General features: G+C 46.9%; 2 protein-coding genes and 1 long non-coding RNA gene across 8 annotated transcripts; 2 read left to right on the top strand and 1 right to left on the bottom strand.

Moving 5' to 3' along the window:
* Positions 1–9,231: 9,231 nt before the first annotated feature.
* On the top strand, positions 9,232–104,399 carry RNF157 (ring finger protein 157). Of its 4 annotated transcripts, XM_066236628.1 has the most exons (20): positions 9,232–9,583; positions 36,308–36,426; positions 72,085–72,173; positions 76,788–76,934; positions 77,372–77,489; positions 78,151–78,217; positions 78,501–78,544; positions 78,940–78,987; positions 81,871–81,942; positions 82,688–82,847; positions 82,951–83,063; positions 87,317–87,555; positions 88,197–88,305; positions 90,295–90,406; positions 90,840–91,033; positions 91,296–91,358; positions 94,207–94,255; positions 95,953–96,063; positions 99,889–99,929; positions 101,568–104,399. In XM_066236628.1, exons 1-19 carry the CDS (start codon positions 9,496–9,498, stop codon positions 99,927–99,929), a joined length of 1,983 nt encoding a protein of 660 aa, XP_066092725.1. In that variant the 5' UTR covers positions 9,232–9,495; the 3' UTR covers positions 101,568–104,399. The 4 variants fall into 4 exon arrangements, with proteins under 4 accessions (XP_066092725.1, XP_066092722.1, XP_066092724.1 ...); XM_066236625.1 differs by lacking the exon at positions 99,889–99,929; XM_066236627.1 differs by lacking the exon at positions 99,889–99,929 and having other exon boundaries at positions 81,871–81,946; positions 82,692–82,847.
* LOC136308843 (uncharacterized) lies at positions 102,961–105,390 on the bottom strand. Its single transcript, XR_010726181.1, has 2 exons — positions 104,933–105,390; positions 102,961–103,253 (listed from the first exon to the last, which is right to left on the bottom strand). It is a non-coding gene; the product is annotated as an uncharacterized lncRNA (long non-coding RNA).
* A 176-nt stretch (positions 105,391–105,566) lies between these two features.
* FOXJ1 (forkhead box J1) lies at positions 105,567–110,464 on the top strand. Of its 3 annotated transcripts, none has more exons than XM_066237223.1 (3): positions 105,567–105,695; positions 106,255–106,920; positions 108,696–110,464. In XM_066237223.1, the coding sequence occupies exons 2-3, from the start codon at positions 106,423–106,425 to the stop codon at positions 109,461–109,463; spliced, it is 1,266 nt and encodes a 421-aa protein (XP_066093320.1). In that variant the 5' UTR covers positions 105,567–105,695; positions 106,255–106,422; the 3' UTR covers positions 109,464–110,464. The 3 variants fall into 3 exon arrangements, with proteins under 3 accessions (XP_066093320.1, XP_066093321.1, XP_066093322.1); XM_066237224.1 differs by having other exon boundaries at positions 105,604–105,695; positions 106,136–106,920; XM_066237225.1 differs by lacking the exon at positions 105,567–105,695 and adding an exon at positions 105,782–105,804.
* The last annotated feature ends 13,722 nt before the right edge of the window (positions 110,465–124,186 follow it).

Raw genomic sequence — 124,186 nt, 5'->3', positions numbered from 1 at the left:
GAGTGGGGGAAGCCCTGATGTACAGTGTTTGATGCTTTCTGCGATATAAATAGTTGCATCATGGCCAATTTTAACTACAGATAATTCAACAACTAGCTGGGAAAATTCCTGGATAATCAGCTCTGGAGAGGAGGCCCCAAGTCAACAGGATCTCTCTCTAATTAACAAATGACATATAAGTGAAAAGTTACTGGTGACTCACAAATATACCCCCTCCCCATGGGTCCAGACTACAGGAGCCAGAGCACCATTTCAGGGTGACATTTGCCTCTATTGCAGTGACTGGGCTGTGCTTTGGGGAGAAGAAAGAAAGGCAGGCTGGCTTTTTATCTGGGTGTTCAGCAGCCATCACATACGGGTTAGTGGAGAGGTGTTCCTGGCATTTTGAGTTTTGGTGGGAGCAGAATGATGATGTCTCAGGAGGTCCAAACCCCTGGGCTCTGCCTCCAGCCAGTGGCTCACCAACCTCAAAGTCATCGCCTATCTGATGAAGGCAGGGTCTCAAATGCACAGCCTGGCTCTGAAATCCTAGACTTTAAAAAAGTGTCTTTGGAACCTAACCACTTCACAAGAAAAAAAAATTAAAAAAAAAAATTTTTCCCCTCGAAGTTAGAAGCAGGGAGGCAGTCAGACAGACTCCCGCATGCACTTGACCAGGATCAACCTGGCATGCCCAATGGGGGGGCGATGCTCTGCCCATTTAGGGCACTGTTCCATTGAAGCTGGAGCCATTCTAGTACCTGAGGTAGAGGCCATGGAGCCATCCTCAGTGCCCGGGCCAACTTTGCTCCAATGGAGCCTTGGCTGCAGGAGGGGAAGAGAGAGACAGAGAGAAAGGAGAGGGGGAAGGGTGGAGAAGCAGATGGGTGCTTCTCCTGTGTGCCCTGACTGGGAATCGAACCCGGGACTTCCAAATGCCGGGCCGACATTCTACCATTGAGCCAACCGGCCAGGGCCATTTTTTTTAATTTAAAAAAGTTAGCATTGGCCCTGGCCGGTTGGCTCAGCGGTAGAGCGTCGGCCTGGCGTGCGGAAGTCCCAGGTTCGATTCCCGGCCAGGGCACACAGGAGAAGTGCCCATCTGCTTCTCCGCCCCTCCCCCTCTCCTTTCTCTCTGTCTCTCTCTTCCCCTCCCTCAGCCGAGGCTCCATTGGAGCAAAGATGGCCCGGGCACTGGGGATGGCTCTGTGGCCTCTGCCTCAGGCGCTAGAATGGCTCTGGATGCAACAGAGCAATGCCCCAGAGGGGCAGAGCATCGCCCCCTGGTGGGCATGCCGGGTGGATCCCGGTCGGGCGCATGCAGGAGTCTGTCTGACTGCCTCTTTGTTTCCAGCTTCGGAAAAATGAAAAAAAAAAAAAATTAGCATTAATTGAGCACCTGCTGTGTGCCAGAAGTTGTGCTAGAGCATCATGTGCCTTGTCTAACTGTATGTCCAAACACTTTGTTATTCTCGTGTTCATTTATAGGTGAGAAAACTAAGGTTTAGTGAGATTGAAGAGCTTTTCCCGAGACACACAGACAATAAGAAAAGAGCTGGCTTTTGAGCCCTGTTCTGCTTGAGTCCAGAGCCTGTATGCCTTTGCCTTTGGAGGCTGGGGATATTTTGCATATAAGTATCAAATGAATTATACAGAAAATTATTAAGACTTCTGAGAAGAAGGGCCATGGTCTCAGAGGTGACTTTGTGGAAAAGGTCACATTTTAGCTGAGAGGGCTTCAGCTGGGCACATGAGGGTTGGAAAGGCATAGCTGGGGGCGGTTTTCACGAGCAAACACATGAGCAGGACTGATAGTTGTATTTGGGGTACAAGCAGGAACTTCTGAGGAAGCAGAGGGAGGAAAGAGTTCAGGAACAAGGTGTCTGTTCTGTGTAAGATAATATGGAGCCACCAGAGGTATATGGGCAAGGGAGTTATATGATATCTGCTGCACATCAGGAAAGTTATCCATAAAGTAATATTTTAGAATGGATGAGTGGAGACAGGAAAGGAGGCAGGAAAACCAGGGAGGAAGCTCATGGAACTGCCAGACCTCTTTTTTTTTTAGAGGGGGGGGGAGGGGAAAAGATGAGAAGCATCAACTTGTAGTTGCATCACTTTTAGTTGTTCATTGATTGCTTCTCATACATGCCTTGATTAGGGGGGGTTGCTCCAGCTGAGCTAGTGACCCCTCACTCAAGTCAGCGACCTTGGGCTTCAAGCCAGCAACTTTTGGGCTCAAGCTAGTGACCATGGGATCATGTCTATGATCCATTGCACCCTCAAGCCTGCAACCCTGCACTCAAGCTAATGATCCTGCACTCAAGCCGGATGAGCCCACACTCAACCTGGTGATGTTAAGAGTTTCAAACCTGGAACCTCAGCATCCCAGATCAATGCTCTATCCACTGAGCCACCATTGGTTAGGCCAAATCTCTTTTTATACACAGATTTTATCTTGGAATATAAAAGATAACAGTATACCACTAAGCAATATAATAAAGATACACCTCATGGTGCATTAAAAAAGATCTAAGTCTTCCCACAGTTTACTGGGAGAACAGCACCAGTAAGGAGTAGCTGTTTCTTACTCTGTCAGGCTCAATGCATAGTCTTTGAAGTGCCCTAATGAGGAGAGTAGTTACCACTCAACTAGACAAGCAGTTAGCTCAGGAATAAATGTGTCATTGTCAATGAAGTCACTGAATTGCTGGCAGATGGTGGAATTTATCCTAGACCTAGAATTTAGGAGTGACAACTAGTGTGTATGTGACATTTTCAACCCACTTGTTGAGAACCTGATCTAACCCTCGGTGGCTGGCACTCCTCTCTTCTCATCACCCTTTCATTCCTGTGCTGGAAGCAGTTGGGTGACTATCAGACCTCAACTCCCATTTCAGAGGAGTAGAGGGAAGGTGTAGGAAGACTCCAACTTAGAGAAGCTCTGTGGCTTTTTTTAAAACTTAATTTTAGAGAGCCTGGATAGAGCGTTGACCTGGAAACTGAGGTCCCAGGTTTGAAACCCGGAGGTCGCCAGCTTCAGCGCAGGATCACAGACATGACCCCATGGTCGCTGGCTTGAGCCCAAGGTCGCTGGCTTGAGCAAGGGGTCACTCACTCTGCTGTAGCCCCCAGGTCAAGGAACATATGAGAAACAATCAATGAACAACTAAGGAGCCGCAACTACGAGCTGATGCTTCTCATCTCTCTCCTTTATTGTCTCTCTCCCTTTCTCTCTCTCTTTCTCTCTCATTCACTTGCTGAAAAAAAATATTTTAGAGAGAGAGAAACACATCAATGTGTTGTTTCACTTATTTATACATTCATTGGTTGATTCTTGTATCTGCTCTGGCCGAGGACCAAACCCACAAGTTGGCATGTTGGGATGACTCTCTAGCAACTGAGTTACCTGGCCAGGGCTGCTCTATGCCTTTCTTATGCAGGAGTGTGTTAATGGTAACCTCCATGCAAGGGCCGATTATTACGTGTCAGTACTGCGTTTGTGTTAGGTTTCTGAGCTTTGTCCTTGAGTTGATTTCTCCTTTTACACTGGCTCTAGTCTAGAAGACAGCATACTCTGCAAAAAAAAAAAAAAAAAGGAACCAAACCAGCAGTACGGGTTTCCAAAAACTAGGCACAGTACATGGAGCCTGGGATCCCCGGGTTCTGAACCATGCTCCCACTCACACAGCCTTGGGCACATCCCTCCCCTCACTGAGCGTTCTTTCCTCATCTGTCTGGGGAGGGAGTCTGGACAAGGTGACCTTTAGTCTGAAGCTCCAGCCAGGACACCCATTGTCAAGAAACCCTGGGAGAAGGAAGAGAATTCTTTTGCCTTTTCTTCCTTTGATCAGCTAAGTAAGAGTGGTGTGAGGGTGTCACTGGGCTGTCTCTTCCACATTCTGGTTTCTTTGGGTAGCAGCAGGGAGATGCTGGGCTTTTTGCCTGCCTGGTGTGTTTACCTGAGGAGGGCAGAGAGGCAACTGATCTGTGCCTCTAGGGCTGAAATGTTAGCGGTGCATTTTCACACTGACTTTATCATGCAGAATGTAGGCTGAGCTCAGACCCCAAAATGGCAGAATAAGTGAAGGCAGAAGTGACTATATACACAGAAAGGAGCTTATAGGCTCTGGACTTGCTAGGAATGACCTAGGACTAAACTAAGGCAAAGAGAATGGACTAATTCTTTTTTTTTTTTAATTTTATTTATTTATTTTTTACAGAGACAGAGAGTGAGTCAGAGAGAGGGATAGACAGGGACAGACAGACAGGAACGGAGAGAGATGAGAAACATCAATCATTAGTTTTTCATTGCGCGTTGCAACACCTTAATTGTTCATTGATTGCTTTCTCATATGTGCCTTGACCGCGGGCCTTCAGCAGACTGAGCAACCCCTTGCTGGAGCCAGCGACCTTGGGTTCAAGCTGGTGAGCTTTTGCTCAAACCAGATGAGCCCGCGCTCAAGCTAGCGAGCTCAGGGTCTCGAACCTGGGTCCTCCGCATCCCAGTCCAACGCTCTATCCACTGCGCCACCGCCTGTAATTCTTTAAACTAGTCCTCAAATAGAATTAAAAATGTGAGGCACCTGCTTGACACTGAGAGTGAATGCCAACTTCAGGGTTACCCCCCTGGGCACTTATGCTCCTTGCCAGGGGTCCAGCCACGCTGGGCAGTATAAACATTGTCTTTCATTTGGGTCTTAACTTGAAAAGTAGATTAGGAAGCTACAAACCCAACTGAAGTTTGCAGCTGTCTGAACAGTTCTCCTTTGTTAAGGGCATACAGCTGAGGTGGAAATTAACAATGAGGCATTCACATTTGGCAAGATGCAAAATCTTAAAGCCCGATTGCTGATTTCCTAAAGGACAAAAGGCCGTTTTCCTCAGCAGACCCATAGGTTGCCAGAGGAACTGGTTCCAGGGTCCCCAAATATTAAGCACTGGGCTCCTTTGTCACCAGGATGTCAGCCTAGCCCACTGATCTGGAGTAGGATGCGAAATTTCTGTGAGTGGGTTTAGCTTTAATCTGCTGAAGCCATAGTCTAGGGCAGGGGTCCCCAAACTTTTTACACAAGGGGCCAGTTCACTATCCCTCAGACCATTGGAGGGCCGGACTATAAAAAAAACTATGAACAAATCCCTATGCACACTGCACATATCTTATTTTAAAGTAAAAAAACAAAACAGGAACAAATACAATATTTAAAATAAAGAACAAGTAAATTTAAATCAACAAATTGATCAGTATTTCAATGGGAACTATGCTCCTCTCACTGACCACCAATGAAAGAGGTGCCCCTTTCAGAAGTGCAGCGGGGGCCGGGTAAATGGCCTCAGGGGGCCGCATGTGGCCCGCGGGCCGTAGTTTGGGGACCCTTGGTCTAGGGACTAAAGAGAGGGATCAGGGACCCTGGGTTGCTAATTGAGCCCTATCTTTTGGAGAGACCCTGTGCTTACTCAGAACAGCCAGGATTCCAATCTTCCTGTCTCCTCATAGGAGCAGACTGGCCAAGCAAACAGCCAACAAGAAGCCTGACCTCACTCCTTCCAGTCCCCAGGCCCTCCTGCTCGGCTGCCTCTCGGATGCTGTGCTGCAGACACATGAGGCAGTGGCTGTCAGCGTTCCACAGGCAGGCTCCCTCTCCTTCCTGTTAAAGAAATCTGTGTGAATCATTGAATTAAGTGGATATATTACAAAGGTGAGCTGAAACCAGGACAGCCAAAATGAGCAAAATTAAAAGCCCAAAGGGATCAGCTGACCTGGAAACTACTCATCCATGTGCTTCCCCCACACGTTTCTCCTTTCTCCCCTCTTCCTTAGACCCAAGGTTGAGAAGGGCTCGGACCTGATGAACTACATGGCTTTTACCTCCCTGCCTTCCATGGATGCCTGGAGAGAACTCCGGAGACCCTTGAACTCTAGGTGCTCTCTGCTGGAATTCTTCCAAGGGCTGCATCCATAGCCTGGGAATGCATAGGATGCTGTCAGATTAGTTACACAAAGGATGCATAGTATTTGCATGTCATTTCCCTATGCACACTGTGTGACCATCCCCAGACTTTTTTCTCTCCAAGTTAAAAGCATTTTGGCCCTGGCCAGGTAGCTCAGTTGGTTAGAGCATCATCCTGATATCTTAAGGTTGGGAGTTTGAGCCTGCATCAGGGCACATACAAGACTCAACTGCCTGACCAGGTGGTGGCGCAGTGGATAGAGCATTGGACTGGGATGCGGAAGGACCCAGGTTCGAGACCCCAAGGTGGCCAGCTTGAGCGTGGGCTCATCTGGTTTGAGCAAGACTCACCAGCTTGGACCCAAGGTTGCTGGCTCGAGCAAGGGGTTACTCAGTCTGCTGAAGGCCCGTGGTCAAGGCACATATGAGAAAGCAATCAATGAACAACTAAGGTGTCGAGAAAGACGTTTTTATAGTTCTCTCTACAGCAGTCACTTCTGGGTATTTTCCTCTCATCTGTGCTGTCTGCTCCCTTGGGCCTTCTCCCTGGCCCAGATCTCTGACAAGGGAGCCAAGCGGCTCTGAGGACCCGAAAGGAATGCAGGACTGGCAGCCGAAGGGGCTGCTCCAAGGGTTTGGCTGCTTATCTGTCCTTTGCCCTGGACACTGGCTGATGTTCTTTTTTTCACAAGCTGTAACACCATGTGATCACATGGTAAAAAATGGGACTCTTAACTCAATTAGTTCACGAAAAGTCTCTTTGATCTAGAATTTTCCCTGAACTATCCCCTATGGCTTTTTCTTCTGCTTCATGGCCCTAGGCAGCTGGCTAGCCTTCCTTTTCTTTAACAGAAACTGCATTCAATTATTGCTCCTCTGCAGTAGCCAGCAAGGGCCAGACTAGTTTATAGATTGATACTTGATTCTCAGACCTGAGTTGGAAGGTACACAGTGGTTAGGGTGCTGATTTGTCCAGCACAAAACCCAGTGCTTTTTCTCTGCCTCAGTTTCTTCAACTATAAGTGGGGGTGCACGTACTTCATAGAGTTGCTGTGAGGGTAGCATACGTAAGTATGTGTAAAGCTTTAAAAATAGGGCCTGGAACCTAGACAGTGCTCGATAAATGTCTGTTAATGTTATTATGCCATGTCTTGTTTTTCTTTACTGTCCCAAGCATTGATTCATGACTGATTTGTGGCCAGAGAAACCTAGTTATAGGCCTGGGAGACTGTTAGCTGAGATGGGGAATGAACCTGTTTCCCAGGCTCAGAGCAGGCTGAGGTGGGACTGGAACAGACCCTCGGGAGCAACGAGACTGAGCTGCCTGACTGACCCGAAACCCTGCCTGGCTCTGGCTGGGAAGAAGAAACCATTAGACATAGATAAACCCCTAAGGAGATGTACCCCCTTATAAAGTGTTGACAGCAGGAAGAACAAAGGCTTCTGAATAGAGCCCAGACCTATTTTGAGGCAGTTCTATTCATGACTTGTAATTTACCTTTACCCAATAATTACAGGTAGACCTATATGTGGTGAAAGGTGTATCAGGAGGACACCAGTTCCCACCCAAAGGTATGTCTGGAAGCTTTCTAGTGGTTGAGGCCAGGAGCTAGAAGGAAGGTTCTGAACTCTGCCGGAGAGCTCTGGTGCTTGGGAGAGCCAACCTAATGGCCTTTCTGAGCCACGGACTTACCCGGCAACTCAGCCTCCTCGCTGTCAGTCAATATAAATGACCAGAGACACCTGACTGATAAATGACCAGAGACACCTGACTGGTGGTAGTGCTGTGGATAGAGCGTCATCCTGGGATGCTGAAGGCTGGGGTTCAAAACCCTGAGGTCGCTGGCTAGAGTATGGACTGGACATGATCCCAAGGTCTCTGGTTAGAGTACAAAGGTCTCTGGCTAGAAGCCCAGGGTCACTGGCTGGGTTGGAGCCCCCCCCCCCCCCCCCGCCCCAACCAAGGCCTGTATGAGAAGCAGTCAGTGAACAACTCAAGAGACACAACTAGAGTTGGTGCTTCTCATCTCTCTCCTGCTCCCACCTCCTGTCTGTCTCTAAAATAAGACCAGAGATTCCTGCCATCCTGGGTCCCTGGAGAAAACCAATGGTGTAGGTATTATTAGCTCCAGGTCTGTTGGCTACTGCTGGAAAGAGTGCAATGGAAAATGGAAAATATCAGGAAAAGGTGAGACTCTATAAAATGGCATTCCAAACTCAATCAAGGGGACCAGACACTCCAAACTGTATGTTAAATCTTGTTGAAGAGCTGTGAAGTTGGCCTGACCTGTGGTGGCGCAGTAAAGCGTCGACCTGGAATGCTGAGGTCGCCGATTCAAAACCCTGGGCTTGCCTGGTCAAGGCACATATGGGAGTTGATGCTTCCTGCTTCTCCTCTCTCTCTCTCTCTCTCTCTCTCCTCTAAAATGAATAAAAAAAAAGAGTTGTGAGGTCATGTTCTAGCAGCTGAAATTTTTGCTGATCAATCCCCTGTCTCAGAGGGAAAAAAGAACCAAAACAAAATACCAGACCTACAGACAAAATAAAAGGTTTAAAACAGAGGTGTCTGTAATTAAGCTTTGGAATGATGTCTTCTGTCTGTACAAGCTCCACACTGTTTAGTGTGGGTTTTTATCAGGAGAAGCCTCCCCACCCCCTCGGCCTGCATTGCCATGGGTTGACTCTCTTGGAACCAGGTCTTTGCAGTTTCCAAAAGGTGCAATCGAAGGTTGACTGTCTAGATCGTATCTTGGGCTGATGCTCTCCTAAGTTCAGCGCTTCATGAACTGGGCCAAGGGACCCCATAAACAGCATCTGTAGAGTTCAGCGATTTGAAAGATGCTATGCGAGAGGGATGGGGATATCTTCCTAGCGAGTCACCAGCACTGACTCACTTCCCCACCGCTGGAAAATAGGTTTAACAGAGCACTTGGCGGTTGAGGCGCGCAGTGTGTGTGTGTGGGGGGGAGGGGGGGATGCCAACGACACGTAACCCTCTGTGGGTGCCCCTCCTGGGAGTTAGGACCACCGCCTTCGCAGATGCCGAGTTGGGGCTACAGAGAGCTGCCTCCCCGCAGGGAAGCCTCGGGTTGCCTCAGTTTTGGGGACAATGTGGAGCGAACTCGGCCGGGCCTCCTGCGCGGAGCAGTAATCCGAGCCGGGATGAGCAGGTTCCGCCGAACCATGAGCCTTTGGCCATGGCCTCCGCCCCGGCCGCAAGCCGGCCGCCGCTCCGGCGTATCCCGTCGCCCATTGGCTGGAGCCGCGCGGCCGCTCCCGCCCCGCCGCGCCATTGGTCGTGGCCGCCGCGGTCCCCGCGCGGAGCCGCCGCTGACATCACGAGCCTGAGGCGGTGGCGCCCCCGGCCCACCCGCAGCCCCCCTCGCAGAGGCGCCGCGGCGGGGCCCTGCGGAAGATGGTGCGCGGTGCGCCGGGGGCTCCCCGCCGCCAGAGCCGCAGCGCCAAGGCCGAGGCCGAGCCGGCCGCCCCGGGCAGCTGACCACCGCTCCGAGCGCGGGGCTAGCGGCCGCGGCGAGACTCCTAGGGCAGCGCCGGCGCAGCGACCATGGGCGCCCTGACCAGCCGACAGCACGCGGGCGTGGAGGAGGTGGACATCCCGTCCAATTCCGTGTACCGCTACCCGCCCAAGTCCGGTGAGGGCGGGCGCCCCCGGGCAGGGGAGGAGATCGCGACGCTGCTGGGAGGGGAAGCCGGGGGTCCTGCGGACCGAGCGGCCCACGTTGCTGCAGAGCGGTCTTGGAGGGAGGGAGGTCGTGCGGGAGGCGTGCAGGAGCGCTCGAGGGGCCCTGGCGGGGTCGCCGCGGTGGCCATCCGTCTGCCCGAGGACGTGAGCCGTCTGCGCTCAAGCTGTCCTGTGACAGGGACATGTGCCCGGGAGACTGCGGCTGCGGAGGGGCGGGGTGCCCATGGCGCAGGCGGGTCCGCTGGCCGCAGCGCTAAGTCCCCTTCCTTCCCGCTCGGGGCCCTCGTTCTCCTGGGGAGCTGAGGGCTGAGGGAGGCGGGCTTGGCATCTGAAACAGGCACCTGTACTAGGTGCTGGCCCTGGTTGAAGAAGCATCCAGGCCCCGGAGAGGGACACGCGCAGGTTTGAATTTGGTTCGGGGTGGGGGTTAGGGGGACAGCTCCCATCACCTGCTGGGGGATGGAGGCCAAAAATGCATTTTCAGTGTTCATGCTTTTGAAGAAGCTGTCAGAAGGAAAAGAAAGTATTTAACAAAAATGTTTGGGAATCGAAATATTAGTCACCCCGGGCTGTCCCTTTGCCAGAGTAGCAGCAAGCCTGGATTTTGGAATGTGGACAGCCCTGAAACAGGGCACAGGTATTTAAAATGGGTAGAAGAATTGTGTTTGTTTTCAGAATCAGTAGAAAGATAAATGTCTCCAGCGCCTGGGTTGGGGCATAGGCATTGGAGATGGAGGAGGATTTTTACAGAGGGTCTTACAAGCAGATTGAGCATCAACCAATTCTGAGCTGCCGGGGCATGACCAAACTCTCTGCTCTTTGGTTTTCATTTGCTTTTCTCAAGACTTCTGAGGACCCATGACTACCATCTTCTCTTCGGCTTAGGACCTGATGAGGCTTTTGGTGATTTTGGAGAGGTGTCAGAATTGGACAGTGCAATAAAGACATTCAGTATTAATGAGATGAACCGGTTTCTCAGCAGTGTCCGCTTTGTGCCAGGTGAAAGCTGGGCCAGACAATGAACCTGCACCCCTGCAGAGTGTCTGCCAGAGCTGTGTTTCTCTGCCAAAGAATGAATCCTTGCAGAGATGAATATGCTTAAGAGATGTTTTAGAACAGACTGAGATAAAGCTGTGGATCATCTGTGTTTTAATCGAAGTCTAGCTAATTATGACTATATGAAACCAGTGCCCAAGGAAGCATGTGTTTTGTTTTTTCATAGATGAAAATAAGCACACGTATTTGTTAATTTTTTTTTCTGAAATCACTTAGCTTCCCCCCCCCCCCAATTTTTATTTACTAATTTTAGGAGAAAGGAAGGGAGAAAGAAAGACGGACAGGAACATCAATCGGCTCCTGAATGTGTCCTGACCCATATACAAACCAGCAACCTCTGTGCTTTGGGATGAAGCTCTAACCAACTGAGCTATTCAGTCAGGTCTCACTTAGCTTCTATTAATCAAGATATGGAGAATGTTTTGCTGAGCTTGGAGTTTTCAGTTGAGTTTGCCTGCCACAGAGCATCCACGCCTCCTTCTCAGGTGGGATCTAGCCTAGGTAATTCACTGGAAGGCTGTTCCCCAAAGGATATTGAATCTTGGATGATGATAATGAAAGGATAATGGATCAAAGTAAAACTTTTCTTACCCAACCCACTCAAAACCTATAGTCTTAAATAATTCTCTCTACTCTACCAATTTTTTAAAGTTTTACCTAGTTGTTACTCATTTTTAATCAGAAATTTTGTATGAGAGAAGTCTTTGCATCAAGCAGACCAAATTATTTATGGTGAAGGTAAAACACAAATGGAAATTGGTCCTGGCGGGGTCAGTTGGGTGTCGCCCTATTATACCAAGGTTGCAGGTTCGATCCCCAGTCAGGGCATATACAAGAATCAACCACTGGCTTGACCAGGTGGTGGCGCAGTAGAAAGAGCGTTGGCCTGGGATGCTGAGGACCTAGGCTCGAAACCCTGAGGTCGCTGGCATGAGTGCAGGCTCACCAGATTGAGCACAGGGTTGCTGGCTTGAGTGTGGGGTCATAGACATGACCCCATGGTCGCTGGCTTGAGCCCAAAGGTCACTGGCTTGAAGCCCAAGGTTGCTGGCTTAGCCCAAGGTCACTATCTTGAGCAAGGGGTCACTGGCTTGGCTGGAGCCCCTGGCTAAGGCACATAAGAGAAAGCAATTAATAAACAATTAAGGTGCTGCAACGATGAGTCTCTCCCTTCCTGTCTGTCTGTCCCTGTCTGTCTGTGTTTCTTTCTCTCTCATTTAAAAAAAAATTAACTAAGGAATACACAAATAAGTGGAACAACAATGCATCTATGTTTCTTTTTCCTTCTTCCTTTTCTCTCTCTAAAATCAATAAATTTAAAAAGTAAATAAAATCAAACAAATACATTTAAAAAGAAAGAAAGAAAGAAAGAAAATAGAAATCAAAACATTCATGTTTCATCCAGCAAAGCTTTGCATACTTGGAAGTCTGTGTGAAGTTGCATATATACATGAGTCTAGCAGCATCTCTCACTCTTCATCTGATCTTAAAATAGACCTGGGTCTTTATGGGATTATAGTATTTAGATCTGCAAGGAATCTTTGGAAGAATTTGGCCTAAGATCCACTCATTTCACCGGTAAGAAAATGGAGGCCCAGAGGAATGAATTGGTTTGGCTATTGTGACCCAGGACGTAGTGCTCTTCTCAATAAACTGTCAACTTCTGCCTTTCACAAGGAATTAGATTTTGAACTAGGCTATTCTGCGTCAGAACTGAAACAAAACTCAGAGTCCTGTCCCAGTTGAGGAATCAAACTGGGTTGAGTTTGAGGTCTCCTTATCTTGAGGACTGGGACAGAACGAAGCGGATGGTAGAGTCAGCTTTCTCGACATTCCTATAACCCTGTTGCCTGTGGAATGGAATGACTGTTTCAGAAAACAACACCATCTTCTGTCCCTGTAATGACAGTCACAGTCCCCAACAGAAGTTGCCTTTCATTTTTTTGTATTTGTAAAGGAAATCCTTAGTTTTGTATGTACATTGAGCTGGAAACATTGAAAAATTATTGATAACAGCTGATTTCATATGGGGACTTGGATTTGTAGCTTTTTCTTTTATAGAGATAGGTGAAAATAAAATAGGCTAAATTGTTTAGAATTACTTTTTTTTTTTTAGAGAGTTTTTATTTATTTATTTACAGAGACAGAGGGAGAGTCAGAGAGAGGGATAGCTAGGGACAGACAGGAAAGGAGAGAGATGAGAAGCATCAATTATCAGTTTTTTGTTGTGACACCTTAGTTGTTCATTGATTGCTTTCTCATATGTGCCTTGACCACGGGCCTTCAGCAGACCGAGTGCGAGTGACCCCTTGCTTAATCCAGGGGCCTTGGGTCCAAGTTGGTGAGCTTTGCTCAAACCGGATGAACCCGCACTCAAGCTGGCGACCTCGGGGTCTCGAACCTGGGTCCTCCGCATCCCAGTCCGATGCTCCATCCACTGCGCCACCGCCTGGTCAGGCTAGAATTACTTATTTTTTGGAATAACTAATGTAGTCACATAGTTTGAAGTTTAAAAGGATGAAAAGGCATCGCATGAAAATCTTGTTCTCAATGAGATTATCCAGCCACCCATGTCTCCAACTCCCCCCCACACCTCCCATCCTTATGTAACCGCTTCCAATTTCTTCCAGAACTTCCTGTGTACATATAAGCAAAGCACGCTACGTAGACTGCTCTATACCTTGTGTTTTTAACTTTAAGATATATTGGAGAGACCTGGCCGGTTGGCTCAGTGGTAGAGCGTCGGCCTGGCGTGCAGGAGTCCTGGGTTCGATTCCTGGCCAGGACACACAGGAGAAGCGCCCATCTGCTTCTCCACCCCTCCCCCTCTCCTTCTTCTCTGTTTCTCTCTTCCCCTCCCGCAGCCAAGGCTCCACTGGAGCAAAGTTTGCCCAGGCCCTGAGGATGGCTCTGTGGCTTCTGCCTCAGGCGCTAGAATGGCTCTGATTGCGGCAGAGCAACGCCCCAAGATGGGCAGAGCATCGCCCCCTGGTGGGCATGCTGGGTGGATCCTGGTCGGGCTCATGCTGGAGTCTGTCTGACTGCCTCCCCATTTCCAGCTTCGGAAAAATACAAAAAAAAAAAAAAAATTGGAGATATTTTTACATACTGCTCACAAAAATTAGGAGATATTTCAAAATGAATATGAATGTGCAGATACTCCAGTACTTTCAGCCTTTGGTATAGTGCATATTTTCACCAATGAGATAAAAGTTGGTTTTGCATCTCATTTGCATAATCGAACAACTTGTTTGCTTTTCTGATGTTCCTGTTTAATAAAAAAAATTAAATGCTTTTTTTTATCGCTTCACATTCATTTTGAAATATCCCATCATTTTTGTGAGCAATGTATTATCTCCATATGGGAGAGGTGTGTTTTTGGTTCCTTTTTTATTTTTAAGATTTTATTTATTGATTTTAGAGAGAGGAGAGAGAAAGGCAGGGGGAGGAGCGGGAAGCATCAACTTGTAATAGTTGCTTCTCGTATGTGCCTTGACTGGGCAAGCCTGAGGTTTCAAACTGGTGACCTCAGCATTCCAGGTTAAGCTTTTATGCATTGTGCCATCACAGGCCCGACTTTTGGCTCTTTTTACACAACAGTATAATATTCCTTTTTATGCACGTGCTATTATTTTTTATTCAATCTTTCACTATTGCAAACAAGGTAGCAATGATTAATGTTTCACATATGTTCTTAGGTGATTTTTTTAATTAGTTTTACTAGGGTGACATCAATAAATCAGAGTACATATGTTCAAAGAAAACATGTCCAGGTTATCTTGTCGATCAATTATGTTGCATACCCATCACCCAAAGGCAGATTGTCCTCCGTCACCTTCTATCTAGTTTACTTTGTGCCCCCCCCCCTAACCACCATACTCTTGTAAATGTCTCTTAGTCTCGTTTTTGTTTTTTTTTTTCCATTTTTTTCTGAAGCTGGAAACAGGGAGAGACAGTCAGACAGACTCCCGCATGCGCCCGACTGGGATCCACCCGGCACGCCCACCAGGGGCGACGCTCTGCCCACCAGGGGGCGATGCTCTGCCCATCCTGGGCGTCGCCATGTTGCGACCAGAGCCACAATAGCACCTGAGGCAGAGGCCACAGAGCCATCCCCAGCGCCCGGGCCATCTTTGCTCCAATGGAGCCTTGGCTACGGGAGGGGAAGAGAGAGACAGAGAGGAAAGCGCGGCGGAGGGGTGGAGAAGCAAATGGGCGCTTCTCCTGTGTGCCCTGGCCGGGAATCGAACCTGGGTCCTCCGCACGCTAGGCCGGCGCTCTACCGCTGAGCCAACCGGCCAGGGCTCTTAGTCTCGTTTTTATGTCCCACCTATGTATGGAATAATGCAGTTCTTGTTTTTTTCTGATTTACTTATTTCATTCTGTATAATGTTATCAAGATCCCACCATTTTGTTGTAAATGATCCGATGTCATCATTTCTTATGGCTGAGTAGTATTCCATAGTGTATATGTGCCACATCTTCTTTATCCAGTCTTCTATTGAAGGGCTTTTTGGTTGTTTCCATGTCTTGGCCACTGTGAACAATGCTGCAATGAACATGGGGCTGCATGTGTCTCTACGTATCGATGTCTCTGAGTTTTGGGGGTATATACCCAGTAGAGGGATTGCTGGGTCAGAAGGTAGTTCTATTTTCAGTTTTTTGTTTGTTTGTTTGTTTTTTTGTATTTTTCTGAAGCTGGAAACGGGGAGAGACAGTCAGATAGACTCCCGCATGCACCCGACCGGGATCCACCCGGCACGCCCACCAGGGGCGAAGCTCTGTCCACCAGGGGGCGATGCTCTGCCCCTCCGGGGCGTCGCTCTGCCGCGACCAGAGCCACTCTAGTGCCTGGGGCAGAGGCCAAGGAGCCATCCCCAGCGCCTGGGCCATCTTTGCTCCAATGGAGCCTCGGCTGAGGGAGGGGAAGAGAGAGACAGAGAGGAAGGAGGGGGGGTGGAGAAGCAAATGGGCGCTTCTCCTATGTGCCCTGGCCAGGAATCGAGCCTGGGTCCCCCACACGCCAGGCCAACACTCTACCGCTGAGCCAACCAGCCAGGGCTATTTTCAGTTTTTTGAGGAAACCACCATACTTTCTTCCATAATGGTTGTGCTACTTTACATTCCCACCAACAGTGAATGAGGGTTCCTTTTTCTCCACAGCCTCTCCAACATTTGCTATTACCTGTCTTGCTAATAATAGCTAATCTAACAGGTGTGAGGTGGTATCTCACTGCAGTTTTGATTTGCATTTCTCTAATAACTAATGAAGATGAGCATTTTTTCATATATCTGTTGGCCATTTGTATTTCTTCCTGGAGAAGTGTCTGTTCATGTCCTCTTCCCATTTTTTTATTGGATTATTTGTTTGTTTGTTGTTGAGTTTTATGAGTTCTTTGTATATTTTGGATATTAGGCCCTTATCTGAGCTGTTGTTTGAAAATATCATTTCCCATTTAGTTGGCTGTCTGTTTATTTTGTTGTCAGTTTCTCTTGCTGAGCAAAAGCTTCTTAGTCTGATGTAGTCCCATTCATTTATTTTTGCCTTCACTTCCCTTGCCTTTGGAGTCAAATTCATAAAATGCTCTTTAAAACCCAGGTCCATGAGTTTAGAACCTATGTCTTCTTCTATGTCCTTTATTGTTTCAGGTCTTATATTTAGGTCTTTGATCCATTTTGAATTAATTTTAGTACAAGGGGACAAACTGTAGTCCAGTTTCATTCTTTTGCATGTAGCTTTCCAGTTTTCCCAGCACCATTTGTTGAAGAGGCTTTCTTTTCTCCATTGTGTGTTGTTGGCCCCTTTATCAAAAATTATTTGACTATATATATGTGGTTTTATTTCTGGACTTTCTATTCTGTTCCATTGGTCTGAGTGTCTATTTTTCTGCCAATACCATGCTGTTTTGATTGTTGTGGCTCTATAATATAGTTTGAAGTCAGGTATTGTAATGCCCCTAGCTTCATTCTTTTTCTTTAGGATTGCTTTGGCTATTTGGGGTTTTTTATAATTCCATATCAATCTGATGATTTTTTGTTCCATTTCTTTAAAAAATGTCATAGGAATTTTGATGGGAATTGCATTAAATTTATAAATTGCTTTGGGTAATATGGCCATTTTGATTATATTTATTCTTCCTATCCAAGAACAAGGAATGTTTTTTCATCTCATTGAATCTTTTTTGATTTCCCTTAACAATGCTTTGTAGTTTTTGTTATATAGGTCCTTTACATTCTTTGTTATGTTTATTCCTAGGTATTTTATTTATTTTTTTTGCAATCGTGAAGGGGATTATATTTTTGAGTTTGTTCTCAAATGTTTCATTGTTGGCATATAGAAAGGCTATAGACTTTTGTATGTTAATTTTGTATCCTGCGACCTTACTGTATTGGCTTATTGTTTCTAGTAGTCTTTTTGTAGATTCTTTGGGGTTTTCGATGTATAGGATAATGTCATTTGCAAAGAGTGATACCTTTACTTCTTCTTTTCCAATATGGATGCCTTTTCTTTGTCTTGTCTGATTGCTCTGGCTAGAACCTCTAGCACCACATTAAATAAGAGTTGAGAGAGTGGACAACCTTGTCTTGTTCCTGATTTAAGGGGGAAAGCCTTCAGTTTTGTGCCATTTAATATGATGTTAGCTGATGGTTTATCATATATGGCCTTTATCATGTTGAGATATTTTCCTTCTATACCCATTTTGTTGAGATTCTTAAACATAAAATTGTGTTGTATTTTATCGAATGCCTTTTCTACATCTATTGATAAGATCATGTGGTTTTTGTTCTTTATTTTGTTGATATGGTGTATTACATTAACTGTTTTACGTATGTTGAACCATCCTTGAGATTCTGGGATGAATCCCACTTGATCATGATGTATTATTTTTTTAATATGTTGTTATATTTGATTTGCTAGTATTTTGTTTAGTATTTTAGCATCTGTATTCATTAGAGATATTAGTCTGTAGTTTACTTTTTTTGTGCTGTCCTTGCCCGGTTTCGGTATGAGGGTTATGTTGGCCTCATAAAATGTGTTTGGAAGTATTGCTTCTTCTTCAATGTTTTGGAAGACTTTGAGTAGAATAGGAACCAAGTCTTCTTTGAATGTTTGATAGAATTCACTAGTATAACTGTCTGGGCCTGGACTTTTATTTTTGGAGAGGTTTTTAATAGTTTTTTTCTATTTCTTCCCTAATTGGTCTGTTTAGGCTTTCTGCTTCTTCTTGACTCAGTCTAGGAAGATTGTATTGTTCTAGGAATTTATCCATTTCTTCTAGATTGTTGAATTTAGTGGCATAAAGTTTTTCATAGTATTCTACAATAATTCTTTGTATAACTATGATATCTGTGGTGATTTCTCCTCTTTCATTTTGGATTTTGTTTATATGAGTCCTTTCTCTTTTTTCCTTGGTAAGTCTTGCCAAGGGTTTGTCAATTTTGTTAATCTTTTCAAAGAACCAGCTCCTTGTTCTATTCATTTTTTTTATAGTTTTTCTGTTCTCTATTTTATTTATTTCTGCTCTGATTTTTATTATCTCCTTTCTTTGGCTGGTTTTGGGTTGTCTTTGTTCTTCTTTTTCCAGTTCCTTAAGGTGTGAAGTTAAGTGGTTCACTTGGGCTCTCTCTTGTTTGTTCATAAAGGCCTGAAGTGATATGAACTTCCCTCTTATCACTGCTTTTGCTGCATCCCATCGATTCTGATATGTTGTATTGTCATTTTCATTTGTCTGTATATATCTTTTGATCTCTGCACTTATTTCTTCTTTAACCCATTCATTTTTTAAAAGTATGTTGTTTAGTTACCACATTTTTGTGGGGTTTTTTTCCTCTTTTTTGAAGTTGAATTCTAGTTTAAAGGCTTTATGATCAGAAAATATGCTTGGTACAACTTTGATTTTTCTGAATTTGCTGATATTATTTTTGTGGCCCAACATATGGTCAATTCTTGAGAATGATCCATGTACACTAGAGAAAAATGTATACTCTGTCGCTTTGGGATGAAATGTCCTGTAGATGTCTATCATATCCAGGTGCTCTAGTGTTTTGTTTAAGGCCAATATATCTTTATTGATTCTCTGTTTGGATGACCGATCTAGAGCCGTCAGCGGTGTATTAAAGTCTCCAAGTATGATTGTATTTTTTTTTTAATTTTTATTTATTTATTTTAGAGAGGAGGGGGGAGATAGTGAAAGAAAGAGAAGGGGGAGGAGCAGGAAGCTCCCATATGTGCCTTGACCAGGCTAGCCAGTGTTTTGAACTTGTAACCTCAGTGTTTCCAGGTTGACGCTTTATCCACTGCGCCACCACAGGTCAGGCAAGTATGATTGTATTTTGTCAGTTTTTGTTTTAAGGTCAATAAGTAGCTGTCTTATATATTTTGGTGCTCCTTGGTTTGGTGCATATATATTAAGAATTGTTATGTCTTCTTGATTCAGCGTCCCCTTAATCATTATGAAATGACCATTTTTGTCTCTGAGTACTTTTGCTGTCTTGTAGTCAGCATTATCAGATATGAGTATTGCTACTCCTGCTTTTTTTGGGATGTTATTTGCTTGGAGTATTGTTTTCCAGCCTTTCACTTTGAATTTGTTTTTATCCTTGTTGCTTAGATGAGTTTTTTGTAGGCAGCATACAGTTGGATTTTTTTTTTTTTTAGAAATAACTGACAAAGATTTATTCAAGGGTCTTAGAGTATGCAAACAAGAAACACAGTAGGTAAAAAACAAAAACCCAGAAGCATTCAGTTGGATTTTTTTTAATCCATTCTGCTACTCTGTGCCTTTTTATTGGTGAGTTTAATCTGTTTACATTTAGTGTAATTATTGATACTTGTGGGTTCCCTATTGCCATTTTATCCATAGCTTTCTGTCAGTTTTGTGTCTTGTTTGATTCTTTTGTTTTTCTAGCCTTTGTTTTTGTTTGGTTGTATTCCATACTTCTTTCCTCTGTTGCTATCTTTTTTAAATCATGTGCTTCTGTGGTGGTTTTTTCAAGGATGGTTACCATTAAGTAATGAAAAGGGTTCCTACCCTGTTCATTGTAATGCACTATTTTGTGAGTACTTCTGTACTCCATCATCCTTTGCTACTGTTAATTTCCGTCCTCTCCCCACCCCCTTTTTTTGTTTTTTTGTTTTGTTTTTTTTTACAGAGACAGAGAGAGAGTCAGAAGGATAGACAGGGACAGACAGACAGGAACAAAGAGAGATGAGAAGCATCAATTATTAGTTTTTCATTGCGCATTGCAACACCTTAGTTGTTAATTGATTGCTTTCTCATATGTGCCTTGATTGCGGGCCTTCAGCAGACTGAGTAACCCCTCACTCAAACCAGCGACCTTGGGTCCAAGTTGGTGAGCTTTTGCTCAAACCAGATGAGCCCGTGCTCAAGATGGCGACCTCGGGGTCTCGAATCTAGGTCCTCCGCATCCCAGTCCAACGCTCAATCCACTGCGCCACCGCCTGGTCAGGCCCCCTTTTTTTGTTGTTGTCACAGTTTAAATTTGGTTTTATTGTTTTCTTGGTGGAGCTTTTACTTGTGGTTTTGTTTTGTTCTTTGTATCTGGTTGGAAAACCCCCTTTAGTAAATCCTGGAGTGGGGGTTTTCTGATGATAAATTCCCTCATCTTTTCTGTATCTGTGAATGTTTTTATTTCTCCTTCATATTTGAAGGATAGCTTTGATGGGTATAGTATTCTTGGCTGAAAGTTCCTCTCTTTCAGGACTTTAAATATTGGGGTCCACTCTCTTCTAGCTTGTAGAGTTTCTGTTGAGAAATCGGATGATAATCTAATGGGCCTTCCTTTATATGTTCCTTTTCCCTGGCTGCCTTGAGAATTTTTTCTTTGTTGTTGGTTTGTGCCAATTTCATTATGATGTGCCTTGGAATAGGTTTGTTGGGGTTAAGAAAACTCTGAGTTCTGTTTGCTTCTTGAATTTGAGGCTTTAGTTCTTTCCACAGGCTTGGGAAGTTCTCATCTATTATTTGTTTGAATATGTTCTCCATTCCATTTTCTCTCTCTTTTCCCTCTGATATACTTATTATTCTTATGTTATTCTTTTTGATGGAGTCAGACAATTCCTGTAGGGCTTTCTCATTTTTTAAAAATTTTGAGTCTCTTTCTTCTTCCCTCTGTTGTGCCTCAAGTTGCTTGTCTTCTATTTTACTAATCCTACCTTCTATCTGGCCTGTTCTATTAGCTAAGCTTGTTACCTCGTTTTTCAGCTCGTGAATTGAGTTTTTCATCTCTGTTTGATTTGTTTTTATAGTTTCAATTTCCTTGGTAATATATTCTTTGTGTTCGTTGAGTTGTTTTCTGAGCTCCCTAAATTGCCTCTCTGTGTTTTCTTGTATATCTCTGAGTATTTTTAGGATTTCTATTTTAAATTCTCTGTCATTTAGCTCCAAGGTTTCCAATATATTAAATTTTTTCTCCATAGATTTTTCCTCATCTATCTGTGCTACCTCTCTGTCTTTTGTATCCATGATATTTGATTTCCTTTTTCTTAATGGCATCTGAGGGTGGTTTTGTTGATAGTACTTTGCGTTTAGTGTGGAACTGCTGGAGGCTCCAAGGATAGATTTTTCTGTCTCTGGTTGAAGATCTTGTTGAATTTTTGGGGAGATTTATCGGTATCGCTCCTTACGGCACCATTTCTCTGACATTACTCTTGTTTTATTTGTTAATCTATGAATACTAATCTCAAGTAACAGAGATTACTTGGTGGGAGTTCATTTTTCTGTAGCATTTCTGCATTAACAGAGCTATTTATATAGCACTTGTCTGCATTTGGTTTGGTCTTCATCATTTTTGAGTTAGAAGCTATACATGTTATTAAATCCTTCTTTAAGATCTTTAAAAACCCATGATCATTTGTTCAGCAAAAGTATGGCTTTGCTGACGTGGTGGTTTCTAATGCACGAATGCCCATCTTTTGAAAGGGATATCTACATTGATAACAGTCATTAGGCCTGTTTTCTGTGTCCAGGAAGGAATAGTCATGCTATAAAGACCATTTAATTCATTTTAATTCAGTAGTTGATAAATCTAGTAAATTTTCTGCTACATCTTTGAGCAAATTAAAAATAGGAGTAATTCATTTTGTGTAAGTGTTAAGAAGTAAACCTGTTATAAAAATTCATAATGGTCATCAGAGTCCTGAGCAGCTAACATCATCATTCTCCACATTTTTGTTATGTTGGCGTACACATTTGCTTGTCAAGTGGGTTGATCCTATGCCAAGAAGTTTTTTAATCATGGGTAATAAGTCTTTGCCTGTCAAATAGTTATAAAAGTTTCTCTTAGCTTTTAGGACCATTGATTTAATATTAATTTTGAAATGAGGGATTAAAAAATATGGAACTTTTGGCCTCAGGTGCTAAAAATAGCTTGGTACTCAAGTATTAACCCTAGACAGGGTTGCCAGGTAGATCCCAGTCAGGGCACATGCAGGAGTCTGCCTCACTCTCACTATCTCCCCTCCTCTAACTTAAAAAAAAGTTTTTTTAAGTTACTTCTTACCTAATAAAGAATTATTTTGTTCTGCCACAGTTTAATACTTTAACTAGAACTAAATAGGTTCCTGAAATTTGTAAAATGAGGAGGAGAGATAAACAGACTCCCATATGTGCCCTAACTAGGATCTACCAGGCAAACCCCGATTGGGGCCCATGCTTGGACCAACCAAGCTATCCTCAGCACCTGGGTCCAATGCTCGAACCAGTTGAGCCACTGGTTGCGAAAGGACAAAAAGAAGAGAGAGAAGAGGGAGAGGGAGGGCAAGAGAAGTAGATGGTCATCTTTCATGTGTGCCCTGACTGGGGATCAAACTTGGGACATCAGCATGCCAGGCTGATGCTCTATCCACTGAACCAACTGGACAGGGCCAGTAAATATGTTTAATACCAGAGAAAAACAAAATGTCACTCTGTTTAATTAAGTCATCGAGATCTAGAAGTCAAATGCTATTATTATTTTTTAAACACTTAAAAGGTGGTAATTCTCTTACTTTTGAAAATTCCAGAGTTGTTTTTTTTTTTTGTTTGTACTTTGCTTCATTGAGAGCAGACTGATTGCTTTCATATCTGATTTTGACTTAAGATTTAGGGCCTTTGATTTCCTTGAATGATGACAGTTGTGTTCTTTTGTTCTTTAGTATCTCTTTTCCATTTCTTTTTATTATCATTAATGCACATTGTAAGCACCTGCTCTGTATCATGCATTGTGCTATGCACCAGTATATGGATTCTGAACCTGTGCCCAGTGAGTTTTATGCCTATGGTGAGCAGCAGGATAGAAGCCCCTAAATCAACTTGTAATTCATGATGTGGGACACAGAAGGAGTATTAATAACTCAAGGGCCCAGAGTTCCCAGGTCGCCAGTTAAAATCTGAGGTCACTGGCTCGAGTCCAGAGTTGCCAGCTCAATCCCAAATCTGCTGCCTCAAACCCAACGCCACATCCCAATAAGGGCACATATGAGAAGCAATCAATGCACAACTAAGTGAAGCAATGAGGTAATGCTTTTCTCTCTTCCTTCCTCTCTCTCTAAAAGAAACCAAAAAACCAAAAAACCCACAAGGTATTTGGTGGGTATATGAGTCAGGTTCTCCAGAGAAAATATATGTATGTGTATATATATGTATGTATGTATTATATATGTATGTATATATGTGTATGTATGTATATAAGATTTATTGGCTCTGTGATTGTGGGGGCTGGGATGTCTGAAATTTGTAGGGCAGTCCAGTAAGTTGACAACTCAGACATCAGTTGATATTGTAGTCTTGAGTCTGATATCTGTAGTACAGGCTGGCAGACAAAAAACTCAGGCAGGATTTCTATGTTACAGTCTTGAGGCAGAATTTCTTCCCCAGGGAATCTCAGTTTTTGCTCTTTTAAGGCCTTCAACTGATTGGATGAAGCTCACCCACATGATCAAGGGGTTATCTCTTTTACTTAAAAGTCAGTTGATTATAGGTATACTACTCTCCCAGCAACATCTAGACTAGTGTTTATCCTAGGCCAGCAGCAGAGCCTAGCCGTGCTAACACATAAAATTTGACATAGTGGCTTCCATTTTCACTAATTATTCTTGCTACATAAAAGCTAAGCTCAAATTTTTAGTTGCTGAAAGAGTGCTTGTGCTATGGAAATATATATTTTAAAAACCCAAACTTATAGTCTTTAAAAATTATTAAAAAATTATGCTCCTTACAAAATTTCAGAGCTTATCATCTAGTGTCAGAGGCAAAAGGCATGCATTATGAGATAAGAATACAGAATGTACCATGACCAAATGATCTCCGGAAAGCAAGGTTGGTTTAATACCTGAAAAGTCAATCAATGTTAATATACTACATTAGTAGAATAAAGGAAAAAAAAACTCAACATGATTGTCTTAATAGGTACAGACAAGCCTGACCAGGTGGTGGTGCAGTGGATAAAGCGTCGGACTGGGATGCAGAAGACCCAGGTTCGAGACCCCGAGGTCGCCAGCTTCCAGCTTGAGCGTGGGCTTTTATGGTTTGAGCAAAAGCTCACCAGCTTGGACCCAAGGTCGCTAGCTCGAGCAAAGAGTTACTCGGTCTGCTGAAGGCCCTCAGTTAAGGCACATATGAGAAAGCAATCAATGAACAACTAAGGCAGGGGTCCCCAAACTACGGCCCGCGGGCCACATGCGGCCCCCTGAGGCCATTTATCTGGCCCTCGCAGCACTTCCGGAAGGGGCATCTCTTTCATTGGTGGTCAGTGAGAGGAGCATAGTTCCCATTGAAATACTGGTCAGTTTGTTGATTTAAATTTACTTGTTCTTTATTTTAAATATTGTATTTGTTCCCGTTTTGTTTTTTACTTTAAAATAAGATATGTGCAGTGTGCATAGGGATTTGTTCATAGTTTTTTTTTATAGTCCGGCCCTTCAACGGTCTGAGGGACAGTGAACTGGCCCCTTGTGTAAAAAGTTTGGGGACCGCCTGACCAGGTGGTGGCGCAGTGGATAGAGCATCGGACTGGGATGCGGAAGGACCCAGGTTCGAGACCCCGAGGTCGCCAGCTTGAGCGCGGGCTCATCTGGCTTGAGCAAAGAGCTCACCAGCTTAGACCCAAGGTCGCTGGTTCCAGCATGGGGTTACTCGGTCTGCTGAAGGCCCGTGGTCAAGGCACATGTGAGAAAGCAATCAATGAACAACTAAGGAGTCGAAACTGATGATTGATGCTTCTCATCTCTCTCCGTTCCTGTCTGTCTGTCCCTGTCTATCTCTGCCTCTGTAAAAAAAAAAAAAAAAGTTTGGGGACCCCTGAACTAAGCTGTCGCAACGAAAAACTAATGATTAATGCTTCTCATCTCTCTCTCCATTCCTGTCTGTCCCTATCTCTCTCTCTCTCTCTCTCTCTCTCTCTCTCTCTGACTCTGTCTCTCTGTCTCTGGAAAAAAAAAAAGGTACAGACAAAACATTTGACAAAATTCAATACCCATCAATTAATAAAAACTGACCAATAGAAAAAACTTCCTCAACCAGATAAGGGCATCTATGAAAAGCCCATAGCATCATACTCAGTGATGAAATACAAAATGCTTTCCTGCGAAGATCAGGAACAAGGAAATGATATGTGAATTTGCCATTTATTATTGCCTAGAGATGCTAACTAGTGCAGTAGGCAAAACAAGCAGACACTTAAAAAAATTTTTTAAGTCATTCAGATTGTAAAGGAAGAAGTAAAACTGTATTCACAGGTGACATGATCCTGTATATAGAAAACACCAAGGATTACACATACACACAAACCTAATAGAACTAATAAATGAGTTAGAAGTTTGCTGATATGTGAGCAATATACAAAAATCAATAGTATTTTTAAATTAATTAATTAAATTATTTTTTACAGTGACAGTGAGTCAGAGAGAGGGATAGACAGGGACAGACAGACAGGAATGGAGAGAGATGAGAAGCATCAATCATTCATTTTTCAGTTGTGCGTTGCAACACCTTAGTTGTTCATTGATTGCTTTCTCATATGTGCCTTGACCGTGGGCCTTCAGCAGACTGAGTAACCCCCTGCTGGAGCCAGCGACCCTGGGTTCAAGCTGGTGGGCTTTTGCTCAAACCAGATGAGCCCGCGCTCAAGTTGGTGACCTCGGGGTCTCGAACCTGGGTCCTCTGCATCCCAGTCCGACGCTCCATCCACTGTGCCACTGCCTGGTCAGGCTCAATTATGTTTTTATATAGAATAATAATCTTAAAACAATTTCATTCCCATACCATCAAAAAGAATAAAATTTGTAGGGATAAATTTAAATGAGAAGCAGAAAACTTACTCAGTAAAAATTCTAAAATGTTGCCAAGATTGATGCTTTAACTAAAAATGTTTAGAAAGATCTAAATAAATTGACATTTCATGTTCCTGGTTTAGAACACTCATTATTGTCAAGCTGCCAGTGCTCTCCAAATTGATCTAACAATTGAGGATATATCTGCAAAAATCCTAACAGATTTTTTTTTTACAAAATTGACCAGCTTATCTTAAAATTTATATGTACATGCAAGGGACCTAGATTATCTGGAAACAGTTTTGAAAAGGAAGAACAAAGTGGGAGGACTTTCACTGCCCCATTTCCAAACTCAGTATAAAACCACAGTAATCAAGACTGTGTGGTACTAACACCATGGAAGGCATACAGATCAATGCAACAGAAGAGCAAGCCAGAAATAAGTCCTCACATAGATAGATGGTCAGGTGATTTTGACAAAAGTGCCAGGACAGTTCAACAGGGAAAGGTGCTGGGACAATGGGATATTAACCAGCAAGAAGTGAGTTTAGACCCTTTCTTCACATCACTAGAAATAAACTCAAAATGGATCATAGAATGAAAGCACAACTCACAGAATGGGAGAAAATATTTGCAAATCATACACATGATAAGGTATTTATATCTAGAGTATGTAAAGAACTTGTATAATTCCATAACAAAAATAAGTAAACAAAGGAGCAAAGGTCTTAAATAGACTTTATCTAAAAAAGATATGCAAATTGACAATATGCACATGAAAAGATGTTCAACACTATTAGCCATTTGGAAATGCAAATTAAAACTACAATTAGAATCTGACCAGGCAGTGGTGCAGTGAGTAGAGTATCAGACTGCCACGCAGAGGACCCAGGTTGGAAACCCCAAGGTCACCAGCTTGAGCGCAGGCTCACCAGCTTGAGCGTGGAGTTGCTGGCTTTAGTGTGGGATCGTAGACATGACCCCATGGTCTCTGGCTTGAGCCCAAAGGTTGCTGGCTTGAAGCCCAAGGTCTCTGGCTTGAGCAAGAGTTCACTTGCTCTGCTGTAGCCCCCTGGTCAAGGCACATATGAGAAAGTAATCAATGAACAACTAAGGTGCCACAATGAAGAATTGATGCTTCTCATCTCTCTCCCTTCCTGTCTGTCTGTCCCTATCTGTCCCTCTCTCTGACTCTCTCTCTGTCTCTGTCAAAAAAAAAAAAGAAAACTACAATTAGATACCACTTTAGCCTGACCAGGCGGTGGCGCAGTGGATAGAGTGTCGGATTGGGATGCAGAGGACCCAGGTTCGAGACCCCGAGGTCGCCAGCTTGAGCGCGGGCTCATCTGGTTTGAGCAAAAGCCCACCAGCTTGAACCCAGGGTCCTTGGCTCCAGCAAGGGGCTACTTGGTCTGCTGAAGGCTCACGGTCAAGGCACATATGAGAGAGCAGTCAATGAACAACTAAGGTGTTGCAATGCACAATGAAAGACTGATGATTGATGCTTCTCATCTCTCTCCATTCCTGTCTGTCTGTCCTTGTCTATCCCTCTCTGACTCACTCTCTGTCTCTGTAAAAAAATTTTAAAAAATAAATAAAATAAAATAGATACCACTTTATAGCCACTAGGATGGCTATAATAAAAAATAATGACTCAGCAATTCTGTGTGTGTGTGTGTGTGTGTGTGTGTGTGTGTCTGTCTGTCTGTCTGTCCAAGAAAAATGAAAAAAACCCACACCAAAACACGTACACTAATGGCCCTGGCCGGTTGGCTCAGTGGTAGAGCGTTGGCCTGGCGTGCAAGGGGTCCCGGGTTCTATTCCTGGCCAGGGCACACAGGAGAAGCGCCCATCTGCTTCTCCACCCCTCCCCCTCTCCTTCCTCTCTGTCTCTCTCTTCCCCTCCCGCAGCGAGGCTCCATTGGAGCAAAGATGGCTCGGGCGCTGGGGACGGCCCCTTGGCCTCTGCCCCAGGTGCTAGAGTGGCTCTGGTCACGGCAGAGCGACGCCCCGGAGGGGCAGAGCATCGCCCCCTGGTGGGCAGAGCGTCGCCCCCTGGTGGGCGTGCCGGGTGGATCCCGGTCGGGCGCATGTGGGAGTCTGTCTGACTGTCTCTCCCCATTTCCAGCTTCAGAAAAAAAACAAAACAAACAAACAAAAAACACGTACACAAATGTTTATTCATAGCAGCTTTATTCGCAATAGCTAAAAGGTGGAAATAACCTAAAAGTGCATCAACTGATGAATAAAACAACTGCTAAGTAAAATGTAATAAATCCACACAATAGGATATTACTTACCAATAAAAACAAATGAAGTATTGATATCTGCTACAACATGGATGAACCTTAAAAAACACTAATGCTAAGTCAAAGCAACCAGATATATATATATTGTATAATCCCATTTATAAGAAATGTTTAGAAGATAGAAACAGTAAGTAGGTTTCTGACTGCCAGTGGCTGGGGAAGTGGGAAATGAGGAGTGACTGTTAATAGGTTTCTTATTAGAGTAATGAAAATGTTCTAAAATTAGATAGTGGTGAGTAGTTGCATAACTCTGAATATACTAAAAACCCATCATATTGTACCCTTTAAATGGGTGATTGTACAGTATGTGAATTATATCTCAATAAAGCTGATTTTTACAATGGGCCATAAACCTAAATAGAAGAGCTAAAACTTTAAGACTATGAGAAGATATAAGAGAAAACATTTAATTGATTCAAATTGGACTAAGAGTTTTTTGATACACTAAAAGCATAATTCATAAAAGAAAAAAACTGATAATTTGGATTTCTTCAAAATTGAAAATGTTTCTGCTTCAAAAGACAATGAGAAGATGAAAAGGCAAGCCATTCTCTGAAAGAAAATATTTACAAATCATGTAGATAAAGAATTTGTAGCTAGAATACCAAGAACTTTTACAACTCAAGGTTAAGAAGACAACACAGTTAAATGACAGAAAGAATTGATTAGACATATCACCAAAGAAGTTATGAGAATGGCTAATAAACACATAGGAAGATGCTCAACATCAGTAGTAATAAGGGAGGTACAATTAAAACTACGAGCCCTGACCGGTTGACTCAGTGGTAGAGCGTCACCCTGGCGTGTGGAAGTCCTGGGTTTGATTTCCGGCCAGGGCACACAGGAGAAGCGCCCATTAGCTTCTCCATTCTTTCCCTCCCTCATCCAAGGCTCCACTGGAGCAAAGTTGGCCTGGGCGCTGAGGATGGCTCCATGGTCTCCACCTCAGGCGCTAGAATGCTTCAGTGGCAATGGAGCAATGCCCCAGGTGGACATAACATAACCCCCTGGTGGGCATGCGGGGTGGATTCCGGTCAGGTGCATGCGGGAGTCTGTTTGACCACCTCCCCATTTCTAACTTCGGAAAAATACAAAACAAAAACAAAAACCCTACAACGAGATAGCACTTCACAACCACTAGGGTAGCTAAAATAAAAATGACAGACAATATAAAGTGTTGGTAAGAGTGCAGAGAAATTTGGGTTCTCATTGTTGTGGGGAATGTAAAATGGCATGAACACTTCGGAAAAGAGTGGCAGTTTCTTAAAACCTTAGACATAAAATTTTCATATGGTCCAGGAATTCCACTCCTATGCCTATCAAAAGAAATGAAGACATACAACATTCATATGAGACGTGTGCAAATTTTTATAGCAGCATTGTTCCTGTTAGTCAAAGAACTGGAAATAATCCAAATGTTCAATGATTGGTGACTGCTTCAATAAAAGGTGGTGTATTTATACTATGAAATACTATTCATCAGTTTAAAAGGTTGAACTACAAAATATGGATTAACCTAAAAACAGTATGCTAAGTGAAAGTAGCTAAATTCAAGACTACATATTGTATGAGCCCAACTAGATGAAACAGCTAAAAAAGGCAAAATCACAGAGATAGAAAGCTGAACAGAATTTGCCTAAGGCTGGAGATGGGAGTGAGGACTAGTTGTAAACAAACCTGAGGGAATATGCTGTGTATTTTATACCTCAATTAAACTTTTAAAAAACAATACAGAGTGGCCTGGCTTGTGGTGGCGCAGTGGATAGCACATGGGCCTGGAACACTGAGCTTGCTGTTTTGAAACCCTGGGCTTGACCTGTCAGGCACATACAACAAGCAATCAATGAACAACTAAAGTAAAACAACTATGAGTTAATACTTCTTCCACACCCCGCTCTGTAAAATCAATAAATAAGTCTTAAAAAAAAACAGTACAGAGAGCGTTATGCAATTTAATAAAATAGAGAAGAGCTTAATCACTAAGGGGTGGGGTTCTTGGGGACAGATGACTTTGAAGGCAGTATAGAACTCAAACAGTCTGGTGCAGAGAATCGTATTAGTAATGGCCTAAAGGTTGCCAATGTTCTTGATGGACTTAGAGAATCACGAATAGATGGCTGAGGCAAAGAGTTCTATAAAGGTAGAGAGAAATAAATTTAGAAGGTAAGTAGCAGCCAAAATTGAGAAGAACCACATGTTGTCCTAAGAAAGATTTAACTTTTAGAGGGATAGGCTGTAAGGGGAAAAGACTAGACACATAAAGATTTGCTAGGGCCTGACCTGTGGTGGCGCAGTGGATAAAGCGTTGACCTGGAAATGCTGAGGTCGCCGGTTCGAAACCCTGGGCTTGCCTGGTCAAGGCACATAATGGGAGTTGATGCTTCCAGCTCCTCCCCCCCCTTCTCTCTCTATGTCTCTCTCCCCTGTCTAAAATGAATAAATTAAAAAAAAAAAAAAAAGATTTGCTAGGGAACCATTCATTCCCCGAATACCCACTATCATATAGCTTGGAGAGGGCTGAGGTCTTGATGAGGCAGTTTTACACAAAGCACACAATTCAGTATTTTTGTAGCTTTCATGACTATGATAGGAGCGACCAGCGAAGTGAGGCACCATTGACAGAAATTGGAACTCTGGAGCAGATACTGCTTTTCAACTGAGTCCCAAATGTCAGCTGGGGTTTTACTGTTCTTCAAGATCTAGGCAAATTAGACACATAAAAATACACCTATTCCTCCAAATCGTGGCATCCAGACTTCTGCCCCTGCCAAGATTTCTGGGAATTCCCAGTGGCTGATGGTATGACCACGTGGCTCCTGAGCTCCAGCCAGCACATCAGTTCATTCTTCAATTTCTCCAAAAAATCTCATTCACAGAAAGTAGCCAAAGTGTAGCTTCTACTAGAGATTTGTGGAGGGAAATGAAGTTGGGCTTACATTGCAGAAATACAAAGAAAGAACAGTTAGTATCATTACCCTAAACTGGACTTCAGTGACAGAGTTCTGCTACCTACAGCTCCTATCCCAGCCTTTCTCTGTCTTAATGTCTCTTTCCCATTAACTCTCCTTTAAAAAAATTATCTTTATTTATTTTTATTCATTTTTTAGAGAGGAGAGAGAGTGAGGGAGAGAGAGAGAGAGAGAGAAGGGAGAGGAGCAGAAAGCATTAACTCCCATTGTGCCTTGACCAGACAAGTGCAGGGTTTTGAAGAGGCGACCTCAGCGTTCCAGGTCGACACTTTATCCACTGCGCCACCACAGGTCAGACAGCTCTTTTTTTTTTTTTTTTGACTCTTCACTCCTCCCTCTAAGAAAAACAAATTACAGAGCAGTTTAAGTTCTATCAAGAAGCAACAAAAGTGCCATGCCCTTGGTGCGGCTCTCTGTTCTAAAGGGCTTAATAAGGTAAATTTAAAAAAAGAAAAAAAGTCTTGCCTTCTTAAGAGGAGTTCTGGAGCCAGCTCTTAAGATAAAATACTCTTTATTCCAGCCCTGGCCGGTTGACTCAGTGGTAGAATGTCGGCCTGACGTGCAGGAGTCCCGGGTTCGATTCCCGGCCAGGGCACACAGGAGAAGAGCCCATCTGCTTCTCCACCCCTCCCCCTCTCCTTCCTCTCTGTCTTTCCCTTCCCCTCCCACAGCCAAGGCTCCATTGGAGCAAAGTTTGTCCGGGCGCTGAGGATGGTCCTGTGGCCTCTGCCTCAGGTGCTAGAGTGGCTCTGGTTGCAACAGAGCAACGCCCCAGATAGACAGAGCATCACCTCCTGGTGGGCATGCCGGGTGGATCCCGGTCGGGCACATGCAGGAGTCTGTCTGACTGTCTCTCCGTTTCCAACTTCAGAAAAATACAAAAAATACAAAATTTAAAAAAAACACAACTCTTTATTCCATCTCCTTCCAGAAGAAAAGGTTATTCATTGAGTTTTAGGCAAAGATGAGATATCCAGATGAAAAGCTAGGGTAGGTTGTTAAAGATTTGGACTGAAACTCATTCGAAGGAAAGATGATAGACAAAGGTTTAGAAGTCCAGTGTGAGGAAGGAGAAGCCAACATTTATCATTTGCCCACAGCATCTAGCCAGCTGCATATGTGTTAATCCCAACAAAAATCCCCCCCCTTTTAAAGAAATATTATTGTCTCCATTTTACAAATAAAGAAATCAAAGCTCAAAAAATTAAAATAACTTGGTCCTGGCCTGGTAGCTCAGTTAGTTAAAGCATCCTCCAAATATACCAAGGTGGTTTTGTTGGTTTGATCCCTGGTTAGGCCACATACCAGAATCAACCAATGAATTCATAAACATACACAAATAAGTGGAACAACAAATTGATCTCTCTCTCTCTAAAATCAATAGATTTTTAAAATAAAAAATTGGTAATCTCTACCATAGAGGGTTGTTGTGTGGTACCTATCATTCAGTACAGTGCTGGTGTTGAGCAAGCCCTCAATATGAGGTTATCATTACATAGTAAGAGCAAGGGTGCTGATCCAAAGTTTGGACATGGTAAGATGCCTAAGTACATTAGGCAAAAAAATCAACTTGCAGATCAATATACAGGGTGAGGCAAAAATAAGTTTATAGTTGCTTGTTTGAAAAGTAATATAGTAAATAATACTTGTAACTATAAACCTACTTTTGTCCCACCCTGTGTGTAATATCTCAACTAAATTAAAAAACAAAATAAAGCAAAACAGAAAGCCTGCATATATATGTTTATATGTGTGTAGGAAAATCTGGAAGGCCCAAACCAATTGTGAACAGTGGGGTTACTTCTCATAGAGTAGAGTTGGATTATCACTTTTTTGGAAGGGTGACAATGGTTAATAAAATTACATAGGTTTCAGGTATACAATTCTATAATACATCATCTGTATATTACATTGTGCTCACCACCCCAAGTCAAGTCTCCCTCCATCACCATTGTCCCCCCTGTACCCTCTTCTGCCTCCCCTTCCCCCTTTCTCTGGTAACCACCATACTGTTGTCTGTGTCTGTGAGGTTTTTTTCCCTTAATCCCTTCACCTTTTTCACCCAGCCACCCAAACCCCTTCCCCTCTGACAGCTGTCACTTTATTTTTGGTATCTATGAATGTTTCTATTTTGTTTGTTCATTTATTTTGTTCATTAGATTCCACATATAAGTGAGATCATATGGTATTTGTCTTTCTCTGATTGGCTTATTTCATGACAGATTTTGAAGACTCCATACCAAACAAACAAAAAAAGAATATATGTTCTTGATCATTACTTTTCCTTTAATATTATGGCAAAAAGGGGGGCCATTTCCAATAGAAACCTGGCACCTTTTTTTTTTTTTTTTTTTCATTTTTCTGAAGCTGGAAACAGGAAGAGACAGTCAGACAGACTCCCGCATGCGCCCGACCGGGATCCACCCGGTATGCCCACCATGGGGCGACGCTCTGCCCACCAGGGGACGATGCTCTGCCCATCCTGGGCATCGCCATGTTGCGACCAGAGCCACTTGAGCGCCTGGGGCAGAGGCCAAGGAGCCATCCCCAGCGCCGGGGCCATCTCTGCTCCAATGGAGCCTTGGCTGCGGGAGGGGAAGAGAGAGACAGAGAGGAAGGCGTGGCGGAGGGGTGGAGAAGCAAATGGGCGCTTCTCCTGTGTGCCCTGGCCAGAATCGAACCCGGGTCCTCCGCACGCTAGGCCGACGCTCTACCGCTGAGCCAACCGGCCAGGGCATGGCACCTTTTTTAACCCTTTACCCTGCCCCTTACCCCCAAGCCATTAGTGCTGTTCCCCTGCTGAGATCCTGTAAGCTGATTATCTGCATGTCATTGTCCTCACATCCCTCACCAGATTGCTCACAGGTACTGACAACTCAGCGTGCCCCAGGCACCAAAGTGCTTCTCACCCTTATTTAGTCACAATTTGGACAAGCCATCCATCCATGTAAAATCTTTAACTTTTCTAATTTCACCTAATGTATAAAATATATATATATATAATTTATTTTTTTTTTGTATTTTTCTGAAGCTGGAAACAGGGATAGACAGTCAGACAGACTCCCGCATGCGCCCGACCGGATCCACCCGGCACGCCCACCAGGGGGCAACGCTCTGCCCACCAGGGGGCGATGCTCTGCCCCTCCGGGGCTTCGCTCTGTCGAGACCAGAGCCACTCTAGCGCCTGGGGCAGAGGCCAAGGAGCCATCCCCAGCGCCCGGGCCATCTTTGCTCCAATGAAGCCTTGGCTTTGGGAGGGGAAGAGAGAGACAGAGAGGAAGGATAGGGGGAGGGGTGGAGAAGCAGATGGGCGCTTCTCCTGTGTGCCCTGCCCGGGAATCGAACCCGGGACTTCTGCACGCCAGGCCGATGCTCTACCACTGAGCCAACCAGCCAGGGCCTATATAATTTTTAATGCATGGAAAATATATTTCATGAAGGGTTAACTGTAAATGGCTTGAATTATTTGAGATGACTGCTTCTACTTAAGGCAACCAGGCACCTTCCCACTCTATAAATTATGCACTTGGAAAACAGGGCTTTCAAGTGCTGGACATAAATAATTGATAATTAAGCTTTCCTAAATGATGAGTTGCATAGTCACATCTCAGCAGATGGCTGCTCTGTGTTTTTAGGTTTGATGAGTGACTTTCAAGAGTCACTCAATGATTGCTTTGATTTTGGCCGCTGTGGTTCTCAAAGAATGTTTTCTTGTTGTTTAATTAAACAATTGCCTCACTTTGTGGTGAGCGACTTTATCCACATTGTTTTGTCTATAAAGTGTTTCTAGACTAAAGCTCCATGGGTAGAAAATCCCAAAACTGAAAATCTGGTTCAGTTTTTCTGTTAAAATTTCCTTCCTCGTCTTCATTCCCATGGCTTCTTCACAAGCTGAAAATGTTCAAACTCATTTTTTTTTTCGGTTTGCTGTAAACCCTCAACAGAAGCTGAAACTGATTTAGAGAGTTTCATCTCTGCCCTCACTGATATAACACATACAGGAGCCTTCGGCTGTTGCATGGTTTCTCTTGTATAAATCCAAGAATTGGGGTGCATGAGAGCATTGATCAAGTTTACTATGATGTGAGTCCTTCACTTTGGATAGCGTATCTTTATGGCACAAGTAAGGTGGGGAAGTTTGGGCTAAGAGGCATTTGTTTAATCATCAAAGCTGGCAAGTATTCCCAGATGGAATCTGCAGTGTCACCTGAGTTCCCCGGAGACTGTCAGGGCCTGACATCCTGACATAGCTCCTGGAGCTGTCTGAAGGAAGTGGTGGGGAGTCTGACCCCTGACTCTCGATTGCATCTCACTGTCGTGTTAAGCCAAGAGGGCCTCCGCAGCTTTGGCCATTAGCATGGTTAATGGATTTGAGGCTGAGGATATGCCTGTGTGTATCTTTCTTTCATAGCCCTAAACTGTTGTCCAGTTAAACTCCATAGTCTGTGTAGCAATTGGTAGGCCGAGTCAGGGCCAGCTGTGTTACTTAAATTCTTATTTTCCTGTGAAACAATCAATTTTAAGGCACATGGGAGAAATGAAGAGCCTCCATCATAGAGGATTATGGAGGGTTATACACATGGTGTCAGGGGGCACTGAGACTTCTGTGTGTAGGCACAGGCTGGCTTATGAAATTCTGGGTGAAGGAATGTGTGTGTCTCTTTTTGTGCTGATCTCTGTGGTTAGGATTCCTGAATACATGGAGGACAGAGAATAGCCACTTTGAGTTTGAGGGAAAGAAATCAGGAATAGAACACATGTATATGTTCATTGATGCATCATAGGTCTTCTGGTGTTTTGGCTCATGGTATTAGAGACAGATCATGGTAAAGATTGCCTTAAGAATGTTAAAAGGAAAACAGTGATCTACGTTTGGTATATTGAATTCTCATTGCTGTGATTTTGCTTATTTTGTGCCATTGTTCCAAACCAAGAGAAGAAAGCTCTCCTGGAGTTAGCAATTGCTCTGATTATTTGTTTGAAGGGCTAACATTTTTTTTTTGAATCGATGCTTTCACTGTGCTTAGTTTTATTGGATACATCTGACCTTTCTGTCTCTCCCTCTCTAGGAAGCTATTTTGCCAGCCACTTCATTATGGGAGGAGAGAAGTTTGACTCAGCTCACCCTGAAGGTTACCTGTTTGGAGAGAACAGCGACCTGAACTTCCTGGGGAACAGGCCAGTGGCGGTATGGCTGTGATCCGTTTACTTCCACATGGGGCCGAGCATCCTTTTCCGACAGTCGCGGCTTTTGCAGTGTTTGTAGCTTGGTTTGAGCTGAGCAGGGTCCTAGGAGGCAGACGGATGTCTCTCTGGTGGAGCTGGGCCTATGGTAGTACAAGCTGAGCCGGAAAGGCTACCAGCATCTGCCTGAGAGTGAGGCCATCTCCCCATGGATTCAGACCTCTGCCTAAGTGCCAACTCTGCAGACAGCCCTCCCTCATTCCCTCTAGCTGGCTTTCTTCTAGCCTCTTTTCTCCTTCATGGCACTTAATACCATATAAGTTTTTATTTCTCTGTCCCGCCCTGTGTTTATTATCTACCTTTCCCTTTAGAACAGGGGCCCCCAAACTTTTTACACAGGGGGCCAGTTCACTGTCCCTCAGACCATTGGAGGGCCAGACTATAAAAAAAACTATGAACAAATCCCTATGCACACTGCCCAGATCTTATTTTAAAGTAAAAAAACAAAACAGGAACAAATACAATATTTAAAATAAAGAACAAGTAAATTTAAATCAACCAACTGACCAGTATTTCAATGGGAACTATGCTCCTCTCACTGACCACCAATAAAAGAGGTGCCCCTTCCGGAAGTGCGGCGGGGGCCAGATAAATGGCCTCAGGGGGCCACATGTGGCCCGCGGGCCGTAGTTTGGGGACCCCTGCTTTAGAATGTGAATTTCACAGGGTTGTTTTTACTGTCACATCCTAGCACCTAGAACAAAGCCTGGATGTAATGATAGCCCTTACTAAAGATTTCTTGAATGAACAATGGAAAGGTTGCCCTGGACATCTGAGTTGATGTTAGGCTGTGTCTCTCTCAGTTCCTTCAACTTGTTCCATAAACTTTTTTTTTTTTTTTACAGAGACAGAGAGAGAGGGACAGACAGGGACAGACAGACAGGAACAGAGAGATGAGAAGCACCAATCACTAGCTCCTCGTTGTGCATTGCGACACCTTAGTTGTTCATTGCTTTCTCATATGTGCCTTCACCGCGGGCCTTCAGCAAACCGAGTAACCCCCCGCTTGAGCCAGCGACCTTGGGTCCAAGCTGGTGAGTCCTCGCTCAAACCAGATGAGCCCTCATTCAAGCCGGCGACCTCAGGGTCCCGAACCAGGGTCCTCGTCATCCCAGTCCAACGCTCTATCCACTGCACCACCGCCTGGTCAGACTCCATAAACTTTTATGGAGCTTCTGCTCTGCAGCCGGATGAATCTTTGCAATAACAGCAGCTATTGAGACACTAAGGAAGGTCCTAGAGACTTTGGACACTACTTCTAATCTTCATAAAGGCTCACCTGTTAGAGGAGTTATTTATTATTAATCCTGTTTTGTAAGTGAGAGACAGAGGTTCCAGAAGATGAAGAACATTATGTGCCAGGCACTGTTCTTAGTGTTTCATATAAAATTTCCCCAAAGTCACATAACTAGGTCTACCAGGCCATAGATCAGTAACCTTTCTTTCCACTCTTCTCATTGCTTCAAAATAACCTGCCTTCCTCTACACTAGGGGTCAGGAAGCTTTTTGGCTGAGAGAGCCATGAACGCCACATATTTTAAAATGTAATTCCGTGAGAACCATACAACGACTTGTGTACGTTACACATTATCCAATAAAAATTTGGTGTTGTCCTGGAGGACAGCTGTGATTGGCTTTAGCCACCCGCAACCATGAACATGAGCGGTAGGAAATGAATGGATTGTAATACATGAGAATGTTTTATATTTTTAACGTTGTTATTATTTTTATTAAAGATTTGTGAGCCAGATGCAGCCATCAAAAGAGCCACATCTGGCTTGTGAGCCATAGATTTCCAACCCCTGCTCTAGAAACTTCCAGTTTAGTCAGGTAGACAGAACCTATGAACAGGAAATGTCTAGATGGCAATAAAGGTCCAAAGTGATTGGATTCTGTAGGAATAAAAGCAGGAGAGGAGAAGTCGAGGGCAGATTGCCCTGGTTCTTGTGTGGCAGGCAGTTAGTGAGTCTTCAAGAATGGCTGGACTGGCCTGACCTGTGGTGGCACAGTGGGATAAAGCGTCAACCTGGAACACTGAGGTCGCCGGTTCGAAACCTTGGGCTTGCCTGGTCAAGGCACATATGGGAGTTGATGCTTCCTGCTCCTCCCCCTTCTCTCTCTCTCTGTCTCCCTCTTTCTAAACATTAATAAATAAAATAAAATAAAAAATACTTAAAAAAAAAAAAAAGAATGGCTGGACTGTCAGCAGTGGGGTGGGGAAGGGGCTTTCCAGGAACAGGCACAGTGCACAGGCCTAAAAGCGTTTACGTTTTTGTTGAATGGGCAAGCATTTACTGAGTGACTGCTGTGTCCCAGTTACTAGGTGCTGGGGAGACATGACTGACGTTGGCATGGTTTGTTCCTCCTTGGAACAAGTAAGGAGACCAGTCTGGTGGCAGTGGACATTTCCTGATGGAGAACCACAGTGTGAAAGGAAGGTGGGGCTCTGTTGCCTCCAGAGGTTTCTGACTTTTCCTGGTGTCAGTGGGGAATAGGGTTGATTTACAGACAGGTCAATGACCTGGGGAAGTTTTCTGTGTGTGGTTTCTTTTGATTTTTTTCAGGAAGATTAATCTGCTGATGGTCTTCCATCTTGAGCTGTAATTAAAAATTTTTTTGTGCCTGACCTGTGGTGGCACAGTGGATAAAGCGTCGACCTGGAAATGCTGAGGTTGCCAGTTCGAAACCCTGGGCATGCCTGGTCAAGGCACATATGGGAGTTGATGCTTCCAGCTCCTCCCCCCTGTCTCTCTCTCCTCTCTGTCTCTCTCTGTCCTCTCTAAAATGAATAAATAAAAGTAAAAAAATAAAATAAAATAAAAAAATTTTTTTTGCTTGACCAAGTGGTGGTGCAATGGATAAAATGTCATACTGGAACACAGAAGACCCAGGTTCAAAACCCCAATGTCGCCAGCTTGAGCGTGGGCACACCAGCTTGAGTGCAGGGTCACTGGCTTGCCAAAAAAATTTTCTTTGTTAGTGATGGTTTTATTGTTTTCTCCCTTTCTATCTGGAGTGGCCTCTCCTCTAATTTTGTGTGTGTGTGTGTGTGTGTGTGTGTGTGTGTGTGTGTGTGTGTGTGTCAGAGACATAGAATCAGAGAGAGGGACAGACAGACAGAAAAGAAGAGAGATGAGAAGCATCAATTCTTCATTGTGGTACCTTAGTTGTTCATTGATTGCTTTCTTATATTTGCTTTGACTGTGGAGCTACAGCAGACCAAGTGACCCCTTGCTCAAGCCAGCAACCTTGGGCTCAAGCCAGCGACCTTGGGCTCAAGCCAGCGACCGTGGGGTCATGTCTGTGATCCCACGCTCAAGCCAGCGACCCCATGCTTAAGCTGGTGAGCCTGTGCTCACACTGGGTGAGCCTGCTCTCAAGCTGGTGACCTGGGGGTTTTGAACCTGGGTCCTCCGTGTCCTGGTCCTATGCTCTATCTACTGCACTACCGCCTGCTCAGGCTAATTTAAAAATTTTTCCCCCATTGATTAGAGAGAGCGAGAGGAACATCAGCTTGCTTCTCATATGTGCCCTGACTGGTGATTGAACCCACAACCTCAGCACCCCATGACGACACTCTACCTACTGAACCACCCAGCCAGGGCCGCCCCTCTTCTAATTTTCCATCCAGTAGTATTGTTCAAAATATCAAGTCCTTTTTTTTCCCTAAAATCAGGAACAAGACAAGGTTGTCCATTCTCTTCACTCTTATTCAACATAGTGATAAAAGATCTAGCCAGAGCAATCAGACAAGAGAAAGAAATAAAAGGCATCCATATTGGGAAAGAAGAAGTAAAGGTTTCATTTTTTGCAGATGACATGATCCTGTACATCAAAATCCCCAAAGACTCCACAAAGAGACTACTAGAAACAATAAACCAATATGACCTGTGGTGGCACAGTGGATAAAGCATCGACCGGGAAATGCTGAGGTTGCAGGTTCAAAACCCTGGGCTTCCCTGGTCAAGGCACATATGGGAGTTGATGCTTCCAGCTCCTCCCCCCTTCTCTCTTCTCTGTCTCTCTCTCTCCCCCTCTCTCTCCTCTCTAAAAATGAATAAAAAAATAAAAAATAAAAAATAAACCAATACAGTAAGGTCACAGGATACAAATTAATATACAAGAGTTCATTGCCTTCCTATATGCCACCAATGAAGCATCAGAAAACGAGCTCAAAAAAACAATCCTGCCTGACCTGTGGTGGCTCAGTGGATAGAGCGTCAACCTGGAATGCTGAGGGCACCGGTTTGAAACCCTGGGCTTGCCTGGTCAAGGAACGTACGAGAAGCAACTATGAGTTGATGCTTCCTGCTCCTCCCGTTCTTTCTCTCTCTCTCCCCTCTCTCTCTCTTTCTCCTCTCTCTAAAAAAAACACCAATAAATAAAATTAAAAAATAAATAAATAAAAAACCCCTTCATGGTTGCAACAAAAAAAAATAAAATACCTAGGAATAAACATAACAAAGAATGTAAAGGACCTATATAATGAAAACTACAAAGCATTGTTAAGGGAAATTGAAAAAGATATAGTGAAATGGAAAAATATTCCTTGTTCTTGGATAGGAAGAATAAATATACTCAAAATAACTATATTACCCAAAGTGATATACAAAGTTAATGCAATTCCCATCAAAATTCCAATGTCGGCCTTGGCCGGTTGGCTCAGTGGTAGAGCGTCGGCCTGGCGTGCAAGGGGTCCCGGGTTCAATTCCCGGCCAGGGCACACAGGAGAAGCGCCCATCTGCTTCTCCACCCCTCCCCCTCTCCTTCCTCTCTGTCTCTCTCTTCCCCTCCGGCAGCGAGGCTCCATTGGAGCAAAGATGGCCCGGGTGCTGGGGATGGCTCCTTGGCCTCTGCCCCAGGCGCTAGAGTGGCTCTGGTCGCGGCAGAGCGTCGCCCCAGAGGGGCAGAGCATCGCCCCCTGGTGGGCAGAGCGTCGCCCCCTGGTGGGCGTACCGGGTGGATCCCGGTCGGGCGCATGCGGGAGTCTGACTGTCTCTCCCCGTTTCCAGCTTCGGAAAAATACAAAAAAAAAAAAAAAATTCCAATGTCATTTTTTAAAGAAATGGAACAAAAAATCATCAGGTTTATATGGAACTATAAAAAACCCCAAATAGCCCTGGCTGGTTGGCTCAGTGGTAGAGCATTGGCCTGGTGTGCAGGAGTCCCAGGTTCGATTCCCGGCCAGGGCACACAGGGAAGCGCCCATCTGCTTCTCCACCCCTCCCCCTCTCCTTCCTCTCTGTCTCTCTCTTCCCCTCCCGCAGCCAAGGCTCCATTGGAGCAAAGTTTGCCCGGGCACTGAGGATGGCTCTGTGGCCTCTGCCTCAGGAGCAAGAGTGACTCTGGATGCAACAGAGCGACGACCCAGATGGGCAGAGTATTGCCCCCTGGTGGGCATGCCGGGTGGATCCCAGTTGGGCGCATGCAGGAGTCTGTCTGACTACCTCCCCATTTCCAGCTTCGGCAAAACGCAAAAAAAAAAAACCCCACAAAAAAACCCCAAATAGCCAGAGCAATCCTAAGAAAAAAGAACGAAGCTGGGGCATTACAATACCTGACTTCAAATTATATTATAGAGCCACAACAATCAAAACAGCATGGTATTGGCAGAAAAATAGACACTCAGACCAATGGAACAGAGTAGAAAGCCCAGAAATAAAACCACATGTATATGGTCAAATAATTTTTGATAAAGGGGCCAACAACACACAATGGAGAAAAGAAAGCCTCTTCAACAAATGGTGCTGGGAAAACTGGAAAACCACGTGCAAAAGAATGAAACTCGACTACAGTTTGTCCCCTTGTACTAACATCAATTCGAAATGGATCAAAGACCTTAATACAGGGGTCCCCAAACTTTTTACACAGGGGGCCAGTTCACTGTCCCTCAGACCATTGGAGGGCCGGACTATAAAAAAAACTATGAACAAATCCCTATGCACACTGCACATATCTTATTTTAAAGTAAAAAAAAACAAAAACGGAAACAAATACAATATTTAAAATAAAGAACAAGTAAATTTATTTTTTTTTTTTAATTTTTTCTTTATTTTATTTATTCATTTTTAGAGAGGAGAGAGACAGAGGGAGGAGCTGGAAGCATCAACTCCCATATGTGCCTTGACCAGGCAAGCCCAGGGTTTCGAACCGGCGACCTCAGCATTTCCAGGTCAGCGCTTTATCCACTGCGCCACCACAGGTCAGGCAGAACAAGTAAATTTAAATCAACCAACTGACCAGTATTTCAATGGGAACTATGCTCCTCTCACTGACCACCAATGAAAGAGGTGCCCCTTCCGGAAGTACGGCGGGGGCCGGATAAATGGCCTCAGGGGGCCACATGCGGCCCGCGGGCCATAGTTTGGGGACCCCTGCCTTAATATAAGACCTGAAACAATAAATTACATAGAAGAAAACATAGATACTGAACTCATGGACCTTGGTTACAAAGAGCACTTTATGAATTTGACTCCAAAGGCAAGGGAAGTGAAGGCAAAAATAAATGAATGGGACTACATCGGACTAAGAAGCTTTTGCTCAGCAAGAGAAACTGACAACAAAATAAACAGACAGCCGGGCCCTGGCCGGTTGGCTCAGCGGTAGAGCGTCGGCCTAGCGTGCGGAGGACCCGGGTTCGATTCCTGGCCAGGGCACATAGGAGAAGGGCCCATTTGCTTCTCCACCCCTCCGCCGCGCTTTCCTCTCTGTCTCTCTCTTCCCCTCCCGCAGCCAAGGCTCCATTGGAGCAAAGATGGCCCGGGCGCTGGGCATGGCTCTGTGGCCTCTGCCTCAGGCGCTAGAGTGGCTCTGGTCGCAACATGGCGACGCCCAGGATGGGCAGAGCATCCCCCCCTGGGGGGCAGAGCACCGCCCCTGGTGGGCGTGCCGGGTGGATCCCGGTCAGGCGCATGCGGGAGTCTGTCTGACTGTCTCTCCCTGTTTCCAGCTTCAGAAAAAAAAATGAAAAAAAATAAAAAATAAAAATAAACAGACAGCCAACTAAATGGGAAATGATATTTTCAAACAGCACAGATAAGGGCCTAATATCCAAAATATACAAAGAACTCATAAAACTCAACAACAACCCTGGCCGGTTGGCTCAGTGGTAGATCGTTGGCCTGGCCTACAGGAGTCCCAGGTTTGATTCCCAGCCAGGGCACACAGGAGAAGTGCCCATCTGCTTCTTCACCCCTCCCCCTCTCCTTCCTCTCTGTCTCTCTCTTCCCCTCCCGCAGCCAAGGCTCCATTGGAGCAAAGTTGGCCTGGGCACTGGGGGTGGCTCTATGACCTCTGCCTCAGGCGCTAGAATGGCTCTGGTTGCAACAGAGCAATGCCCCAGATGGGCAGAGCATCGCCCCCTGGTGGGCATGCCAGGTGGATCCCGGTCAGGTGCATACGGGAGTCTGTCTGACTGCCTCCCTGTTTCCAACTTCAGAAAAATACAAAAAAAAAAAAAAGAAAAGAAAAGAACCCCCCCCCAAAAAAACTCAACAACAAATAAGCAAACAATCCAATAAAAAAATGGGAAGAGGACATGAACAGACACTTCTCCCAGGAAGAAATACAAATGGCCAACAGATATATGAACAGACGCTCATCTTCACTAGCTATTAGAGAAATGCAAATCAAAACTACAATGAGATACCACCTCACACCTGTTAGATTAGCTATTATCAACAAGACAGGTAATAGCAAGTGGTGGAGAGGCTGTGGAGAAAAAGGAACCCTCATTCACTGTTGGTGGGAATGTAAAGTAGTACAACCATTATGGAAGAAAGTATGGTGGTTCCTCAAAAAGCTAAAAATAGAACTACCATATGACCCAGCAATCCCTATATTGGGGATATACCCCCAAAACACTGGTACATAAAGATACATGCAGCCCCATGTTCATAGCAGCATTGTTTACGGTGGCCAAGACATGGAAACAACCAAGAAGCCCTTCAATAGAGGATTAGTTAAAGAAGATGTGGTACGAGCCCTGGCTGGTTAGCTCAGTGGTACAGCGTCAGCCTGGCGTACAGAAGTCCCGGGTTCGATTCCCGGCCAGGGCACACAGGAGAGGCGCCTATCTGCTTCTCCACCCCTCCCCCTCTCCTTCCTCTCTGTCTCTCTCTTCCCCTCCCGCAGCCAAGGCTCCATTGGAGCAAAAGATGGCCCTGGCGCTGGGGATGGCACCTTGGCCTCTGCCCCAGGCGCTAGAGTGGCTCTGGTCGCGACAGAGTGATGCCCCGGATGGGCAGAGCATCGCCCCCTGGTGGGCGTGCCAGGTGGATCCCGGTCAGGTGCATGCGGGAGTCTGTCTGACTGCCTCCCCATTTCCAGCTTCAGAAAAATACATCAGCAAGAGAAACTGATATCAAAATAAACAGACAGCCAACTAAATGGGAACTGATATTTTCAAACGACAGCTCAGATAAGGGCCTAATATCCAAAATTTACAAAGAACTAATAAAACTCAACAACAAACAAACAAACAATCCAATAAAAAAATGGGAAGAGGACATGAACAGACACTTCTCCCAGGAAGAAATACAAATGGCCAACAGATATATGAAAAGATGCTCAGCTTCATTAGTTATTAGAGAAATGCAGATCAAGACTACAGTGAGATACCACCTCACCCCTGTTAGATTAGCTATTATCAACAAGACGGGTAATAACAAATGTTGGAGAGGCTGTGGAGAAAAAGGAACCCTCATTCACTGTTGGTGGGAATGTAAAGTAGTACAACCACTATGGAGGAAAGTATGGTGGTTCCTCAAAAAACTGCAAATAGAACTACCTTATGACCCAGCAATCCCTCTACTGGGTATATACCCCAAAACCTCAGAATCATTGATACGTAAAGACACATGTAGCCCCATGTTCATAGCAGCACTGTTCACAGTGGCCAAGACATGGAAACAACCAAAAAGCCCTTCAATAGAAGATTGGATAAAGAAGATGTGGCACATATACACTATGGAATACTACTCAGCCATAAGAAATGATGACATTAGATCATTTATAGCAAAATGGTGGGATCTTGATAACATTACACGGAGTGAAATAAGTAAATCAGAAAAAAAACAAGAACTACATGATTCCATACATTGGTGGAACATAAAAACGAGACTAAGAGACATGGACAAGAGTGTGGTGGTTACCAGGGGTGGGGGGAGGGAGGACGCAGGAGGGAGGGAGGGAGAGATTTAGGGGAGGGGGAGGGGCACAGAGAAAACTAGATAGAGGGTGACAGAGGTCAATCTGACTCTGGGCGAGGGGTATGCAACATAATTTAATGAGAAGATAACCTAGACATGTTTTCTTTGAATATATGTACTCTGAATTATTAATGTCATCCCATTAACATTAATAAAAATTTATAAAAAAAAAAAAAAGAAGATGTGGTACGTATATACTATGGAATACTACTCAGCCATAAGAAATGATGACATCAGATCATTTACAACAACATGGATGGACCTTGATAACATTATACGGAGTAAAATAAGTAAATCAGAAAAAATGAAGAACTATATGATTCCATACATAGGTGGGACATAAAAATGAGACTTAGGGACATGGACAAGAGTGTGGTGGTTACTGTAGGTGGGGAGGGAAAGGGATGAGGTGGGGGGAGAGGAGGGGCACAAAGAAAACCAGATAGAAGGTGAAGGAAGACTATATGACTTTGGGTGAGGGGCATGCAACATAATCAAATGTCAAAATAACCTGGAGATGTTTTCTCTGAACCTATGTACCCTGATTGATTAATGTCACCCCATTAAAATTAATAAAAGTATCAAGTCTTTTCGACTTCAAATTGAGCTATGCCATCTAAGACATCAAATGTCCGCTCTGATTTTGCTATGAACACCTTAGCAGTTAGAGAAGAAAGATTTTTTTTCTAATTGAGCCAGGTAAGAATTTTTCTTGCTCACTGAAGTCAGCTCACACTTTGGAAAATGGCCCTTCTTTCTGTGGACCTGCCCTTTACATCAGTTTTTTTCTAGTCTCGTGTCAGAATAGTTTTTTTGTTGGTTGGAGTTTTACATTTTTTTTCCTTTTCAGGCCATAAAGATGATTTTAAAACAAATCAGTTCTTGGTTAGGTTCAGCTTGAGGCTCACTCTGGCCGACAATCTCCCAGAGTTTTATTGCGGTGTTTTTGCCTCTCTGTGGGCCTGTGAGTGACCAAGCTCTTTCTGAGGCGCTGGCGAGCAGCTTTGACCTTAAGTTTGAATCTTTCTTCCAACGGAGCATCAACATTGGCCTTTTTGCAGTTGTTTTCATGTAGTAATCGTTAAATACCCTTCATGGTGTGCAGAGCAAATGTTTTTTATTTTCAAGAGATGTTGAAATTTTATGTTAAGGAAGCAAATCAGAAATTGGTGGTTACCAAATAGTTAGGGGAATGTGAAGTACAGCTCAGGGAATAGAGTCCACAGTGAAACAAGTAGGTATGGTGCCAGGTGGGGACTGGAAATCTCAGGGAACACTTTGTAAAGTATGTGATTGTCTAACCACTATGCTGTCTTTCTGAAACTAATACAAAATCATATTGAATGTCAACTATAAAGGAAAAATAAAATTAAAAAAAAGAAAGAGCAAATGAGATAACTTCATGTAGATAGAAATAGAGCATACAGAATGAATGTAGCACACTTTCCCTTTTCTGTCCAGTGTTACTTAATAATAATAATAATAGTTAACATTTATTAGACACTTAGAGTTTGCCAGGGCTAGGTGTTCTAAGCTCTTCGGACATGTTACCTCATGTAGTCCTCACACCCTACTGAGGAAAGTTCTCGCTTGACAGATAAGGAACATGAGGCACAAAGAATTTATTTGAAAATTCCAAAGCCTGTAAGTGCCTGCACCAGGATTTGACCCAGCAGTCTACCGCCAGAGCCATTTCAGATCAGGTGGACTGAGGAGCTCTGCCCATATCCTGTCCATGAGCCTGAGCGGATTGTTAAGTGCACTTTGTGAGATGTAGGGAGATGTCTAAAAGTAGCTGAGTGGAACAACACGTTCCCTTGGACTGTTTCTTGAGCCAATTCTCTTGATGTGTAATCTAATCTGCCAACCTGACTCCTGGGCCTGCCATCCCTGCACTGCATGGCAGTTTAGGGGAAGGCCCAGTGATTGCAGAGCAGGTAGCTTTGGTTCTGAAGAACTGACTTCTACTCTCTAGTAATCTCCTGTGTCAGCCCCGGAGCATCAGGTTGCATAGGAAAGAGAACAGCCTTTGAAAGCTGCCCAGAAGCTCGAAGCAAGAGCAGCTCCTCTTCCCAGAGAGAATGAAGAGGGGAGTTGATGTAAATTGTTATATAAAATGGAAATGCCATAGACTTCCTGACTTCTGGGATGTGTGATCTCTCCTGGCATTTCTGAATAATCAGACTGAAAAGAGTATTATTGTGTGATGGACCATCACTCTGCCTGCAGTTCTTACTAGAACAGTGCCGAGCTACCACTTGGGAGAATCTGTACAAGTCAAATTTATCAAGTCTCAAGGGTCAGATTTAAAGAACTAGAGTGAGTATATGTATATATAGCAAGATGGTTGAAAAGAGGTTGGAATAAAATTTCAAAGGTTTTTGTTTTGTTTTATTTGTTTGTTTGTTTTGCATCTTACCATTAAACTTTGCAACCTTGGCAAGTCTATTTATTGCTCAGGCTCTCAAATGATCCAGTGGTAAAGCGAGAATAGTCCTGACTTGAGAGGAATGTCTGCTTGAAAAATGCCTTGACACTTCTGAATGGAAAGAAGCCTGGAGGTCTGTTACTATGCTTGCTAACCTCCTAGGTTGGATGTTTCTGCTGCTACCCATAGTGCCGGGTAGTGGGAAAACCCTCTGGTTTGAGTACCTGTCCTTAGGGGTGAACAGGGCTTTTGCAGCTCTTTGTGCACTGGTCCCTCTGTGGGGGCTAAGGTCACCGTGTTCCTACATCACAGTCATTACATGTTAAATACAGGCTGCCCTGTCCCTTCCTGGCTGTGAGAAGAGCTGGGGCTGGGGTTTTTTGCTTCTTTATTCTGTTTAGTGTTTTGTAGATGAATTGTTGCTAAATTTTAAGTTATTTAGGGGCTTAGTGAATTTAGAATTGTGTGGGTTTTCCACACATCAGCGGGAATTGTTAAATAAATTACAGTGTGTCTATATTATGGACCGGTGATCAGCAAAATACAGGCTAGATCTGTATCCACTGAGATGGAAATGAGTCCATGGCCACATCTTTTACTTTAAAGAGCTAGTTGCTATACATAATGTAGAGTTCGATTTCATGTCTGATAAAAATAACAGAGTATGACAGTTTATGTGTGTATGTGTCTGTGTGTGTATGCATTTATATTTACAAGTGCATAAAAGTACGCAGAGAACAATGCATTTTAATCTGTTACAGAGGTAACTCTCAGGGTACATCATCATATTCTTCTATATCTTGTTTGAATTTTCCCCATTGAACATGTTTTCATTTTTTAGTTAAAAGCGTTTTAATTTTCTTGAAGCATAGAGAAGGGACTACTACTAAGCAAAGGAAGAAAAGAGGTCTACATAGAAGTAGGAAAATGAAGGAAGTTCATAAAATAATGGGTGTTATTTTTTTAGTCAACTACAGGAAGGGTGTGGCCAGCTGAGTGGGGGGTGGGGAGTGGGGGAGTTTGTACAGAAAGACAAAAAATTAGAAAAAGTATTGGAAACATTGGATTCTGTACAGATGTGCCTGCTTTTTAACAACCCGAGAGTAAAAGGAAAACCAGACTGTGAAAGAGCTGAACAAGGGAATGTATATTCATACTTTCTAAGTGGTTTAGGGCTTTATAGACAATTTCACTTAAGGATTTTTAAAATAGCATTCTTTTTTTTTTTTTTTTGCATTTTTCTGAAGCTGGAAACAGGGAGAGACAGTCAGACAGACTCCCGCATGCGCCCGACCGGGATCCACCCGGCATGCCCACCATGGGGTGACGCTCTGCCCATCCTGGGCGTCACCATGTTGCGACCAGAGCCACTCTAGCGCCTGAGGCAGAGGCCACAGAGCCATCCCCAGCGCCCGGGCCATCTTTGCTCCAGTGGAGCCTTGGCTGCGGGAGGGGAAGAGAGAGACAGAGAGGAAGGCGCGGCGGAGGGGTGGAGAAGCAAATGGGCGCTTCTCCTGTGTGCCTTGGCCGGGAATCGAACCCGGGTCCTCCGCACGCTAGGCCGACGCTCTACCGCTGAGCCAACCGGCCAGGGCAATAGCATTCTTATTATACACGTCTCCTTGCGTCTAGGCTCTCTGGAGGTAACTTTCCTGTTCCGTGCAATAAGTGATCTTCTCAACCTTCCCCTTTGCCTTCAGATTGAGGGGTTTTTGTTTGTTTGTTTGTTTTTTAATTAATTTATTTATTTTTACAGAGACAGAGAGAGTCAGAGAGAGGGATAGACAGGGACAGACAGACAGGAACGGAGAGATGAGAAGCATCAATCATTAGTTTTTCGTTGCGCATTGTGACACCTTAGTTGTTCATTGATTGCTTTCTCATATGTGCCTTGACAGCAGGCCTTCAGCAGACTGAGTAACCCCTTGGGTCCAGCAACCTTGGGTCCAAGCTGGTGAATTTTTGCTCAAACCAGATGAGCCCCCGCTCAAGCTGGCGACCTTGGGGTCTTGAACCTGGGTCTTCCGCATCCCAGTCCTACGCTCCATCCACTGCGCCACCGCCTGGTCAGGGGAGTTTGTTTTTTAATTGTGACAAAGTACACATAACATAAAATGTGAATCTTAACCACTTGAAGTATACAAGTTCAGTGGTGTTAAGTACATTCACATTACTATGTAACCAAACTCATTTTCATCCTGAAACTCTGTATCCATCAAACATTAGTCCCCCCCCACACACACACACACACCACAATACCCTTCTACTTCCCTTCTCTGTGAATTTTAGTACTGGAGGTCCCGCTTAAGTAGATTCTTACAGTTTTTGTCTTTTTGTGTGTGGCTGTTTCACTTAGCATAATGTCATCAAGGTTTATCCAAATTGTACCATGAGTCAGAATTTTCTTCCTTTTTAAGGCTGAATAATATTCTGTTGTCTGGATAGTCCACATTTTATTTATCCATTTAATCACTGATGAACACTTGGGTTGCTTCTACCTCTTGGCTGTTGGGAGTAATGCTACTGTGTTGTGCATACATGCACACCAGTATTGGGCTAAGGGAGAAATGATTACTTGGTTTTAGAAAATTATATAAACGCAATAATTTTAGTTGTTCAGTTTTGAAATTTAACTTGCTTTTTGTTCTTACCAAAAAACATTTATTCTGTTTATGTTATTCTATATCCTTAATAAAGATGAAGAAATTATTTCAAATGCCTCTTCTAGGGAAGGTTGCTCCAGGCCACTTAGTGAGTAAACACCGAATATATAAACAAAGACTGCTTTGCAGCATGGAGATAACATCCTAGTCATATTTCCAAATAACCAAATTGTAGGTTTTATTCAAGAGTTAGTGTCAACTGTTTCTTGATTCCAGAGATAACACAGAAAAGCTGGTTACTTGTATGTGGAGAGTAGGATAGACTTTATTGTTTGGTGCGTGAGAGCATAAAATATGAGACCTCCCAGTAATTGTAAAGTTAACTACACTTTTGGAAAACAAATTATAGCATAAAACAGACACCTTTGAGAAAAGCTAGTTGAAATAAGAATAAACAAAGAAAAATGTGGGGGGGAGCTAGTTGTCTCTGAGCATTTGCTGCTTGGCCATGCCAAGAGGGTTTTGATGTTTCTTCCATTCTAAGAGTTCTCTGCCCTGACCCCTGGGTTTTATGGAGTTGGGTTTCTGCAGTAGATGGCCCATCAGATGGACAGGGGTCCTGTTGGTGGGGCAGGGGGCTGTGCATAGAGGCCTGTGAGTACAGCAGTACTTCACACCGAGGCGCCTGGGGCGAGAAGGGGTGCTTCAAGAGGTGGTAGGTGCCTACCTCCTTTGTAACTTTCTTTTTTGAAAACAAGAAACAACTGCTTTTAGTTTATCTTCTATTGTTTTATCTTTTTATTCTTTATTTTTGAATTGTGAAATATTTATATGTAATTACCTAAAGAATATACCTATATTTTAAAGAAACTGTAAACAAACACCCTTGTAACCACACCCAGATCAAGATGAAACACGCCAGCACCCTTGCTGTCCACCCTGATCACATCTGAGTCATTTTGTTAAATAACAGCTTTACTGAGATATAATTCACCAGGGGCTGAATTTTAGTACAGTGACCATCTTTCCCTTTGTAGTTAACTTTCTTGGGGAAGATAGTTTGAAACTGCTGCCTAGACTTTTTTCTTTTTAATGCAAAAAGCATCAACTGAGTTTGCTCCTTTCTTTAGCTACAGGTGCTGCGTTGGTTGAGGTTGGTGAGTAGGCTGTGTGTGTCAGATTTACTGCATTGCTTTGAGATGTGAGACAGGGATCACAGTTCTGTCTGTCTGGTGTGTAGCCACCAGGGTATAGTTTTATGGATTAAAGTGATAGAAAGGGGTCACAATGGAACTGAAAATTATAAGAAAAGAAAAAGTATCTCTAGGGAAGAAGCTTGGCTGGTGACTGAGCAACAGGAGCAGTTCCTAGTAGCTGTTCACCCAGCTGGTTAGCTTCGCTGTATAAAAAGTTCAAACCCAATTCAGTGATAAACCATGCAGTAGGAGGAGGAAGCAGAGAAGGAGTTGGAGGAACTGGTTTTTTCTTCTCTGTTCTTTCCGTTACTTGATTTCTGCACGAGTTGAGAAGATGGTTTCCTTTAATCATCATTAGGCTGTGCTCACCATTGATCTCCCCCTCCCATTACACAAATCATGGATTGATTGATTCCCTCAATCACTCCTTCACTTTACAGAACACCTCTGTTACTCCAGGCTAATGTTAAACATTGGAGCTATGAAAACAAATAAAAGGCAATCTCTGCCAAAGGAACTTCTTCTATAGCAGGAGACATGAGTACATTGCAGGAGGGCCAATGAGCAAGGTCACCAAGGAATCTAGCCTAGGTGAGTTCTCTGTGCTGCAAATGAGTGAGCAAAACTAAAGTGTGGGGTCCAGAAGGGGAGTGTGGGGGGCTCAGATAAGGTTGTGAAGCGACAGATGAGGTTGTGAAGCCATACCTAGACCTTTCTGCAAGCCTTGGACTTTTATCCTGTAGGCATTGGGAACCACTGATGGGTTTTAAACTGGGAGTCATATAATACGCATTTTGAAAGATCACTCAGACTATGATGTAGAAAATGAATCAGAGAGTTGCAAGAACAGATAAAGGGGACCCAATTGTCCAAGTGAGACTTGATGGAATTCTCATCTTGGGGAGCAGTAGGAGTGAAGAGGAGGGCCCTGGTACATGAGACCAGTGCCACATTGGCAACCAAGCTGAGAGGCAGAGTCTAGGCTTTGGCAAACAGAAGTCTTCTGGGCCCTCCCAAAGGACATGGCCAACTAGCAGGTGTTCCTATTGTATGCAGCAGACCCATGCCTACTCCACTAAGCCTTTTTATCTTTTCTTCCAAAGACTGCTTTGCAAATTCTGGGTCCATGGCTTTTCTAAGCTCCCAAGAGACCCCATCCTCAGCATGTATTAGACACAGTGCCCTATCAAAGTGCTAATTCTGTGTCATGAGAGGATGTCCCTATAGCAACAGGCTCTTTCTCCTTCAGCTCCATATTCCACACCCTGGGTCTGGCGTCCTAAGGATCCACTCCACACATACTGCTCATTCCTGTCAGTGCCCATGCCAGCCTGGTCCTGTGGCATCTTTGGCATAACACTCCCTCTCTTGGCAGGCCCAGCAGGTCCCAGTTGAATAATACAGAGATTTGACCCCAATTTTGGTCTGGTGGCCAGGAGGGACGATGGGACAGGTCCTTTGTAAGGCAAGCATTATCTTGTGAGCACTTGTCTTGCTGAAACAGCTTCCTAGTCTTCAAGCAAAGTGGGGTGTGCTTCTGTGGTTCAGGGAGAGGGATCTGGCCACTTTGCAGGCGCAGGGAGTCTGGGGGTTGTGGCTCTCAGATTATCTACACAGACAGTCCTATCTCAAGCCTTAGAGTTCACTTCTTCCCCATCAGGGCCCTGACTTTGGCTTCTGAGACTTGCCTGGGCTGAGAATATTAGTTCTGCCACTCCTTAAAAGTAGGCCCTCTGCGTGCAGGACATAAGTGTCTTCTAGTGTTCCCAAAGGAGGTTGGCTGACCGTCATACTTGGTTTTAAATAGTTGATTGCTGTATCTGAGACTGTCTTTTCCCATTTCTAATGAACTCCTAATAACAGCCACCCACTTCCAGAGTCCTGATTGTCACCATTTCCCCCGTACCTACTGTCAGAGACAGTAAACCTGCCACATGTCACACTGCTACAGCATGCCAGACCACACCCAGTAATGGCTGTCACTGCCCACTGGCTGGTGGCTGACCTGTCCCCAAAATTTCACCAGCATAGTCCACTTCCTTAGGCAACTCTGGTTCCAGCTGGTTTAGGTCAGGCTCTCTGGGAGCAACCCTGGCGATCTTCCGGGAAGCTCTTAAATGAAGGAGTGCTGTCCCAAGAAGGGGATAATGGAAGCCAGCCAGGGCAAGGAGCAAAGCTAAGCAGCCACGAGGCCTTGGCACATATGCTTCAGCCTGGTCCCTTGGGAGAGCTTTGGGGTACAGCTTGTATCAGACTCGCCCTACCTTGAGCTAAGGTGCCAGCCTGTGTGGTATGTCTGCAGTGAGTCACTGGCTGTTGGCCATCCTGTGGTGTACGATGGAGGAGGAATCAGGCACTCTCAGAGACCAGGTGGCTCTGGTTCCTCAATCTGTAGAAGGAGCAGAGATAGGCTATGTGTGGCCAACATGCTCAGCGGCTGGAGGATGGAACCACAGACCTGACGGGCATGGGTGGGACATCCACATGTCACTGCACACCCTGTACACACTTCTGTCCTTGCTTGTTATTTGAATAGTATATCTTGGAGATCATTCTAGATCCACTTACATAGGGCTAGCTTGTCCTTTTTAAAAATTATGTTTATTAAAATATAATATACACCAAAAGGCAACAAACCATATATGTATATTTGATTCTGACAAAGGGAACACCTCAGGGTTCAGCACCCAGATCAAGACATAGCCCTTGGCCAGCCCCAGAAGCTCCCCTTGCTCCTCTCAGCCTCTGACCATCACTACCTCTGACCATCACTACCTCTGACCCAAGCCTGACTTGTCTCTTGGTTTGAACTGGATGCAAGTGGAACCATGAACTGTGTGCCCATCTATATCTGGTTCCTTAACTCAGAATGCCTGTAAGACATTTATCTCACTGCCTATAGCAACAGTTCATTCATTCTCCTTGGGTATGGACTGTGTGTGTGAATGTACCACAGTTTATGCCCTATTGTGTAGAGCAGAGGTCGGGAACCTATGGCTCGCGAGCCACATGTGGCTCTTTTGATGGCTGCATCTGGCTCACAGACAAATCTTTAATAAAAAAATAATAACATTAAAAATATAAAACATTCTCGTGTATTACAATCCATCCATTTCCTACTGTTCATGTTCATGGTTGCAGGTGGCTGGAGCCAATCACAGCTGTCCTCCAGGACAACAACAAATTTTTATTGGATAATGCATAACGTACGCGGGCCGTTGTATGGCTCTCATGGAATTAAATTTTAAAATATGTGGCATTCATGGCTCTCTCAGCCAAAAAGGTTCACAACCCCTGGTGTAGAGCATTGGCATTTTGTTGTTTTGAGCCCTTTAGCTGTTATGAGTAGTGCTGCTGTGCACAGTCTACTATATATATGTTGCTGAGCATGTGTGTCTTACTTGTTAGGGTTTACCTGAAAGTAGCACTGCTGGGCACAGAGACTGCTGCAGTTTCCCAAAGCAGTTGTACCAATTTTACTCCCACCAGCAGGTTTACAGCCCCCAGCACCCAGTGTTTCCATCTTCATTTTAGCCATTCTGATGGGTGTATAGAATTAATTTTCATTTTCCTGAAGATTCGTGTAAATAATTTATTACATAAAGTATAAAGGGATTGAGTAATAAGCAATACAATTTAGGCTTTGAGCTTACAGGTACAAAGGTCTTCCTTCTGTAAAATTTAAATAACTTTTTTCAAAATAATAGCTGTAATGTGATCTCGTGCTGGAAATTTGCCTTCTCCCTTACTCGAGCTGTGTGTGAGGCTCTACACTGTTCCTTCTTTGCATTCATAGGTCCTTTGTGCTTTCCTGTATGTTAGCCTGAGGTTGTGCAGAAAGATCTTGAAGGATTCTTGCAGAATTCAGTAAAACTTCAGTATTTTGCCAGCCACAAAATAACTCAATGTGAGGTCAAGCCAAATCTGAGAGGAGGGAGAACATTCTATTAAACTTAAGCTTTTTAGTTTAACAGAATTTTCTTATGAATCTGTATTCAGTTGAAGGCATAGTAATTTATGTTTTGTTTTGTTTTGTTTTTTTAGAGAGGCCAAAGGTATTTTCCAGTCTCTCTTTTTTTTAAGATTTTTATTTATTCCTTTTTATTTATTTTTATTTATTTTTTACAGACACAGAGAGTGAGTCAGAGAGAGGGATACACAGGGACAGACAGACAGACAGACAGGAACGGAGAGAGATGAGAAGCATCAATCATTAGTTTTTCATTGCAACACCTTAGTTGTTCATTGATGCTTTCTCATATGTGCCTTGACCGTGGGCCTTCAGCAGACCGAGTAGCCCCTTGCTCGAGCCAGCAACCTTGGGTCCAAGCTGGTGAGCTTTGCTCAAACCAGATGAGCCTGCACTCAAGCTGGTGAGACCTCGGGGTCTCGAACCTGGGTCCTCCGCATCCCAGTTTGACGCTCTATCCACTGCGCCACCGCCTGGTCAGGCAGTAATTTATGTTTTAACACCAAAATTTCACCTGAACTGGAAGGAAGTCTGGTTGTGTTTAGTACAAGGCAACCATGGAGGAGGGAAGCAGGGTATTTATATAGGGACAATCTAAAATAAGAGTTCCTTAGGGGATAGGGGAGGCAGAAGAGGATAGAGAGGGATAAATGGTGATGGAAGGAGACTTGACTTGGGGTGGTGAACACAGTACAATATACAGATGATGTGTTATAGAATTATACATCTGAAACCTACACAATTTTATTAACCAATGTCACCCCAATAAATCCAATTTTTAAAAAACCATAAAGAAATAAGCTAAATTAAAATGAAATAAGTCTTTGTCTGTGGGGTTTTTTTTGTGTTTTTTTTTACAGAGACAGAGAAAGTCAGAGAGAGAGATAGACAGGGACAGACAGGAATGGAGAGAGATGAGAAGTATCAATCATTAGTTTTTTGTTGTGCATTGCAATACCTTAGTTGTTCATTGATTGCTTTCTCATATGTGCCTTGACGGTGGGCCTTCAGCAGGCCGAGTAACCCCTTGCTCGAGCCAGTGACCTTGGGCTCAAGCTGGTAAGCTTTTGCTCAAACCAGATGAGCCTGCGCTCAAGCTGGTGACCTTGGGGTCTCAAACCTGGGTCCTCCTCATCCCAGTCCTACCCTCTATCCACTGCGCCACCGCCTGGTCAGGCATTGTCTGTGGGTTTAAAGAGTTGCTCCATGACTCACTAAGACATGTCCTGCTTTCAGAGAGCTGACAGGGCCACCGGCGGCTGCAGTGCAGTTTGCTTCCTTCACAGCCCTCAGACCCAGGGTTTCCCCCACCTCCTAATATGCACAGAGGCTCATGTGACAGCTGGACACAGAGTGGCCTGTGGGGCAGCCCAAGGCCTGGGCATTTTCATGTAAGCATTGTGAAGACTGTGCCTTGTCGCTTGACCAGGTGGGAGTGCAATGGATAGAGTGTCAGACTGCGACACGGAGGACCCAGGTTCAAAACCCTGAGGTCGCTGGCTTGAGTGCGACCATGAGCCCATCCGGCTTGAGCGCGGGAACATCAACAGGATCTCATGGTCTCTGGCTTGAAGCCCAAGGTCACTGGCTTGAGCAAAGGGTCGTTGGCTCAGCTTGAGCTCCCCCCTTCACCTTTAAGACACGTATGAGAAGCAATCAATGAACAATTAAAGTGAAGCAACTATGAGTTGATGCTTCTCATCTCTCTCTCCTTCTACTCTTTCTCCTTTCCTGTCTCTCTCTTTCTCTGTAAAATAAATAAAGAAAGAAAAGAACATGTCTTGGAAAGGAGAGGTAGGCCACAGACATGCCACAAAGCCTTGGGAGCCCCGCCTGTGGACATGTGCACTGAGAGGTTCAGGCACTGTGTGCATATGACCATGGGAGGGGGCAGGTCAGCGTGGCTTCTGCTCTGCAGCCCTCAGCTAGAGTGGTGAATCACAGCTCCCCAGCCGGTGTGCAGGGCTCCCCACAGTACAGACGCCTTTCTCAGGCTATGCTTTTCTACACATTTGTGAGACTACCAGGGTCATGACAGAAGGAGGCTAGCTTGTTTTATCTCCAGTTTTACTCTAACCAGTGTCTTCCATAAACTGAAACTGTCTGTCTTATAGTCACTGGTGAGGATTTATGTGTCTCCATGGGAGACTGCTGTTTCCAAGAGGTTGAATTCTAGTAGTGTATTTGGAATTCACAGTGGTTCTGCTGGGTCACAGCAAAGGGAGACATATCTCAACTGTATTTACTCCAAGTACAGTGCTTTGATATTCATAGATAAGAGAATTATCTATTTTGCTGGTATTTCACTTGTACATTCTTTCATCCAATTATTCAGAATTGCATGACAGATAGAAATCTTTTTTTATAACTTTTTAAAATTTTTTAAATTTTATTTATTGATTTGAGAGCAGAGAAAAAGCAAGAAAGAGAGGGAAAACAGGGAGGAGCAACTCATAGTAGTTGCTTCTTATATGTGCCTTGACCGGGCAAGCCCAGGGCTTCAAACCGGCAACATCAGCATTCCAGGTCATCATCGCTCTATCCACTGCTCCATCACAGGTCAGGCTGTGTGGCAGGTCGACTTCTGTAAGGTAGATAATATAATGATAATCATATCACTAATGATAGCCTGTTTTTTCCTAGCTCTGATTTTGAAAACATTTTTTATTTGATCTTAATCACTCCAAAAGATAGACAAGGGCTGCAAATTCCACTTTACAGACAGGAAATTGATGCCCACGCCTCACAAGTCAACAAGTGTGAGAACCGAGGCAAGAACCTGGGTCTGCTAGCTCCTGGGGCCCTACTCATTTTATTAAATCTTTTCATTTTCATTCTCCAGGCTTGTCTGCAGCTCATTGGCCGAACCAAAGGGTCTTCGCTCTTCAAATTAATAAAGATGGCTCCACAAGCCCCTAATTAAAAAACCCATGGCAGTATGTTTTTTAGTTATTTTGTGATCATTAATTGTGCCAGCCTGTCATTTAGTCCGAGGTACAAATGTTCAAAATTTGGAGAGTCACCACAGGCATGTGCTATACTTATCCAAAGATCTCCATCCATTCAATTGTACAAATACCCATTTGTGTCTTCCACTGTGCTGGCCTAGTCACTTTGGGTCATACAACGACGACTGTTCCAGGGATTTTGCCCTCAAACTCACAGTCTCACGAGCAGCTCAGACACACACACGCACAAGAGATAAGTGAGGTATACATAGTCTTGCAGAAATTTAGAGTAAAGAACTTTATGACATAAGTTTTGCTAACTTGGAAGATGCCACTAAACACTCGAACTTTTGGTTTCTTGTTGAATGTTGTTTCTTCTCAAACCAGAGCACAGAGAGCTCTGTGATATTCAACAGTGAAACTGAAGCATGTGCTGTATGAAGTTCCTTGAAATGTCTTGAAATATTCTGAAGCCTGATGTGCACACTCTCACCTCGGTTTCCTGCTATGCGCCCATTTTACGGGAAACTGCTTACTGGGGTTGCATTTCAAAGAAAAATTTGGTTAACTTTTTCAGCTTTATAAGAGATACACAGTGGCCTTAAATTGTAACAAAACTGTTCTACAAAAGTCTGTTAAAGTCAAAGACTTCAAGTCAGTAGCTTAACCGTTGGTTACATGTGAGTGGCATCCCGGAGCATGCACACCGTTACATTCTCTAAAGTGGTCTTGCCAGGCCTGTGGTTAGGAAGGTAGCCCTGATTACTACAGAAACTAATCAGATGCTGGCCTTTTTTTTTTTTTTTTTTAAGATTTTATGTATTGATTTTAGAGAGAGACAGAAGGGGGAGGAGCAGGAAGCATCAACTCGTAGTAGTAGTTGCTTCTTGTATTTGCCTTAACTAGGCAAGCCCAGGCTTTCAAACCAATGACCTCTGTGTTCCAGGTCAACACTTTATCCACTGCTGTCACCACAGGCCAGGTGACATAGGCCTTATCTTTAGAAAGCAGCCCTGATAAGCAAGCCTTGCAGTAAAGGTGCTATAATTACAGAACAGAGTGTAATCCCTAGCCACATTTCCCATTTATTAAAACTTGAAATGCTGTAAGCACCAGAGGTGTATCTCTTTGACTAATCCATACTGAAACATATTTGTAAAAAAGAGGGAGAGCATGCAGTTGGCCTAGGACAGGGGTCCCCAAACTACGGCCCGCGGGCCACATGCGGCCCCCTGAGACCATTTATCCGGCCCCCTCTGCACTTCCGGAAGGGGCACCTCTTTCATTGGTGGTCAGTGAGAGGAGCATAGTTCCCATTGAAATACTGGTCAGTTTGTTGATTTAAATTTACTTGTTCTATAAAAATGAGACTAAGAGACATGGACAAGAGTGTGGTGGTTACCAAGGGTGGGGGGGAGGGAGGACATGGGAGGGAGGGAGGGAGAGAGTTAGGGGGAGGGGGAGGGGCACAGAGAACTAGATAGAGGGTGACGGAGGACAATCTGACTTTGGGCGAGGGGTTTGCAACATAATTTAATGACAAAATAACCTAGACATGTTTTCTTTGAATATATGTACCCTGATTTATTAATGTCATCCCATTACCATTAATAAAAATTTATTATAAAAATAAATAAATAAATAAATAAATTTACTTGTTCTTTATTTTAAATATTGTATTTGTTCCCGTTTTGGTTTTTTTACTTTAAAATAAGATATGTGCAGTGTGCATAGGGATTTGTTCATAGTTTTTTTTTATAGTCTGGCCCTCCAATGGTCTGAGGGACAGTGAACTGGCCCCCTGTGTAAAAAGTTTGGGGACCCCTGGCCTAGGAACTTAATAGATTCTATGATCAAAATAAGTACCAGTGGGTGACCTTTACAGTCCACAAAGTTCTTTCCCAGTTAACATTGACACTGTGGTCTCCCAGCCCCAAAGCACCCTCTAAACCAGGGGTCTCAAACTCAACTCAGCATGTGGGCCGCAGAGCAAGATCACAGCCGTTTGGCGGGCCGCACTAGGTCTACAAAAGGCAACTGTTATGCAACACTTTTCTCACTGCAGTTGAAAACAAAAAAAAATCAGTACAACAAGCACAATCGTACATGCAGTTTACTCAGTGTCACAAAACGACCAGAAACTGTAGTTCGCATCACAACTGCTGTTAACTAAGCTAATATCTAGCTAGGATGCTAGAGAAATGAAAAATACAAGTAGGCCCCTAGGCTTACTTAATTTTATCCAAAATATTTTGAACTTCGTGGATTAGTCTGCGGGCCGCACAAAATTGTTCGGCGGGCCGCGAGTTTGAGACCCCTGCTCTAAACTTTGGCTCTAGGAGGCAGTCAGGCTCTTCCAACAGGGGGCATTAGAGGTATGCCGGCCAGGAGATTTGAGCCCCAATTTCAGGGACCCTCTAGGACAAGGATCCCCAAACTTTTTACACGGGGGCCCAGTTCACTGTCCCTCAGACCGTTGGAGGGCCGCCACATACAGTGCTTCTCTCACTGACCACCAATGAAAGAGGTGCCCCTTCCGGAAGTGCGGCAGGGGCCAGATAAATGGCCTCAGGGGGCCACAGCCCACAGGCTGTAGTTTGGGGACCCCTGCTCTAGGATCTTATAACTCCAAGCTCTGCCCCTTGTTCCCTCAGCCCCAAGGGTGATAGCTGCTTCCTGCTGTTGCTTCTGTCAGCTCAGTGTCCTCTTCTAGTGTGTTAGTTCTTCAACACCTGTTTAACCAGTTCCTTGTATTCGATCCTCTCCACAAAAACAACTGATGTGGTTCTGTTTTCCCACTGGACCTTGATTAACACTGCCTTTAATCTCACAAATGGTAAGGTAGCTATTATTAAGCATATTTTGTGGGTAAGGAAGTGGAGACTTGTTAGGGTATAACACTGTCTAAAATCACACAAGAGCCAAGACCTACACCTTCCACATTGAGATCCTCTGCTTTCCAGTTCCTCTCAGCATATCTCTTGCTGAACTTATTTTTCAAAAATTACTTTATGGCCCTGGCCAGCTAACTCGGTTGATAAGAGCATCATCCCAATATACAAGGTTGCAGATTTGATCCCTGGTCAGGTCACATACAAGAATCAACCAGTGAATGTGTAAATAAGTGGAACAACAAATTGATTTCTCTCTCTAAAATCAGTCAGTAAATAAAATTTAAAAATATATAAGCTAGTGGCTAATGCTTGGACATCTATTTATTCCTGATGAACTGGAACCACCTCTGACAAGCCCCCAAAGACGACCAGAGGCCCAAGGTCTTAGTAGCAGGCAGGAAATCAGTAAAAAGAGGAAGGGCCATTCAGAAGCAACTGCTGAGAATGGGGAAATAAGAGGATGTGGCTCAGAAATGGAGACTTACAAGGATGGACTGAGAGGTGGTCAGTGACAGACATGGAGGGAGGCAGAGGTCTCAGGGAGGAGGCCAAGCGAGGAACGGGGACAGAACACAGGATGAGAGAGCTGCCAGTGTCATAAGTCAACCTTGGAATTGGACTCTTAACATGACATATGGGGGGTATTTGTATTTTTGTCCTGAGATTCACCATCTAGAACCTAACAGTTATGCTTCTTTGGGGAAAAATATAAATATTTTATATTTTTAAATGCCTATCTTGACTGAAAATCTCTTTCTTACAAATAGATGCTTATTTGTGAGCTGGGTGATGAGTTTCCTGACCGGATGAAACCCAGAAGTCAGGCATCTAAAATGAGGTGCTTGTCTGAAAGGAATAGCTTCTTTGATCATTAGTCTTTATTTACCAACTTGCTGGAGGGACAAGATGACTTTCTGTTCTACTAAAAGCACTTCTTTGGGGTTTTTTTTGACTCCTAAAAATTAGCTGGTGGTAGGCAAAATCTTTTGCATCTAAACACAACTCATCTTGCAGAAGGTACTTTTTTTATTTATTTATTCATTTTTAGAGAGGGTGAGAGACAGACAGAAAGAGAGAGAGAGAGACAGAGAGAGAGAAGGGGGAGGAGCTGGAAGCATCAACTCCCATATTTGCCTTGACCAGGCAAGCCCAGGGTTTCGAACCGGTGACCTCAGCATTTCCAGGTTGACGCTTTATTCACTGCGCCACCACAGGTCAGGCGAAGGTACTTTTATTTTAGAAGCACAGAGTGACTGGGAAATGTTTTGTCCTGCTGGGAGGGGCCCCATCTTGGCTAGGGTTTCCTCTCATTGAGGAAGCAGAAGTCAAGTAGGTTTTATTTGTCATTAAAACAGTACACAGTGCCCAGTGGGTGCATTTGATGTTAGAGCGGTACTGAATGGTTTTCCTGCTCTCATATTCCCAATATGAGTCAAGACCCACCCATATGAAGAGGGAGATATTGGGTCTGCAGTAGTCGTTGGCAGAGATCTGTGCGATTTTATGATAAGTGCTTTTCTCTGCAATGGATTGTTCACTCTTATCACCTATTCAGGTGAACAGAAAGAATTGGCTAACTGGGCATTCTCCTGCTGGGGTTTAAATATTGTGGGAAAAGGTCAACATTAGATGTGATGTCACAGAGCCTTGACATTGGTCTTGTGTTCTTCCTGCCAGGGGACCTAGCAGAGTAGCTAACAGACTATAAATAAACTGCCTTCTTGGATCAAAACCTTTGGTAACCAAAACGGACAGAGAGCATTTCTGTGTTAAGGTCATCTTGGAATCTCCCATATTTGATTTGCGTGAAAAGGTACTTTTCATCTTGTCAGCTATGGGATCACCTTTCTGTTATGGCAGTTGACTCCCCACAAGGACTGGGTGGAAAATTAGTGAAAGGGGGTTTTTCTGCTGTAAACATAGCTCATTGATGTTCTAGTCCACAGGAGGCACTAGTCCCCAGCTTGTCTTGGGGCTGCAGCTGGTTAAATAGGCACATTTGTGTTCATTTTGAAGCATTCAAGCAGAGACTAAACTGTACTCCCCTGACACTGATTTAAGACAATGTTCTAAAGCATCACCAGTCTAAAAATATCCACTGGTAAGTCTTGGACACACTACATTTCTGAGAAGAGAAGAAATAGAGAAAGCTGAGAAAATAGCCAGGCATTAAATAAAAAGGAAATGAAATTTAAATATAAAAACCCTAAAATCTATAAAAGAAAGGGCATATGTAGTGCTGTAAAGGAGTTTATTCATAGGACCCCAGATGTTGGTGTCTATGGTAATTATCATTTCATTCTTGGGCACAAATATTACACATCTGCTACTTTTCTATTTTAATTATAAATTGTCTAAAATGATTTTCTTTCTCTTTGGAAGCAGGTTTTTGGCATTTGGGACTCTGTTTTCTAAGTAAAAACCACTAGTGCATATTAATTTGTTTTCATTTCAAGAAATGTCCATTGCATCACTAATAGTGGAGTATGGAAAAGAGTGAGTGCTTACCAGTGAAAGACTGGTGAGCAAGTGGTGGTACAAAGTAGCCTTCTCTGACAAGGTTCCAGGTCCCTGCCTCCAGGAACAGGGCAGGAAAAACACAAGATGAACCTGGAATATGCTGTGGCACCAGAATATAAGGAAGTGCTCAGAGACTGAAGGGGGAGGTCAAGGACGTGGGCTCCGGCTTAAAGGAGCTCCCCAGGGCCAGACTGGGGGTGATATGTGCATCCAATCAGGCCTGAAATGAATAGTGAATGTTAGTAAATTATATACTTTTTTTAAAGTGAGAGGTGGGGAGGCAGGGAGGCAGAGAGACAGACCCCCATATGTGCCCCAACTGGGATCAACCTGGCAAGCCCTGTCTGGGGCCAATGCTCTACCCATCTGGGGCCTTGCTCTGTTGCTCAGCAACTGAGCTATTTCAGCGCATTAGGCAAGGCCATGGAGCCATCCTCAGTGCCCAGGACCAACTTACTGGAACCATTCGAGCCATGGCTGCAGGAAGGAGGGGCAGATAGAGAAAAAAGGGGGAGGGGGAAGGGTGGAAAAGCAGATAGTCACTTCTCCTATGTGCCCTGACCAGGAATCGAACCGGGGACTTCCACATGCCAGGCCAGTGCTCTACCACTGAGCAGACCTGCCAGGGCCAAGTTATATACTTTCTAAAACCTTTTTTTTTTTTGTATTTTTCTGAAGTGAGAAGCAGGGAGGCAGAGAGAGACAGACTCCTGCATGCGCCTCACCAGAACCCACTTGGTATGCCCACTATGGGGTGATGATCTGCCCATCTGGGGTGTTGCTCCATTGCAACCAGAGCCATTCTAGCACCTGAGGCGGAGGCCATGGAGCCATCCTCAGCACCTGGGCCATCTTTGCTCCCATGGAGGCTTGGCTGCAGGAGGGGAAGAGAGAGATAGAGAGAAAGGAGAAGAGGAAGGGTAGAGAAGCAGATGGGCGCTTCTTCTGTGTGCCCTGGCCGGGAATCGAACCTGGGGCATCCACACACTGGGCCAACGCTCTACCACTGAGCCAACGGGCCAGGGCCTAAAAAACTTTTTTTTTTTCCTAAAAAACTTTTTTTTTTAATTAAGACTTTATTTATTTATTCATTTTAGAGAGAGAGAGAGAGAAGGGAGGAGCAGGAAGCATCAACCCCCATATGTGCCTTGACCAGGCAAGCCCAGGGTTTTGAACCAGCAACCTCCGCGTTCCAGGTCGATGCTTTATCCACTGCGCTACCACAGGTCAGGCCCTAAAAAACTTTTTTTTTTTTTTTTTACTTTTCTGAAGCTGGAAACGGGGAGGCAGTCAGACAGACTCCCGCATGTGCCCGACCAGGATCCACCCGGCATGCCCACCAGGGGGCGATGCTCTGCCCATCCAGGGCGTCGCTCTGTCGCCTGGGGCAGAAGCCAAGGAGCCATCCCCAGCACCTGGGCCATCTTTTTGCTCCAATGGAGCCTCGGCTGTGGGAGGGGAAGAGAGAGACAGAGAGGAAGGAGGGGGTGGTGGAGAAGCAGATGGGCGCCTCTCCTGTGTGCCCTGGCCGGGAATCGAACCCAGGACTCCTGCACGCCAGGCCGACGCTCTACCACTGAGCCAACCGGCCAGGGCCCCTAAAAAACTTTTTAATGAAGTTATTTACTTTTATGAGTGGATTATAGTTCTTTTTATACACTCAAGGAAACTGCCCAATAATTTACAACTGAAACCAAGATATTCTACTATCTCGTACACATTGTGACCATATTTTCTACAACAAAATTGTGAGTACCTTTGTAGGGGTAGTTTAACAAAATATTTGAAATTAGAATGGCTTAAAAAAGAACTAGGATATATGGTACACACACACACAGGCAGTTCCACATTTGATCACCAGATGGCACTTTGCCAATGTAAGGTAAACGTGAAAGGCCAAAGAGAAACTCCTCAGTATCATGCAGAGCCTTGATTGGCAACTCCCTGGGGCCCATTGAAAGAATTCATCTGGCTGAACCAACACTGTGCTTCTATACTGGGCTTGAGCTGTTTGGGATTTAAATTATTCTGAGATTTGGGCTTCTTTCAGTACATACTCTGCAGGCAAGTCCAGGAGGGTGCTGTGCATCAGATGTAGGTCATCAGAGTCCTGCCCCTTCAAGACAGAAGTAAGAGGGCTGTGCCTAGTCTGTCACTGAACCGCAGGCCTAGCGAGCATGGTGAGAGTGTGGAATGACTGGACAAATGTCTTGATCCTTTGAAAATTATTTAGAGGAGAAACCACTGTGTCTGTCAGTAACAGTGTTTGAGCACCTTGGGTGAAAGTGAACAGAGACTGCCCACAGTGTTCTCTGACATCGTCATACCCTGAATATCCATTTGTGTCTTCTGCAGGTGCTGTTAGATATTACAGACAAGGATTTTGTCATGCTTTGCTCCAAGAAAGCTTTTCTCTGAGAAGAACTTAGATACTCCTGTTAAAGTATTGAAGAAGTGTGGCATTAGGTACACTTTTGTGTATTCTGATGCCCAAAGCGTACAGTGTCATCCAGAGAATTTGGAGTAGCCTCCAGAACCTGAGCAGGCTTCCTTCCCTACCCTTTGCAGTGACTGTTGAACTTTCAGACTCTCCACACTCTAGTCAGGTTTCTAGAAAATCCTGGGATCAGAACAGCCTGTTGACCATCCCTGCGGCAGCTGAAGCAGCTGCAATAGAGAGTAGTATGGCTCCTGAATTTAAATCCCTGGTTCTGCTAGGACCTTTGATAATTACATGTATCTTTTGAGGTTCAGCTTCTTTATAATAGGGATATTAATACTGACAATCTTCATTTATTCAGTCAACCAACGTACTTTTGAGTTCCTCGTGCATGTCAGGCTGTCCTCTGAGAATGTATAATCTAGTGGCATGGCAGATGTGTCGGTTAGGGTTGAGTACATTAAATAAGGATGTATCTAAATTGGAAATGGGTGGTGGTGAGGGCACATGACATGTGAATATACTGAATGCCACCAAACACTGTGCTTAAGATGGCTAAGGTGACCAAGTTCATGCTATGTGTATTTTATCATAATTAAATAAATTAAAATGGAAAAAATTGTCTAAAGAACCCAGCATGATGCCTGGCACATAGTAGGTACTCAGTAGACACCTGACTAACTTAGGGAGTGGGTGGAGACTGGGAAGACCAGCTGGAGTCTTTCCTCATGGATGCAAGTGCCCTGGCACATAGAGTACATAGAGGCCAGGAAAAGGGAAGAAGTAGCCTGCCCTTCCTCCCTCCCTCCCTTCCTTCCTTCCTTCCTTCCTTCCTTCCTTCCTTCCTTCCTTCCTTCCTTCCTTCCTTCCTCCTCCCTCCCTCCCTCCCTCCCTCCCTCCCTCCTTCCCTCCCTCCCTCCCTCCTTTCCTCCCTCCTCCCTCCTTCCTCCCTCCCTGTCTTATTTTTTGTGAGAGGAGGGGAGCTAGTGAGGCAGACTCCTGCATGTGCCCCAACAGGGATCCACCTGGCAACCCTATTTTGGATTGATGCTCGAGTAATGAACTATTTTTAGTACCTGAGGCTGACATGCTCAGACCAACAAGCCATCCTCAGCACCTGGGGCCACACTCGAATCAATCAAGTCACTGGTTGCAGGAGGGGAAAAGGGAGAGAAAGGGAAGAGGGAGGGGGAGAGAAGGAGTCCCTTCTCTTATGTGCTCTGACTGAAAATCAAAACTGGGATGTTCATATTCTGGGCCAATGCTGTATCCACTGAGACACTGACCTGGGCCGCCTTTTCTGTCTTGTACACAGCCTTCCCTAGGCCCACACATGGAGGGGGACTGCCACACATGTACTGACATTCTGCCTTGGGCTCAATATGGGCTTATGGAATGTCTTCCCATTTATCAAATATCATCCCATGGGCCTGACCAGGTGGTGGCACAGTGGATAGAGCATCGGACTGGGATGTGGAAGGACCCAGGTTTGAGACCCCAGGATAGCCAGCTTGAGCATGGGCTCATCTGGCTTGAGCAAAAAAGCTCACTAGCATGGACCCAAGGTCACTGGCTCGAGCAGGGGGTTACTTAGTCTGCTGAAGGCCCGTGGTCATGGCACATATGAGAAAGCAATCAATGAACAACTAAGGTGTCACAACAAAAAACTGATGATTGATGCTTCTCATCTCTCTCCGTTCCTGTCTGTCTGTCCCTATCTATCCCTCTATCTGACTCTCTCTCTGTCCCTGTAAAAAAAAAAATCATCCCGGGGGAAATAAAATCAACAGTTATGAAAGGGACCTAATGCAGCTTCTAGAATTTCATTTCACTTTCCATAATGAAGACAGGCTTTAGGTAAAAACTAGTAGGCCAAGAATGAAATTTGGTCTGCTCAGGGACTATGGATCTGCACCTTTATGATGGAGGATGAAGGCTCAGGTAATATTCTAAATGGAAGATAAAGAACACCAGGGTTTTGTTAGCCCCCCCTCTTATTGTTTTTCTGGTTTTGGAGGGTGTGGAGGAGAAAGGGCAGAGAGTAGAGGAAGAACAGGTCTTAAAAATAATCAAAACTCTGGCAGAGTTATAGCTCACTCCAAGGACCTGTGCAAATGAATATGATTAACTTTGCTACTCCAGAAAAAAAAATTAATCCCAAAGTTATTTATTTTGGCTTTAGAATAGACTAGCATTTGTGTCAGATTTTCCTGCCTAATTTCTTTTTGCTTAAGCTTATTTTTAAATTGTTTTAAATTCCTTTAAGCGTGACAGCCAAGGAAAGTGGGGGTGGAGAATGGACTGCAGATGGGCTCTGAACTAGGGTTTCAGCTTTCCTATATTAAAGGCTCCTGGTACGCTGCTGGTGGGAGAGAAAATTGGAACCAGTTTTCTGAAAAAGAACAATTTGGCAAAATATTTTTGAAAGTCTTAAAAATATGCTTCCTCTTTGATCCAGGAATTCCACATCTAGGAATTTGTCCTAAGGAAGTAAACAAACACGTAGAAATGTGGGAGCAAGGTGCTCACCACAATATTTATATCAGCAAAAACAGTAAAACCAGCTTAAAACATTGAGGAATATGGAATTGATTAAATTAAGTGCATTTCTATTGTTAATGTGCATGGTCATGTTGTCAAATTACAGACTTTAAAAATGTTCACCACATATTTTCAAGTGGAAAGACTGTGCAGTAGTATGTACAGTTTGAAACATCAGTACAGAAATAGTAGGTGGGCTGGGAGGGGGTGGGTGGATGCCTCACTAGGAAGACATTCTGCAGTGTTAACTTTGGTATTAGTGCTAAAATGATGGCTGATTTTGTACTTTTTTGTGTTTTTTCAAGTTTTCTGTTTGAACGTGTATTACCGTATTTCCCCATGTATAAGATGCACTTTTTTCCGAAATATTTGGGTCTGAAAACTGGGTGTGTCTTATACAGTGGTTGTAGATTTTTTTGCATTTCCCACTTTTTCACATGAATGAGTAGTTGTATGAATTTTGTGATGAATAAAACTTGAGTTCAGTAAGTTTAATACTTTTTTTTTCAAATTTCAGGCCCCAAAATTAAGGTGTGTCTTATACATGGGATAGTCTTATACATGGGCAAATATGGTACTTTGTAATTAGAAAAACTAACTATTATGTATCTTAAAAGGATACATGTTTAATGTATCAGTGAAATAAATAAAATGTTGCTTTGCAATACCCACAAAGTGGGTAATTTAGATGTACATATGACAATTTAGATTGTATTTTCTTATGGATCACATTCATACACGTAAATTATCAGCACTCTTGCCTGACCAGGCGGTGGTGCAGTGGATAGAGCGTAGGACTGGGATGCAGAGGACCCAGGTTCGAGACCCCGAGCTTGCCAGCTTGAGTGCGGGCTCCTCTGGTTTGAGCAAAAGCCCATCAGTTTGAGTCCAAGGTCGCTGGCTTCAGCAAAGGGTTACTTGGTCTGCTGAAGGCCCGTGGTCAAGGCACGTATGAGGAAGCAATCAATGAACAACCAGGGTGTTGCAACGCGCATTGAAAAACTAATGATTTTGGCCCTGGCCGGTTGGCTCAGCAGTAGAGCGTCGGCCTGGCGTGCAGGAGTCCTAGGTTTGATTCCCGGCCAGGGCACACAGGAGAGGCGCCCATTTGCCTCTCCACCCCTCCCCCTCTCCTTCCTCTCTGTTTCTCTCTTCCCTTCCCACAACAAGGCTCCATTGGAGCAAAGATGGCCTGGGCGCTGGGGATGGCTCTGTGGCCCCAGGCGCTAGAATGGCTCTGGACGCCCCAGAGGGGCAGAGCATCGCCCCCTGGTGGGCGTGCCGGGTGGATCCCAGTCCGGTGCATGCGGGAGTCTGTCTGTCTCCCCGTTTCCAGCTTCAGAAAAAAAAAAAAGAAAGAAAAACTAATGATTGATGCTTCTCATCTTTCTCCGTTCCTGTCTGTCCCTGTCTATCTCTTTCTCTGACTCTCTCTCTGTCTCTGTAAAAAAAAAAAAAAAAATTATCAGCACTCTTACTGAATTCATAAAATCAAGTGTACTGTAGGTTATGTTTTCCACAGAAAGAAACCACATTCAGCAAAAATTGAGGAAGGCACAGTCAGAGTACAGGATGGGATAAGTCAGTGCTGGGAGGTAGACAGACTCTTCTGGGAGCACCATGGTTTTGCAAAGCAACACAGACAAGTAGGTTTCCTGTGAGTTACATGCCAAGGTTGTTTATTGCCCCCCAAAAAACACCAGAACAGGCCCTGGGCAGTTGGCTCAGTGATAGAGCGTTGGCCTGGCATGCAGAAGTCCCGGGTTCGATTCCCGGCCAGGGCACACAGGAGAAGTGCCCGTCTGCTTCTCCACCCCTTCCCCTCTCCTTCCTCTCTGTCTCTCTCTTCCCCTCCTGCAGCCGAGGCTCCATTGGAGCAAAGATGGCCCGGGCGCTGGGGATGGCTCCTTGGTCTCTGCCCCAGGCGCTGGAGTGGCTCTGGTCGAGACAGAGCAACGCCTTGGAGGGGCAGAGCATCGCCCCCTGGTGGGCAGAGCGTTGCCCCTGGTGGGCGTGCCGGGTGGATCCTGGTCGGGCGCATGCGGGAGTCTGTCTGACTGTCTCTCCCCATTTCCAGCTTCAGAAAAATACAAAAAAAAAAAAACCCACAAAAAACAAACAAACAAACAAAAAAACACCGGAACAATACTGGGAACATTTTAAATCGTTAATCTCCTGAAAGCAATTCCCAGTTAAATTTGTTACTATTTATCCTTTCTTATCACCTCATGATCAACTCAGAACTCCAGAGCAAAAGTATAAGGTAATGCTGGACAGCCCAGCCTTTGATGACCTGGAGGGAGCTCTTGCCTCACCTTTGGAAGATCTCTGCTGCACAGGGTCACCCAAGGGAAAGTTTGCTCCTCACTGACTGTTGGCCCCAGTCCTGCACACTGTGGTGGGGCTCTCTTTTATTTGCAGTTCCTAAATTCCTAAGACAACACGTGGCTTCACTTGAAGGAAAAGCCTTATGGTCTGGCTCCCTGTTGTCTGAGGTCAGATAGTAAAGCCTTTTGTGATTAACTCGGCCACGGTGTGTCCTTTGGTATTTGGAACTGCGGTAGGCATTTTTATTATCCACATTTTGAATGCTAACTCAGAAAAGCTTCACAGAATGGAAAAAACAGGTAAATCTCACTCTTTCAACACCAGATGGAATCCCAGTTCTCATGGCTGTGACCTTGAGCAAGTTCACTTGATATGTCGGATCTCAGTGTCCTCCTGTAGTTAGGAGATTGGCACCTGCTCGCCTCACCCTGCAGGCTGTTCTCTGTCACCTGTGAGGCCCTGTTCCAATGATAGTCATTCGTTTTTATAAACACACTGCCTCCTCCTACTTTATTTCTGACACAGTTTCCTTATGCTGCTCCACCTCCCCAAGAACCAGTGAAGACTCTGAGAAGCCTGATCAACATTCGAAAGGACACACTGAGACTCGTCAAGTAAGTCCCTGGTGGGGCATGTGCTCAGAAGTGCCAGGTGCCCCTTAGACACTCACCAAGCAGTTGTGCCAGACCCAGACCTTGACCCTTGTCCACTTAGATCGGACCTCTCTACATCTAGATTGTTCACACTTCGTGGTGTAGTCTGTGTTTGTGAAGAATACTTCCTTTCCTGGGAGCAGTCACTATGGCCCCTACTTTATGAATATTTTTTTAAAAGAATTATTGAGGGGGAAAAAAAAGAATTATTGAGGGGAAAAAGTAAATCTTGCAGATACCTCAACAAGCTGATGTAAAGATGGGATAGTTGAACTTGGAATATGAAATTCTTATTTGTTGTCTATGTTTACTTTTAAATTTATTCTTAATCTCATATGCGCTTCCTCTGAGGAACTCAGGGCACCCTGAGTTGGTTGCTCAATCACCACCATCAACATTAATTATCATTAATTTTCCTTCTTCATGCTGTCCCCAAGACTGTGTGACTTTTAAACTGATTCTGCCCTCTACTCAAGTTCCCTGGGGAGACAGGTTGGGGCAAACCAGAAGTCCCAGATTTTTCTGAATGGACAGGGAAGATAACTCAGACTATTTTATGCTTGGTTAGGTCAGTCTTATTAGCATTAGGAAGTTGATTTCTCTCTGATAACTTTATTTTACTATCACAACTTTGAGATAAAATCCACATACCATATGGTTCACCCATCTAAAGCAGACAATTGAGGGGTTTTTAGTATATTCACAGACCTGTGCCATCATCACTTTAAATAATTTGAGAACATTTTCATCACCACCACCCCAATGACACCATACTTATTAGTGGACACTTCCCATTTCCCCTGAAACCCTGCTTCTAGGCTTGAGTGACCACTAATCTACTTTTATCTTTCTCTTCATTTTCATACTTTATTTGTCCCTGGGATTTCTGTTGTTTCCCCAACTACTCTCCCAGCTCTGGGGACATCATGGGGACAAGGGAGCCAGGGAGGCCCCCTGGCTGCAGAGCAGTCCCAGGGAGGCCCCCTGGCTGCAGAGCAGTCCCAGGGGGACAGAGCAGACTGAGGCTCCTGAGGCCATGGGAACCTCCAGCGTCAGCTCCTCTGTCCTGTCTGTCTGTGTCTGTCATCGAATGTGGCCTGCTCACATATCTGATGGAGGCGGGTGCAAGGCCTGAGTCGCTGTGTGGGCCTGGCTCTGGATGTGGCAGCCAGGCCTCAGCTCTGGAACAGATGGGGCAGCTGCCGAGCACTGTAGCCAGCTGGGGAGCAGGAATCCAGGGTGCTCCTGGCTCTGTGGCTGTGGACTGGAGTCAAGACTCTAAGCTTCAGGTTTCTTAGGGATAGAAAAATGATAATAACTTTAGCTTTCCTGGCTGTTGTCAAAAGTAAACGAGATCATGGAAGTGAAAACCCCTGGTGTTCAGTAAATGTTAAGGTGAAGAGTGTTATTGTTTTGTTTTTCTGAGAGTGTGGGAACTGAGTAAATTCTGATTCTCACATTTCCAGGATTGAACATCTACTTTTGCCTCCTCTCAAAACTATACTGAAGAGCACTTTTTAAATGCATAAATCCACAAGAATTATGAGAATGGGAAAGGAGCGCAGAAATAAAGTTTCAGAAGCAGGAAACAGTGCATGTTAAATAACTTGGCAGACCCAGGAAATCAGAGTCCTGTGCGAGCAGAGGGAAAACCTGAGACCTGTCCGGTCTCTGCTGTGATATCCCGAGGCTCAGGGACTGGCAGTACCAGGTATCTCTGGGCTTTGAGGTGGAAGGCAGACAGGAGGATTGGTGGAAAGTCTGCTTAAGGGTAGTCAGACCCCTCCCTGACGCTACACAGCCAGGGCTGCCTCCCGCACTCCGCAAGTGGCTAGCAGATGCTTCTCACCGGAAAGTTTCCAACAGAGAATCTGGGCTTAGAGGCTAAGGCACAGCTAAGGGCTAGATGCAGCACTAACATCAAGAGGGTAGTCAAGTAAATTTGGGTATACTGGGTGCTCAGCGCTCCAGCCTGCTCTCCTGCCCCCACCCTCAGAGTGCCAGCAACCAGGCCTTTGTCAGAAAGCAGAGGAATTGGACCAAAGAGACTGTCATGGAGGTTCCTCAGCAGACTCAGATACCCTCCAGGGAAGCCTGGTGTCCCCAACCCTCCCAGAGTTCCAATTAAGGGTTTTAAATTTCTTAAATAGAAGCAAACAACCAAAGGTTCTTTGATGTATAAGGAACACCCATGATGTGAAAGACACTGGCAAAACAAACAAATGGGGGAAAACACTAAGTAGAAATAAAAATTCTTCAGGGAGAGCAAAACTTCACTTATAACCCCAGTGACACGGAGAAGGTATTGTTTCCTTATTCCATGGACGTAGTGACACAGAGCATTTAGGAAACAAAAAGTCTCTCAGGAATTAAAAACATGTTAGCAGAATGAAAAAAATCAGTTAAATGCAAGGAGAAAAAGTAGAAATATTCTAGAAAGTGGAACAAAAAAGCAGAGATCTGGAAAATAGGAAAGGAAAGATACAAAGAGTAGAGCAGCTGCTTAGAAGGTTTAACATTCAATCAATGTTTTGGAAAGAGAACAGAGAACCTGGAAGGAATCAGTAGTTACACATAATGTAAGAGTTTCTAACTTGAAAGGACTACTGAACGCCAGAACCGTGGACGACAAAGAGGAGATTCTGTGGCCCTGGCCAGTTGTCTCAGTGGTAGAATGCCGACCTGGAGTGTGGATGTCCTAGGTTTGATTCCCAGTCAGGGCACACAGGAAAAGCACCCCTCTGCTTTTCACCCTCCCCCTCCCTCCTCTCTCTTTTCCTCCTGTAGCCAAGGCTCAATTGGAGCAAGTTGGCCCCTGGCACTGAGGATGGCTCTATGGCCTCCGCCTCAAGTGCTGAGAAGAGTTCGGTTGCTGAGTGATGTAGCAACCTCCCAGACGGGCAGAGCATCCCCACTAGTGGGCTTGCTGTGTGGATCTTGGTTGGGGCACTTGCAGGAGTCTGTCTCACCTCCCTGCCTCTCACTTAATAAAAAAGAGAGAGAGAGAGAGAGAGCTTCTGTTTCTTTTTTTTTAAACAAAGGGGAGAGAGATAAAGAAGGGAAGAGAGTAGGAAGCATCAACTCATAGTAGTTTACTCTCTGTATGTGCCTTGACCGGGCAAGCCCAGGGATTCAAACTGGAGATCTCAGTGTTCCAGGTCAACGCTTTATCCACTGCGCCACCACAGGTCAGGCGAGAGCTTCTGTTTCAAAGGAAGAAAGGACCAGCCACTGGAATGGAGCTGAACGATAGTGCCCTGATGCTGTGAAATGACTTTTTTTTTTAATTAATTTCACAGAGAGAGGAAGGAGAGAGAGAGAGAGAGAGATTAATTTGTTTTTCCACTTATTTATGCACTTATTGGTCGATTCTTGTATATGCCCAGACCAAGGTTTGAACCCGCAACCTTGGCATATCAGGATGACATTCTAACCAACTAAGCTTCCAGGCTAGAGCCAAAATGGCTTTGTAAAAGTATTTATAACCTAGAATTCTTTACTCAGCCAGACTTTCAATGAAGTCTGACTGCAATATAATCTCTCAGAAAGTCCCCCCCCCCCCCCCCCCCCGCCAACATGCCCTTTTCCGGGAAGCTACAGCAAGCTGTGCTCCACCCAAGTGGAAGTATAACCCAAGGAGGAGGAAGCCAGGAGAGGCAGGAAACATGCGATTCCCCAGGAAAGAGGCAGAGGGACTCAGCAGGATGGTGAGAGGGAGATCCCAGGATGGAAACTCTGGACCCCAGGGTCCAGACGGAGCAAGTCAGAGGGCTCCAGAAGGGACCCCCCCCCCCCAGGAGGATGAAACACATAGAACACCCGGCACAGCGGTATATCCAGAGAGTCCGACAACCCAGAGAGTTTGGGTTTGACTTAGTGATGAGGCATACATAGAAAATTAAGTAACTTAGGAAAACAAAATAAGCACAAACTCTAAGAAAAGCATGTGCAGGAAAAGAACAATTATAAGGGATTCTTCTGTGGCCAAGCTGTGGATAGTGCTGATGTAATTATAGTGCTGTAGACACTGCTGAATGGAACTAACAAAACCAAGCCATCACTGCATGGTGTGGGGGGCAAGGGGGGCAGTACCTGTAGGGGGGTGGAGCGCGGAGAGAAGGCAGTCCTCACTCCATTGTAGGAAGTCAAGAGGTGAGGCCTCAAGCCGAGGAAGCAAGAAGAAACCCAAGCATGTTCTTTAGAAAATCAGGTAAACAATCAGGAATGATAGTGTAAAAGTGGTTTCCTCTCAAGAGGTGGGAGGGGGATGGAGTGGGGCCTTGTGGAAACTAAATTATGTGACTAGTAACTTTCATTAATTTTCCAATGAAAATGGAAAGTAAATGAAGTTGGCAAATGCAGGAGGACATTAGTTGCAGCACTGTTAAATGTTGGAAGTCACTAAATGCCCAATAGGAGCAGTCACAGAGTCCTCTGCCCTCAATCCCAAGGAAGAGGAAGACCGAAGTTTATGATCATGGAGAGAGGCCCACAATAGTTGCTTTAAAAAGAAAAGGTACATTTTAAAATACTGATTTGCTACCCGCCAAATGCTGAGTCTTCATTGTTTTCTAGATGTGCTGAGGAAGTCAAAACCCCTGGGGAAGAGGCTGGCAAAGCTAAAGTCCACTATAACGTGGAGTTCACCTTTGACACTGATGCCCGTGTTGCCATCACCATGTACTATCAGGCCACTGAGGAGTTCCAGAATGGCATTGCCAGGTAAGGACAAGAGGCCAGGCGAGCTGCTTCCTTCCCAGCCAGGTTGGGGTCCGTGCCTCATGCGCTGACCTGTGAAGGAAAATATTCTTTTTCTACAACCAGGTGAGATCTGGTTCTTGAATTTGTATTTTCCTCTACAGAGCGTCACTTTTGCACCTTTGCCCTTTAAACTGTGCCAGGTAGATGGCAGCACAGCCCTTCAGATCACTGAGATGCTGTTAACACCAGCTGCCCTTCTGTGGCCGGGTGGGTTACATAGATAAGTTTAATAGTATTACCAAGCAAAAGCAAAGGAAACAGATAACAAAAGAGGTCTGGTCTAGTCTATTCTATTCCCAGAACCTGTGGATAATTGAGAACAGGCATGAGCCAAAGGAAATGGTCGGACCTGTCTGGGCTACATACTAACTTGCTTTGCCTCCTACATTGATCAACAGCTACATCCCCAAAGACAACAGCCTGCAGTCGGAGACGGTGCACTACAAGCGAGGGGTGTGCCAGCAGTTCTGCCTGCCATCCCACACCGTGGACCCATCCCAGTGGGCTGAAGAAGAGGTGTGCCGCCATTGCTGGGGGTGATGGCTGCTGGGAGGGAACACAGGCAGGCTCTGTGCACAGACCCAATGGGCCTGGGAGCTAGTTAAGACCACGGCCAGCAGCAAAGGGACTGCCCAGGCACTTGAAGGTCATACTCACCTTCAGCCCTCTAACTCCTTCATACCCTTCAAAGAATACACTGAACCTCATAATTGTTCTATTGCATACTGGCCCATTAGCTGAAGCAGTGGTCGGCAAACTCATTAGTCAACAGAGCCAAATATCAACAGTACAACGATTGAAATTTCTTTTGAGAGCCAAATTTTTTAAACTTAAACTATATAGGTAGATACATTCCTTATCGAGGTAGCGCCCACACATGGTATTTTGTGGAAGAGCCACACTCAAGGGGCCAAAGAGCTGCATGTGGCTTGCAAGCTGCAGTGTGCCGACCTGGGCCTAGGGTATTTCAGGAAATCGATGCTCAAAGGAAAGAACCCGGAGGTTCACAGGGCTGTACCTCTATTAGGTTTTAAAAAGGAAACTGCTAGCCTTCAACCAGAGGGACTTGGGTAGTTATGAGGCTGATGAAGGGGGAGCAGAGATGAGGTTCTTGATACCTCCCTTTCTGATGGATTTAAGCATGTTAAGCCCTTCTTTGTTCTTCCTTTCTCTTCAGCTTGGCTTTGATCTGGACCGAGAGGTTTACCCATTAGTGGTCCATGCTGTGGTCGATGAAGGAGATGGTATGGACACCCTCTGTCTCTTTTTGCCCACACTGCCTTTTTATGGCACGAGGTCTGGGGCAGCGGTGGCCTCGCCTGTAGGGGTCAGTCAGGCACATCTACATCCCCCTCCCACATTTGTGTTCCCAAGGCCCTCGGGCTGACAGGAACATCACTGGGTCCCTTCATGTGCCTCTGTCGTGACAGCACAGGACGTTTACCCAACTGCAGGGAATCGGGGAAGGTTGGTGGGCATCCAGGTATATTGTTTGGTTTTCTTCTTCATCTTCTTTATTTCTTTCAGAGTATTTTGGCCATTGCCATGTACTGCTAGGCACTTTTGAAAAGGTAAGTGAGCAGCTTTATAGAGCCTCACTTTAGCACATTTAATTCTTTTGTGGAAGAGCGTGTGCACCCTTGTCACTGACTGTCTGAGCTTAGCAGATGGGGCTGGCTCCCGAGGCTCTGGAGGGAGGGGGTTGAAGACAGACCACACTGGGGCTGCACTGGGTTCAGTTCCTGCTCTGCCCCCAATTTGTGTATGACCTTTAACCCCATAGGCCTCATTTCCTCTTCTTCAAATGGAAGGGTTAGACCAGCCATTTGTAAGCCCCTGCCAGCAGTAGGAGTCTGTAAGTCCATACAGTGGGTATCCCAGAACATGGGTAGTTGAAGAGAGTAACAGTAATCAGCCGGTGCTTTCTGGCCCTCCTCCCTTGTCATAACTTGTGTTTTCATTCCAGCACACGGATGGGACCTTTTGTGTCAAGCCCCTCAAACAGAAACAAGTAGTAAGTATCAAGGCTAGGGACTGTTAGAGTCCCCCTTCCCCTTCCCTCCCCTCCCCTCCCTTCCCTTCCCCTTCCCTTTCTTTCCTTCCTTCTTCCTCCTTCCCTCCCTCCCTTCCTCTCTCTCTTTCTTTTTTCTTTCTCTCTTTCTTTATCTTTTTTTCTTTCTTTCTCTCTTTCTTTTTTTCTTTCTCTCTCTCTCTTTCTTTCTTTCTCTTTTTTTTTCTTCTTTTGCTAAGTAAGCACTCTCCTTTCCCTCTCTCCCCTTTTTTAAATCAAAGAAGATAAAAGGGTATGCTTTTGTGTATTAGAAACTTCTTGGTTGGGTGGTCTGAAAGGAATACTGATTTTTGGTGTCTTTATTGTTCCAGAATTATTGGTGTTAAGTAAGCCATTATCTGAGTAAAGGCCTTGAGAAGTGAAAGGTCAAGATTTGTCTCCTGACATTAGGTTTAGGGAGCCTTCTTTTTATCTAAAATGCCAGGCCTGAAACATTTCAAGCTAGAGGATAAAGAGTTGGGGTTCAATTCAGGACCAATTAGAGCCCTTGGCTTCATTTATCCCAGCAGTGCTTTTCTGAAATGCAGAGTTTGCTGGCCATCTTCCCCTTCCAGAATGATCAGCAAGTTACACATATGTCGCTACAAGTCCTAACCCCAGCTGTGTGCTACACTTCGGGCTCTTGCAGGAGCAGGAGAAGAGTTGGAGGGTGGAGAGGTGGTGCTCTTGACATTGGCAGCCCGGCACCCATGGGGAATGGGGAATGAAATCCTACAGTATTCATTGTTTTTTGGATTAAGTGCTCTCCCCTCTTAATGAGGTTAGTAGTAGTCAATATTACTTTCATATAAATTAGTTGATCATGCCCTGGCCGGTTGGCTCAGCGGTAGAGCGTCAGCCTAGCGTGTGGAGGACCCGGGTTCGATTCCTGGCCAGGGCACACAGGAGAAGCGCCCATTTGCTTCTCCACCCCTCCGCCACGCCTTCCTCTCTGTCTCTCTCTTCCCCTCCCGCAGCCAAGGCTCCATTGGAGCAAAGATGGCCCGGGCGCTGGGGATGGCTCTGTGGCCTCTGCCTCAGGCGCTAGAGTGGCTCTGGTCGCAACATGGCGACGCCCAGGATGGGCAGAGCATCGCCCCCTGGTGGGCAGAGCTTCGCCCCTGGTGGGTGTGCCGGGTGGATCCCGGTCGGGCGCATGCGGGAGTCTGACTGCCTCTCCCCGTTTCCAGCTTCAGAAAAATGCAAAAAAAAAATTAAATTAGTTGATCATGTCCTTTCTAATATAATCACTGAGTTAAAACAGGCTTTAAGAGAGGCAGAAGAGGAAACAGATCCTGAGCCTAGGGTATTGCCTGGAAAGACCAGCCTCACTGATGGCCTCCTAGGATGCCAGGATAGGGTGGATGGCTGGGGTAGCTTAAGGAGAATGGTTTATCTGTTTTTCTGTTGCTGGGTTGGTGTTAGTAACAGACTTTGTCAAACTGGGGAGGGGGATACGAAGTCTGTGACAGGCTAGGTCTTGGGGGAGGGGATCAAGACAGAGGCCCCCCCACAGAGGAGGGGAGTGGCCCCCCCAAGTAAAGAAACAAGGGAGGGCCAGCTTTCACACTGATGGGGCCCAGACTAGTGCAAGTGAAACTAGATATTGAAATTGGAGTTTTGTTTGTTTGTTTTGTTTTGTTTTTACAGAGACAGAGAGTCAGAGAGAGGGATAGACAGGGACAGACAGACAGGAACAGAGAGAGGAGAAGCATCAATCATTAGTTTTTCATTGCGTATTGCAACACCTTAGTTGTTCATTGATTGCTTTCTCATCTGTGCCTTGACCGCGAGCCTTCAGTAGACCGAGTAACCCCTTGCTTGAGCCAGCGACCTTGGGCTCAAGCTGGTGAGTTTTTGCTCAAACCAGATGAGCCCTCGCTCAAGCTGGCAACCTCGGGGTCTCGAACCTGGGTTTTCTGCATCCCAGTCCAACGCTCTATCCACTACGCCACTGCCTGGTCAGGCTGAAATTGGAGTTTTAAGAAACAAGGCCAAGAGGGGCAATTTCACTGTGAGCTGGATACAGGCGGGTTCCTGGTGGAGGTGGGGCTCAGTCAGCCTCTCCTTCCTTGCCTCCCCCCTATGTTATTCCTTTTCCTCTTTCCCTTGACCAGTTTCCCTCCTCTATCTTTCTCTCCTCTTTCTTCATTTTTATAATGTGTAAACCTAGCTTTTGTCTCATAGCTAATGTTGTATTTGGATGTGTATTGTCCCTCCTTTTCTAGTCTCCTAGGCCTTTCATAACTGTCAGCAGCAGTGCAGGCAGGACAGGTATTACTGCTGGTTGTGAACTTTTTTTTTTTTTTTTTACAGAGCCAGAGAGAGGGATAGACAGGAACAGACAGGAACAGAGAAATGAGAAGCATCAATCATTAGTTTTTCGTTGCACATTGCTACATCTTAATTGTTCATTGATTGCTTTCTCATATGTACCTTGACCACGGGCCTTCAGCAGACTGAGTAACCCCTTGCTGGAGCCAATGACCTTGGGTCCAAGCTGGTGAGCTTTTGCTCAAACCAGATGAGCCCGCGCTCAAGCTGGTGACCTCTGGGTCTCAAACCTGGGTCCTCCACATCCCAGTCCACTGCGCCACTGCCTGGTCAGGCTGTTTGTGAACTTGTGTGTTCCCTGTTGGTATAATGATGGGTGAATTAGACATCTGATTTCCTTTCCCTTAAAGAGAAAACACAAGCAAATAAAAGCATCCTTTGCTTATCTAGGCCTTTGATCCTTTTCACTGTTAATCAGGCATCCTTAGTTACCAGGGGGAGGGAGGTGAGTTCCCACTTCTGTCTCTCAGCAGTCAGCCTGCCCCTGAACTTGTTTCTCTATTTGCTCCACAGGTAGATGGGGTCAGCTACCTCCTTCAGGAGATCTATGGGATTGAAAACAAGTACAACACACAAGAGTCCAAGGTGAGTTCTACTCGAAATTCTGAATGTACTGTACTCTTCCCAAGAGGCAGAGTGAGAAATTCTCTGATAAAGCCAGGATCTAGGAACATCAGGTGCCAAACTCTGAAATCAGTTCCGTCCTATTGCTCACAAAAATTAGGGGACCAGGGACATGCAGATACTCCAGTACTTTCAGCCTTTTGTACAGTGCATTTCCAACAATGAAAGTTGGTTTTGCATCTCATTTGCATAATCGAACAACTTTCTTTGACTTGTTGCTTTTCCGATGTTCTTGTTTAATAAAAAAAATCAAATGCTTTTTTTTATTGCTTCATATTCATTTTGAAATATCTCCTAATTTTTATGAGCAGTAGTTTCCTATTCCTCCTTTTGGATAATTATACCTAAGTCACTTTGGAAATGAAAACAGGCTTGTTCGGATCACCCTCTGCAGAGCTCTGTGTCCTCCATTCGTCAGTGGGGTTCTCATTGCCCTGTCTTTCCCTGGGTGGTCTCCTGGGTCCCTCAGCTCAGTAGGTCAGAGAGCCTCATAAGATGGTCAAGGCCTCATAAGAAGGTCAAGGCCTCATAAGATGAGCTTGAGGAAATGGTTCCCAGAATAAGTGAAACTGAGCGTGTGAATGCACTTGGTAAGCTGTAATGTAAAATTTTGTTCTTATGACTTGTCTCAGTTGTTCAGACAAACTAGATTTGTGTAGAAAGTATGCGTCTTTGGTCATTGGCTGACTTTCTGTTTCCTGGCCAGGTAGCCGAGGATGAAGTGAATGACAACAGTGCCGAGTGTGTAGTGTGTCTGTCGGATGTCCGGGACACCTTGATTTTGCCCTGTCGCCACCTCTGTCTGTGTAACACCTGTGCAGACACCCTGCGCTACCAGGCCAACAACTGCCCCATCTGCCGACTGCGTAAGCCCCTATGGGTCCTCAAACCAATGGACGTTGGGAGGGATCACAGCCTCTGTCTGACTCCTGCCCCAGATGTCCTGATTGCCCTTCCTCTTCTTTACAGCCTTCCGGGCACTACTTCAGATCCGAGCCATGAGAAAAAAACTGGGCCCCTTGTCCCCAACCAGCTTTAACCCCATCATCTCATCCCAGACATCTGACTCAGAGGAGCACTCGGTAAGTTGCAAACACTGAATCTTCTTGCTGTCTCTACACACACACACACACACACACACACACACACACAAAGCCTGACTTTGCAGCAGTAGTTAAGCCTTGGCAGTGGAAGTGATTAGTGAGCTGGCTGGAACCATGTTACATTAAAACCAACCTGTATTACAATGGAAAGTTGGATATAGATCATTAAACCCCTTTCCTCCTTGAGAATGTGGTGTCCAATTAGTGTTGACCATGCCTGAAGCCCTTCTGCTCTTTCTTAGTGGTGCCAACTCATGATCTCTAAGCAGAAACAAGGGGGTGGTCTTTTCAGATTGGAGTACAGCTTACTGTCTATCTGAATCCTCAAAGAAGGTAACTATGTGTCTTTGTCCCATATCACCACATCCCATATCACTTTGCCTCTGAGCCCTGTAGTTCTAGCCTGACAGATACTGACTTTCCTTAGATTTACTTGCCAATGGAAAAGATTTATCATGCAGTAAGCCGTATTGGGATAATTAGTTAGCTATTTGGGAAGGAAAAATCAGTTTAGCACTTTAAGCCCTACCAGTTAACAACTTTCACCTGGAGTAACTAATGAACTATATTACAAACCAGGCAAACCAAACATTAAAAACCTAGACTAGCCTGACCTGTGGTGGTGCAGTGGATAAAGTGTCAACCTGGAAATGCTGAGGTTGCCGGTTCAAAACCCTGGGCTTGCCTGGTCAAGGCACATATGGGAGTTGATGCTTCCTGCTCCTCCCCCCTTCCCTCTCTCTTTCTCTCTCTCCCCTCTCTATAATGAATAAATAAAATCTTAAAAAAAAAAACAAAAAACCTAGACTAGCCTGACTGATGGTGGTGCAGTGAACAGAGCTTCTACCAGGGACACTGAAGTCCCAGGTTCAAAACCCCATGGTTGCTGGCTTGAGCTCAAAGGTTGCTGGTTTGAGCAAGGGATCACTGGCTCAGCTGGAGCCCCCTGGTCAAGGTACATATGAGAAGCAATCAGTGAACAACTAAAGTGATACAGATACAAGTTGATGCTTCTCATCTCTCTTCCCTCCTTCATCTCTCTTTCTCTTTCTTTTGCTATAAAATAAAATAAAAATATAGAATCCAAAAAGTATAGAATAAATTATCGACAACTCTTTGGTGGAATCTGGATGGGAGAAGGTCTCTCTAGCCTTAAAAACAACAGTACACTACAAAAACAGACTGTGCAGATTTTACCACATAAAAAATTTAAAACTTTAGATGTATAAAAGATGACCAAAATCGCCTGAATAGGTGGTGGCACAGTGGATAGAGCGTCGGACTGGGATGCGGAAGACCCAGGTTCGAGACCCCAAGGTCGCCAGCTTGAGCGCAGGCTCATCTGGCTTGAGCAAAAAGCTCACCAGCTTGAACCCAAGGTCGCTGGCTCGAGCAAGGGGTTACTCGGTCTGCTGAAGGCCCGCAGTCAAGGCACATATGAGAAAGCAATCAATGAACAACTAAAGTGTCGCAATGAAAAACTGATGATTGATGCTTCTCATCTCTCTCCGTTCCTGTCTGTCTGTCCCTATCTATCCCTCTCTCTGACACTCTGTCCCTGTAAAAATAATAATAATAATAAATTTTTTAAAAAAGATGACCAAAATGAAAAGGCAAACAACAACCATTTAAAGAAAAAAATGTGTTTACAGCATTGACACCAGAGAAAAGGCTCACATTTTTCCTGTAGCTCATGTGAATAGAACAGTAGATGAATACTCACGGATGCCAAAAAATTCTCAGAAGAGGAAACATAGCTGGTTAAGTAATTTTTTTCAAAGTCAATCACATTAAAAATCAACATTGTGCTAATTAAAGGAGATATCATTTTTCACCTTTCAAATTTAAAAACCTTTTTTTTAAAGCCTTTTTAATTTATTCATTTTAGAGAGGAGAGGGAGAGATAGAGAGACAGAGAGAGAGGAGAGACAGAGAGAGAGAAGGGGGGAGGAGCTGGAAGCATCAACTCCCATATGTGCCTTGACCAGGCAAGCCCAGGGTTTCGAACCAGCGACCTCAGCATTTCCAGGTTGACGCTTTATCCACTGTGCCACCACAGGTCAGGCCTTTTAAAGCCTTTTTAAAGATACTTCATGATGGTAGAATTATTTTATTTATTTATTTATTTTTATAATTTTTTTTTTTAAAGATACAGAGAGAGTCAGAGAGAGGGATAGATAGGGACAGACAGGAATAAAGAGATGAGAAGCATCAGTCATTAGTTTTTCCTTGCACATTGCGACATTTTAGTTGTTCATTGATTGCTTTCTCATATGTGCCTTGACTGGGGGGCTACAGCAGATCGAGAAATCCCTTGCTCAAGCCAGCGACCTTGGGTCCAAGCTGGTGAGCTTTGCTCAAACCAGATGAGCCCGCACTCAAGCTGGCGACCTCAGGGTCTTGAACCTGGGTCCTCCACATCCCAGTCCGACACTCTATCCACTGTGCCACCGCCTGGTCAGGCTATTTATTTATTTTTAAGTGAGAGGCAGGGAGGCAGAAAGACAGACTCCTGCAGGCACCCCGACTCAGATACCCCCAGCAAACTCCCTACCAAGCGATGCTTGGCCCATCTGGGATCACTGCTCTGTTGCTCGGCAACTAAGCTATTTTACCTAAGGTGAGGCTATGGAGCCATCCTCAGCTCGAACCATTTGAGCCATGGCTGCAGGAGAGGAAAAGAGAGAGAGTGAAAGAGAAGGGGGAAGGGGCCTGACCAGATGGTGGCGCAGTGAATAGAGCGTTGGGACTTTCACACACTGAGCTGATGCTCTACCACTGAGCCAACTGGCCAGGGCCCATAATGGTAGAATTAAATAGATTTTCTGTCCTGCTTTTAGGAAAGTAACTAAAAAGATTATTGGAAAAAAAAACCAACTATATATATCAAGAACTTTAAACACATTTATACCTGGTAATCTCAGGTCTAAGAATTTAATACCAAGAACACAATCTGAAACAAAGAGATGTATGCACAAGGGTGTTCCTCAAAATGTTGTTCAGTCAGAATGTTGGGTACAGTGAAATACCCAGTACAGGGGGATTGTTAGGAATATTTGGTGTCTGTGAAAAGGGGACATGTGTAAAGGAAAATACTTCTATTCAGTGAAATAAGCAGGATATAACATTGTTATGGACAGATAGATTATAACTATATAAACAATACAGAGAGGAAAATGGGAAGAAAGTACACAGAATGCTAATAAAATGCTCACTGTGAGCGATTTATTGATGGTTTTCCCCTTTCCCCCCTCTTTTCTAATTTCCAAATTCCCTGTAACAAACATACCATATTTCCCCATGTATAAGACACATCCTTTTTTGAAAATTTTGGGGTCTAAAAACAGGGTGAGTCTTATATAGTGGTTGTAGAGTGGGTTTTTTTACTTGCATTTCTCACACTTTCATGCTTGTTTATGCGCTCATTGTTGAAGACAGTGATTCGTCATCCGACACAGATGAGGACAAGCTAATGGATGGGAGTTTTGACAGTGACGAGTTGTATGAATTTTTTTTTTTTTTTAAAGAATGCTTTTTTTTTAAATTATTATTACAGAGACAGAGAGAGTCAGAGAGAGGGATAGATAGGGACAGACAGGAATGGAGAGAGATGAGAAGCATCAATCATCAGTTTTTTGTTGCGACACCTTAGTTGTTCACTGATTGCTTTCTCATATGTGCCTTGACTGTGGGCCTTCAGCAGACCAAGTGACCCCTTGCTTGAGCCAGCGACCTTGGGTCCAAGCTGGTGAGCTTTTGTTCAAACCAGATGAGCCCGCACTGAAGCTGGCAACCTCAGGGTCTCGAACCTGGGTCCTCAGCATCCCAGTCCGACGCTCTATCCACTGCGCCACTGCCTGGTCAGGCCCTGTATGAATTTTATAATGAATAAAACTTGAGTTCAATAACTTCATGTAATACATTTTTTTTCAAATTTTGGGCCCCAAAATTAAGGTGCGTCTTATACATGGGCACACCTTATATATGGGGAAATATGGTATATGTCCATTATAATCATAAAATAGATACCATTTAGCAGGAGTTCATCTTTAAGCAGAATCTAGGAATATGTGGTCCTTTGACATGTTTTCTTTCCAGGCCTCTAGTACAGAGGCTTTTTTTGACAGACCTCTGCCCCCCGCCCCAGGGCAGATGTAAAAGAAGACATTTGTCTAGTGCAGAGTAAGAAACACGATCATTTGATTAATTTTCAACATGTCTGATCCCGCTAGTCCTCAGAGAACATTCCACCAGGCTATGAAGTGGTGTCGCTTCTGGAGGCCCTCAACGGGCCACTCACCCCTTCCCCAGCGGTCCCTCCACTCCATGTGCTTGGAGATGGCCACCTCTCAGGAATGCTTCCTGCGTATGGCAATGACGGCCATCTGCCCCCCGTCAGGACGCTGTCCCCCCTCGACCGCCTGTCTGACTGCAGCAGCCAAGGACTCAAGCTCAAAAGGAGTCTCTCCAAGTGGGTAGCTGGCATTCAACCGTATTGGCCTGGGGTTCTTGGTACGGTGTTTACCATCATCCCTCAGCTCCTCAGCGCTGGCTCCTGTCCTGGGTGCCTGGGACAGGGGAGACCCTCTGAACTGTTCCCAGAGCTTTTATTTCACTAAAGACCTGGAGCTGACACCCAGAGGAAGCTTATCCCATCCATTAGGAAAGGAAAGCTAGATGACACATCAGGACTCGGGAGGACCCAGATAGACAAATCTATTATGCATTCCATGAGGAGGCAGGCGTGGAGTATAGGGGCATCGTTTAGTCTGAAGACTAAAGCAACCTGGTGATACATATCTTTTAAGCATTTAAATTCAGCCAGGCACAAGTCACGATGAGCTTTCTGTGGCAGGGTAAAGGAAGATATTTTATAGATGAAAATATTAACACACTAAAAGTGTCAATGGTTCAGACACAAGTTATGGAAGAAGTGAAAGAGAAAACTCAGATTTTTAACACCCAGAAGAGGTCTCAGTGTCTTCCCAGTGCTCTTGCCCACTCATGATTAGGGGTTCCCCTCACAGTCCTCCTCTTCCTGCAAGGTCTGGCCAGTATGTTCTGCTCTTTAACCAGCTATCAGCTTAGCTGCTATTCCCTGGATGTCCACAGGTCCATCTCCCAGAATTCCTCCGTGCTGCATGAAGAGGAAAATGAGCATTCCTGCAGCGAATCGGAGACACATCTCTCTCAGAGACCGTCTTCCCAGCAGCTTGAAGAGGTAATCTGCGTTGCCCTCCCTTTCTGGGGTGTTGGACTCCATCCAGTACGTGCTTCTCCAGGTCCCCCTGCTGTCATTCCTTCATCAAACCCCAGTGAACACCCTCTGAGATGGCGGCGAAGGTTTCGGTCAATTCAGTCATTCACGACGAAGCCTGTTTTATTTACCTGTTACTATTCCATGTGCACAGGACCACAGCAGTGAGGAGACCACAAAAGTCCCCACCTGGTGATGATTATGTTCTTGATCAGGGGTCCCCAAACTACGGGCCTGCGGGCCACATGCGGCCCCCTGAGGCCATTTATCCGGCCCCCGCCGCACTTCCGGAAGGGGCACCTCTTTCATTGGTGGTCAGTGAGAGGAGCATAGTTCCCATTGAAATACTGGTCAGTTTGTTGATTTAAATTTACTTGTTCTTCATTTTAAATATTGTATTTGTTCCCGTTTTGTTTTTTTACTTTAAAATAAGATATGTGCAGTGTGCATAGGGATTTGTTCATAGTTTTTTCTTATAGTCCGGCCCTCCAATGGTCTGAGGGACAGTGAACTGGCCCCCTGTGTAAAAAGTTTGGGGACCCCTGTTCTTGATAGTGGGGTGGGGAACAGAAGGCAGTAGTAAAGTGTGTGTCAGATGGCACTATGGGCCGCTGTGACTGATAAGGGAAAAAGGAGTGTCAAGGCCAGAGGTAGGGTTGCTCTCTTTAAAATGTGGTCCATGAAGAGACCCAATGAGGTGTGAGAGTGAGCAATGCAGACATCTGGGAGCAGAGAGTCCTGAGTACAGGTGCAGCAGGTGGAAAAGAAAAGCCCTGAGAGGCATGCAGGGATGCCACCATGCAGGGATGCAGTGCAGTGGAGAGAAGATGGGACTTCCTGCCCTCACAGATCTGTGCACCCCTCACAGACTTGAGTTAACAGAGGTTTTTACACCCACTCTCGGCAGGGCAGTGAGCTAGGTTCCGTGGAGCACACAAAGATGACAGGCAGGCTCCCATCCTCAGGAGCTCGTGGTCTAGTGGGGACAGGATATGTACATGGATATCAGCACCATGTCTGGCATGTAACTGTTGCTCAGATAAGTGTTTGTTGAACGAATAAATGAACTGAATGATGGGAAACAAGTGTGCCCACAGCAGAAACAATGAAGTGCCATGGCAGAATGCGAAAGAGTCGATGGCAGGGAGCCAGGGAAAGTGCAAAGGAGGACCAGGCACTGAGTCCTGACACTTTTTAGAATGAAGGGAAAGCCGAGAGGAACATGGGGATGGGAGGAGGGGCAAGTGCAGGCTCTGAGGGGGTCTCTGGCTCTGTGACAGCTTTGTTTCCTGGAGGCCCACCTGCCTGAGGTGTGCAGCTGGGGTAGGGGCAGACAGACTGAGACAGGAAGTGCTCCAGGAGTGTAGGCTGCAGGGAATGTGGATCTATGATCAGAAGAGAACGCCTGCCTGTAGAAAAGAGAGTGGGTTGTGGAGATAGAGCCTGCAGACTTTGTATCTGCCTGGAACAGGGTGAGAGCGCCTGCCCAGGTGACTGATAGGTGGGTGTGGGGGCAGGCCCTGGGGAAAGGCGGCGTTGTGTTAGATCCGTGCGGGGATGCCCAGCCCGCAGGGAGGCCTCTGCCGCTTTTCTTTTCCTTCAGAAGGAAAGCTGTTGATAATCCCGGAGAAACCTGGGGTGTTCCCATGTCACAGCTGCTGGGTGCCCTGTGTCACCGGAGCTGCAGTCTTTGTATGGCCCCAGCAGCTGCTGTGCCTGTCGTGCAGGATGTGCTGACTGAAGGCTGCACCTCCCCTGGGGGACAGCCGTCCAGGCTAGGGCTGGAGAGAAGTAATGACAAAAGAAAAACTGCCCGCCTCTGCATGTTACTGGTGTTGTGACCATGGGGACCTGTCCTCCCAGTGTCCCCTTTCCTCCTCCACTTTCCCCACGCCCCTTGACCTTTCACCAGTCCTCCAATGTGTCTGACGTGGGCTCCCTCTGTTGTCCCAGGAATGTGGCATCACTCCAGACAGTGAGAATCTTACCTTGTCATCATCAGGAGCCATTGACCAGTCGTCTTGCACAGGGACACCTCTTTCTTCCACAATTTCCTCCCCAGAAGGTACACGAGGGAACAGGGAAGGATGGTATGTTCCCGTCCCCCCCACCCCCCCAGCTTAGTTTTCAGCTCCAGTACTTCCTCCAGAGCAGACCTAGTGCAGCAAGTTAACATTAAAGCTGCTGACTAGTAGACCCAACTTGAGAGGACTGGGGACTTGTTCTCTTGGGATGGGTGGTTGTGTTGTTGCTGAGCTGAGGAACAAGCAGCCATCTTACTTCCAGTCCTGCAAATCTCTGATCCCTGAGGTTGTGTTCTGAGCTCTAAATATGAAGGAGCAAAGCCAAAGCCTTACATCTAAAACCCTCTTAGGTGAGGGCAAGGTAAGGCCACCGTGTCCGTTCCACATGGCACAGGGGGAGTGCTTCGCTCCTCACTCAGCTCCCAGAGCCCAGGCCTGACCTCCATCTCCTCCCTTCACCTCCTGTCTCCAAAGGCCCTGCCAGCAGCAGTCTGGCCCAGTCAGTCATGTCCATGGTGTCCTCCCAGAGCCAGCACTCCCAAATCAGCACGGACACAGTCTCCTCCATGTCTGGCTCCTACATCGCCCCGGGCACTGGCACCGAAGATGAGGGAGAGGCTCTCCCTTCCCCGCTGGCTACCAGCAGGGCCACCTCAGAGGAAGGAGAGGTAAGGAAGGGGCATGAGGTTGTGCTTTCCACACTGTGTGACATACCTCAACTAGCTCACTGAAAGGTCTGCCAAGGACGTCTGCAGAGCCCCCACTGTGCTCCGAGGGAGAGCCCAGAGATGGGAACAGTGACCCAAGGCTTCCTCCGCAGACCTGCTTGGCACTACTTCTGTCCTGAGGACGTGATTTGAGTTTGCTGCCAGGTGAGCAGGGTGCAGAGGCAAAGTGGTTTGTGCCTTTATTCTCTTTACTCTTTTGCAGATGATACCAGCAGTGTCTCCAGATAGCAATTTTGTGGGCCTTGCTGAAGAGCAAGACGCAGAGGTAATACTTACGGGGATGGAGCTGCACCTTCCCAGTTGGAGGGTCCGTGGTGCTGGCTGGGGAAGCAGATAGGATGGGGGCTGTCCCAGAATAATTCTTCCCAGGTGGCATTTGCATCGGGTATGGTGTGAAGGGAGCAGCCACTGTACACTCTGGTCGGTGGAGTATCTGATTAACAAAGGGCACTGGTCTTGGTGTAACAGACACAAAATGAGTTCTGGAGCGACCCTGGACCTCAAGAACACGTTTGTCCTTCATTCGCTCAGGGAATGTTTACACAGGATGGCTGTGTCACAGGCACTGCCCGGCACTGGAGGCCATAAAGACCTGAGTGACCTGGTTTCTGCCCGCCCGTACCCAGCAAGGATGGAGACAGGGGTTACAGTTCAGCCCGAGAAGTGCCTTGACTAAGGTGTGTGGGAGGCTCTTGAAATGCCCATCTCACATGAGGGCTGTCATACTGATCCTCAAAAGAATATCTGGATAGGGTTTGCAATCCAAAGGAATTTTTGCAAGTTTTATGATCTCACTGTGTTTTCATTAGACTTTTATTTCCACCATAGAAAACAGTATGAGCTAAACCAGGGGTCCCCAAACTTTTTACACAGGGGGCCAGTTCACTGTCCCTCAGACCGTTGGAGGGCCAGACTATAAAAAAACTATGAACAAATCCCTATGCATACTACACATATCTTATTTTATTTTATTTTAATTTATTTTATTTATTTTTGTATTTTTCTGAAGCTGGAAACGGGGAGGCAGTCAGACAGACTCCCGCATGCACCCGACCGGGATCCACCCGGCATCACCAGGGGGCGATGCTCTGCCCATCTGGGGCGTCGCTCTGTTGCAACCAGGGCCATTCTAGTGCCGGAGGCAGAGGCCACAGAGCCATCCTTAGCACCCGGGCCAACTTTGCTCCAATGGAGCCTTGGCTGTGGGAGAGGAAGAGAGAGACAGAGAGGAAGGAGAAGGGGAGGGGTGGAGAAGCAGATGGGCACTTCTCCTGTGTGCCCTGGCCGGGAATTGAACCCGGGACTCCTGCACGCCAGGCCAACACTACCACTGAGCCAACCGGCCAGGGCCCACATATCTTATTTTAAAGTAAAAAAACAAAATGGGAACAAATACAATATTTAAAATAAAAAACAAGTAATTTTTTTTTTAATCAATTTTTTAAAAATTTTTTTACAGAGACAGAGAGAGAGTTAGAGAGAGGGATAGACAGGGACAGACAGACAGGAACGGAGAGATGAGAAGCATCAATCAGTAGTTTTTCGTTGCGCATTGCAACACCTTAGTTGTTAAATATATATATTTTTTTAATATATTTTTTTAATTTCTTATTTATTTATTCATTTTAGAGAGGAGGAGGGGGGAGAGAGAGAGAGAGAGAGAGAGAGAAGGGGGAGGAGCAGGAAACATCAACTCCCATATGTGCCTTGACCAGGCAAGCCAGGGTTTTGAACCGGCAACCTCAGTATTTCCAGGTTGACGCTTTATCCACTGCGCCACCACAGGTCAGGCAACACCTTAGTTGTTCATTGATTGCTTTCTCATATGTGCCTTGACCGCGGGCCTTCAGCAGACCGAGTAACCCCTTGCTTGAGCCAGCGGCCTTGGGTCCAAGCTGGTGAATTTTTGCTCAAACCAGATGAGCCCACGCTCAAGCTGGCGACCTCAAGGTCTCGAACCTGGGTCTTCCGCATCCCAGTCCAACGCTCTATCCACTGTGCCACCACCTGGTCAGGCAGAACAAGTAAATTTAAATCAAGAAACTGACCAGTATTTCAATGGGAACTATGCTCTTCTCACTGACCACCAGTGTAAGAGGTGCCCCTTTCGAAGTGTGGCAGGGGCTGGATAAATGGCCTCAGGGGGCCGCATGCGGCCCGTGGGCCTGTAGTTTGGGGACCCCTGAGCTAAACTATGACTGTGGCTATTCCCAACATTTCTAGCCTGCATCTGAAATGTGCCTCAGATCTCATCCTCTAAGCCACAGTGCTTGCCAAACCAATTCTGCCTCTGCCTGACTCCTAGGCATCCCCAGCGTATGCCTTGAAATCGGCCCTGGAGTTAAATACCATTAGGGTGATTAGTTCTTGGTCGTCAGCCCATGAATATACAGTCGACCCTTTTCTTTTAAAATAAAAATTTGAGACAAACAGGATACACCTAAAAGCGAGATCTCAATAGACCAAGAAAAATGCTTCTATAGTTCACTTTGAACAGCACAGTTCAGGCTTACCTGTGGTGGCGCAGTGAGTAGAGCATCGACCTGGAACGCTGAGGTCGCTGGTTCAAAACCCCTGGCTTGCCTGGACAAGGCACATGTGGGAGTTGATGCTTCCTGCTCCTCCCCCTTCTCGCTCTCTGCCTCTCTTTCTCTCTCTCTCTCCCTGTGTCCCTTCTCTCTAAAATGAATAAATAAAATTAAAACAAACAAACAAAAAAACCCAGCACAGTTCAAACCCTCATTGTTCAGAGTCAAGTATATATTTTTTTCATTAATTTGAGAGAGAGACAGAGACAGGAGGGGGAAAGGAGAAAGAGAGACGAGCATCAGTTTGTTCCATTTAGTTGTGCACTCATTGGTTGCTTCTCATATGTGCCCTGACTGGGCATCAAACCTGTGGCCTCAGTGCACCAGGATGTTGCTCTATCCACTGAGCAACCTGGCCAGGGCCTCAACTGTATTTTTAGTTTGCAGTTGGGAACCCAGTTGTGTAGAGGGCCAACTGAAGTTACTGTGCGGATTTTCAACTGCGTCGGTGGTTAGGCATTGTTTAAGGGTCATCTCTACTCATTTACTGTTTTGTAGACTCATAGCACCTTCCTTCTGTTGTAGGGAAATGATGTTATAGAGGAAGACGGTGGACTGCCCACACAAGAAGATGGTAAAACACGTGGTCTTTTGCTCCTTACTATTAGATTCTTTTCTCGGTGTTCTTTCCAGGATACAGAAGGGGGCCCCTGGCATGAGTTGGCAGCACTCTTCAGTGGTGTGCCATTGGGAAAGGGTTACCTTCTTGACGGAAGAGTAAAGCAAGCATGGTATCTGAGGACTGCAGTGGCCATCCCAGCTCATTCTGCGCTCGGCGCCAAGGCTGTCAGGGTGGGGATGCTGCAGAAGACATTAGGAATTCTCCGTTTGCATTGCTAGATTGTGAAGTTGCTCACGCAACACCTATCACCTTCCCTCCTGCTCCAGCTTTTCTGCTGAGTCTCCTGGAGCTGCTCTAGCAGCCCCCAGGTTTAGTAGCCACAGTGAAATAGGCTTCTCCACTTGGATGAAAGGACTGTTAGGCTGCTGGTTTGGTTTGGCTTTAGCAAAGAAAGTAGCTGATGTCACAGTAACAGGGATCTTAGGAGCCAGCGGCACAAAGAAGGCACAGTAGAGACGAGGGTTCTGGAGCCTTTCTGCTGCCGCTAGGAGAGAAAGGATGATCTGCAGGGCAAGGGAGTAGGGAGAAGGGGGTGGGGCTGGGAATGGCCCACCTGGAGATGGAATACCATGTGTTCCAGGAACCAGCGTCTCTCCCCTCTGCTGCCCTGAGGTGCCTCCCACAGAAGGATACCTCCAAAGCAGACCTGGTCCCCAGCCTGGACACAGATGTCATCCTAGTTGCTTCTGCTGTAGCGCTGGCCATTGCTTGGGGAGTTCAGGGGAGTGCATGCGGACTTGACTGCTCTTGCCTGGCCAAGTACCCTGAAGGAGGGAATGGCTGATGTCACCTAAGGCTGTGCTCAACTATGGTCTTGCATGCCAGCCGGAGACAGGGTTGGGCACTTCATCAACTAGGTTGATGTCATCCGTGCTCAAGGCTCCCTTTATGACCATTCCCCCCATAGAGGACCTGCTTCTGACAAGTGCAGGGCTATAGGGGTTTCCCCGACATTCCAGAGCCAGCCCACACAATGGACTTAGAGTTCTTCCTCCTCTTTTCACCACAGAAAAGAAGAGGGAGCTTGAAAAAAAATAACTTCTAAAACTTTCCCCTTCCCTTCTCACATGTCCATAGGTTTCTGGTCAGTCCCTTTAAACATAGTCAAAATAACACATTTCATAAGTCTCCTAACAGAATAAATCATAATTTTGTGAATGTAATGATTCTGATTTGATATACAAAATTATGGAACCTAGGACCTTTAATTGTCATTCAGTATTTAGCATCTGCAGAACCTTATTGTCATAAGCACACCCCACAGCACTGACAGACACAGGCAGGAGCAGGGTAGCTTTACCAGCAGGTCCCCCAGCTTTTTCCAGCAGAGCTCCACTTGGGTCACATTCCCAATGGAGCCTATGACCCATTCAGCAGCCCTCCCCAGGGGTCCGACTTGCTGTGGAACAGCGGCTGGAAAGGGACCAATTAGGGAAACAGAGCAGTATAGCTCGAGAACACGAACATACCCACATAACCTGATTCCTTTATTGTCCACTCTTTACCCACTTACTTACTGTCTTTTTTCTTTAAGCACATGATTTTATTTATTTATTTTTTGTTTCCATCCTTAAGATTTTTATTTTAAGGACAGCAAAGCAGAGAAAAATCCAGTCAGGCCCTGTCTAACTGCATTAACTCCATTACAGGCCAGAGGACATGCGCATTTCTAGGTATGGAGTGTGACAATAACAATGACTATGACATCGCAAGCGTGAAAGCACTGGACAATAAGCTGTGCTCTGAGGTCTGCTTACCCGGTGAGTGGCAGTCTGCTGAACATGAACTTGGTGGGAGATGCTCCCCTGCTCACACCCCTGCTCTCACCTGGGGATACCCATCCCTGCCCTACAGCTCCTGCAAAAAGCCGTGGGCTATGCTGAGATGCTGAAAGGAAGTGAGGAGGCTCAGGACAACCCCTGAGCTCTGTGCCCTGAGGGAGAATGCTAGGACAGGAAGAGAGGAGCAGCTGTCCCTGTCCTTCCCATCTTGCCTGCCAGGCCTGCCTCCATCGTGATCATGTGATCCCATGGCAGGTGGCCTGGTCTTGTTTTCATCAACAGGAGTTCTGAGGCGGATGCCCCTCCCTACCTTGGAAAGAGAGCCTGAGACCCTGAAAGGAGCATCATAGCTCCTCAGAAGGAATGTGTTTCATTAGAATCAAAGAGGAATGTGAAAGCCAACATTTTATAGACTAGGAAAGGCTCCACGATCCAGTGAGCTTTCAGTTACCAGCTGCATTGTACTTGTTAGCACTGGATCCCAGAGGAGGTCGGGGGTCGAGGGTGGCTGAAGCCCTGACTTTAAATTTCATCAGGGCTGTCAGTGTACCCCTTATTCCTTCTTACCATACTAAACTGAACTTAGGCTGATCTCCTACAAATGAACCATGTTAATCACACACTGAGCACTGACCTCCTTCGAACTGATGTGCTCAATCAAGGGTTCCACAAGCCACTTCTCCAAAGCCAAGTCTTACCCCAGTGGACTTGGTCAAGCTTGCCTTCCAGGTTTTACGGCAGACATTGTCCTTCACGTGTGTTATTTGTAATCTCTCCAACACTCCCCTGAAATGAAGATTTATTTCAACCTCAGAGCAGCCCTGTCACATCATGGGTCCAGTGCTTTACTCGTTCAGCGAATTGACCAGAAGTGTTGGAACCACACAGCCTCCTGTGGTTGCCACGCTCCATCAGCCTGTGAAAGATATGGGTCCTCTTGCGTGCGGGCCCTGCACAGGCTGTGGCCGGGGAGCCATACTTCTTGGGGCCTGCTTTCTCCAGCCTTTCAAAGGGCTCTTGGGTCATTTTCTACTTAGTGCTGACCAGGTCAGGTCTGGACTTCACTTTCTGCCTCCCACTCTCTACCTCACTTCTGTCTGTCCATTTGTTTTTCATGTCTTTTTGCCAAGTGTAAATTTGTCTGGTTTGTTTTTCAATTCATTTATGTTATCTATCGTGTTTGCCTTGCGCCAGCACTGTCCTCCCAGCTGTGCTGCACCCGCCCCCAAGTTTGCTGGGCCTGTACACATCCCGGAGGCTCTCGCTGGTGTTTCTGTTCCAAACCAGCAAGTGCTCAAGTTCTATATACTAAGATTTTTTTAAGAAAAAATTATTTGCGAAGATATATTAATTCCTGTTCCAGTAAAATGGGGATGCTTCTGTGCAAGGGTGATAGGAAAGATTGGTTTGGGCCGAAGATGACATCTCTGCCTTCACTCTACCATGAGTCCGTGGCAGCTGCACTGACCTTCTGCTCGCTGGGCTTCAGGAGTGAACCGAGGTTCCTGCCTCCCTTGAGGGGCTCCCCAACCCATCCCCATTTTTTGGCAGAGGGAGCTGCTGGGAATTGTTTCAGCCAACCATGCTGGTGGAGATTTGAACTTATTCCTTCTGCTTCCTCCTCTTCCTAACTCCCTCCGGCCAGACTGCTTGTTGACATTTATTCCACTTACAGGGTTGTGGGAGGGGAGTGAGCCCTGGAAGGAAGGAAGGACCCCTGGTGTTCCTTGTGGTGATCTTGGAAGGGAGCCACCTGATCTGGGATTAAACTGGGTTCACAGTGGAGGCCAGACATGAACCAAACACCTGTGACAGCTGTTGGGAGAGGGACGCATGAATAAGTGCTTGAGGTCCCTATGCACCTCACCAGAGGTCTCCAGGGCTCTTAGGAAGAGGGAACACCTATCTGCTTTCATGGTAAAATGTTTCTCTAGTTCTGCTGTTAGCATTGTAACTAGTAGCAAAGTGCTGGGGGATTCTCTGGAAGCATCCCTGGGGTTAGTGACAGGTGAGTCCACTTTGATAGGTCCCATGGAATGAATAGGCTTCTTACCCCTCAGCTGTAAAGTCCTGTGACTGGATGCCCTCCAACTATTGGGGCTCCTCACAGGCCTGTGGCCTCAGGACAGCTTCCCAGGCCCTGGGTCTCTGCTTAAGTCTGTTTCCCTCTCCAGATAGACAAGCACCCCTTCATGGAGGGCCCTGGCTGGGGAGCGTCCCACTCTCCCTGCCAGCATCACCCTCCCTGTGCTCATGGTGCTCTAGGAGGTCCAGCCAGCAGCAAGGACCACACAGGTCCCCATCCTCACCACTCATCAGTGACGCTGAGAGGGTGCCTATGTCTTTCCTTAAGAAGCCTCTGGTGTCCTGTGGGTGTGCTCTGAGACTGTTCTGAAAAGCTCTCAAAGGGAAGGATCTGAATTGCCGTGTGTAGGCAGTGAGCAGAGTAGAATTCAAGACCAGACTAAGTAGCAGTGGTTTCAAGGAATTTGGTGGACTATCACACAGCTGGCAAGATAGTGGTAAGGGGACCAGTGGTAACCCTGTGAAAAGCCAGCCTCTGGGGAGGGTAATGATGGAATAAAGCAAAGATAATATGGGTTTAGTAGTGGAAACACAAATGTAGTTTTTAATGATTACATTGAGCAAAAGTGGGGCATATCTAATGAAATCTAAAAATACTGATGGAGACCTGAAATTCAAGGGTAGTGAATGACCCAAGTCTAAGATGCTCCTGGGAGAGAGTTGATACTTCATAGTCTCTAAGGAAACATCCGGCTTACTTTCTTTCCCCTGGAGAGAAACTCTGACAGACAATTGAACTATTATAGCCTTAAACTTAGCCACAGGAAAGGGGTGCACGAATGGCCCTAAATGTGCTCCCAAATTCTGCCTCTAGAGGTCTGTTCACGCTCCCTTTTTTTTTTTTTTTTTTTTTTTGTATTTTTCTGAAGCTGGAAATGGGGAGGCAGACTCCCACATGCGCCCGACCGGGATCCACCCATCCACCCGGCACGCCCACCAGGGGGCGATGCTCTGCCCATCTGGGGCGTGGCTCTGTTGCAACCAGAGCCACTCTAGCGCCTGAGGCAGAGGCCATGGAGCCATCCCCAGGGCCCGGGCCATCTTTGCTCCAATGGAGCCTAGGCTACGGGAGGGGAAGAGAGAGACAGAGAGGAAGGAGAGAGGAAGGAGGGGTGGAGAAGCAGATGGGCGCTTCTCCTGTGTGCCCTGGCCGGGAATCGAACCTGGGACTTCTGCACGCTAGGCCGACACTCTACCACTGAGCCAACTGGCCAGGGCCTGTTCACTCTCCCATTTTTGATTCCCTAAAATGGGAATTGAATAGAAAGCACCTTTATCTGTCTCCTCCAAGAGTTTTAAACCTCCAAGCTCCATTTTCTGGCTCAGGGCTGGATGGACAGAATGGTAGCGCTGGCTCAGGAAGTCCTCCCTGGCATTCCAGGTTTCCTCTCTGTGGCCAGGTGAACAGTGAGCAGCAGCGAGGTTGTGCTGAGGGCTCGACAGCACCCTTTGTAGGGGAAAGGACACCATCAAGCCCATCAAGATACCAGGGAGAACAGACAGTGCTGAGTCTTGATGCTGGTGCAGCAGGAACCTGTCGTAGGCCTGGCTAAGGATTCTAGCAGTGTTTGCGGCAAGGGCTCCTGTGAGCTCAGAGCAGGCCGCCATCATTCCACGGTCTCCTGCCGAGCTGGCAGTGATGGTGTTTTTATTTTGTGCATGCGTGTCTATGTCTTCTCTCCTGTTTACCATTTGCTTTTGGTCTTTCCTACCAAACAGCCGCAGTTCCGGAGTCCTGCCCCATAAACATTGAGGAATAGGTATGAGATCTACCAAACTATATGAATGAACACGCAACTCATTTTCTTTTGGGGTTCCTAACGTAAAGGACAGCTGTGCCTTCTCTTCAGTCTGTTACACTTAGATTGCCACCCTTGGAGGTAAAGAATATGGCTGACCCATGTCCCAACTCCAGTGCCCCAGGGTCTAGAGGTCTCCAAATTCCAGCCAGGTGTGAGAGATACCTAAGAATTTTCTGTTCTACTCACTTCTCTTTACCTGGGGTCTGCCTCCTCAGACTGTTATTAGAGCCTTAAGATGGATTATCACATCAGAACATTTCTGGAAAATAAGCAGCTTATACCACTGAATCCTCATGTTTCTACCAGGAGAGGGTTTCCTGTCTTGGGCTGGCCTAACCTGAGGCCAATCCCACACATTGTTGAACATACTCCCTCGAACAAGCCCATCCTCCACAGCTGGCTGGCCCTGCCCAGGACGAGCTGACGGTCCCATGGAGATGTTCAAGACACAGTGTGAGAAGTGGGTGGCAGTGCAGGCTGCTGGGGGAGCCCTTGGTGCCCACTGGGAGTGGTCTTGTGAAGGCATAGTGTGGGGGATTCTGCTCAGAGGTCCACGTGCCAGAGGAGGGGTGGCCTTCCTAACCCCTACAGTTCGGTCTTTGTGCTGAGCGTATAGGCAGCGGAGGCCCTGCCTTTCCTCCAGGGAGCTTCTACGCTGGATGAAGCCAGGTTGTGGGTGGGAGGGTGAGTAAGGGGAAGTGAGGATGGCTGGTATAAAGCCTGGGGCGCTGGCTGGTGAGTGCTTGCTGCCAGTCTCCTCGCACAGCACTCTCCCATATTTCCTCAGTTAGTAGTAAAGTGATCTGCCTGGGCTCATCCTGTCAGTAAGTACTGAGCCAGGAGTGGAGCCCAGCTGTTCCAGCGACAGCTTAGACGTCCGAGGAAGGGAACAGACTGAGTACTAATGGATTGGAGGCAAGGTACAAAGGAGAGAAGGGTCTAGCACAGGTGGCCCCTGCTCTGCATACAGGAGCCACAGCAGACTTGGGGGGATGATGAGGTGGTCAATGGATGACACCTGTGGGACCCCAGAATTCTTCAGCTAGTGTTGCCTGAGGTTGGAGGCACCAATGGACAGCAAACCTCATTAGGCTACTTGGGTAGAAAGAGGTGAACAGCAGGTGCGGGGACAGGGTGCTGCAGCCATGGCACTGCCCCTCCATGTCCTTGGCACCCTGCTGGGAAGCCAGTCACTTCCTGCCCTACCCTGGCTTCACAGCAAACACTGCATCCCTCTTCTTCCTGCCCTGAGGGAAAGCTCAGCTAGACCCAGTTTCTTTCTCTGTGTCCACCATAACGCAAGCCAACTTCAAAACAAGATACAGGAGTGGATCCTAGGGCAAGTTCTCAAAACAGGAAACATTCTGCGTGTCCCTGTCAGGGAGCCACAGTGGCCATTACAGACCCAGCCCAGTGGGCAGGAGCAGCTCTTGTACCAGACAGCACCCACTCCTCCCGTTGCTCTCGCACTGTGGCCCTGTACATGCACAGGAGTTTCAAGTAACACATCCTACTGGCTTCCACGCCGAGCTGCTGGGGACACCATAGGACCTGGCCAAAGGTCTGGCTACTCTAACCTCCCTTTCTCTTTTCTAGGCACCTGGCAGGCTGAGGACAACCTTGTCAGTCGTCGGAACACACAGCGCCGGCGCCTGTCATCCAGCAGCCTGGAGGATGCTGAGAACAGGCCCTGTGTGTGGGGTTCTTTGGCCGTCTGAGAGCCCCACCCCCCATACCAGAGCTCCCCTTCTGTCCCAGAATTCCATCCTGGCTTCCTGGGACCAATAGCCTCCTGGGCATCCGCAGCAGGACACATGGAGACTTATACTCATGTGGAAGCCAGATGTTGAGGTCATCCTGCTCCTCCTAGCCTCATCTCCTCCCATGACTATGATCCCTCCCCTCTCAGAAGGGACTGGAAGCTTGCTTTCTTCTGTGGGCTGAAGCCACTCAATGAACTGCATCTCAGGAGACCCTTTGCAGAGACTGTTTGGAATGTTCCCACTGTATCTTGATCTTCAGGTGGAGCCAAGGCCCACATGCTGGTTGTGTCTCAAGCATATTTCTCTCCTTAGAGTGTAGACCAAAATGACTTGGAGTCTTAGTGGATTGTTACACCTATCTGGCATTTTCTGGTTTCTGGGACCTCATAACCAATTTGAAACCTCCAATTTGAGGTGGGGTTGGGGAGTGACTCCTGTGAGAAAGGAAAGCAATATTGCACTATAAGTAGAGTTTCCCTCAAGGACAACAGAAAATGGTGGCAACCAAAAGGTTGGTTGAAGAAACAGTTGTTGCTTCTGGCAGGTAAACTAAACTCCCATGGCTCATGTGTCTGTCTGCTTAAGAAGGAGGCTGTGAATCTTATAATCCCCCCATTAAATGATCACTCTCAGGAGGATTTCTTAAGATCAGGTGCATTCATGAAGGCCTGGGCCTCCATCGTAAGGTGGCATTTCAGAAAACACATTTTTTACCACCTCTGTGTGCCAGACACCATCAAGAACTTTCATCACTATGGCCCTGTGAAATGTATTCTTACCCCTGTTTCCCCATGTCTACCCCTTTTTGTTAATAGTTGAAGAAATAAGCTGAGAGACGGGTGAACCAGTGATCCTCCAACTGGTGCCCAGGAGCCTCAAAGGAAGTGGTGGAAAGCACTGAGCTGGGGCCAGCAGTGGGCTGGGGGCCTGGGGGCCAGAGTGAGGGCCTTCATCCCTGGGAGCCTCCCCACTCCACATTTTCCTCCCCTGCCTATCAATTCTCCTGAGTCTGATAGGGGAAGAAGAGGTATTGCCTTCCATAGGTTCATTAGAGATTTAGAGATAGCACTCAAATCATGTGCCCACCCCACCTCAGTCTAGTGTAAGGCAAAGAAACAAAAGCCTGCAACAGCAAGGCTATGCCATAAGCTGTTGGTGTTCCTCTTCTCTCAACACTAGTGTTATGGATTCCATACAGCTCCTGGATAGGTGCTTTGTCAACTGGCTTTTGAAAAAGGTTATTCAGTGGAATACGGCTTTGGGAAGCAAAGTTGGATACAATAATTTGTGACGCTGAGTTGTGGAGCCTTAGCTATGCCCATCCTGGTGGCTTCTCTTAGTATTTGGAATTGTCACTCTAGAAGAACTTCTCAGGGCCTTTATCAAGGCCTCAAAGACAACCCAGTGCCCAGGGGATCTTTTGTACCTTCTATGTGGCTTCTTTGCACCGCCAGCCATATAGTGACCCTCACACTGCTTCATGGTTGTGGCTCTTGTTCTGCCTGGTCAGGGAGGAGGCCTGTTCAGACAGATGTGATGTGAGCCAAGCTGGAATCTAAGTTTCTGTGTTGAGTTCCCACGTCTACCCTTTCTGAAATCCTGCAGTGGACTCTGCTGGTTCAGGCCTCACTTCATGTCCTTCCTTTCCCCCAGCATTCTTTCAGCCCCTTTCATATTTAAGATCTGAGCAATAACCCCACTCCCTGACTTCCTTGAAGTTTGAGCCCCAGAAACACCAGGGAATGGGAGCTTCCCTTAGCCTGGGGTGGTGGCACACAAACACACCTCCTCTCTCAGCAGGTAGTATTCATGGTGTGGTGTTAGCTGAGATGAAGGAGGTGCAGGTAAACAGTAGCCACAGTGGCCAGGAACCCTAAGAGGAAGATGTGATTACCTTGACCCTTTCTGGGAGGTCTGTGTCCTCTCCCAGGAAGCAGCTCAGAAAAAGATTCTTCTCCACCTTGGTTCCATAACCAAGACATCTGCATTATAGAATTGCCCTTCAGTCCTTTTCCAGACACTTCCTATCCTGTCCCATTCCCCCCTACTTTGTTCTTATTTAGATCTTTGGCAAGTAGAAATATCCCATCCAAAGAGGCTGGTCCTCAGTCAGCCTGATCAGGAAACAGGGCAGCTGCCAACCCTACTGCCCCATCTGTCATCTGGACACAATTGTGTTGTAAACGTTTGACCCAGAGAGAATGGGTGGGGCCTGGCTTCTCACATGAGGGCACAGACTAGCTAGAGGTCTGTGATTCTGTGCCACACTCAGGTCTGAGCTCTCCCATGGCCTCCAGGTGGTGTGGTGATCCTGGGCCTCCTTGCAGAGCCTCTTTTCTTTCCCCTACCCAGTCCCATCTCACCAGAGTTCATGCCTATGCTGGGACATCTCTTGGGCAAAGACCCACAGACTTTAAGCCATCTTACCTGGAGAGAGTTAGTGTCCTGTCCACCTGATCTTGGCACACTTGTTGCTCACTTTGCTTTAGGATCTGCACACCTGATGTGAACAAGTGTGTGTGTACTGTTCTGTCATCTGTGCACCCCTCTCACTCCCTGGAGTTACACTCATGGGCACACTACAGTGGGGACATCAACAATGTAATATTTATGGATTGCTGCATGATTCTTAAAACTGAATAAAACTGTTTACAAGGGAAGGAGAGCTGTTGACTGTGCAGTTGGCTTGTTTGTGAAAGTTCCTGTCTTTCTTCAGCACCCTTTAATACTTTTACTCAAGAGAATGTAGAATTGGAAGAGTCAGAGGGGGGAGGGATGGACATGACCCCGGTTGGGAGTTGATGTGCCATCCCCTGGGCACAGGCTTCCCACTCCAGCTCTCCAGCTCCCAGGCAGAGGCCTGAGGAAGGAGCCCTCAGCCCCACCCTTGTCCTTAAACCGGAGAACTTCCAATACTGCAGCTCCTCAATTATTGAAGAGCAGGAAAGCTGGTGACAGGAGGGAGGCCAGGGCAAGGGAGGAGGGAGGGCCACAGTTCTGGTGTCCCTCTACCCTTAGTCCCTGACACTTGAAGGTTGATAACATTAATGGGGCAAATGACCCCGCTAGGACAATTTGGAAAGCCCGTGGCTTTTCTGAGTTTACCAGCCGGTTTTGCTTCCTCAGCTATCTGTAAAGGAGGGAGAACACTTCCACAGAAGCCTCTGGAAAGTTAGGGTTGGGGAGGCAGCTGCTTACCGAGAAACTGGATTACCCTAGCCGCCTTGGTGTGTCTGCGGTCGGTCCGTGCGGCCATTGCTGCGGACCGGAGAGTCAGACCAGCCCGCGGACACCAGAGCCGACAGTCAGGACCGGGATAGAGGGACAGGCCGCAGAAACGTGAGGAAGTGCCACTTGCAGCCCAAAGGAGAAGAAATGTGAAGGGGGAGCACAAGGTTCCCGAGTCTGAGCCCACTCTCAGCATTGCCCGCGCCCGGGGCCGCGTCCCTGGAGCCGTTGACGCCTCGGAGTAGCCAGGACAGGAAGTGGGCAGGGCGAGAAAACCGATCCTGGGGCGAACGGCTCTCCCGGGTGCCCGAGCCTAGGCGGCAGCACCGGGCCGCGCGCTTCTCCGAGTCCTGAGCGCGGCCCCCGGCGGTAATGCGAGGAGCTCGGCCGCAGTGGCGGGTAGGGGGCTAGGTGGCGCGGGAGAGGGATGCAAAAGGAGGGAGTTCGAAAAGAGTTGCCGCCAGAGGGAGTGGCAGGAGCCTGCAGTCACCTTGGAGACGTGCTGACCAGTAGCAGCAGCGAAAGCTGTTTATAGGGGCGGAGCGTCGCCATGGCAGCAGGAGAAGCCTTTGGAGCGGCTACTTAACGCCGGTCTCCCCGCCGCCGGCGCTGAGAGGCGCGGTCGGGCAGGGGGGCGACGAGAAGTGCTGGCGGGGCCCTCAGGCTGAGAGCAGAGGGTGGGGGGTAACTTCTTCCAGAACCTTCCTTTGGCCCAGGCTGCGCTCTGAGCCAGGTAAGGGACTGGGCGGGCCGCGGGAAGGGAGGGCTCCGGACCACCCTACTCTCCCATCCGTCCCGACGGAAGTGGTGAGCCCTGAAACTGACATCTTTGGAGTTTTGAGGTATCTCACTTCCCGCCTCCCAAAAATCTTTGTCCTGTTCTCTTCCTTCCCCGTGATTTTCCATCCTAATTTCTATTTAAAAAAATCAGACGACCTCCCTTGTTCCCCGCCTCGTCGTACTGCCCTCCCGGTTTCCCTCGCCCCTTTTCCATGTGTTGCAGGGTGGGAGTGTCTGATTTCCCGCTCTTGGGGTGAAGGGGATAGACTTGGATGCCCCTACCTGTTTCCCTATTTGGCTAATAAAGCCTCCTCTTCAACCTCGGAAGGGAAAAAAAGAGCGAGGCGGACTCTGCGGGTGTCGGACCTCAGGGCACTGCTTCTGTTTTCCCAGACCTTGGCACTAAAAGATCCTGCCAGCTGCGGGGACTATTTTACAAGAATTCTCCCTCCATACACAACCTCCCCAGGGGATGGGGAAGGAGTGCTTAGCCCCCACTGTGGTTCCTCCAGGCCCCACATTCGTATTCGGAGGAGGCAACCTCCGGGTCGCGGGATGGAAGCACTCATCCAGGAGGCTGTGTAACTGGAGCCGCGGGAGTCAGCGGCCGGAGAGCGTGGCGGGCCACCTGCGGCTCAACCCGTGGATGTTGACCGCCCCCGAGGAGAGTCCCCGCAGACATGGCGGAGAGCTGGCTACGCCTCTCGGGATCAGGGGCGGCAGAGGCGACGGGGCAGGAGGGCAGTCTGGAGGAGCCCCACTCCCTGGATGACAGCCTGACCAGCCTGCAGTGGCTGCAGGAATTCTCCATTCTCAACGCCAAGGCCCCCTCCCTGCCCCCGGGGGGCACCGACCCGCACAGCTACCACCAGGTGCCAGGGTCAGCCGCGCCAGGGTCCCCCCTGGCGGCGGACCCCGCCTGCCTGGGGCAGCCCCACACACCAGGCAAGCCCACATCTTCGTGCACATCGCGGAGCTCGCCCTCAGGGCTACAGGCTCCGCCCCCCGACGACGTGGACTATGCCACCAACCCGAATGTGAAGCCACCCTACTCGTATGCCACGCTCATCTGCATGGCCATGCAGGCCAGCAAGGCCACCAAGATAACCCTGTCGGCCATCTACAAATGGATCACGGACAACTTTTGCTACTTCCGCCATGCTGATCCCACCTGGCAGGTAGGGAAGCGTGAGTTGCACCCGCTTCCTTCCAGTTCCCTCCCTCTCTCCATTCTTGTGCAGACTGGATTCACTTCACTCAGATCCGCAGGTAGAATAGGCAGGCGCAGTGCAACCAGGACCCGAGAGAGGAAGGCCCTGGAGGAAGGACCTCCAGGGAGCCCAGTGCTTGGAAATGCCCCTTATTTGACTTCAGAGGAAGAAGAGGAAGGATGTTCAGAGGGCTTTAGTGGTGAGGATGCTGAGGTTCAAGGGCAAGCACTTGTCACTCATCCAAGAGGCTTGGCCCAAAGACCAGGGCTAGAGTTTGCTGTGAACACAGCTCCTACGGGTAGGTGATGGACTGAGGGACACATTTTTGTCACAAGTGCTAGAATTCCTAGACACTGCCCTACCCAAGGACATTTTGTAAGAACCTGAAGCTGGATTGCCCCCTGCCAAGCTCTGCATCCAGCCTAGTTGCCATTGGCTGGTGGTGGGGGATGGTGGCGAGCGCTGTGGGGTGTGAAGGCCTACTGTGTCTCAGCGGAGTGTGTATGCGGCCTTCCTAAAGCTGCTGTGCCAGCCCCCTTACTCCAGCCCCTCTCCACTTTCCTGCCTCCCTTCCTCCCCCTCTTTTCTGTCAACCTCCCTGGGGGGACAATTACCTCAGTCAGGTGCTTTCCACAGGGGCTCTGTCTCCAGCTCTGGATTCATGTTCCACATCTCAGAACCTGGCACAGAGCAGCCAAGGGGCCAGGCTGTCATGTAAACATCCTAGCCTTGCCAAGGGCTAGTACCTGCCCATTCGCCCTTTGTCCAGGCCCTTGATCCCTGTCCCCATCATGGGTGGGATAAAACTACACACCTATAAATGAACAGGGAAGGATGGTGATTTGAGTCAGGGCAGACATTGCCCTGGGAATCTTCTATCAACAGGATTAGGGGCTAGTTGGGGACAGAGGCCCTGAGGATACCCAGATCCCTCCTTGGTCACATACAGGCAGCAGGATGCATATCACAGTCCCAAGCTATTCTTCATTGGTTTGGGCTATGACTGGGGCAAATCCATCTGTAGCCTTGGTGAGAAAGCAAAGACCTCCACCCTGCCCCATGCCTGCAAAGCTCTGGCTGTGGGAAATGGGCCTCAGGAATGAGCACTATGCTCTTTGCTGGGTAATAATCAACTGAGACCAAACAGCCTAGGGTGGGAGGAAGGGACTATGGGGGCTCAGGGCCCAGACCAGCAGCTGGTCTGGTTCAACAAACAGGGAAAGTCATCAGATTCCAGCACACTTCATCCCTACACACACTCCTGTGCAGACACATGTGCAAGTGCACACACACACATACACCCTCGGTCTCCCAGTGCTCCCCACCCCAACCCACTTACTCACTTCACAAACAGGAAGGGCCAGCTGGGCCCAGGCAGAGGGAGATGGCTGGCTGTCCAGGCCCTGGGGGAGCTGAGGCATTTGGCCAGAGGCCGCAAGCAGTGGGGTATGGGAGGGAGAGCAGGACGGGTGGCACTGAGAGCCACCCTGTCTGTGGCTCAGCGCTCGGATGACTGGGCAGGGAGATATCCTGGCAACAGGGAACAAAAGCCCCCGACAGGACTCCTGGCTCCTCATGCCCTGTGGCTGGTGTCCCAGAGCTTCTGTCCCACCTCCCCCATCAGAGAGAAGTTGGTAGAAGGACAGGCAGAAACACTAGCACTACTAGAAACACTAGAAACACTACTGATCCTTCCTTACCACTCACCCAGTCCTCTGTCTCTCCTGTCTCCCTGTGCCCAGAATTCCATCCGCCACAACCTGTCCCTGAACAAATGCTTCATCAAAGTGCCTCGGGAGAAGGATGAGCCTGGCAAGGGGGGCTTCTGGCGCATCGACCCCCAGTATGCAGAGCGCCTGCTGAGCGGGGCCTTCAAGAAGCGGCGGCTGACCCCGGTCCACATCCACCCGGCCTTTGTCCACCAGGCTGCACAGAAGCCCAGCACCACCCCATGGGCTGGGCCACTGACCGTGAATACCGAGGCCCAGCAGCTGCTGCAGGAGTTTGAGGAGGCCACTGGGGAGGTGGGCTGGGGTGCAGGCGAGGGCAGGCTTGGGCATAAGCGCAAACAACCACTGCCCAAGAGGGTGGCCAAGGTCCTGAGGCCTCCCAGCTCCCTGCTGCTGACCCAGGAAGAGCAGGGTGAGCTGGAACCCCTCAAAGGCAACTTTGACTGGGAGGCAATCTTCGATGCTGGCGCTCTGGGTGGGGAGCTGGGCACTCTGGAGGCCCTGGAGCTGAGCCCGCCATTGAGCCCTGCCTCGCACGGGGACGTGGACCTCACTGTCCACGGCCGCCACGTTGACTGCCCTGCTACCTGGGGGCCTTCAGTGGAGCAGGCTGCTGACAGCCTGGACTTTGATGAGACCTTCCTGGCCACGTCCTTCCTGCAGCACCCCTGGGATGAGAGTGGCAGTAGCTGCCTGCCCCCAGAGCCCCTCTTTGAGGCTGGGGATGCCACTCTGGCTGCTGACCTGCAAGACTGGGCCAGTGTGGGCACCTTCTTGTAAGAGGCTTAGCCCTGCCCCACCTCCAAACCACACCCAAGTCAGGGCCCCGACTGTCCCCCAACACAGGCCCATGGAACCCTACTGCCCAGACAGGGGCTAGGCCAATTCTCCCAAGGCTGGCCCCATGAGGCCACACGTCCCCCAGCTCGGGCTGCCCTCAGATTCCAGCCCAGGAGGCTGAGAAATGGGGCTCAGGACCAGAATTGCTGCCTCCCCACCCAGCCCCCCATACACACAGTGTTTCATTGACCTTCATCTTCCCTGCCCTGGGGACTGCTAACAAGCTTTGCACTGTGAGAGCCGCGTCCTGGAGGGGCCCTGGCCAGGCCAGGAGCAGGACAGGGCCTGCCCCTGAACAACTCAGCTTCAAAGCTTCTTCCTTTCCCCACTTTCCTCCCCAGGTCTCTATCCAGAGAAAGTTCCCAAGTACAATGCTAATTAGGTGACAGCAAATTAACCCGCTGGAGGCCTCTTTCAACAAAACCTCCCCGGGGCTAGGGCAGACCGTAGACTGAGCACAGCTGAGAGCAGGGGACAGAGAGGAGACTGAAATGAGGTCCAGGTACCGTGTGGGGCAGGGAGATTGTCAAAGACCTATGGTATATTCTCCTGGTCCCATCTCTAAAGGGGAAGGAGGAGCAGAGGTCAGAAATCCCTAATAGTTGAGCTTGACTAGAGGCTGAGAGCAGCAAAGAGTTGGTGTTCTGGGGCAGGGGCAGCCATGCTGCAGTGAGGAGAGGGCAGACAGACTAACGTAGTGAGCGTAGCATATAGCTGTGGTTTAACAGGGAAGGATGCCCAGCTTGCTAGAACCGCTGGGACTTGGCAAGGGTGGGGATCACCCCATGCCCCAGCCTGCACTGGTGGGAGGGAGTGTCTTGTTCCACCCTCAGCACCCCAGGCTTGGTCCCGAACCATCCTCCTGCCCCGTGGGGCAATTTAACCTTTTTCATGGAAAGTTATTTACAATAAAAAGTTTTTGAAAAGAAAACTTTTAAAAACCTGAAAATGGACCTGCTGGCAATTTTCTTTGGGAAAAGGTCAGGGCAAGGCTTGGGGAGGGGCCATCTCTTTGATGCCAAGGAGGAATGGCTAGAATGAAGTTGGGGAGTCACCGAAGGCCTGAAGAGTGCCACCTGATGAACTCCACCACAACCTCTGGGTCCCCAGGGAGAGAGAATGAGGCAGCCCTCTGGGGATCCCCTTTGGCCTGGGCCTCAGTGCCTCCATCTGCACAATGGGGAGAGCTGCACCCACAGCCCCAGGAGTACAAAGAAAGGACACACAGTTCCCTCCCTGGCCGGGGAGACTCACAAAGAGAGCCTGCCCAGGGCTCCACTCAAGCATCCCCCACCATGAGGGCCTGCCTGGGCTTGCCTGCCCGAATCTATTGTCCCTGGCCTGGGCTAGTCTCCAGCACTTCCCTCCCTCAGCCCTCTCCTAGAGGTGACAGGGTGTGAGGTCAGAGGGCCCCGGCCACAGGGGCCCCACTTCCTACCTACCCTGACCTGTGTTCAGCCAGCTCGGGGCCTTCCCTCCCAGGCCCAGTGCAGGCTTATGCAGGAGGAAGGCCACCAGGGAGATCCTTGTGCCCAGATCCTATTTTCCTGCTACTCAAACTGGCAGCCATGCTCTGCAAGAAACTTAGCTTACCAGGGTTTTGATGGGGGAACTGAAGCACAGAAAATATGTATTTGAGCCTGACCAGGTGGTGGCGCAGTGGATAGAGCGTCGGACTGGGATGCGGAAGGACCCAGGTTCGAGACCCCGAGGTCGCCAGCTTGAGCGCAGGCTCATCTGGCTTGAGCAAAGAGTTCACCAGCTTGGACCCAAGGTCGCTGGCTCCAGCAGGGGGTTACTCGGTCTGCTGAAGGCCCACGGTCGGTCAAGGCACATGTGAGAAAGCAATCAATGAACAACTAAGAAGTCGCAACTCACAACGAGAAACTGATGATTGATGCTTCTCATCTCTCTCCGTTCCTGTCTGTCTGTCCCTGTCTATCTCTGCCTCTGTGAAAAAAAAAAAAAAAATTTCCTTCTTTAAAAAAAAAAAAAGAAAGAAAATATGTATTTGAGCGACACATAGTGGCACCTCTCAATCCTCCTACCCAGTTTCGTCTGAAACCCACCTCTCCACCCAACCACACAAGAACGCTCTGGGGGTGCACAGTTCCTCCCCCAGCACACACTGCACACACACATACTCACCCTGACACAAATGCCTGCACAGAGCGTGGACCCTTTCTCCCCCAAGCCCTTTTCTTTCCCTTTCCCTGAGATTGGCTCTAGGCCAGCCTGGCATTCCCCTAGCTAACTTGCTGCTTTCACTTGCTAATTATTCCAGATATTTCAGAAGGGCAAACACACTGCAGGACCAGGGCTTTGGGGCCATATTGAGCCAGAAGCCAGCCCACCCCCCTTTCACAGCATGCTGAGTAGTCTGCCTCCCTCTGCAATACCCCTCAACCCCAAGCAAATTCTCCCTCCCTCTCCTCCCATCCTAACTCTCTATTGGCCCCCAGCAGTAAGAGAATAAGGAAAGCTTCAGCCTTCTCCAGTGGCCCCCAGGATCAGCCTCCAGCCCCAGCCAAAAGAGGGCTAGAGCTAGGGTAGGGCCCCACCACACCCTCTGGCTTGGCCAGAGCTGGGGAAAGAGGTGCAAGGTCAGGGGCAGGCAGAACTGCCTTAGGAGGTGAGGAAAGGCTGAAGAAGCACAACATAGTGTCTGGCTCAGCCCTGGCTCCAGGGGAAATCACCAGGAGCTCCTGACAGTCCCTGTGCCTGCTTGGCCAGGCGGGGCCAGAGCCTCTGGGGCAGCAGCATTGTTTAAGGTTCCCCAGATGCTACTAAAGTGGAGAGGGGGCTTGGAAGGAAGGGGCTGGAGCACAGGTCGTTCCACGCCCTGAGCAGGAAGCATAGGAAGACAGAGTATGAGTTTCGAGCCTATTTCTCCTACTCATCTCTGCCTCAGTGGCTTTTTTGAAAATATCTTTATTTACCTCCTATTTATTTGTAGCTTTAATGTAATCCCAGTCAAAATATACTCCACAGCATTTGACAGTAAATTGAAGACATAATGCCTATTAGTCCAAACTAATATGTATTTGAGCAACACATAGTGGCACCTCTCAATCCTCTTACCCAGTTTAACCTTCATGCCACCATCATAATCAGGAAATTAACATTGACCTGGTAATCCCATCTAAATGCAGACCCCATTCAAATTTTGCAGATTGGCACTGGCTGGATGGCTCAGTTGGTTAGATCATTGTCCCAAATGCACAAAGGTTGCTGGTTCAATCCCCGGTCGGGGCACATACAGGAACAGATCAATGTTTCTGTCTCTCTCTCCCTGTCTCCCTTCCTCCCCCTAAAATCAATAAATTTAAAAAATTATTGTAAATAAAAATAAAAACTCATTTTGCAGTTTGTCCCACTGATGCTCCTCTCTGGTCTAGCACCGCCTCCAGAATCACAAGTTGCACTGAGGGGCCCTAACTCTTTTAAGCTGTGTGGCTTTGAGCCCATGACTCAAGCTCTATAACCAAGTTCCTCAGTTCCTATAATCCCCACCTTTGAGGTGAGAACCCCTTAAACTACTTCATTCTTGGGTTTGGGGACAGTCTTTCCCGAAGTAGAAGCCACCTTTTGTTCCCTAACTGGCTACCTTTGTCCCATCTTCCCTCCCTTACATATCCTCAGCCAGGAATGTGATGGAGGGAAGGACAGGAGCTTGGGCCCTTCCCTGCCCAGAGCACATCCTGTTCCACTGGACAGGCCACTGCAGGCTCCAGTGACTCCTGAGATGTCTGGAAGGCATCTGGCATTCCCTTCAGCCCCGCACTCCATACTGTCCCAGAGCAAAAGGCCAGGCACCTGTCGAGCTGCACTGAGGACAGGACTCCCTCTCCACCCCCACATGCACATGCACATGGGGACACAGGCTTTCAGAAGGAAGGGGGTAAGCTGGAGGGCAGGAAAGAAGGGGTGTGAGGGCAGGTGCAGGGAGAGGTGGTCAGGAGTCAGGTAAACTTGCATCCTGGGCTGAGGCCCAGAGGTAAACAGGTGTATTTGGACTCCCAGCAGGGGGGAGTGGGCAAGCCTGGGCCTGTTAGGGTGGAGATATGGAGAAGGGCCTGCATTAACAATAGGGTGAAGAGTGGCCCCATGTCCTGCTGACACATTCTTGTGTAATGATGAGGGGAAAACACAGGTGACAAGGGAGGGAAGGCACCCTGGATGGGGGGATATTGAGAGGCTCTACTGACCTGTATGAGCTGAGGAGGCACATGGAAGCCATTGGGGTCACCACCCTCCTGGGACACATGTGTCTGTCCCACTCCATGACTCCAGGTGGGACAGGGACAGTTAGAGCCACCACAATGGGCTTGCTGGGGCCTGAACTTTCCCTGTGTGCGTCAAGAGTGAGTAGGGACCAGCTGGAGGACACTGTCTCCCAGAAGCCAAGCAATCTGGGGGGGGGGAGTGCAGGGAGAGGAAGGGTGCACATTAACCAATGGGGGGGTGACAGGGCCAAGGTCTCGACACCTTGCCAGCCAGCTCCAGCATAGTACCTCACCCTACCTGAGGCTCACTCTGAGGAGGGCAGCCTGAGTCTGAGCCCCAGCTCCTCGTTCCACTGGAAGGAAGCAGTTCACTGAGCCCCTAGGAAAGTGAGAGTTCCAGGAACAGGGGAGGGCAGACTGCATATGCACAGCCCACCTGCCCGTGGCCCACGGGGCTCTTTGAAGCCACAGGATTGCCCACAGCCTTCCCAACTGTTTGCCCAGGGAATTAAGCTGAGCAGAGAGGCTGCCAAATATTGTTACCCCTGGCTCTACTACCCAGCAGCCCTGTCAGCAGCCCTGCCCCACTTTCAGCCTTACTCTGGGCACCGAGCACTGTCCCTAACCCTACATAAAATTCCAGTTTCCCCCAACTTAATTCAAGTGAACTGTGCTGGGCCAGGATAGGTGGGTGGGCTGGAGTGGCAGGGAAGGGTGACATACAGACCCTTCCCCAGGTTTCAGCTTAGAAGCTCTGGAGTCTACAGACTCCTGTGGGCCGAAAACCTGCCTGTCTTGCTCATTTCTACGCTTGCAGCAAGCACGGGGCCCAACTCCCGAATGAATGAATGAATGAATGAATGAATGAATGAATGAATGAATGAATGGGCTGGCTGGGCAGATGGATAAAAGGTAGACAAAGAGCCAAATAGCCTTGGCAAAATCTGATTGCAGACAGTAAGCATGCAGGGGTTCTCCAGCCAGTGGGACTGGGGAGGACCCTGAAGCCGCAGGGCTACAGAGTTGAGAAGAGAGCACCCAGGTCAGCAGCATCTTTGAGGAAGTCCCCATGCTGCCCTGCTCTGGGAACAAGTGAGCAGCTCCTGTGGCCCGTGAGTGTGGGTGTGGTAATAGCAGAGACAGTGAGGTCTTGAGTGCCAGCTGGAACTGAGTGGGTTGTGTGGCAGGTGTGAGCCAGGTGAGGAGTGAGGGAAAGAGTACATGAGACAAGGAGGAAGGGATGGAGGGTGGTGGAGGAGGCCCACCCAGCCTTCCTCATTCTCATCTGCTCCTTCTGGTCCCCCATTACTCTGAGGCCTAGAGGCTAGGAGCGAGGGCCAAGAGCAAGGGCTTGAAGAAACTGACATTTAAGAACTACCCCTAACCCACAGGATCAGCAAATTGCCATTTTCCTATTTGCACCCTAGCTACAAGGTCACCAGGACAGAGCTGTGCCCAGTTCAGCTGTCCCTGCCTGGTCACACTCCACTGTGCATCAGGATGGGCCCTGGGGCCACTGAGCCCAATAATCCTGGTGGCACTGCTGCCCAGTGTCTAAGCCGAGGCCAGGAAATCTGTGAGGAGCTTGAGAGCCCCAGTGTCTGGAGGTAGGGACTGCCTGTGAGGCTAGGCCAGGAGCTGGCACTGTCCCACAGACTGGGCAGGTTTGAGACCAGTCCAATTCCAGTTCTGGAGAAAGGGGGAGGGGTGCCGGCGTTGTCGGTGAGTGGACCTCACAGAGGGCTGGTACTCACACCCCCATCCACATTCTCTGGGTCTCTCTAGGCTCACTATTCCATGTGTGGGTTTTATTGGGGGTGAATGGGACATTGAGGGTCTCCCAGGCCTGGAAGTAATCCAAGCAGGGGAGAAGAAGAATCGGCAACTAGACCCAACAACCTCCATGAAGTGAGGTGGGTCATGAGGAGCAGGCAGTTTCCACCCTGGCCTGACCCCACCCCAGAGCTCAAAGGTTCTGCCTTCTCTGGCCCAGGAGGCTCTTGGCTGAAGGAAGAGTTTGGAGATGGGACACCTGGGTCCATGTGGCATGGACCATGAGCAAGCCCACGGCCCTCAGTTTCCAGAGGAGGAAACTGACCTCTGTGGTCTCATCCCTAACTCTGGAGTTGAGTGTCCTCATGACATGATGGGGTTAGAGCCCACTGATGCCCCAAGAGAGAGCAGTTCCTACACTAAACTTGAACTTTAACCTCTACCAAACTACCAGTCCAGCTCCCAGACCCCTCCACATATAGGACCTGTGTGACCTCCACCAGGACTTGGGAAAGGGAATTCCAGCCTAAAAGAAAAGATAGGCATAAGTAACAATAAAAGATATGGCTACAGCCTGACCAGGCGGTGGCACAGTGGATAGAGCATCGAACTTAAATGTGGAAGACCCAGGTTCGAGACCCCAAGGTCGCCAGCTTCAGCAAGGGCTCATCTGGTTTGAGCAAAAAGCTCACCAGCTTGAGCCCAACGTTGCTGGCTCAAGCAAGGGGTTACTCGGTCTGCTGAAGGCCCATGGTCAAGGCACATAAAAAAAAAAAAGATATGCTACAAACTGAAAATTAACCCAGTCTGGAAAAATTGAGGACAGTTTGAAGGAGCAGACACCTAACAGATATTCATTGAAATCACAAATGAATGAGTGAACATATGAATTAGTAAATGAAGTGGAACCAACTTGGGGAGGGGAGGAGACGACTCTGTGGGAGGTCAATCCAGGTTATGCAGTGGAGACAGTGGAGTCTGATGGTGAGTGGATACTGCAAACCAGGACACAGAACTGGGCTAAGATGCAGTCTCAGGGCCATCAGAATGAAGGTCAAGCTTATAGCCCAGAGGTGGGCCCTGACCAGTTGGCTCAGTGGTAGAGCGTCGGCCCAGCATGTGGAAGTCCCGTGCTCGATTCCCGGTCAGGGCACACAGGAGAAGCACCCATCTGCTTCTTTTTTTTCCTTTTTGTATTTTTCTGAAGCTGGAAACAGGGAGGCAGTCAGACAGACTCCTGCATGCACCTGACCAGGATCCACCCGGCATGCCCACCAGGGGGCAATGCTCTGCCCATCTGGGGCGTCGCTCTGCTGCAACCAGAGCCATTCTAGCGCCTGAGGCAGAGGCCACAGAGCCATCCTCAGTGCCCAGGCCAACTTTGCTCCAGTGGAGCCTCAGCTGCGGGAGGGAAAGAGAGAGACAGAGAGGAAGGAGAGGGGAAGGGTTGGAGAAGCAGATGGGTGCTTCTCCTGTGTGCCCTGGCCGGGAATCGAACCTGAGACTCCCGCACGCCAGACCAACGCTCTACCACTGAGCCAACCGGCCAGGGCCTCCCATCTGCTTCTCCACCCCTCCCCCTCTCCTTCCTCTCTGTCTCTCTCTTCCCCTCCCATTGCCAAGGCTCCGTTGGAGCAAAGTTGGCCCGGGCACTAAGGACGACTCCATGGCCTCCACCTCCAGCGCTAGAATGGCTTCTGTGACAACAAAGCAACGCCCTAGATGGGCAGAGCATCACCCCCTGGTGGGCATGCTGGGTGGATCCCGGTCGGGCGCATGCAGGAGTCTGTCTGACTGCCTCCCCGCTTCTAACTTCGGAAAAATATAAATAAATAAATAAATAAATAGCCCAGAGGTGCATGAATTCTTTCAGAAGTGAGACAGAAGAGGAAAGAGCAAGGGCTGAGCCTTGGTAAAGGCCACTGTTAGGGCCTCTTGTCCCCCTCCCCCTACACACACACACCTGTTCCAGGCAGGTCCCGCCCAGGAGCCTGCCATGAGTCAACAGGCCAGAGTGGGCTCAGGAAGGAAGCCAGCATTTGCCCAGGAGGGTCCTGGGCATTTCCTTAGCATAGTAGGGTAGAACCCAGAGTTTGATCACAGGTAGGCAGGTAGCTCAGAGCTCAGAATCCAAGGGAGGAGGGTGTGGGCAGTGGTGAAGACAGCCAAGGGGAGCTTTGCCAAGGTAGCTAGACCTGTGCGTGTTGGAAGGAGAGGGTATTTTTACTGTTTTTATAAATTTTATTTATTGATTGATTTGAGAGAGAGAGAGAGAGAAACATTGGTCTGTTGTTCCACTTATTTATGCACTCACTGGTTGATTCTTGTATGTGCCCTAACCAGGGATCAAATCTACAACCTTGGTGTATCAGGATGACACATTAACCAATTAAGCTCTCTGGCCAGAGAGAGATTATGTTTTTTAAAGTATGGGCATAGGGCCTGACCTGTGGTGGCGCAGTGGATAAAGCATCGACCTGGAAATGCTGAGGTCGCCGGTTCGAAACCCTGGGCTTGCCTGGTCAAGGCACATATGGGAGTTGTTGCTTCCAGCTCCTCCCCCCTTCTCTCTCTCTGTCTCTCTCTCCTCTCCCTCTCTCTCTCCTTTCTAAAATGAATAAATTAAAATAAATAAATAAATAGTTCTTAAAAAAATAAAAAATAAAAATAAAGTATGGGCATAGGTATTCAGCAGGATGTAGAGAGAAAAGGGGTGATCCCACAGGGCTTGCTCAGTACAGGGGAGGGCTAGGAGCCAGTGTGACCCTTCTCAAGTGCACTCTGACCACGTCACTCAACTGTTGAGAACACTGCAATGACTTTCCTCACCTACAGAAGAATCTTCAGGCCCTCTAAACATAGTCAAGGTTTGCCCTGACTCACCACTCATCTTCTCACTTACGCCTCGCTCTGTGACCAGTCACACAGAATCAGTTTCCACCCTTCGTCCCTTTACTCTGTCCCCTGCTTTGAATGAACAGCCTCCCACTCTCCCCCTTCACCTGCACAATTAATTCCCTTCATGACTTAGCTTCAGGGTCCCATGATCTGAGTCTCCAGCTTGGCCCCAACAATAGAACCTCACCATCTTGATAAAACTCAGGCCAAACCTTTCTGCACTCCTTCTTAAGAAGGCAGTTGGTTCCACATGTCGGGATCCCAGCCTGCTGCTTAAATCAGTGACAGCACTGGTAGTTACACTTCCTCCAGCTGACCTCCCATGGTCCATCCCAACCTTAAGGCCTTTTATTTGCAGGATCTAAACTCAGTATGGGGGATGACCTCCATTATAGTCCCTTTCCCTGCATCACCTCAGCAGCTTGTTCATGACTCAAGGTCAGAGGACAAATGTTGGGAATGCTGTTGTCTTCCTGCCTGGTGCTCATGCCCTTTCCCTGATGCCAGCACAAACTGCCCACCTGGGGCTCCCGGGTGCTGTCTGGAATTCAGGGTTGCTGGAGAAGGCCTTGGGCTGGGCCTTGAGCTCCAACAGGCCACCACAATAGCCAACCGCTATTTAGACCTCTGGCAGACCCCAGACTCCCAGTACGGTCTAAAGCAGTGGTCCCCAACCCCTGGGCCGCAGACCAGTACTGGTCCGTGGGCCATTTGGTACCGCTCACAGAGAAAGAATAAATAACTTACATTATTTCCGTTTTATTTATATTTAAGTCTGAACGATGTTTTATTTTTTAAAAATGACCAGATTCCCTCAGTTACATCCATCTAAGATTCACTCTTGACGCTTGTCTCGGTCATGTGATACATTTATCTGTCCCACCCTAAAGGCCGGTCCGTGAAAATATTTTCTGACATTAACCCAGTCCGTGGCCCAAAAAAGGTTGGGGACCACTGGTCTAAAAGATCTTCAAGCCTGAACGCCTGGGGTGCAGGGTGGCATGGAGAGTGAGTCTGGCCTGTTTGCCCCATCTGGGAGGCTGGGGGCCGCTGGAAAGGTCCTCAGTCCTAGAGGATGCACTGCAATTTGCAGGAGACCTTAGGGGCCTTTAGTATCAGCTATAGATGAGAAAACTGGGGCACAGAGGGAGGACCCATCTCTAAGGATGTCAACACAGATAAGGTTGGCTTCTCCTGGGTGTTGTTAGCTAGGGATGCATCTAGACATCTGTCACCTCTTCTCTCACTGCAGTCCTCAGTGCCCCTTACTTCACCACATTGGCAGTAGATCTCTCCCACTGAGTAGGGAGCTCCAGGAGGGCAGAGGCAGTGGCCAGTTCTCCATGACACCCGCCAGGAGTCAGGAATGGCACATGGTGTGTGCTCAACAGAGCGTGGCAGAATGGATGGAGGGGTGGCACAGCACGCCCCAATTCTCAGTGACTTATTGGCAGAGGTAGACCCAAAAGCCAGAGCTCTAAACTGGGAAGACAGTAAAGAGCCGGAAGAAAGGCAGTTGGGGCCTGTCCTCCCTGTCCTTGAAGACCCCAGGCCTCACCTCCCAGCCCAGCCCTCCTTCTTGGCCTCATTAAAAAGCCCTTGCTGAAGATCTAATCGTGTGTGGTGTCCTACAGGTAGTGTGTACTAGGAACCTCCTACACCTGTCACTGGCCTCTCTCTGCTCATTTGCTCATTCATTCATTCATTCATTCATTCAACAAATCTCAGTCAAACAGAAGGGAATGTCTGCCTTCCATGGGTGTGGCGGAAGTGCACACACAGACCAAATGCTCAAAGCAAGACCAAGTTGGTCTCAGAAGTGCACTGTGGCCCAGCCCCCCCACTGATAGATATGTGTATTCCAAACTGCCCTCTTGATGTTCCGCTTATCTGTCAGACCTCACCCTTACTGGACTATTGCCCCTGAGACAGAGGAATTCCAAAAAGCTGACAAGCCGCCCCAAGGAGGGGCTCCAGACATACCAGGATTTTTGATTCAACACCCACATGCTTGAAGCCCCCCAAGGAGGAGCATTCCGGACATACCAGAACTTTTGCCTCAGTATCCCCTCAGGCTCTATATAACTCGCCCCTAGTCTGTAACCCGGTGTACTTCTTCTGGAGGAGTGAGTGACCCGGCAGGTCTTTCTCCTCTAATAAAGCCTGCACATCTGGTGATCGAGTGCCGTCTCATTCTTACATCTGGTGCCGAAACCCGGGACAGGGTACTAACTGCCTGGACGATCCCTCTTTGCCGTCCAAACTTACAACCAGGGAATCAATGGGCAGCGGCAGCTCGTCCCGGGCTTACTCCCTGATTCTGTTTGGACGTGTAATTGTGGGTTGATTGGCCGCAATCTAACCCTGTCCTGAACCCCTGCTGGACCAGAAAGGTAAGGAGTTTCTCCCTTCCCCTTCCCCGGTTGGCCTCTAAATTTCTCTCTAAAAACACCCCTTCCTGGACAGACGGTTTTCTCTGACACGCCTCACGTTTTGAGGGGTTTGACTTTCAGTCTCAGTGGACTGCACGGAAGACTAGGCGCCTAGCCAAACCTCTCCACTCTCTAGGACTTCTCGTCCTCGGAGCTAGCTCCCTGACAGGTGGTGATGATGTCTATCAGGGACGACTCCCCCACACGGAGATTCTCTCCTCTTGGGACAGTGACAAAAGGCGGGGACGCCTCCTCTTGCTCACCTGTCTCCACTATGGGCTCTTCAGAGTCTAAGCCTTCCAACCAGACCCCTCTAGGATGTCTCGTAAAAATCCTCACCAAACTCGGTCTCTCAGACCTCAAACCAAAGAAATTAATCTTCTTCTGTAACACGGCATGGCCTCAGTACAGACTAGACCAGGGGTCCCCAAACTATGGCCCGCGGGCCGCATGCGGCCCCCTGAGGCCATTTATCTGGCCCCCACCGCACTTCTGGAAGGGGCACCTCTTTCATTGGTGGTCAGTGAGAGGAGCATAGTTCTCATTGAAATACTGGTCAGTTTGTTGATTTAAATTTACTTGTTCTTTATTTTAAATATTGTATTTGTTCCCATTTTGTTTTTTTACTTTAAAATAAGATATGTGTAGTGTGCATAGGGATTTGTTCATAGTTTTTTTTATAGTCCGGCCCTCCAATGGTCTGAGGGACAGTGAACTGGCCCCCTGTGTAAAAAGTTTGGGGACCCCTGGACTAGACAATGACTCCCATTGGCCTGAAAATGGGACATTTGATTACAATATCCTAAGAGATCTTGACAATTTCTGCCACCAGATGGGGAGGGCATCAGAGATTCCTTACATGCAGGTTTTCTTCTCCCTTCTCTCCTGTCCTTAATTTCTGTGCCTTCTGTTCTACACACAAGCCGTTTTTGGCTAAAGAAACCTCACCTAAAACCTCTGCTCCTAATCTTTCCTTCTCCATGATCTCCCAACTCTCTCCTTCTCCTGCCTGACCCCCAGGGGCACCCCTCTCTCCGGACCCCTCTCTACTCCCTCAGCAAATCTTTTTGCTGGAGTCTCTTCCCTCCAGAAAGCCCCTTCCCTTCACTAAATCCTGTTTTCTCATTCACCAGTCTCTCTTTCTCCTCCCCTGCTGGCGAGGGCCTCTCCCTTCTCCACTGTGTTCTTCGTCCCCTCCTCCCTCCTCAGAAGCTGTGGCTCCTGCTGTGGTGCCTGTCTCATCTCTGACCTCTCTTCCCTCCTTACAAACTGCAGTTCTGCCTGTCTCCTCTCTGACCCCTCCTCCTTCCTTACAAACTGTGACTGTGCCTCTTTCCTCCTCGCCCTCTCCCCTCTCCTCAGAGCTCTAAATCCTTTTGATTCCTCTGACCATGTGGCGCCACACCAGTACATTACCCTCCTCTTCCTCCTCCTGCAGATTCTGACCCTCCTTCTTTTACATCCAGCTGCTCACACTGTCCATCTATCTGCTTTCTCTCTTCCTCCCCTCTAGGCTGGCAACTCCCTGCCATCTCGAAAAACTTAAAAAGCAGAATTATATTAAGCTACATGAGTAAGCAATCTGTCTTGTCTCTTTGTTTGTCAGAAAATATCTCTAATATAATTTGAATTGGAACAAGTAAAGCACACTCATTTAAATTTCTTAATTCATAATATGTGAAGAATTTGTTTAATGTGTAACTGTGTCTGTTTCTAAGGCCTTAAACCAATAATTACCCACCTCTTAAACCAGGTTTACTCATCCTCACAGACTCTCCCTGCAATACCCCCACCCTTCCTGTTCGAAAACCTTCAGGGGCTTATCGCCTCATATAAGCCTTACACCTAATCAATGAGGTAGTAATTCCCCTCCATCCAGTGGTCCCTAATCTCTACAAGTTACTGTCACACATTCCCTCAAACACCACTCACTTCATTGTCCTAGACCTCAAGAATGCCTTCTTTACCATTCCTCTACACCCTGACTCTTACTTTCTGTTTGCCTTTACCCAGGCACTAATGCAGCCCAGCAATTTACCTGGACTGTCTTACCCCAGGGGATCAGAAACAGCCCACACCTGTTTGGGCAGGCACTAGCTCAGGATTTAACAGCATGCAATCTCAAAACTAGTACTCTCTTACAATATGTAGATGACCTACTCCTCTACACCCCTCCCTGCCTGCCTCAAGGAGACACACCGCCACCCTTCTTAACTTCCTCGCCATGAAAGAATATTGTGTCTTCTCTGCTAAGGCTCAACCTCATTCTCAGTCTATAGTCTATCTGGGCATCACCTTAACCCCCGCCACCTGAGGTCTCACCCTGAATCGAACTCAGACCCTCCGCAGTCTCCAACAACCTACCACAACAGATCAAATCTTTTCTTTCCTCCATCTAATAGGCTTCTTTAAACACTGAATTCCCAATTTTGCTCTTAGTCAAGCCCCTCAGTGAGATCTTCTGAGCATGGCTTTTAAGGTCTATAATGACCAAGGAAGTAACAGAAAAGGCAAATAAGGCCCAAAAGAGGTCAGGAAACACCAGCTTTTGGCTCCAGTGCCCTAAAGGGCTTCATAGAATTCCATCAGGGCCCTGCTCCAGAGTGGAAAGAAAGGTCATTGAACTGAAGCCTGCCAGGCTTCCCGACCCCATCAAGGGACACACCTGTGCTGTAGAAAGAAGGACATGAGAAGGTAAGCTGCCCCCTTGCTGCATGGAGGGAGGGTTCAGTCTCTTCTAGCCCTGCTCCAGCTACCTGTGACCTGACCTTGCCCAGCATGCTGGGAATTGCCACTGCCACTGAAGGCCCAAGGACATCATTCCCAAGCCTAAGGTATTTCTTCCAAGTAGAAGATAAGCTAATCTCATTTCCTGTAAACACAAGGGCCATCTACCATGCCTCATTTGAATATTTAAGTTTTATTTATCCCTCAAAGATCTCTACTATGGGTATTGACAGTCTAATTTTACTTTATTTAATGTATAGTATCTCCTTTATTCCTCTTACCTCAATGCCCCATGCCTATTATAGGCTGGGACCTGCTGCTAATTCCAGCTAGAAGCAGTGGTCACTAGGACTTAAACTCTAACTGCAAAGTGTAGAAATGTAACCACCCTTTCCCTAAGTACTTGCAGGTTTCAGGATTTATAGGTTACTTAGCAAACTGTTCAAAGACTATCCAAGAGGCACTTCCAGCATTACATCACCCAAGGACTGACTTTCACATGGATAGGTCCACACATCCTAATCCGGACAACTCCCACTGCTGCTAAAGTAGAAAAACGGAATGCCTTACTCCAATCACAAACCTGAAGCTCGTTGATCTAAAAAAC

Source organism: Saccopteryx bilineata, chromosome 6, assembly GCF_036850765.1.
Source record: "Saccopteryx bilineata isolate mSacBil1 chromosome 6, mSacBil1_pri_phased_curated, whole genome shotgun sequence".
In the NCBI taxonomy this organism is placed as follows: domain Eukaryota; kingdom Metazoa; phylum Chordata; class Mammalia; order Chiroptera; family Emballonuridae; genus Saccopteryx; species Saccopteryx bilineata.
Note: the sequence above shows the minus strand (reverse complement) of the source record. Positions and strands in the feature narration are given on the sequence as shown.

Bases quoted from the DNA above. Each gene is read 5' to 3' on its own strand.
- RNF157 (XM_066236625.1), top strand. From the start codon at position 9,496: ATGGGCGCCCTGACCAGCCGACAGCACGCGGGCGTGGAGGAGGTGGAC. The intron at 9,584-36,307 runs GTGAGGGCGGGC...CTCCCTCTCTAG, and splicing joins CCGCTACCCGCCCAAGTCCG to GAAGCTATTTTGCCAGCCAC. The intron at 78,988-81,870 runs GTAAGTATCAAG...TTTGCTCCACAG, and splicing joins CCCTCAAACAGAAACAAGTA to GTAGATGGGGTCAGCTACCT.
- FOXJ1 (XM_066237223.1), top strand. From the start codon at position 106,423: ATGGCGGAGAGCTGGCTACGCCTCTCGGGATCAGGGGCGGCAGAGGCG. The intron at 106,921-108,695 runs GTAGGGAAGCGT...CCCTGTGCCCAG, and splicing joins ATGCTGATCCCACCTGGCAG to AATTCCATCCGCCACAACCT.